This window comes from Lycium barbarum, chromosome 3 (genome assembly GCF_019175385.1).
Source record: "Lycium barbarum isolate Lr01 chromosome 3, ASM1917538v2, whole genome shotgun sequence".
NCBI lineage: Eukaryota > Viridiplantae > Streptophyta > Magnoliopsida > Solanales > Solanaceae > Lycium > Lycium barbarum.
The window spans coordinates 144,270,168-144,388,582 of NC_083339.1; the positions used below are offsets into that span (position 1 = coordinate 144,270,168).

At 35.1% G+C, this 118,415-nt stretch overlaps 8 protein-coding genes and 2 non-coding genes across 10 annotated transcripts; 7 read left to right on the plus strand and 3 right to left on the minus strand.

Annotated features, from left to right (window-relative positions):
• The first annotated feature begins 10,842 nt into the window (after positions 1-10,842).
• On the plus strand, positions 10,843-11,999 carry LOC132633289 (uncharacterized). The gene has a single exon (XM_060349596.1). The coding sequence runs from the start codon at positions 11,108-11,110 to the stop codon at positions 11,762-11,764; it is 657 nt and encodes a 218-aa protein (XP_060205579.1). The 5' UTR covers positions 10,843-11,107; the 3' UTR covers positions 11,765-11,999.
• A 5,337-nt stretch (positions 12,000-17,336) lies between these two features.
• Positions 17,337-19,090, minus strand: LOC132634344 (non-specific lipid transfer protein GPI-anchored 10-like). Its single transcript, XM_060350604.1, has 3 exons — positions 18,151-19,090; positions 17,812-17,886; positions 17,337-17,707 (listed from the first exon to the last, which is right to left on the minus strand). Exons 1-3 carry the CDS (start codon positions 18,677-18,679, stop codon positions 17,562-17,564), a joined length of 750 nt encoding a protein of 249 aa, XP_060206587.1. The 5' UTR covers positions 18,680-19,090; the 3' UTR covers positions 17,337-17,561.
• A 6,113-nt stretch (positions 19,091-25,203) lies between these two features.
• On the plus strand, positions 25,204-26,891 carry LOC132633290 (uncharacterized). The gene is made up of 3 exons (XM_060349597.1): positions 25,204-25,512; positions 25,904-25,985; positions 26,454-26,891. Exons 1-3 carry the CDS (start codon positions 25,501-25,503, stop codon positions 26,720-26,722), a joined length of 363 nt encoding a protein of 120 aa, XP_060205580.1. The 5' UTR covers positions 25,204-25,500; the 3' UTR covers positions 26,723-26,891.
• Positions 26,892-31,424: 4,533 nt separating this feature from the next.
• Positions 31,425-37,370, plus strand: LOC132633291 (aluminum-activated malate transporter 9-like). The gene is made up of 6 exons (XM_060349598.1): positions 31,425-31,891; positions 33,940-34,077; positions 34,182-34,451; positions 34,528-34,664; positions 34,746-34,892; positions 36,398-37,370. The coding sequence occupies exons 1-6, from the start codon at positions 31,513-31,515 to the stop codon at positions 37,139-37,141; spliced, it is 1,815 nt and encodes a 604-aa protein (XP_060205581.1). The 5' UTR covers positions 31,425-31,512; the 3' UTR covers positions 37,142-37,370.
• Positions 37,371-46,637: 9,267 nt separating this feature from the next.
• LOC132633292 (DENN domain and WD repeat-containing protein SCD1) lies at positions 46,638-73,070 on the plus strand. Its single transcript, XM_060349599.1, has 31 exons — positions 46,638-47,086; positions 49,603-49,696; positions 49,972-50,173; positions 51,040-51,181; positions 51,282-51,382; positions 52,276-52,339; positions 52,564-52,677; positions 54,122-54,342; positions 54,475-54,529; positions 54,612-54,695; positions 55,233-55,428; positions 55,539-55,668; positions 55,761-55,824; positions 55,910-55,954; positions 59,371-59,446; positions 59,570-59,643; positions 59,730-59,780; positions 60,275-60,432; positions 61,117-61,164; positions 63,730-63,787; positions 63,893-63,976; positions 65,361-65,622; positions 65,704-65,903; positions 67,082-67,146; positions 67,316-67,439; positions 67,942-68,123; positions 68,775-68,846; positions 68,930-69,090; positions 69,231-69,272; positions 70,549-70,757; positions 72,714-73,070. The coding sequence occupies exons 1-31, from the start codon at positions 46,910-46,912 to the stop codon at positions 72,807-72,809; spliced, it is 3,651 nt and encodes a 1,216-aa protein (XP_060205582.1). The 5' UTR covers positions 46,638-46,909; the 3' UTR covers positions 72,810-73,070.
• Positions 73,071-81,806: 8,736 nt separating this feature from the next.
• On the plus strand, positions 81,807-91,828 carry LOC132633293 (protein CASP-like). The gene is made up of 19 exons (XM_060349600.1): positions 81,807-82,065; positions 83,121-83,231; positions 83,341-83,519; positions 84,170-84,319; positions 85,101-85,189; positions 85,337-85,446; positions 85,614-85,708; positions 85,921-85,976; positions 86,453-86,618; positions 87,109-87,201; positions 87,535-87,663; positions 87,875-87,994; positions 88,272-88,352; positions 89,553-89,660; positions 89,792-89,935; positions 90,021-90,122; positions 90,520-90,599; positions 91,124-91,216; positions 91,340-91,828. Exons 1-19 carry the CDS (start codon positions 81,978-81,980, stop codon positions 91,398-91,400), a joined length of 2,055 nt encoding a protein of 684 aa, XP_060205583.1. The 5' UTR covers positions 81,807-81,977; the 3' UTR covers positions 91,401-91,828.
• Positions 91,829-92,708: 880 nt separating this feature from the next.
• On the plus strand, positions 92,709-92,780 carry TRNAD-GUC (transfer RNA aspartic acid (anticodon GUC)). The gene has a single exon. It is a non-coding gene; the product is annotated as a tRNA-Asp (tRNA).
• Positions 92,781-92,854: 74 nt separating this feature from the next.
• Positions 92,855-92,926, plus strand: TRNAD-GUC (transfer RNA aspartic acid (anticodon GUC)). The gene has a single exon. It is a non-coding gene; the product is annotated as a tRNA-Asp (tRNA).
• A 6,614-nt stretch (positions 92,927-99,540) lies between these two features.
• LOC132633294 (protein ASPARTIC PROTEASE IN GUARD CELL 1-like) lies at positions 99,541-101,847 on the minus strand. Its single transcript, XM_060349602.1, has 3 exons — positions 100,770-101,847; positions 100,250-100,408; positions 99,541-100,162 (listed from the first exon to the last, which is right to left on the minus strand). The coding sequence occupies exons 1-3, from the start codon at positions 101,709-101,711 to the stop codon at positions 99,812-99,814; spliced, it is 1,452 nt and encodes a 483-aa protein (XP_060205585.1). The 5' UTR covers positions 101,712-101,847; the 3' UTR covers positions 99,541-99,811.
• A 5,178-nt stretch (positions 101,848-107,025) lies between these two features.
• LOC132633295 (ATP-dependent Clp protease adapter protein CLPS1, chloroplastic) lies at positions 107,026-110,711 on the minus strand. Its single transcript, XM_060349603.1, has 3 exons — positions 110,546-110,711; positions 109,497-109,641; positions 107,026-107,563 (listed from the first exon to the last, which is right to left on the minus strand). Exons 1-3 carry the CDS (start codon positions 110,613-110,615, stop codon positions 107,302-107,304), a joined length of 477 nt encoding a protein of 158 aa, XP_060205586.1. The 5' UTR covers positions 110,616-110,711; the 3' UTR covers positions 107,026-107,301.
• Between the last annotated feature and the right edge of the window lie 7,704 nt (positions 110,712-118,415).

Here is a 118,415-nt window from a genome sequence, read left to right on the forward strand (position 1 = left end):
TCTTATTAATCTGTGTAAAAAAAATGATCTCATTATATATTTGAAAATAATTTACCTTTGTGCAATGATTTATAACAACACAAAATAATTAAATATGTCTCATTTAATACCACAAGTTAAAAAGTCTTCTCTTCTTTTTTAAACTCCGTGTCTAGCCAAATATATTCACATAAATTGAAACAGAGGGAGTAATATAAACTAATCTTTGTACTACCAATATAATATCATTTTTAAAATATGAAATTAAAATTCATTTTACTATACGCAATTAGACGCAGTTTAATCATGAAAGAAGATTTGAATAAAAAGATACCCTTTGAGTTTATGGTGACACATCATATCATTTCTACGAAAGAATGTCATTAAAATAAAAATATCGAATTGAAAATTGACCAAATATAAAAGTGTCAAAAGTATAGCTTTTTTAAAGCAGAAAAAAAGATAAGATATATAAACTAAAGACGTCCATGCAGGGCCGGAGCCACATAGGATGAACCTCATTCGGTAGAAAAAAAATATTTATAAATAGTTAAAATTATTTTTATATATATAATATATGTTAACGACTTCTTCGTATGTTTACTTTTTATATTTTGAATCTTTTAGTGAAAATTTTAACCCGCTTGGAATTTCTTTTTTGTGTTCCAGTGTTGGAAGACTTTTAAAAATCCAAGTACCTCAAGCTTTAGAATAACAGGAGTAATAAAACCCCAGCAAAGGATGTGATACAGCGGATGAAATTGCTTCTCCCTTAACTAGATATCTCAGGTTCGATTCTAGGGTATGAATTTTTTTTTGGTAGGGAGCACTTCCTCCGTATGGGGCTTTACGCGGTACGAATTCAGATATTTTCAGATTCCAATGCGAGTACCGGACATCAATAGAGAAACCAAATAAAACAGGAGTAATAAAAGCATATATCAGAGTTTAAGAATCACATTTTATTTATCTTACATGATAAGTTATTCACAATTGATTACACACTCACTGAGTCTCATCGGGTAATTACAATTAGAGCCCGTTTGGATTGACTTATAAATTGCTTATAAGCTGTTTTCAGTTTTTTTGAGCGATTGACTGGCCAGCTTAAAGTCATTTTGTGCATAAAATAAGTCTAAAAAAATAATTGGATCCCTTTGGCTTAACTTATTTAAAGCAGTTTATAAGCTGAAAACAACTTATAAGTTAAAAAAATAAATTAGCCTACCCCAACTTTTTTTTTTTGGCTTATAAGCTGTTTCCAGCTCAGCTTATAAGCTGCTTATTTTAAGCTAATCCAAACAGGCTCCTAATTTGTTTTGGTAGCACAATTTTACATCAACAAATCGTTGCATATAAAGAGTACTCTGTATATAAATGTTTAAATTAGTAAGAACAGTCAGTGGACAAGAATTACAATTCACCTGTTTGATCTCAAACTAAATATTTCGTTAGGTCTAGACAATACTTTAGTAAAATTAAAAATAAAAATAAAATTGAACTTGAATATATTAGAGGAACTAGTGGGTATCTTAAAAAATTTCACCTCTTCTTTTTTAATTTTATTTTATCAAGAATTGTCCTTTTACCGAGCTAGTGAAAAGCAACTAAAAGGATGAACTCGTACGCATAAGATCTCCACAAGGCAAAATCATCAATCACTCTTGCGAGCGAAATAGATGTGAGGCCTAAAAATGTAGGAGGTCCGTTTACTAAGCCAATGGATTTACAATTTGTTGGAGAGAAATTTAGGTGCCGTTTGTTCATAAAAACTATTCACTTTATTTCGATTTTTTTTCATTTTTGGGCGTTTAGGCATAAATATTCGGGAATACAACTTAAAAATTCAAAAAACTTATTTTTCAAAAAAAATTCATTTTTTTCACTTTTTTACAATTACATTTCATCAAAAAGCTATAATTTCAAAAATTATTACCAAACACAACTCGAACTTCAAAAATTTCAAAAAAAAGTGAATTTATTTTTGATATTTATGGTCAAACACCTACTTATTTTTTAACGCTAAAATATGTTTTAGGGTAGAAAAATGAACTTGTGGGGTCAAAGTTTTCTTTTTCTTTTACCAGGTCGGTCTACAGGAAGAAATACGGAAAGAAAACAGTGACACGTACAGGAACCAATGAAATTCAGGGAAAACGCGAAGAACACGTCACGAGCACAAGAAAAGGAAAAAATGAAAATATAAACAAGAAGACTAAATTTAAATAGCCACCCACCAACCATTTAAATATTAAATAGCCAATTTTTTTCAATTACGACTTGTAAAATTAGAGACCGAAATACACAAACCTGATATAAGAAAGAAAGTATTGTTCACATCTATGGTCGTAAATGATTTAAAATTTAAAAACACATACTTTTAAGGTCTATATATTTGTGGTACAAATCTGTATTAAGATACCAAAAATATATATATATTCTCCTTCCATCTCAATTTGTTGGTCCTAATCTGACACAATCAAAAAATTTTGATTTTGTGAACTTAATTAAAATGTGTGTAATGTACTAATGCTTTTTCAATTATGTGGTTTTAGGTATGTCATGTGTGATGTTGAGTTGAGAGATTTGGAGTACTCTCAGAGGTGCCGCGACTTTGGGTATTGTAGGAGTATAAAGGTGGAGGAGGTTAAGGGTCCTATTCGCAGGATGCGCAGGGGAAGAGCTACCGGTCTTGACGAGAACCCTGAGGAGTTTTGGAAGAGTGCGGGCAGGGCAGGTTTGGAGTGGTTGACTGGATTGTTTAACGTTATTTTTAAGACGGCGAAGATGCCTAAGGAATGGAGGTGGAGTATGATGGTCCCTTTGTATAAGAACAAAGGTGATATTCAAAGTTGCAACAACTATAGAGGGATCAAGCTGATAAGCCACACTATGAAGGTGTGGGAAAGGGTGGTGGAGATGAGGGTGAGAAGAGGCGTGCCCATTTCAGAGAACCAGTTCGGATTCATGCCGGGGCGCTCGACTACTGTTACACCTCGGAAAATTTTTCGTTGGAACGCAAGCTAATGAACTAGTGATGAGTGCGAGTGTATGATGCTCCATGAGTAAGAAATGACGTTTGATGACCTTAGGCGAGATTTCAAGGGCGTCCGATGTAAGACGAGAAAGTTGGCTAAGATAAGGCAAGGTATGGGATGAACAATGCATGCAAACGGATGTGGATGATTAGAATGAAAAGTCTAACAAATATGAAAAGTTGCAGATTTGCAATCTGCCCAGTTGGTCGTAAAGTGTAATACGGACCGTAAAATGGTATACGGTTCGTAAACTGGCAGGTCGTAAATTGGCACGCAACCCTTCAACTTTCTGCCAGTCGCGCAAATGGTAAAATACGACCTGAAATACGGCCCGTAAAGTGATTTTCGGCCCGTAAACCATGGTCGTAAATCACCATGTTGCAGCCTGAGCTTCTGGTCCATAAATGGTTAAAGGCGACCATGAAGGACGGTCCGTAAACTGGAATACGGACTGTAAATCCAGTTCACGACCACTGTGCACTTCAACTCAGATTTTTAAGTCATTAAATAAGGGGACCAAGGCTTATTTCATTTCACTTCTACATTGCACCCCTTCTCTCTAAAACCTCTCTCTACATTTATTATACAAGTTTTCAAGGATTATAAGTCATCAACAACATTGACCAAGTGAATCAAGAGTAAGAACCCATCAAAGGTCATCTAAAGTCAAGAAATCCAAATGGAGAAAACTAGGGTTTGCTCAAAGTGGAGTATTATCAACTAACGCTTGTTCCTACAACATCTAAGGTAAGATTCATGATATTTATATGTTGCTTAAGGTATTAAAGAGTTGAAATACTTGGGTTGAAGAAGAACATGATAAAATGGGTCAGGCATGATAAATAGTGCCATGTAGGCGATTAGTTGGAGTTGAATCATGATTGTTGTTATGTTGTGATATGAATATGTTGTAAATGACGTTGAAAGACCATGAAATAGACATTATGTATGAATGGACGAAATCATGCGTCATAGCCATAGATATGGAGAAAAGAAAGTAAATTGAGAATGTAGATAATGTGAATGACTAATGGCCATTGTCATGACATTGTGAATGTATTGTCGACGTTTGTGAGTTGAATTACGATATGGAGGAATGTTGTATAAATGAGGGAATAGTTGTCCGATTTTCCCTAGCTTTAGCCATGTATGCTAATTTTCGATGCTAACGATAGTATGACCTTAATGAATGTACAAACGCTAACGTTGGAGGAGAACGCGCAAGTGTGGCATAGTGCAACAAAAAGGTATGTAAGGCTAACCCTTCTTTCATAAGGCATGGTTCTTTGGCCAAACTTCTAAATCCTCTATACGAGTATGTTGTCTTCAAATGATTGATCTTCCGAGCTCGTAAGCTCACGACCCTCAATATGTACTACGATTGTACTACGCTCTTCATCAGACGAGTAAGCATATAATATAGACGTAACAGTAATGATGATGATAGTAATGATGATGAAAATGGTAATGATGCTAAAGGTGCCTACGGGCTATTATATGTATGTGTGCCTATGAAGGGCTATAATGAAACCCCGAGCTGATGGTGCCGGGTAGAGTATATGTTTATATATATATATATATATATATATATATATATATATATATATATATATATATATATGTGATTACGTAACGCGCGCACACATCTGCAGATGGTACGGATAACCCTGACGCCTTGGTAGGGCCAGGTATGAGTGACCTTGAGCCTTGGTTGGCCAAGTATGTATAAAACACCGACCTTACGTGGTCGGGTATGCTATGTGAATGCTATATATATGAAAGACTATGTATATGAACGCGAATAAGGGCATGTATACGAATGCGAGCACAAATATGGTACGAGTACTATTATAGAATACAGATGATGATGTGTGTATACAAATACGTATGAGAAAGGGAAAGTTCATATGAAAGGCAAGTAAGTGCAGTGATGATGATATTATTGTCTCCCCCTCCTATGCTACTTCATATGTTGTCTATTATTCTTTCATATTGATATTGATCATGCTTTACATACTCAGTACATTCTTCGTACTAACGTCCTTTTGTTTGTGGACGCTGTGTCATGCCCGCAGGTGCACAGGGAGACAGACTTAATTCATAGCTGCTTATTCAGAGATTACATAATAGAGCTCAATTTCCTTCGGAGCCATAGCTTTTGGGTACTCATTCTTTTGTGTACATATTTATGGGCATAGCGGGGTCCTGTCCCGCTCATGTGTTATGTCATACACTTCTTAGAGACTCGTAGTCACGTGTATATGATTAGATATGTCTGCCTTGTCGGCCTATGCTTTGTATATCATTTTGTTGGCCTTGTCGGCCTATGCTTTGTATATCATTTTGTTGGCCTTGTCGGCCTATGCTTTGTATATCATTTTGTTGGCCTTGTCGGCCATGTACATTGACGCGGCACAAATGCCAATGATGATATAAAGGTTTTGTAGTCCAAACGGGACTAGTTTGATGAATGAAAGGAAATGTATGTTTAATTATGCGGCTCATCTATAAGTAAGCATAAGTGTAAGTAAAGAGGGCGCCCGGGTGGGCTAGCACCAGGTGCTCGTCGCGGCCCCTAGTCGGGTCGTGACAACTACAGAAGTCATCCATCTTGTGAGGAGACTGGTGGAGCAGTATAGGGAGAGGAAGAAGGACCTGCACATGGTTTTCATCGACCGAGAAAAGGCTTACGACAAAGTGCCAAGAGAGGTTTTATTGAGATGCTTGGAGGCCAAAGGTGTACCTGTAGTGTACACTAGGGCGATCAAGGACATGTATGAGGGGGCCAAGACCAGGGTAAGGACAGTAGGAGGAGACTCGGAGTACTTCCCAGTGGAGATGGGGTTGCACCAAGGATCATCTCTTAGCCCATTTTTATTTGCTATAGTGATGGATTGTCTGACGCGACGAATTCAAGGTGAGGTGCCATGGTGTATATTGTTTGCGGATGACATAGTCTTGATCGACGAGACACGCAGCGGAGTGAACGCTAAGCTGGAGGTCTGGAGACAAACTCTGGAGTCTAAAGGGTTCAAGTTGAGTTGGACCAAGACAGAGTACATGGAATGCAAGTTCAGTGACGTGACACATGAGTCTGGCGTGGAAGTGAGGCTTGGTACCCAGGTCATCCCAAAGAAATGAAGTTTCAAATATCTCGGGTCTATTATACAAGAAAATGGGGATATTGATGATGATGTCTCACATCGTATTGGCAGGGTAGATGGCTTCAAGAGTGCTGTGTGATAAGAAGGTGCCACTAAAACTTAAAGGCAGGTTCTACAAAGTGGTTGTGAGACCGACCTTGTTGTACGGGGCAGAGTGTTGGGCAGTCAAGAGCTCTCATGTCCAAAAGATGAAAGTTGCGGAAATGAGAATGCTGCGATGGATGTGTGGGCACACCAGACGAGATAGGATTAGGAATGAAGATATCCGGGATAAGGTTGGAGTATTATCAGTGGAGGACAAGATGAGGGAAGCGAGGCTGAGATGGTTTGGGCATGTGAGGAGGAAAGGCACAGACGCTCCAGTGCGGAGGTGTGAGAGGTTAGCTATGGATGGTTTCAGAAGAGGTCGGGGTAGGCCGAAAAAGTATTGGGGATAGGTGCTGAGACAGGACATGGCGCAGGTTCAGCTTACCGAGGACATGACCCTAGATAGGAGGTTTTGGAGAACTCAGATTAGGGTAGAAGGCTAGTAGGCAGTCGTTTCGATTTATAGTCTATTGTCCTTTGTTTCTTGCTACTGTATGTGGTTTCTTGTACTTCGATTATCTTATTTATCAGTGGTAGCTACTGTTCTTTTTTTTCCAGACTTCTTTATTCTGACTTATTCGCTTTCTTTAGTTTCATTTGCATTCTGCTTTGAACTGCTTGTGCATATCTAACCTTTCCCGTTGTGATTTCTCTTGAGCCGAGGGTCTTTCGGAAACAACCTGCCTGTCTTCCGAGATAGGGGTATGGTCTGCGTACACTTTACCCTCCCCAGACCTCACATTGTAGGATTTGACTGGATATGTTGTTGTTGATGTGTGATGTTGAGTGTAAAGATTTACAAAGTAATTCTTTTTTGGCTGAATACATATGCATGCCCTTAAATTTGTTCGAATTTTCATTTACACACCTGAAATTAGTTATCTCTATTGAATTCCATAACTCAAATCAAAATGTGCCTATTCAGACAAGTTTAAGGGACTAAAAAAATAAAACAAAATGAATTGAAACAGAAGGAGTGATGACTTCTAGCAGTTGCTTATATTTCTGGTGAAAAATAATATTAATAATGTGATTTTCTCATAAACGCACAAATAATATAAAATATTTATAACTAAGTTACAAAATTCTTACATATATATTTTAGAGCCTGTTTGGATGGGCTTAAAATAAGCAGTTTATAAGCTGAAAACAGCTTATAAGCTAAAAAAAATAAAATTGAGGTAGGCTAAATTATTATTTTTTGCTTATAAGTTGTTTTAAGCTTATAAACTGATTTAGATAAATTAAGTCAAATGAGCTCAATTTTTTTTTTAGATTTATTTTATGCATAAAATAACTTTAAGCTGACAGCCAAATAATAAAAAAAGCTTATAAGCCGATCCAAACGGGCTCTTACACATGTTATGAACATGTGGGAGTGGGAGCCAGCTACAGCTTGCAGAGAGATGAAGGACAAGTAGCAAAGAAGAGACATATTTTCACTCCGAAACAGTGGGCCCGGAGACGGACTTGAAATGCGGAATTGAAAAGAAATTAAAATGAATGGACACCAGAAATGGATGAGACAGGAAAAGGAGAATTCAAATACAACTAAATAAAGGAAAGGAAAAGAAAAAGGCAAGATGTCCGTGAAAACGTGATGGTAGGAGGATTGGATGGTGATGAAAAAAAAAAAAGGAGGATTGGATGGAGAAAGATGACTTAAAATATGAATCCGCCGAACACGCGCCTGTCCACATCTCACATCTCTTCCTAACTTTACCTCTCACATCTTCTTCCTACTTTACCTCATTTAATTATTACTAGTCATATATGCCCGTGCGATCACGGATTAAATATATTTATTTATTTTAATTAATTGATCTTTAAAATTTGTATTTTATAAATTTAATACTATGACATATATTCACGTGAAATTTATTAATTTTTAAAGAATGTAAAAAATTAAAAGTGAACAAATTAAAATGCATAGAGAAAATACATCTGTATAGGAAAATTAAAATTGAACTGCATATGTCTATACATCAAAAGAGAATAAATATTCAGCTAAAACACGAAAAATCAAAAGCGAACAAGTAAAAGTGCACGGAGAAAATAAATGTATCGGAGTATTAAATTTAAAGTGCATAAAAAGAAAATAATAATTAAGTACTATGAAATATGTCTACGTGGGATATATATAAAAATAATTTGATAAAATGTACAAGTTATATAGCTTATGGTACAAGCATTCATTGTGTGTACAATTTGTGAAGCTCATGGTACAAGCTTGGAGGAGCGGTGTTCGTCCCTCCTCCACGCTTATATATAATAGAAAAATATATATTTTTAATAATGTCGTCACATAATATGGGACGAAGAGAGTATTTCGTTTTTATTAATTTTTAAAGAACGTAAAAAATCAAGTATAATAATGTGACCAAGTAATATGGAACGAAGGAAATGCTTCATTTATTAATTCTTAAAGAACGCGAAAAGCCAAATAACGTGGCCAACTAATATGGGACGAAGGGAGTACTTCATTTATTAATTCTTAAATAACATGAAAAGTCAAAAGTGAATAAGTAAAAGATAAGTTGAGTCACCCTTTTTTTTTTTCCAAAAATAGAATAGAATAAAGAATGAGATAGTCTATATCCTGTATCGATCGTAGGATCACTCTATGAATAGATCACGGGTGAAATAAATATGTGTCGAAAAATTAAAATTGAAGTGCATACATGTATACATGAGAAGAGAATAAATATTCAGTAAGAACGTGAAAAGTCAAAAGTAAACAAGTAAAAGTACACGGAGAAAATAAATTTGTGTATGAGAATTAAAATTGAACTTGATACGTCTAAGTAAAAGTGCACGAAGAAAATCAATGTGTCGGAGAAGTAAAATTTAAATGCATACGTCTATACATGAGAAGGAAATAAATATTAAGTATTGCGACATATATCTATGCGGGATATAAAAATAATAGGATAAAGTGTACAAGTTATATAACTTAGGATACAAACATTCATTGCGTGTATAAATTATAAAATTCATGGTACAGTTATTGAAAGCTGTGTTCATACTCCCATGACACTTATATATATTGTAAACTAGTATTTAAAATAAAATATAAATAAAATAATGCATTCTCTCTCTCTCCCACTCTCAAAATACTCTCTTCCCCCATCCATTTAAAAGAAACTTTATATTACACCCGCCCTCCTAATTTATGTAGCATCATTTAATTCGACGTAAAGTTTAAAAAAGAAAATTTTAAAATTATGATCTAAAATAAACTTTAGATACTTATACTAATTATAAAACATGACATTCTTAATTATAAAACATGACATTCTTTTTAGAGTAAAAAACAGAGCATCACATAAATTAAAACAAATATAATTAGTAATTAAAAAAGCAAAAATATCACTGAAAATTATGAAGTGATGAACTCTTTTTTATTCTTGACGAGAAATTTGTGCTTGGGTGTTTGATATGATGTGTGTTTGATGTGAAGTCGGTAATGTTAGAGCGCGCTTTACGTGTTGACTGATCTACGGTGCAATATACGAGTTCATACGAACTCAATAATTTTAACAAAAATCTCATATATAAATTAAAAATTTATTAAATATTTAAATATGAACTCATTACATTAACTTGTCGATGTATAATTAATGAAGGAAAAATTTCAGTTATAAATAAGTTATGGGTCAAAATTACATATTTATAGCCCATATTTTAAATTACAAACTTCAGCCTAACATTTCATGACACAATTTGAATATTCACCTTTATACAATAATATACAACTTTATACATCTACTGTAGATAATGTATACATCTTGTATAAAAGTTTATAATAATGTATAAGACTAGTATACAATATTATAATATTATACAATATTATATAACAATATATAACTTTATACATCTACTGTCGACAATGTATAAATCTTGTATAATAATGTATAAGACTAGTAAAAAATTGAAGAGGAAAAAAATGGCCATAGCGGGTAATTTAAAAAAGATGGGCTAAAACGAGTAAATATTTTGCCACAATTGGCATACAAATGTAAAATTCCCCTCCAAATTATGGTTTTACCCTCAATACATGATTTTTCAATGTGAACTGAATTTAATTAGGCTCTAATATAAATATTTTCTCCGTCTCAATTTATGTGATATTCTTTCATTTTTAGTTTATCTAAAAAAAGTCACATATCAATAATTATAAATAACCTAATTTTAAAATTATTCTTTCAATCTTTAATAAAATAATTTATAATCACATAAATATATAAAATTTGTTAAAATCATAAATTTTAAACATTTTTCTTTTTATCTTATGATTTGTGTTAAATTAAATGATGCCACATAAATTGAATAAAAGTAACAACCAAAAAAGTTGGAGGGAGAAAATCCAAATTTTTATTGACTTATATAATTGCCACCTCCACTTCCCTACACCTTTGCATCTAAACCTGAAAACAGCATCTTTTGTCTCCTTTCACCCCCTGCTCTCCCCCGCAGCCCCCCCCCCCCCCTCTCAACCACACACACAAAACCAAATCTTATCGCTGTCACCCTTTGGTCCCCCATCCTATTCTCTCCCACTATATAAAGTATCTTGCCCTTCATTATCTCCTTCACTGCTTCTCAAATTTTCCTTCTCTCTTCTTTTTTACCTATAACTATATAACCAACAAACAATTACAACTGCCAAAAGCAAACAACTCTTTTTTGCTTTTCCTTTTTCCATTATCTGTCTCTAGACGTAGAAATTCAACACGATAGCCTACTGTGGCTTCCCCACCTCCCCCACTAATATTATATTACTTTATTCAAAAAGATAAACATCTCATTTCAAATCAACCTATATTGTCCTTTCACACCATGAAAAAAGAGTTGAAAACCGAGAATAACAGCAACAAGCGGACCCGAGTTGAGTCAGGATTGGACTCAGTTGATGACTCATCTGAGTCCAAGCGAGTTAACACAGACTCGTCCGAGTTGGACCGAGTCGACTCTCACTCGGATGACGTGGAAAGAGATGTGTACCTGCACTCGCAGATAAGAGAAGACATATTGGACATCTTAGATGAGCCTGACACTTTAACGGAATGCACACCGGAGATTCAGAATCTCGACAATATCATGAAGAGCTTTGAGGAAGAGATACTTAACGGCGATCCACAGACAGTACTTGATCTGACGTCATCAGATTCCGTCAACTCCCGACCGGACATCGGTTACCTCCTCGAAGCCTCCGATGATGAGCTCGGTTTACCTCCATCAGTTTCTCCTCCCTATGATCAGGTTAACGGCGAATCTGCCCTCATAACGGAGGCTTCAGAATTCGCCGAAATGCCTAATTATGACTCGTTTGATTTCGGGATGGATCCTGAGGCAAGGGAAGGAGATAATGACGGCGTTAGCGGTAACGGCGACGGCGACGGCGACTTTGTGACGGTTGACGGGTTGTTTGATTACACGGAGCCAGCGGATTTTTCTGAGTTTTCATGGCGGCAGGAATCATTACCTGCTCTATAAACTTATGAATGTGAATGGTAGCGTAGTTTGTATAATCTGAAAACCAGATAGCACAGGATAAAAATAGGAAGCTAAAATTGTGTGGACATGCTTATTAGAATCAAATGTGTCTTCAGGGCTAGAAATTGGAGTTATCTCTTAAAAAAGAAATTGCTCGTTTGAACTCAGGATTCTGGAGATTTGATGTTAAATTACGATACACAAATGAGTTAATTTTATCCCATTAATTATTGAAGTTAGGAGTTGGAACAAACATATCGTTTACTGTTTCTCTGGCATGCGCTATCTATACACTACTAGCCGGAGCTTGGTGGCCAGATCCTATTATGTAATATTATCATTTTAAATTCTCTTTTAATACGAGGAAGCAAAAAGACAAGGCGGTTATTATTTTAATCTGTTTTAAAATCAATGATGTTTATTTGTACTTGTAATTATTTAGTTTTAAAAAACTTATACACGCACAAGTACGTATGGTTGGTTTAGGATTATAAGTTTAAAAGTTTTTGCTTAGAAAGTATGTTAATGGTTTTGAACGTTATCGGTTGGACATATCGTTTATCATTTTATAAACATTTTAAATTAATAACTGAACCACCCATATGTGGTATTCGGTTATCGATCGAGAATAGTTCAGTCATCAATTTATCGGTTATTGATCGAAAGTAGTTCAGTTATCAATTTATCCGTTGTTGATTGTTAACGGTGCGGTTAGACGAAGTAATGCCTTAAGTAATGAGTGTTTGAAGTCTCAGATCTTTTGGAGCTTGAAGAAGACGAGAAATTGAGAATGAAGGTCTCTAAGCCCTAAGGTGGCATTATATACCTAAGAATAAAATTATAATTTTAATAAAGATTATTAAGTTATCAGTTAATTTGCTAATAGAATTGATCAACCGTTATTGAACCATTAACTCACTAATAACACTAAAATGTTACCTAGTCATTTGCGTGATATCAATAACTCAATAATATTTTTTCGATTCCAATTTATAGATTTTACTGAAGTATGCCCAGCCCTAAGCCCGTCAACCGGTCCGGTTTAACCGGTTCAAACCGGTAACCAGACCGGTAAAATCGGAACCGAAACCAATTCCGGTTAACCGTCTATTTCTTACCGGTCCAGTTTTGATCTTTTTGAAACCGGACCGGTTAAACCGGTGAAATAAAAAAAAAATTAATATAGCCGTTGCTGGGCTCAGCTGTCCGTTATTGGACCATTGGCAACGGTCCACTTGCAAAAATGGTCGTTTCCAAACGGCCATAAATTCATTTTAATCCATTCCCCCCCCCTCAAACTTTTTTTTTAACACTTTAACCCATTCCCTACCCTTATATAAACCCTTCTTCATTTTCATTTTAATCCACACCAATTCACTCTTCTCTTTCTCTCAAATCTCAATCTCTGAATTATAGTTACTTTGCAATAATTAGCCACTTTAAATTTCTCTCAAATAAATAAAGTCTTATTCTAGTTTCAATTATTAATTTTGCAATTATAATGTTGTTGGTGGAGTTGGTGATTTTGCAACAATCCGAAGTAGCTTTGGTGGCTTTGCAATTCTAGCCGCCTTCACTTTGTTGGAAATTAATCCGGCAATTTGGTACCTTCGTTCCAACTCTATCTTTATTTTTCGCAATTTAATTTACGCAATTTAATTTGTTGCAATTTATTTTCTTGTGATTTAAATTAATTCTATTTAATAATGGCAAAGAGATTTAGACGTGGTGCTGGTAGTAGTAGTGGTATTGTAAGGGGTTGCGGAAGAAACACCTAATTTAGGTATTGATGTTGGTGGAAATAATCCACTTTTAGGTCATGAGGCAACGCAACAACATTTTACCGACACTTTTAATGAAATTGATGATGATAATGATGATGAAACATAACCCCCCGAAAATCCCATAGGAGATACATGTCCTGCACAATCACATAAACAAGACAAACCGCCTAGAACTCGTAAGCCAACCGCTAAAATTTGGAAATTTATGACTAAGGATAGGGAAAACCAATCAGTTACATGTACCCTATGTGGACAAGTATTTGCTTTTAGGCAAGGAACTAGTAAGGATGGTGGAACGGGTACACTAAATGGTCATATGAGAAAAAAACATATGGATGTTTGGGGAGAGCAAACGGATTCAAATGTGGAGAGTATTCAAATGACGATAGACCCATGAACCGGTAGAAATTTTAAGTATGACAAGAAAAAAGAGCATGTAGAAATAGATAAAATGGTAGCTTATGATTGTTTACCATTTTCCTTTCCCTCGGGTTTGGGGTTTGTTACTTACATTCAACGTTGTTATAATCCGTTATTTGAGGGTATTCCTAGAAGTACTTGTAGAGCGGATGTACTAGTGTGCATTCGCGATTGCTTGCAAGTACTAGTGTGCATTCGCGATTGGATTAGATCGGAGCGACGCAACCAAAACTTAGAAGCGGAGGAAGGCGAAGAGGAAGAAATTGAAGATTGATAGCAAGTGGACTGGACCAAATGGAAGACTTTGAAGATATCTCCATGGTCGAATATGATATGGGGAAAATTGACGAAATGATTCAGAATTGGTGAATTTATTATTCTACTATTTCTTTACAACTCATGTATTATTTTGCAAGTTAAAAAAAAAAACTACAACTTGCAAATAAATGTTATCCAAGAATGAATAAAATATATGGCTCATTGAACTTTCTCCTATTTACTTGTGTTCATATTTTTACTTGTATTAAGTTAGGAATATACCTAAAATATACTAAAAATACACTTCAGGTATATTCTTAGTATATATATATGTTTAACTTATATATAGTATACATATAACTTAAACATATATATATTAATATATATATAACTTAAACATATATCTATATATATATATATATATAAAAGTTATATAACCTACGTATATTGATATATATAAGTATATTCTTATTATATTTTAGGTATATGTAGTATAACATTATAACTTAAGCATATAACTTAATATATATATATATATATATACACGTATATTTTGTATTGCTGACTTGCTGTTAGCCTATTAGTCAGTAAATATTTAAACTTTACTTATAAACTTATATAACATATGTAAATATACCTACAATATACTAATAAATACTATAATATATATATATAATACAAAAAACAAAAACAAAAAAGGGTTTTGGACTGTTTGAACCGGACCGGTTCCGGTTTGGGGTTTCAAACCGGTAAACCGGAACCGGTTAAACCGGAAACCGGCCGGTTCCATAACCGGTTACCGGTACAGGCCGGTTTGAACCGTTTGACTGGTTTGCCCAGCCCTAGGTACGTGTCCGAATTAATAATTTTCAGGCCAGTACTATTGAGACACTCTGAACAAGCCCTATAAACGGCCCCTGAAATGTGAGTGTTACGTTCAATATTTCGTTCGTCCATCCTCTAGTATTTAAAATAGTAGAAGCCCTGAGTCAAATAATAATTAAGATTTTCTGTTAATGCATTAAACTGAATTAGGTGTTTGGGACAATATCTGCTCCCTTAATTTCATAGAGTTGGTTGAGGAGTATGTTGATTGTGCGCATTATTCCTTGTGCTGTACTTTTGGCCTTGTCTTTAATTTGCGGTGCATTGTTTTGAGCCTGTTATCTCTTTTAGGAGTATTCAATTTTATTTCATTATTTTGTTGGTTGAAGCAGAACATACATTTAATTGAAAGACTAAAACAATCCTGATGTTTTAATTTTGGGGCAATTGTATTAAGCATAGTGCTAGCTTGGATCACAAGTGAGTTGTTTTCTCAATTATCAAAAGGTGGGAACTAAAATGATGAGTCATGTGAGAATGTCGATAAAGGTAGCAATTTAGGTTGCAGTTTGATGTTAGATCTCACATAAAGAATGCCTTTCCATCGAGTGTGCCATGTTTAGACCCAATTACGATCTTTCTGCATATCTTAACTCATACTAGTCTATGACATCATTGATTCATATGGATGAACTGAAATAATTGCTGGTAAAACTTGCCTATCATAATTAAGCATGAAACTAATTAAAACAGGTTCAACTGCAGGCTTTCACAAACAGTGTAATTTAAGTTGCTCTTGAATGGCCATAATATGTCTCAAAAAGGATAGGCAGGGGAATGGTGTCGAGGTGATTGTATTTAGATATGACTTAATTGTAGCAGATTTTTGTGAAGGGCTATCAGATAGCGTCTTTTTCTTTTCCATTTCCAGGAGATTGTAGAAGCGTCTCTAAGGATGTTAGGATTCTTGAGTCCTAAATGACTTCATGATTAATTACTGGAGCAACAGGTTAATACGATGAACTGGTTATATATGATTTTTTGGTCTAATAATATGTTTGGATTAGGAATGCCAGCACTGCTGTTTCATGTTTGGGCGAACTTCCTCCATGGAGGTACTTCAGGTATCACTCTTGCCAGTGTATCTATGAGAAAACCTTACAAACTTGGTCACTTGGTTAGTGCAGCCTTCGATTTGTCAGATCTTATGGAGCGTCAACATTCATGGACATAGTTACCAGGTACCTTTGTTAGTGGAGCGTAGCAGGTACTCTGTTGAATTAGTAGGTACGGGTACCGCAAGCTGGCCTGAACACCATCTAATTAAAAAATATATATATTAATGAAAAATGCAAAACTATTGACTAGATGATTTTATGTTGCTCACCTTGAGACCTACTGAACCTCTATTTAGTTGTTGGGGGCATATCAAGTGTATTCATGACCATATTACGGTCTTGCTATGTGCATGTTTCAGTTTCCCTCCCATTTGGAAGTGACTGTTCTGTTAATAGATTTCTAATTTCCAATTACTAAAATTGTAGACTTCCAAGAGATTCTCATTGTTCAACTAACTCTCAATGAAAGTTTGATTATTCATATAGATGAGGGATGAGGCATGATGCAGAACAATAACTATGTTGTGCATATAACGATGCTGTAGTTTGTTCTACCAGTGCGTGTTTTAAGTGCAGAAAATTGCATGTGGCATTGCTGTTGCCAAAAATATCGATGGAGCTACAGATTTCAAGGATACGAATTTGTACAAGGAACCAATTCAATCGCGAGAATTTCCAGAAGTACTGGAGGGATCTAACCCAGACTTTTTAAAGGCAAATCCGGCGGTTGAGGCACCTAGTCTGAAATAGATAAGTTCTATTCTAATGAAGGATTCTCACTCTTCATATTGTGATAAATACGCGTGAGAGATATTCCAGCCAAAATTTCCATGCTGAAACGTAAATAAATTACTGGATAATATCGAAACATATTGTATTTAGTTTGATTAGTGAATTTTAACAGCTGGAGCCTGTGAGTCCTCACCCAACTCTATGCTTAGCTACTCATTTTCCGCTGTAGGAGATCGATGAAGGATTTGAATATGTGGCTTCACTAATAAAAACCTAAGAGGAGACTTTCCTGTTCTGTGATGTGATAAATCATAAATAAAAGTTGAACTTTCCTGGGCTACTTCAAGGGAATATGGCACCAATACTTCAAGTATATTCGTCCTTAGATGTGACTGAGTATAGTCATTGGTACAGATATAAAGATATGCTATTAAATTGGCATATGACTGGAAAAAAAAATTGGCATATGAGCATAAATATATGTTATAAAATTAGCATATGATTCTTGAAACGGGGCTAGGGGAATAACTAGTTTTAAAATGGGTGGACAAACAAATCTATGATAGAAAAACATGTACTCAAGCATATTCTACTTGATACATATCACGTCTGAACTAAACTTTAAGTCAAATAATGACTTTACAAACAATACGAAAACTGTTAGAGCCAGAATAATGCACCCCAAGAAGATAGCACGGTGATCATCAAGCTCCCCTTTGCATTTACGTTTATAGCAGAGCTGTTGTTAACGCCAAATCCCAAAATGCTGGACATCTTAGGTGGGCCCACTGTCACCATCGGCGAAGCTGAAATGCAAGACAAAAAAGGGCAAATTTTTTAATACAAATGCATAGAAACATTGTGTTAGTACATAATAGAAAAGCATTAAGACAGTATAAAAATGTTATACCAGCAACAGTTGAATTGCTATTTGTCCCAAAGGAAACTTGAGGTGTTGGTGAGCTAGGAGCCAGTCCTTCAGAAACTAAAAATACATAAACGGGATGAATTAATAATGTATTAAACTTCAAAGAAGGGATTATTTTTTGGGATATTACATTTTTTGAATGCTCTAAAGAATAATAGCCGGAAAAATGTGTATGTTTTGTATATTAAGGATAAATATACATATAAAATATACATAAATATATTGATATACATATTATATACATAGTCAATGTATATGTTTTGTATATTTTGAAAAAAAAACCCTAATTTTTTCTCACATTATATCTCATATGTTACATACCTGAACAGGTAGAGCTGTCAACATGCATACTGCAAAGAGTTGGCAACTGAAGAGCTAATGTGGTGTTGATAGGCAGGGAGCTAAGGCTAGTTTGATTGAGCAACAGGCAAAGGCAACCTGGTTGCTGACTATAGAGTTGCCTGAGGTTACTGCAACACTGCTCGGTCGGTGCGGGCGATGCGCCCTGCACGAATGGTCCACAGGGAGCCAATTGAAACAGGAGTGGCCCACACGATGACACGGTGGGGCCTGCAGGTAAGTTGCCAAATGTCTGTGAAAGGGTGGTAGGTACAAGAACAAATATAAGTGTAAAAGTAAGAACACCAGTAGGATTAGCCATATTGTGATCACTTAAGTATTCTTTTTCTTCACTAAAGAAATTAGGATAAGTAGCTGAACTTGGGTTTCTATTAATGCTAGAATGAATCATTAGGATATTTATTGTGTGGACTCTTATATGTAGAAGGAAAATTACAGTAGTGTGAGCTGCAACATGCATTGAGTATGAAAATAACAAATTACCATACATTCACACAAATCTTATTTTTCATATCTTACCAGTCAAAGAAACAAATGTTCTGATAAAGATGCTCCATGCTTCTATCATTCATTAAATGTGTAATTATTTTACTTAATTATTATCTAGAGATAAAAATAGAAAAAAAAGAAAAAAAAAACAGCTTCAAGCTGAAGTACAATGAGCATGAATGATACAGTAAAACGGCTTATGATGGCATCTATCTTTAATAAACACTACCTTCTCATAATTAGTTAGCATTTGGGGTCAATCATTATTGGAAAAGAGTAGATGATACATATTTAGCACCTCCAGATAACAGAACAATAATTAATTATGACAATAATGATAATCAAATCCTTCCCAATTAACGGATAACCTAGCATCAATTTGTACTATCAATTATACCTTTATTTATTAGACAAGGGAGTTCCCTATTTCTTGCCATATTGTTAACTGCTAAATCTGTTGGACTTATACAGGCTAGCCCAGACTAGTGTGAAGTAGATTGACTTTATTTTATTTGTACCGGGTCAAGCCCAATGCTTGAGCCGATTCTTTCTACTTAATTGTATAGCTTTCATTGTACTCATTCTTGACTTGTACATAAATGAAATAAGATATTTTCTCTCTCTTCTTCCTACTTTACATAGTTCATCTTCTTGTACAAATTCATGGTTTTCGTTTAACTTTCCGCTATTAACATGGTATCAAAGGGGGTTAATTGAACTCACCTCTTCATTCTCTTTCGAACGATGTTACCCTCAACATATATTTCTCTCAAATTTAAAACCCTAACTTATATCGATTTTGCGATTTTTAGTCCGAAATCGAGTTTTACTAGTTTGTTTGTGTTTTGTTTCAACATAATGTGTTGATTTGTGATTTTGATTTGAAGAATTTGAAGACATTTTTTGAAGTTTTTTTTTTTGTTTGAGTGTGGTTCGATTTTTGAGAAATCGTTTCAAGATTTGCTAAGAAATTGTTGTTATTAAGGCCGTGCCTCTTTCGGTTGCAAAGAGGAGTGGTATTTTTTCGATTTTCCTTGATAATTTTTTTTCGTGTTGCTTATATTGTACACATCGATTACATAGGGTTTCTAGATTTTTCTCGATTGCGATACTGTTTTCGATCTAGTTTAGCTATGAAAATTCAACCTGCTTGTTATTGCTATCATTGACCAATGGCAATTGAGACCACTGAAATCCCTGCTATTACTGGTACCACGAACACAACTACATCTATTAATTCCACTCATATCTTGTTTCATCCTGACGATTACATGCATCCATGTCATCCTTTATGTGTGCATCCATTTGACTTGTTAGCCTCATCTCTTGTGTCTGAATTATTTGATGGAACATGCTATGGGAGTTGGCCTAGGTCGATTTTAATCGCTCTATCAGTTAGAAATAAGATTGACTTTGTTCATGGTATTTCTGAGAGACCTGCTGAAGGTTCTCCTTTACTAAGACAATGGCAGCGCTGCAATGATTTAGTTGTTGCTTGGCTAGTCAATTATGTAACTAAGGAAATACAAAGGTCTGTTGTCTATTCTAAATTTGCTAAGGACATTTGGAGAGAACTTGAGGATAGATATGGTAAGGCTGATGGGGCAAGAGTGTTTGAACTAAAGAAGAGCTCCCAAGGGTCCCTTGATATTGCCTCTTATTTCACCAAAATTAAGCAATTATGGGATGAATTAGCTTCTATATCGATTCACTCTGCTAACAAATGCAACTGCATTGGTGGTGCCAAGTCTGAGAAGGAACAAAGGGTCTACCAGTTCCTTATGGGCTTAAATGAGGTATATGTCAAGGTTAGAAGCAATATATTTTGATGATGAAGCCCCTACCCTCCATTGACACCACCTATATCATCCTTTTGAGCGATGAGAAACAGAGGCAAGTGTGCACAAGCTCTTCCTTTCCATCTGAATCTGCATTTTTCCATGTTTCCTCCTCCAGAAATGGTGGTCCTAGGCCTTAGTTTAATAACAAAGCCAACTATGATTCCCAAAAGTCTTTCCTGTTTTGCAAATATTGCCAGAGATCTGGACATCTCATGGAGAAATGTCACAGACTCCACGGTTACCATTCACATTTTAAGTTCACCAAGTGTTCAGGTCCTAAGAAGGTTGTTGCTAATGTTGCCTGTGATTCTTCACCTGCTACCTCACCTGCCTTGGTTTCTTTTGCTGAATGTTCTGATAATCAGTTTGGCACATCTGGTTTGACAAAGGATAAGCTTGCTGAGTTAATTCACCTCATGCAAAAGTCTCATATCTCTCCTAGTTCCTCTCATTCTCTCATGGCTTCTGCCCACTTTGCTGGTAGGATTGCTACTCATAATGTTTTGCTCAAACCTGCTTTATTTTCACAAGTTGATAGTTCTACGTGGATTATAGATTCTGGGGCATCTGATCAAATATCTCTTCTCTTTAACATTAAACCACTTTCAATTCCTTGTCTAGTTTCATTACCTAATGGGTATAAGGTCAAGGTTACTAATACTAGTTCCTTAACTCTATTTCCAAACTTCACCTTACACAATGTTCTATATGTTCCTTCTTTTCATTTTAATCTCATATCTGTATATCAACTAGTTTCTCAGTTTAATGGCATTGCTCAGTTCACCAGGACTATGTGTCTATTTCAGGACCCTTCACTGAAGAAGCCACTAGTTCTTGGTAAATTGGACAATGGTCTATACAAGTTGAGGATCACTCCTTCCTCCTTTACTGTGGAATCTCTTCCTGCTTTTACTTCATCTTTATCTGCTGATTGTTTGTTATCTTGTGATTTACCTTGTGATACTGCTCCTGTTTGTTCTTCCACATCTAGTTGTAATTCTGATCTTTTACTTTCAGTTTCCCCTGATGATACGCCTGTATGTTCTTCTGCACGAGTGAATAAAATGGATGTTATTTGACATTTTAGACTTGGTCACATTTCTTTCTCTAGAATGAAAGGCATACCAGCAATCAATTCTTCCTTGTCTACTTCTCAATCCTTTCCTTGCTCTATTTGTCCCTTAGCCAGGCAAACTAGGTTGCCCTTCTCCCCTAGTGATATCCATTCTACTAGCCCTTTTCAGCTCATCCATGTTGATACATGGGGTCCATATAATTTCCCTTCTTCTACTGGTGCTAGGTACTTTCTCACCATTGTGGATGATTATTCTAGGGAAACATGGACTCATTTAGTGGGGGCTAAGAGCAACTCTTTAGATTTACTAAAGGCCTTTGTTGAAATGGTTCACACTCAATTTCACTCTTAGGTTCAAACAGTCAGAAGTGACAATTCTCTAGAGTTAGGTTCTAGTCTTGCTGGTACCTCTTTCTTCTCTGCTAAAGGCATCATTCATCAAACTTCTTGTCCTCCAACTCCCCAACAAATGGGGTAGTGGAAAGGAAACATAGACATCTTCTAGAAACTGTTAGGGCATTACTTTTTCAATCCAAGCTACCTACTTCCTTCTGGGGTGACTGTATCTTGACAGCCGCCTACCTTATAAATTAGATTCCCCTCTCCCATCATTAATAACAAGAGTCCTTTTGAGCTGCTCTATGATACTGTTCCTACTTATGATCACCTTAGAACATTTGGCTGTCTTTGCTGTGCCACTACTCCCAAGGTCCATAGGCAGAAATTTGATCCTAGGTCTGTTCTTTGTGTGTTCTTGGGGTACCCGTTTGCCAAAAAGGGTTACAAATTGTACAACTTAGTTTCTAAATCTACTTTTGTCTCTAGGAATGTGGCATTCCATGAACATATTTTCCCATTCTCTGATCCTTCTTCCCCTTCCTCTCCACTTTTCCCTTTATCTTCTATTCCTGATGACACTGCTCCTTCTTTTCCTGTAACTGACCATTCTACTTCACCTCCTCCTTCTTATTCTTCTGGTTCATCCCCTTCTCCTGGTTCTCCCCCATTGTCTTCTTCTCTTCCGATTAGTGGTGCTTTTCCCCAACACATTTCTCCTTCGCCATCTTCTCCAGTCCCTTCCTTAGCTCCTACTGTTCATGTCAGACAATCTTCTAGGCAACATACCCTTCCTGCTTATTTGAAAGACTACCACTGTGATCTTCCTCCTTCTTGTTCCATATCTGCCCTGAATACTGCTTGTGTTCAGCCTGTGTTTGAGCCTTCTACTTATTCTCAAGCTTCTTCTATCCCTGAATGGCAAGTTGCTATGCAAAAGGAATTTGAGGCCTTGGAGGCAAATCACACTTGTCTTGTTGTTGACCTCCCTCCTGGTAAGAAACCTATAGGTTGGAAGTGGGTCTATAAGTGAAATACAAGGCTGATGGTCAACTTGAAAGATATAAAGCTAGGCTAGTTGTTAGAGGGGATACACAAATTGAAGGGATTGATTTTCATGAAACCTTTTCCCCCGTTGTTAAGATGTCAACTATTAAAACATTGGTTGTTGTGGCTGTCAAGAAGCAGTGGCCCATGTTTCAATTAGATGTCAACAATGCTTTCTTACATGGTGATTTGGATGAAGAGGTTTTCATGAAACTTCCCCCGGGTTATTTTGTTTCTTCATCCTCCCAGTACCAAGATGTGTGCAAATTGCATAAATCTCTTTATGGGCTAAGACAGGCATCTAGACAGTGGTATGCCAATCTCTCTCAGGCTCTTTCTTCAAGAGGTTACAGTCATTCACTCAATGATTATTCCCTTTTTACAAAGACTTCTGGGTCTTCTATAGTGGTGTTTGTTGTCTATGTAGATGATATTATTTTGACTGGAACTGACCTTCATGAGATATCTGCATTAAAATCTTTTCTTCATGAGCAATTCAAGATCAAAGACTTGGGCAGCCTAAATTATTTTTTGGGCATTGAGGTGTTTTATTCCAGTTCTGGTGTCCTGCTTCATCAGAGGAAATTTATATAGGATTTACTTCATGAGTTTCGCTGTTCAGAGGTTTCTCCTTTACTTTGTCCCCTTGAATTGACTGTCAAACTCAAGGCTCATGATGGTGCCAAGTTGCCCAAGCTTGAGGTTTACAGATCTTTGATTGGGAAGTTGAATTTTTTTGACAGATACCAGGCCGGATATCTGTTTTGCTGTGTAGCACCTTAGCCAATTTATGCAATCTCCGTGCCTTCCTCACATGAATGCTGCTTTGCACCTTTTAAGATACTTGAAGGGTACATTTTATTATGGTATTTTTTTTTTAACAATGGTCCAGATCTGTCCCTCACTGCCTTCTGTGACAGTGATTGGGCCTCCTATCTAGATTCTAGAAAGTCTGTCATTGGCTATTGTGTTTTACTTGGTGGTAGTCTCATAGGCTGGAAAGCCAAGAAGCAACAAGTTGTTTCTATGTCTTCTGCTGAGGCTGAATATAGAGCCATGAGCAAGGCTGTTGCTGACCTCACTTGGCTTTCTAGATTGCTTGCTGATTTGGGTTTATGTTCCACTTCTCCTATCCCCTTGTTTTGTGACAACCAGGCTGCTATTCATATTGCTTAAAATCCTGTCTCCCATGAGAGAACCAAGCATATAGAGCTGGACTGCCATTTGGTTAGAACCAAGCTTGCTGAAGGACTTATTACTCTAGCTCACACCTCATCTGCAACTCAACTGGCTGATCTGTTTACGAAGACTCTTCCTGGTGCTGCACATCATGGGTTCTTGTCCAAGTTGGGTGTGTTCCCACCCTTCAACTTGAAGGGGGGTGTTGGACTTATACAGGCTAGCCCAAACTAGTGTGAAGTAGATTGGACTTTATTTTATTTGTACCGGGTCAAGCCCAATGCTTGAGCCCATTCTTTCTACTTAATTGTATAACTTTCATTGTACTCATTCTTGACTTGAACAGAAATGAAATAAGATTTTTTCTCTCTCTTCTTCCTACTTTACATAGTTCATCTTCTTGTGCAAATAATGGTTTTCGTTTAACTTTCCGCTGTTAACAAAATCATGGATTTCTTTGTCAATCCGAGTTTGATAAAAATATAAAATACATGACCACAGAGAAAGGAAATTGATGTCTCAAACATTGTGATCCATCGAGCCTCGACCTAATTTATTGGCTCAAATTGAATGAATCTGTTAAGTCAAGGAGAAGCGCATCTAGCAGCGAGAAGAGAGCTAAGGAAAAGGCTAAAAAAAAAAAAAAAAACGCTGGAACTGATGCAACGCCAATTAATTCTGCCAATTACGGGTGATTGTATTTGAATATATTATCGATGGTTCGTAATGAATTAGTTATGTAATAGATGAAGACATAGGGAAGAAAATAGAAATTGATATCAACTCTGTGTAATTCATAGGGATGGATGTAACAGCTTGCTTTTTCCCATATTAATATTCCAGTGCATCAGCAAGAATGTCCATATACAAGAAAGTTTAAAGAGAAACTTGAAGTCTGAGGTGGATTGCACAAAGTCTAAGATAATGTAAAATATCAAGAATAGATTCACTCAGTTGTGCATCACTTTTTATGCTAACTTTCTAAAAGCTAAGGAAATAAAAACATAGATTCTTGGGAAGAAAGGTTAAGTGTGGGGAAGGGGATAGTTTCAACAATAGGAATATTTATACACCAAAAAGGAGATGCCTTAATTCTAAACATATATAGGCCTTTTTAGAACAAGAAAGTGATGCTTTTCCCACGAGGCATATTAGGAGAAGTGAAGAACAATGAACAGATTAACTACCTAATGTGCAAATGCTTGTTAGGCAGGAATCAGATTCCAATCAGTCAATAAGACTGCAAAAAAAGGAAATGAATTATCCATAATCTTTCCAATTCATAGAATTCCATCATCTCCTTCCTAGCATTTGGCTCTGCACAGAAAAAATCTTCCTTTCTTCATGACTCAGAAGGTAAAAATTCTTGATAGGGATCCATAATTTAAACTTGATAGATTCTGGCCGTCAAAATTTACTATTTGTTGACGTTTTAGTGTTTTTTCACACACATATACATAGACAGTAAGTATGGTGTTGAATAAAATAAAATAATATATATATCTGTGTGTGTGTTTGGTGTTGAAAATATTCTGTTCAGTTCAACCAGTTGCACAAAGGTTGCATCTGCTTCTGGTCATATATATATATGTGTGTGTGTGTGTTTGGTGTTGAAAATATTCTGTTCAGTTGAACCAGTTGTACAAAGGTTGCATCTGCTTCTGGTCCTTGATTCCTTTTTCTTTTTCCCTTTTCCCTTATTTTGATAGCAATTTTTCTGTGCCTAATATGTTCAAGAATATTGCAGTTATGTTGCATGGTTATGAGGATTAACATAGATTGCAGAGGATGTTACATGAAAGTAAGTCGGGCACTTCTCACAATACCAGGTAATTAGCATATGCTTGCAGATTTCATAAAGCCGCTATCTTTATTCTTTAATCTTATAGCCTGTTTAGCCAATTCCTCTGAAGTTATAAGTGCTTGTTTTTATTTTGAAAGTGCATATGTTAGAGAGATGACATTGTGATATTTGACTAATCTTTTAAGGTTGGGTAAAAAGTATTTTTCGAATAGTAGCAGAAGATTTTTTCCCAGAAGTTGAATTCCCTCCCCCCCATAAGCATGTTTGAAATATTGATCAAACACAAATTGTTGTTCTAATATTCGCAAAAGTGTTTTTCAAAATAAACGATTAGTCAAACACAAACTGAATCTCTAAGCTATTTTTTCGAAGAGCATGTCTGACCAAAAACACTTTCCAAATAACCAGATTTTGGAATATTGACCAAATGGATTATTAGTTTGATTAAATTTATTAGAAAGATTCTGAATTAACTTGATTGCTGTTAATGAAGGGCTGGAGACAAGATTCATAGAGAAAAATCACAGCAGAGTAATTGTTTGGGGGAATTTTGTACCACAAGATGTGGCCATCAAAATAAGAAAGAAGACAAATCGGAGAGTTGAAATATTGGAGATACAATATTTAAGTGCCAATGACGATGATCTAAAGCAAGAGCAAATGCCCCAACTAAGCTCTAATTGCGACAACCAAGCTGAAGCAGAAACACATGTAACACCACAATATCCACAACCACACACGTACTTTCAGGTTTTCACCTAATTAAAAACAATTGTCTATTTGTAGTCGCTTTTTGTTTTAGAATATTAATTTCTAGTGTCCACTGCAACACTGGGCTTAGATCTTTCCATTTTGTCTAATTATTGATTTATTGTGGATTGACAGTGTAACTATTTTTTATATTGTTAATGCATTTTAACTTGTTATAGCAGTTCATCTACTTTATTTTCTACAGTACCAAATTAGATCATGAAAGAAAGTAACTTGTTAACGTAGGTCATCTTAATTTCGTGGTGTAAAATTTTTTTATATGCTTAGAAGTTAAACTCATTCATTGAAGGTGCAATTTTCTGGAGTTTTTTTTTTATTGGCGCTGGATTAAAAAAAATTATTTGCATGCTTTTTTTTTCTTTTTCTTTTTTTCCTGCAATTGAGGTTACTAGAAGAGAAAAAACAAATTCAATAAGAGCTTGTTTGGAAAGCCACCTGGTAATTGGAATTGGTGTAATTACTACCCTAGTAATTACACAGCCTAGTAATTACACAGTCTAGTAATTACAATGACATGTTTGTTTGTCATAGTGTAATTACAAGCGTGTTGTTTGGTTGTACAAGTTTAATTACACGGTTAGTTTAATTTAAAAATATCATTTGATTATAAAAAATTTAAAATTGATATTTAAAAAATATGTGCCTTTAATAATACATTGTTTCTTGAAAATATGTTAATTAATAATCATATATTTGTAACTAATATTGTAAAAAATAATTGATATATAAATTTCAAATTAATAATATTTTAATTTTAATTGATTATAAAATGTAAAAACATACCTTTTTTGTGAGAACATCATGGGATTGGATGTTTGACAAAAAAATAATATTTATAAATATAATGCCATAACATTATTCAAATGTTTGATAGTAATTCTATAACTGTAAGTGAAAAATAAACAACATGCAATGTGAAATAACAAGTCAATAGTACTAAAGCAAATATTTTTAGAATGGAAAATACAACCCAAATTCAAAATCCAAAAGAAAAAAATTTAACATAATACTCTTATGTGAAATTCCTACATTACATAAGTAAGTTTCAACGTAACATAAGTAAATACTCTTATAATTCAAAAGAAAGAGAAAGTATAAGTATATAACCTCATTCACAACGAAATTCTACTTTAATAACGTCACTCATTATATGCCAAGTTTGTTAATGACTTATTCTTTCTAATATTAAGAGATGTAGTTTAAAAAATTAGAATATTAACACGGTTATGCTAAATGAATAAAAAAAAATACGAGCAATTACATGGAACCACAAAAAGCAAAGGTTGGGAATGAGAAGAAAGAAAATGAAATATAAATACTTAAAAAGAAAATATATTTTAAAAAATAAAAATAATTTAAAAGTAAAAATAAAAAAGAAATTAGAAAAGAAAAGAAAAGAAATTAAAATAAAATAAAATAAATAATAGAAATAAAAAATAAATTAAAAAAGAAAATAAATTAAAATAAAATTAAAAAGAAATAAACGAAAAGGTAACCCAGTAATTACAAGGTGTAATTATACCCAATTCTCAGCCCCCCCCCCCCCCCTTTGAGAATTAGAGAGTGTAATTACACCCTCTCAATTACACCCAATTCCCACCTAACTATGTAATTACCTGGTCAAACAAACAGGTCAAACTGTGTAATTACACCCAATTCCAATTACCTGGCTGCTGGGTTTCCAAACAGGCCCTAAATTCCGATGCGTTTGTCAAAGTCTATGTGCTTCTCCGTTTGATCAACGTAGCTTACGTAAGAATGTCCTCGGATGTTTTGGCGTTTTGCACATTTCTTTGGGGTTGAAAATGACCAATATATAAAAATGCTATTTTCACGCAGTTACAACAAACATGAAACAGGTACACTTTGGACCTACCATCTACTTTAATTAAAAAATTATAGAAAGGAGCTTTCCTAACGTTATGTTGTACAAGGGTCAATTTGTCTTTATTCGGGGGTGGTCTTTAATTTTTGGCCCTAAAGTGTTGGTATTTGATTTTTAATTTTTGTCTAAAATATTTTGAGATTCTAGATTCAAATCCTAGTTTAGTAAAAATTCAGCAGAGTAAAAAAAAATTGTCTTAAGGCAAATCTCTACCTTAACGTAGAATTTTAAGGCAAATTATATCGTATATGACAGACTTTTCGAGAAGCCTTACCTTGCGATTTTTTTTTCTTACTGAGCTGAGGTTCGAACCCAGAAACTCGAAGTATTTTTATTCACTTTTTTAAGCAAAGGCCAAAATTAAAGACCGGCAATTTGAGGGCCAAAAATTAAAGACCAGCACCTTTGAAGGACAATCCGTGCAAAAAAAAATGTTGTACAAGTATCAACTACAACAAACATGCATTTTAGGACAATTTTAATTACGCAATCTCTCTTTATGGAGTACTAGTAATAAATATAGACAAAAACATAATTATTATTATTTTTTTTAAAAGAAGAAGATGAAATGTGTTAAAAGACAGCGACAAATTAAGAAAATAAAGAAATTATATCCACAAGGTTGTCTTCATTTCCAACTCGATTTGCATGGGTAAGTAAAAAGAAACAACTAGATATTCTTGACTGGCTTTCAACCTACACCAAAGGCCAAGTGTGAAACATTGTGTTAGGAACTACAATCGATATTAGGGGTGTTAAATAAACAGAATGAGCTGAATTAATATACAAGGTAAATTTCAGCATCTTTTTCCACTATGTTTAGGATCTTATAAGTTGTTACTATCATTGATAATTAGTATATATGTCAACTTGATCACTTTCCAGAAAGAGGATTGCCCAGCAGTCATTTATGAGGTGTGATTATTCATTATTGTTAGCACTGAAAATCATGTCACTGCCATAATTTACATGTTGCCTTCGATGTTGTATGACCCTTTGTTTGCTGAAAGGTAAAGTTATTTTAGACACACACAAAATAAGTACTATCTGCGTAAGTTAAATTGACAATTTGTGACTGGTGCAAATAAATACAACTCGAGTTATTTTATACTCGTACAATATATAAACATATTATACAATTATCATATGAAGGAAGCAACATAAATACAATAGCATGTTCTTTTTTCATATAGAAATTTGAATTTTGCGAGACATCATTTTTCCTTTTATCTTATATAATTGCAAATGAGGAAGTAGGAAACAAATTTCAGTGGTACATATAGTATATGGCAAGTGGATAGTGAAAAATGAATACTTGTAATTGGCATTGGCTATGGCCTATTGAAGAACCAGATTTGCATGGCACGATTACTTTCGATACATGTAGTGCAACATATTCATTTGTTCCTTTTTGTATGAGTGAATGAAACACGAAAATCAAAATAAAACTTTGACTTATATATTACTTCCTTTAGGTCAAAAAGAGTACCCACTTGACTTATTTTACTTGAGTCAAAAAGAGTGTTCACTTATCAAATTAAGAAAGAATTAATCTTTTTTTTTCTTCAGATTTGCCCCTATTAAGTGTTAGATGGTCAAATCCCAATCTTATTTCTATTTATTTTCTTTTTTATTGATTTTTTTTTTACAGAATAAACCTAAATTATACCTATTTAATTAAAAGCAGTTTAGTCAAATTACCTTTTTTTTTCTAGGAGTTAGTATTTTATTAAGGGGCGTACAAATGACTAAATGGACATTCTTTTTTATCTGGAGGGAGTATATTTCTAGCAGTAAAAATGGTATTTTGAATGGATGAAACATTAGTTCGACAGAGAAAATACAACATCAAAGTATCAAAATGTGAAAAGGTAAATAATTTCTTCATATTATAAAATTTACATAAAATAAAAAATTTATGATTAAAAAAATATCTTTTGACCCTCGTAATCTGAAACATGCTAATCTTTTCGCGGCGGAGGGAGTAATTATTTTGTATTGAACTTCAAAAATGACAATAATTTGAGATAATTATTTTTAAGAATCACAACAGATAAGCTGAGACGGAGGGAGTATTAGTTAATCAATGTACAAAATATTATCTGTATATACTTGACAATTACTTTTTAGGTGGATAGTTATTTATGTTAATTTCACCTTTTAAATTGCAGGAATTTATTTGTTACTCTCTCTGTTGAACTTATACAGTTTGAGATGTTTCAATACATTTATACTCTTTCCTTCTCAAATATTTTGTAAATATTTTGAACTATTAATTATTGTGACTTATAATATTTTTTTATGTAATTTTTAATTTCAAGAAAATTAAAGCTATATCAGAATTCACACCGAACATTAGTTAGTTTAGCTCTCGTAATTTGAAACATGACAATTTTTATATATCTTTTTTCCCATTTTATTGTTAGTAATAATTGTTCTTAAAGACAAGAGTAAATATTTATCCTTGTCTTCAAGAACAATGACTCCCTCGTCTTAAAGAATTGTAAGAAAAAAAAGGCATTTCCTTTCAACGGATTAAAAAGAAAATTAAGAGAAAACAAATTGAAATACATGAAGTACTATTTATAATAAGAATAAATCCAAGTTTCTAATAAGCGAAATTTACATTTAAAGGGCTGTCCTATATTCCGCCAAAGGAAAGGAAAAAGAGTAGCTACTTTAACGAAATTGCCACATGGGCCCCACAGCAGCTGCCCAAAATATCTCATTCGTTGAAAATACAAAAGAATGGGTCCCCACCAATCTCCACGCGTCTTCATAAGGTTTTATCTGGAAACTGTCAATAGCGCTCAATTCTCCACATTCACTTTTTTCTCTTTCCTTCACTCGTCAGTTTTATACACTTTACACTGGTTAGGCAATAAGGAAGACAAAAATGGTGAGGAAATTAAATTCCTTTAGAAAAAGTTTCGAAGAAAAAAGAATAAGAGAAAGGCTTTTATCCTCGTGCAACGGAGATTACACAGAGTTACCTGAATTCAATCACACATTTGATTATCAAGAACCTTCTTCTGGTTGTTGTTCTTCTTTTAAGGAGAAATTTGCTGAGATATGGAAAGATTGGAAAAGAGTAGCTGTAAAGGCTATGGAAATGGGTCGAACCGACCCGAGAAAGATTGTATTCTCTGCGAAAATGGGTTTAGCATTGATGCTTATATCTTTGTTAATCTTCTTTAAAGAACCGGTTAAAGAGCTTAGTAGATATTCTGTTTGGGCTATTCTTACTGTTGTTGTAGTTTTTGAGTTCAGTATTGGTAAGTGTTACTATACTTTTTTCCCTTTTGATGTTGGTAACTGTATGTCGATTTTGTGTAGTTATTGTAGATTTAATTAAATTAAAAACAATCTCCTCGAGGTAGGTTTAAGGTCTGCGTATGCTTTACCTTCCCAGACCCACTTGTAGGAATATACCGGGTATGTTGTTTGTTTGTAATGGTTAAAAAAAAATTATGAACTATCACTTTTTCGCGAGTTTCACACTCAAACTACACCATCATCTACATATCAAAAAAAAAAAAAAAACCTAGTCGAGTAGATGGTGATAGTCCAGTTAGGAAAGGTAATAACTATCCCTAATCAACTTTGAGGTATATTTTAATATAGTGATAGTTCATGTAGGAAATGGGAACAACTGATAGTTGGGGGTGTGAAAGTAATAATTGAGGTGTGTTTTTGACAATTAACTCATAAATGTATGCGTCAAAGATGTAAACTTTTTTGCTAGTATGTAAGAAGATATGGTTTTGCTGATAGTAACCGTGGAGAAAAAAGAGCACTTATACGCTTTGAACAAGTCAATTGTTTTGAAATAAAAAACTTTATTCATGTCACAGAATTACCCGGATAGTGGTAGGCCCAAACTTTTATTTTGATATTCTTTTTTTTGGATAGATTGACATTAATGAACTTCTGTTGTGAAACCTCTCAACTTGCATGACCTTTTGTATGAGCTATGTTCCTTAATAATTTAGTGGCTGATTAATTATTTTTAAAGGGAACCTTCTGATGGATGGATTATTCTGCCAACTTGTATTTAATATCCTAACAGTCGGTAATATTTGTACTGTTCAGGATGATTCATATGGAGATAGCTTGTCAAGCAAAGTTATTACTCAAATATTATGAAGAAAACAAATATCCAAAGATTAGGATTTCTTTGGGGAATATAAGTTCGTGACTGGTTATGGTTTCAATGTAAAACGAATTACTGAAAATGTGATAATGCGTACAAGATTCACGCAAGAATATTGACCTAAAAGGATGCCCAAAAAGAGTAAATAATGTTGGGGGCATACTCATCATTTTACAACCACAATTTTGGCTGCTAGGCAGTTGGTACATGTAGCCCTTTTGCAAAAGAAAAGGTTATTTGTTTATGCTTCCAGTTATGCATATGGATATGGTTAGGGGTGTCAAATTTGGCCCAAAAGGTGATGGCCCGCTCAACCCGCCCAAAATTTTATGGGTTGGGCTCAAGATAATTTTATATTGGGCTGATTTTAGCCCAACCCAACATAGCCCATTTTAAAGTGATCTCCATTTTAGCCCAATACTAGCCCAATTCTAGCTCATTTTTAAGATTTACTTAAATTTGGGTTTATTGCTTGAGATTTACTTTTTTTTTTTTTTAATGTATACACGTTTCTTGTATCATGTATCTTACTAGTTTGTGGTATGTTTAATATGAATGGAAATATTTTCAGGAAAATATGTTTAATATGATGGGAAATATTTTTCACGAAAAATGTTTTTCTCGAAAATATTTACCACGGAAAATGTTTTCCTCAAAAATATTTTTCACGAAAAATCCGCGAAAATAATTTTCAAGAAAAATAATTTTCTAGAAAATAGACCCTTCAAAAAAACTGGGTCAAGTTGGGCGGGTCATGACCCAGCCCATTTTTAGCCCAATTCAGCCCAACCCATTTATTACCTCAGCCCATTTTGATTGGGCCAATTTCAGCCCAACCCGCCCATTTGACACCCCTAGATATGGTTTTACAAAAGAACGGGACAACTTGTCGCACGTTGATAAATGTTTTCTTTTTATTTCATTTTATTTTATTTTATTCTTTCTAGTTTTTTCAATCTATCCCATTGGCGGTTACTATTAATGCAAGCAGGAGGCATTTTAGCTAAGAAATCTCATTAGTTATCATGGTACACCCATATCTGCCATCAGTATAGTTTGTATTTTTCTTTGCATTTGGTACCTTTCAACCCTCGGCTACTGCTTTATTTGTTTTCTGTATAGCTTTGTATGGAGCTTTTTATACCGATATGTGTTTTGAACTGTCCACAGGAGCCACTCTAAGCAAAGGGTTTAATCGTGGGCTTGGGACGCTATCAGCTGGAGGACTTGCTCTTGGAATGGCTGAATTGTCTCAGTTGGCCGGGGACTGGGAAGAAGTCGTTATAGTCATTGGTATATTCATAACAGGTCTGGTTTTCTGGTCAGTACTCGTGGCTTATAGATGTGTGAATTGATGTTCATCTCTTTGTTATATTTGTACCTTGCTGACTGCAGTTCATTTGGCCTTCTAGGTTTTTGCATTACTTATGCAAAACAGTACCCGGCAATGAAGCCCTATGAATATGGTTTCCGAGTTTTCCTGATAACGTATTGTTTCATCATGGTATCTGGTTATCGCACAAGAGAATTTATTCATACAGCTGTAAGTCGGTTTTTGCTCATTGCACTTGGTGCTGCTGTTTCCTTAGCTGTGAACATATGTGTGTATCCCATCTGGGCTGGTGAGGATCTTCACAATCTGGTGGCTAAGAATTTCATCAATATAGCTACTTCACTAGAAGGTAATTCAACCTCTGAGATGGTTGTTACTCTTCTCCACTTCCTCTTTCCATGGTTGATGAAATTGAAATCTTGCAGGTTGTATCAGTGAGTATCTGAAGTGTGTCGAGTATAAGAGAATCCCTTCAAAAATTCTTACTTACCAAGCAGCTGATGATCCAGTTTACAATGGCTACAGATCAACAGTAGAATCTATAAGCCAAGAGGAAGCTCTGGTATGCTTAAGCATTTTTGCTGCATGGATTAGTAATTTCATGAAATTTTGCTAGCCGGATGTCCTTACTTTGGTACCGCAGGTAGCATTTGCAATCTGGGAGCCACCCCATGGTCCATACAAGATGATTAAATATCCTTGGAAAAACTATGTTAAAGTTAGCGGTGCATTAAGATATTGCGCTTTCATGGTTATGGCACTGCATGGCTGTATACTATCTGAAATACAGGTTATTTCTCTACTCCTTTTTCCGACTTCCTGCTAGCCCTAGCCAGTGCAAATCTTCTCCGGAAGCAGTCCTAAAACGACTGTAGACCCCTTCACTGAACCTTGGGCATTAAAACTTTTAGCAATTCTTTTTGCTTCTGAATATGGGAAGAGGGGGGGGGGGGGGGGGGGGGGGGGGGGGGGGGGAGGGGGGTCTTCTACCAATTGTTTGCAGTACTAATCTTATGTTGTCTCCCTGTCTGTCTGTGTTAAGTACTTGTGAAAATAGAAGTTTGTCAGCTCTTCTGTTCCCTGATAATATGTAGCCCATTGTTGTTGTCATGTATAGAATTGAACCAAACTTATTGTACTTTTAATAGGTGTATATACCTCAGAACAATCATATAATAAGATTAATGTTACTAGTCTCAAAAAAAATAAAAAAAATCATATACTAAAATTAATATTTGTATTAGGGTCCTTCATTGTTTGAGAATATAACTTGGCATCATCAATGGCATGCATGCATGTAAGACTTTTTCATTAGCAGATGAACTATTTAAAAATCGTGCTAAATTAAGGCATCCTTTTCTATGTGGGAAATTAACCCTGAAAGGCAGAGTACTCACTAAGTGTAACTAAATTCTTTGATGACTTATTATCACTTGGTGCACGCTTAGCCCCTCTGCTTGAAAAAGATTGCCGGTAAAGAATAATTGTCGTTATTTGGTGGAGAAGCAATACATATGACTGTTCTTGCCTGAACTGTTGAATTTACACCCTGTTGTGTTTGAGCATCTCCCTGTATCTCTGAAAATTTTAGGTGCTCTGTTAGATGCACCATCTATTGTTAAGTATTATCCCTCAGTTAATTCGGAGTCTTTCCTTACTCTTATTTAAAAGTTTTCCTGTAGTTGCGTGCCTATGATATTTTAGCTAGAAGAATATAAAAGTTATTCTTCAGTTTTCATATTTATGAGTGTATGTGCTTCTTATTTTTAATGTTTATTCTTTCAATTGTAATGACGGAAAAGACAAGTGAGGGTTGCACAGTTGGTAAAGCACCTCCACCCACGATCGGTAGGTCCAGGGTTCGAGTCACGCTGGAGGGGAAGTGTGGAATCATTATAAATCCTCCAAAATGGGGGTAAATAAAAATGACGGAAAAAAAAAAAAAACATGTTCTGCAGTATTCGATGGAAACATGTCATCTATTCCCTCCTTGTAAATCATCTCAACTTATAAAATTAAACTGTTGCTCAAGCTGTGAACAAAGTTACCCAGTAACTGTGTTGGTGGGAGGTAGCAAGTATTCGATGTAATAGTCGAGGTGTGCGTAAGCTGGCCTGGACACCACCATTATAAAAGAAAAAAAGTTTTTGCTGTTAGATATGCATTATTATTTATTGGTTTAATATTTCTCAGCTTAAGAGCTTGCATATCCAGATGTCTCAGTTATACCACTTTATTCGGTAATGCTATGACCTCTTTATCAGAGAAAATGACTACTAAATATTTTACACGCAGGCTCCTGCCGAAAGAAGACAGGTGTTCCGTAATGAGCTTCAGAGAGTAGGTACAGCAGGTGCCAAAGTGTTGAGAGAACTTGGGGAAAAGGTGAAAAAGATGGAGAAGTTGGGGTCAGTGGACATTCTCTATGAAGTGCATGAAGCAGCAGAACAGTTGCAAAAAAAGGTGGATCGGAAATCTTATCTGTTTGTCAATGCAGAAAACTGGGAAATCGGAACTCGAACTGCAGTAGTGGATATTCCCCAGGAGCTTGGAAGCATGGATGATGACAGAAACTCTTTTCAACATCACAGATCTCTTAGTGAAACAGTTATCGATATCGACTCCATCCTTACCTCAAAAAGTTGGGATAATAGGATGTTTAACGTGGCTAGTAATAACAACCAAACTGCAGGAGTAACCCCAGAAATCAAGACAGAGAAACCAAAATTCCGGACAGCACATTCTCTGCCTAAAGCTAATGATGCACTAAAGGAGGTGGAAGAGGAAGAGGACGACGAAGAAGAAGAATCAAAGACATACGAAAGTGCCAGTGCTTTGTCTTTAGCAACATTCACCTCCCTTCTCATAGAATTTGTTGCAAGACTTCAAAACGTAGTAGATTCATTCGAAGAATTAAGTGAGAAAGCAAAATTTAAGGAACCTGTGGATTTGTCTGAAGCATCGCGGAAAGTTGGCTTGTGGTCCAGGTTAAGAGGGTGTATAAAGTTTTGGAAAAGAGAGAGCAATTCACTAGTTTAGAGGCCAATCCTTCTTGTCCATGCAAAGACAGAAGAGTATAGAAGCTAATATTACATATGGTCTGTTAGATGAGGAGATGTTATAGCAGCTTCCACAACTCGGAACTCGAATCGGCTTGGAACTGCAACACAGATTATATATCCTGACTCAGAAAACTCTCTAACATTCGATCAGACCAATTGCTCATGCATGTTAGTTTTTCAATAGCTATAAATGTATTGAGGTAAAATTTTAGCTCAGTATTCTGAGCTCCAATGCGTTAAGGTCTAACGGTAAATGTAGGCAGCACAAATGTACATTGAAATACACTGAAAAAAGTATATCAGTTTCATTTATGATGAAGCCATTGAGGTGCTTTTCAAAAAAATGCGTCCAATTCACCTAGGATTGGGAAGGTTTATTGGTATTCATAACTCCATCTGTTTGCTACTATTTGTACATTATTTTGCTGTAGTTCGTACATTCTAAGGTGAATTGTACAAGTAACGTTATATTCCCATCTTCTTGTGTGATGGGGCACGTAACAATAACTAGTATCGTTAGGACACTAAAACTAAGTTACTAAGAAATCTACTAGATACTTATTAAATTTTTACTGTGACTTCAGTTATTTTTATATATTAATTTGAGGTCATAGTAGAACCCGTAAACTTTAAATCTTGGATCTGCCCTCGCCACCAAAAAGTGGATTAAATAAGAAATCTAGAGCCTGTTTGGAAAGCCACCTGGTAATTGGAATTGGTGTAAATGTGTAATTACTATGCTAGTAACACAGCCTAGTAATTACATAATATTGTAATAACAATGACTTATTTGTTTGTCATAATGTAATTACAGTGTAATTACAAGCGTGTTGTTTGGTTGCACAAGTGTAATTACACAGTTAATTTAATTTAAAAATAACATTTGATTATAAAAAAAATTAAAATTAATATTTAAAAAATATGTGCCTTTATAAATGATATTAATTTAGTTATTTAATAATACATTGTTTCTTCAAAATATGTCAATTAATAATCATATATTTGTAACTAATATTGTAAAAAATAATTGATATATAATTTCAAATTAATAATATTTTTATTTTAATTGATTATAAAACTTAAAAGCATACTTTTTTTGTGGGAACATCATGGGATTGGATGTTTGACAAAGAAAGAATATTTATAAATATAATGCCATAACATTATTCAAATGTTTGACAAAATTCTATCAACGGTAAGTGAAAAATAAATAGCATGCAATGTGAAATAACAAGTTAATAGTACTAAAGCAAATATTGTTAAAATCGAAAATATAACTCAAATTCAAAATCCAAAAGAAAAAAAATTAACATAATACTCTTATGTCAAATTCCAACATTACATAAGTAAGTTTCAATGTAATATAAGTAAATACTCCAATAATTCAAAAGAAAGGAAAAATATAAGTCTATAACCTCATTGACAACGAAATTCTACTTTAATAACGTCACTTATTATATGTCAAGTTTGTTAATGACTCATTCTTTCTAATATTAAGAGATGTAGTTTCAAAAATTAAAATATTAACACGATTATGCTAAATGAATAAAATAAAATAAAATAAAAATACGAGCAATTATATGGAACCACAAGAAGTAAAGGTTGGGAATGAAAAGAAAGGAAATGAAATATAAATACTATAAAAATAAAAATATATTTAAAAAATAAAAATAATTAAAAAGTAAAAATAAAAAATAAATTAAATAATAGAAATAAAAAATAAAACATAAAAGAGAAGAAATTAAAATAAAATAAAAAATAAATTAAATAATAGAAATAAAAAATAAATTAAAAAAGAAAAGAAAACAAATTAAAATAAAATAAAAAATAAATTAAATAATAGAAATAAAAAATAAATAAACTAAAAGGTAAACCTGTAATTACAGGGTGTAATTACACTCAATTTTCACCCCCCCCCCCCCCCCCCCCCCTCCCTTGAGAATTGGAGAGTGTAATTACACCCTCCCAACCCAATTCCACCTAACTGTGTAATTACCTGGTCAAACAAATAGGTCAAACTGTGTAATTACTCTCAATTCCAATTAGATCCCTCGGATAGAATCATTCAATTATTTCGATTATATTGACAATTTCATCTTGGGTGACTTTCCAAACAGGCCCCTACTAAATATCTATAAAAATTTGAATGTGAACCAATTTATTGTTGTAAGTATATTTAGTCGAGTTAGTTGACGGAATCATAAAGTTTAAATTTTGAATTCACCTCTATCCTTCGCCTCCAAAACACGGTTTAAATAAAGGAAAAAGTATTGTCAGGAGACTTCAGACTACATCTTTAATTAAGGGAATTTTACTGATATTTAAAAAAAAAAAAAGTTTTTCTCTTCTTCTTTTTAAAATCAATTTGCACAAAAACTCAAAACTGAAATTGATCACGTGGGTGTGTGGAGCAAACACCAAATTACTCTTAACAGTGGAACAATAGAAATATTTATAGATACCTCAGTAGCCGATTACAAAAAGAAAATACTGATAGGGATAGGAAGAAGGGGGTGAGGAGCAACATAAGAATTGGGATGAGAAGAGAGACTTATAATAACAAACTTATTGCCTAAGACACTAAACCTATACTGCACCTATTTAACAAACTCAGATTCTCTATCACCTATGCTGCACCTTTTTATAGCAAAGTTTTTTGCTATAAAAAGCTATAGGATGCACCCCCCCCCCCCCCCCCCCCGGGACAAAACAGCCTAATGCCAAGTCCCGAAGCATCAGTTTCTAAATGAAACTCCTGAGAAAAATTTGGCAAAACAAGGACAGGGGTGTGACTTAAACAATGTTTCAAAGTGTCAAAAGCTTGTTGTGCCATCTCGGACCACTTGAATGGCTCCTTTCTGAGCAAGTCAGTCAATGGGCTGGCAATAGTGGCATAATTTCGGATGAAGCGCCGATAATACCTAGAAAACTGCGGACAGCTTTGACGGTGCATGAAGAGGACCATTGTTGTATAGCAGAAATTTTTGAAGGATCAACTGCCAACCCTTGGTTTGATATCACATGGCCCAAATAATCTATTTGAGATTGACCAAAGAGGCACTTGGATCTCTTAGCCACCAACTGGTGATCACGAAGAAGCTATAAGACCTGAGATAGGTGTTGTAGATGGAGTTCGTATGACTGACTGTACACCAAGATGTCGTCAAAGAAAACTAAGACAAAGCAATGCATATAGGGCCGAAAAACTGAATTCATGGTGGCCTGGAAGGTTGAAAGAGCATTAGACAAATCGAATGGCATGACGAGAAACTCATAATGGCCTTCGTGAGTCCGAAAGGCAGTCCTCGCCACATCTTTAGGACGCACACGAATTTGGTGGTACCCAGATAACAAATCAAGTTTAGAGAAATAGTGGGCACTGTGTAATTCATCAAAAAGCTCATCAATCGTTGGAATTGGGAAACGATCACGCACCATAATGGCATTTAAAGCCTTATAATCCACACAAAAATGCCATGTCCCGTCCTTCTTATGCACCAAGAGAACTGGGGAGGAAAATGGGCTAGTACTTGGGCGAATAACCCCTTCGACAAGCATTTCAGAAACTAACTTCTCCATAACCTGCTTTTGGAAATACAGATACCGGTAAGGCTTGACATTAACTGGGTCGGCACCCGGGTTCAAGCGGATGGCATGATCTTGAGTACGCCTAGGTGGAAGGCCCTAAGGCTTGTTAAAGACATCAACAAACGCCTCTAGAACTTCTAATAAATATGGAGGTTGTGGCGGAGGGCCGGGTGGCTCATCAGCCAGGAGAAACAAGCAAAAGTAAGAGGAGACTGATTCAGTGGCGGATAAACGTCTCATGGTTTGAAATTGGACTGGTTGTAAATCAATCGAAGGCTCTCCAATCCAACGAAATTTTTGGCCATTAATAAAAAAAACTCTAGCAATCGCGTGGAATAATCTTTGAGAAGAGGGCCCAAGGTGGCTAACCAGGAGATACCTAACACGATATCCGCCCCGTGCATTGCCAGGACATACAAGTCCTCATTAAGTGCGCAACCCTGAATTGTTAATGGAACACGCCGCATAACGCCCTCGCATCGGAGGTGTTACCCACTTCCAACAACCACTGAAAACATTGAAAGAGATTCAACACTCAAGTTGAGGAACTTTGCAACTCTAGTCTGCACGAAGTTGTGCGTATTAGCGTCATCCACCAATACCTATATCGAAGAACCGTTCACATGTCCGATAAACCGGAGATTACTAGGAGTAGATCCACCAGATAAAGCATGATAAGAGATAGCTGACTGGGCTTGAATTTCCAAACAGTGGAGTTGTTCAGCGAGGAATTCATCAGGTGTAAAAGTCTCCGGCAACTTAATCGGGGGCTCCGACGAATCTTCCAGAAGGAGCAACTGGACTTACACTTATGATTCAGCGTATAGAGTTCATCACAATTGTAGCAAAGGCCCTTCTCCCTGCGGGATTGAAGCTTAGTAGCGGAAAGGCGTTTAAAGGGTATCTTAGGTGCGATTGGAGCAGCGGAGGGTCTGGGAGAGAACTGATTTGAACGAGGAGGATTGGGTAAAAGGGGCTGGGTTCGAGCCAAAGCGGGTTGGGGGGGCCAGCGGCTATGCCCAATTTCAGTTCATACAAATGGGCCCAATGAATAGCATCTTCTAAAGTGGTGGGCTGACGCATTAATACCTCATCTTGAATGTCATTTTTTAGGCCCAAAATAAAACATTCCACAAAAAACACATCCGGTAAACACACTGCCTCGTTAGAAATTGCTTTGGTACTTAGCGACGGTCGACATCTGTTGTAGCTTAGACAGACGATTTTTCGGCGATTTCAGACTTTTGACACGAAATCGGAGACGAAACTTCCAAGTGTACGATTTGACATTTTGTCTTTAAAGAGTTTATGAATTCATTCATCACAATTTAATTATCATTAATTGCTTCTGGAAAATGAACGCTGCTTAACTATGTGCATTAATTTCATGTCAGTTATCTTCTTCCCGGTCATTTTTCATGTTTCTTCGCTTGAAGTTCAAGTAACTCATCCAATTTGTTAAAAACTTCAGGTGTACAATTTGCATGCATTTTCTCTTTACGAGTTCATGAATTCATTCATCATTAGTTAGTTATAGTTAATTGCTTCTCGAAAATGAATGCTTCTTAAATATGTGCATTGATTTCATGTCAGTTATCTTCTTCAAATTAGTAGAAAATTTTGTTTACTGCCAAATATTTCCCTTTATCTACTTATGATTGAACGAGTTTTATGTTATTTACTGATCATTGCATTTGTTTTTAATTTTGTAATAACGCCAAAAATTATTATATCTGTCAAGACAAATTCCATATGTAACAGGGAGGGATCTTATTCTTGCCAAGACATTGAAGAACATAATGTGAATTGTGACCGTCTGGTGGATTAATCAAAGATAACATAACGACCTCATAAATAAATTCTTTGTTTAAATTATCTTTTCCTTAATTTCATGTATCATTTAATGCCATAAACCCCAAATTAATTGCCCTTTTTTCCTTTAGCTGCAAACTCTGTTTTTATCTAGTTGCTTCAAGAAAATGGTTTATTGTCAAATATTTTCTTTTAATCTACACTTTCGATTAAGCAAGTTCTATGTAATTGACGATCAATGTGTTTGTCTTTAATTTTGAAATGGCTTAATACCTAGATGGACCCTTAAACTTGGCATGTTTTGTAAGATAGGCATATAAACTTATAAGGTGACCAGATAGACACTTAAACTTACTCAAAGTGTATTTTTCAAGTTTTTCAGTTGTTTTGAAAACAAAAACTATATTTTTCAAACACTCACAATTTTCATGGCCAAACAAGCCCTAAATATATCACAAAATATTTTTTTTAAAATGCAAAAATAAGGCAAACGCATATACATGAGACTATAAATGTGCACTTAAACCAATAAATACTCGCTAATCGCAATTTGCAATTTTCAATTAACTCGAATTTTTTTTTTACACTTGAATAATTAAAAAACAATAACTTTAACCAATAAAAATCCTTAAAAAAAGAAATTTCAAATTAAGAAATTTCTAAGTTCAGTATTTCAAGTGTAAAAGAAATTTCAAATTAAGAAAACTGTAAAGCCGAGAAGAAAATCCTTAAAAAAAAGAAATTTCTTAATTTGAAATTTCTTTTTTTAAGGATTTTTATTGGTTAAAGTTATTGTTTTTTAATTATTCAAGTGTAAAAAAAAATCCGAGTTAATTGAAAGCTGCAAAATTGCGATTAGCGAGTATTTATTGGTTTAAGTGCACATTTATAGTCTCATGTATATGCGTTTGCCTTATTTTTGCATTTTAAAAAAAATATTTTGTGATATATTTAGGGCTTGTTTGGCCATGAAAATTGTGAGTGTTTGAAAAATATAGTTTTTGTTTTCAAAATAACTGAAAAACTTGAAAAATACACTTTGAGTAAGTTTAAGTGTCTATCTGGTCACCTTATAAGTTTATATGCCTATCTTACAAAACATGCCAAGTTTAAGGGTCCATCTGGGTATTAAGCCTTTTGAAATTAACTTCAAAAGATCTATAATGGCCATAAAGAAGAGAAGTTATTTTTATTTTTTTGTCACTTGGCACGAAAATCGACGACGAAATTTCTTTTCCTTAGACTGTCTATTAATTGTTGAAAGGATCTTTCAATAATTTGTCCTAAGAGTTAACATTTTTTGTCTCAAGAACTATCATCATATTCATCGAGCATCTTCGTTATGCTTTGGCTTGGATATTATGTGATTGGCTCCTATTTTTAAAAAGGTATATACCCTAATTAGTGCTAAATCCGATTAGTCTATAGTTTCTTAATGCCACATTATATTTGTTCCCCAAATAATGCTCTGAAGAACAACAGAATTTTTGTTAAGTGAAGAGGTGGAAGAAATTTTAGATTTGGAAGAACCAGTGTGAGAGTTGAATCGTGGAAAGTGTTAGAGATTTTATTTAACAAAAAAGTATTTTAGGAATTACATTGAAATATTATGTATAAAATCGTAAAAGATTTGGTCAAACCAAAAGTGCTTATAAGTTGTAAAATTATATGTTAGGGATGCCTAACTTATGTCTTATGACTTATTTTGGCTTATATTCAGACCTAAAAAAAAAAAAAAACTTAATGGCTGAGATATGAATAACTTAAGTTTTCATATCAATTTTTGCAAGGGCGGCTCAATGAAATAAGTGATCTAAAATCGGTTTTTAATAAGTGGTGCATATGTTCCTTTTTTGATATTTGTTGTTTATAGCTAGCCATGTCTTTGCAATACGATCTATTGGATATTATTGTATAAAATATTATTTATTAATAGGCGTAATTTTGCTGCAAACCTCTGCCTTTCATTTTTTTTTTCACTGAGCCGGGGTTCGAACTCAGAACCTCGGGGTATTAGGCGAAGGGCAAAAATTAAAGACCACCAATTTGAGGGGCAAGAATTAAAGACTAGTGCCTTTGAAGGGCAATCCGCGCAAAAAAAAAAAAAAGCCTTTTAAATTGATCGACTCTACACACCTACTTCACCCATGACTTTAGGTCTGTAAAACTTTAATGATGCAACATCCCATATGTTTTCAAGTGCTGAATTCAAGCACCGAAAAACTAACAATTATTGTAGCTCCTGAATCCCTAATTCAAAATAGAATAATGAGAGTTAGATATACTTTTAAACTTTTCGATAAGCAAAAGTAGTAAGTCAACAAATTATGTTGCTAAGTAAATAACGTTGATTCACTGAATCTTCTAGCAGGAAAAACACCAAGTGGATATATATCTGACTTCTGAACTCTCTAGCAAACGGCAGAACATACTTGTACAAGATATTGGAATTAATTAACATGAATTGACATTAACACAAAATTACAAGGCAGCCAATTATGTTAGTGGTTCTGATCTCTTGTTACTCTTGTTCTTGTTTCACTTCTCTTAGACCCTTGAAAAATAGTTTCAGGTTTTGCTGATAAAGTTGTCAATTTCTCTTTGATCACATTTTAAACAGCTTATGCTGGAAAATGATTTCTTAGATCTTATGGTCAATGTGACTTTTAGCTTGTCTTTGATGACCTTGGTTTTGTGTAACATATGTATGTTTCTTTCATTTTGAACCGCGTGAGAAACTAATTTCTGAATATATTTTAACTTGCTTTGGGAAGCCGATTCTCTTTTAAGTCAATCATATCGTAAAGAGTAACTTATTGTCTCTGTACTCCTTAATGCAAACCTGCAAGTTTAAAATCATAAGAAACACGTAGAAGAAGAAATAGTAAAAATTTACAAAATTTTTTAAGTTTAGCCGTCTCAAAATCAACTCCCGACACGTGAATTCAAACATAAAATCACAAGTCTAACATTTCTACCTTTAGACTTGAATACCTGAAGGTTTGAAGTTTGAATGCAGTATAAAGTTACACTTCGACAGAGCCTACCTTCAATGAAGGTTTGATGTTTTGAATTCATCTTATAATCGTTATATCTAGATTTTGTTTATTTTATAAAGAAAAATAATTTTTTAAATTGTGATTTACATTCTTATTGTAATTCAAAATCATGAAAATTTATTACAATTATGAGTATCGGCCTTACATTGAAAAAATGAGTTAAATTAGCTTTTCAAGTTTGATCGTTCGAATGCTATATAATTATTTTATCTATCGTAGTCTATGCACATATAATTCAGAAACACACTAAGAAATTTATACTTATATAAAATCATACAAGTGTCTGTGCGAAGTCCCAAAGAATAAAATAAAAAGATATATTAGCAGCGCATGTCTGAAATTTACCAATATTAACTCAAATTTTAATAGCTTTTGAAAACGGGCTACATCTTAAAAGATGCCATCACAAACATCTATATAATTATGTTATCTGTCATAATCGATGTACATATAATCGATGTATATATATATATATATAGTTGCAAAAAGAAAAAAAAGGGAAAATGGTCAAAAATACCCCTCTACTTTGAGAAATAGGCTAAAAATATTCTTCCTTACAAATTTGGGTAAAAAATACCCCTCCAATCATTAAAGTTTTCAAATATACCATTGTCTTAACGAAAATCCCCAACGTAACTCGATTTCTTTTTTAAACCCGCTTCCTTTAAATTCGACCCAACTAAATAAAAAACCCATATGGGTTACTCGCTCCTGTGCCTAGTGGCTTCAGATGTATTACTCGGGAATAAGTTGGTCGCATATGAGTTTTTTATGTAGTTGGGTCGGGTTTAAATGGAGCATGTTTAAAAATAAAATCAGGTTATGTTGGGAATTTTCATTAAGAGAGAGACATATTTGAAAATTTTAATGATGAGAGGGTTTTTTTTAACCCAAATTTATAATGGAGAATATTTTTAGCCCTTTTTAGGGGTATTTTTGACCCTTTAACCGAAAAAAAATAAATACTAATAGCAAAGCAAACGCTTTCTAAAGTGTATTACGTTTTAAACGGTGCCATTCCTACTCGTTAGTGCGTGGGTTGGCTTAAAATTTAAATTCTATATAGGGCTGGGAGGGCCATTACTTGGAAGACTGGAGTCTTGACCCAAGATTTGAGTTGATTTCGATCTCGTGGATCCGGGTCAGGGCTAAGAAGAGCGAAACAATTGAGTTATTCAATTCAACAACATTTTCTTATACAATTTTGACTCAAAATTCAAATCAGAGGATTGCAATGTATGAAGCATTATAATCAGATCGGAGTTAACGGGCATTGAGATCTGGTAATGATGGCTAGGATATTCGAGTACTTTGTAGTATGTGGAATTGGAACAGAGATACGAACATTGGATGGGAATAGAGGGTATCATGGGGCAGGTGTTATGTATATGCCATCCCTTATTGATCAGTATCCTCCTTCTAATCACACTCTTTACCCTCCCCCTCCTCCTCAACTTCCTACTGTAAGTACTCTTTTACCCCCCCCCCCCCCCCCCCCTTTTTTTTTTGCCTTCCCATTTCTTAGATGATTTTTTTTTTTGTTGAAACTTGCAACTGTAATGTTGTAGAGTAATGTGAACTATAGGTAGTAATTTGGCTAGGTAATGTTGAAGAATAATGTGAACTGTAGATACTACATATTCAATGCTTTGTATGTGTTGGGAATGATGGAAACGGTTGATTTTTACCTAATGTCTAGGATATTAATGTTAAGCAAGAAGAAGAACAACAACATGCCCAGTGTAATCCCACATGTGGGGTCTGGGGAGGATAGGATGTACGCACACCCAGGGGTAATTTTATGTGCAAACAATGGGGCACGTGAACACATGGTCTCTCCGTAAAACTAGGTATTTTATGTATATATTTTCTAAAATTAGTATATTTCTATCTGTTGGAACACATGCTACAAAAATGCTAAATGGTGCACTTGGTTGAAGGTTGAGTTATTTACCTAGAGGTTTAGGGATGAAACCCCAATTAATACTTTTTTTCCTTCTTTTTTTAAGTGGTGAACGCATATTTCAGGAATCCTAAATTCGTCTCTGCGCAGACCTGTGCTCTATCTTTATGGGGTAGAAAGGCTGTTTCCGATAGACCCTCGGCTCAAGCAAAGCGTAATAAAATTAGGTATAGAAAGAAAAATACAGCAGACACAATGCAGAAGAGAACAATAGCAACAACACATAATATGATAACCGAAGCAAAGGGAACAACAGGTAATAATAGAATCGAAGAACAAGATAGTATGTGAGTAATAATGTTAAGCAAGAAATTAGTTTAAATTGTTTTACAAGCTGTGGTAAAACAGGAATTTAAAGAAAAAGGACAATCCTTTTTTGATAACCAGAAAAAAGGACAATCCTATTCAAGGATTAAGAAAAATGCATCTTACACCTAGAGTATGTCCTTGCAGAAGTATACATACACCAGCCTATGCAAAACTGCGAACATGATTTTGGCTAGGTAATCTTGAACAGTAATGTGAACTGTAGGTACTATATATGCAACTTTTGTATGTGTTGGGAATGATGGAAAAGGTCTTAATTGTTTAGGATAGTAATGTTAAGTTAAGAAATAGTTTTGAATTACCCGTGGTGCACTTGCGGGAAACTCCTTGCCGAGGGCCTGTGCACCCCCGGGATTAGTCGGGGCTCAAAAAAACCCGGACACCTGGTGCTTAATCAAAAAAAAAAAAAAAATAGTTTGAATTGTTTTACAAGCTGTGGTAGAACAGGAATTTAAAGAAAAAAGGACGATCCTATTCTAGGAATAAGAAAAATGCATCCTACACCTAGAGTATGTCCTTGGAGAAGTATAAATACACCGGACTGTGCACAACAGCAATTGTTGCTATGTTTTTTTTTGATGAGGTAAGACAAAAAACATAAACAAAATACCAAGAAGGTATTCAAAATATACAAAGTATTGGAAGTACTTTATTCCACCTTGTTTTTGTCTTTCCCAATTTCTTTATCATTTTTCCCCCTAGTCGCTGCAATTACCGAAACATGATTTTGGCTAGGTAATCTTGAAGAGTAATGTAGGGGTAAGCCCCACAAAAGGTAGGGGTATGGTCTGCATACATCCTACCCTCCCCAGACCCCACATGTGGGACTACACTGGGTATGTTGTTGTTTGTAATCTTAAAGAGTAATGTGAACTGTCGATACTGCATATTCAATGCTTTGTATGTGTTGGGAATGATGGAAAAGGTTTTACTTGTTTAGGGTATTAATGTTAAGTAAGAAATTGCTTTGAATTGTTTAACAAACTGTGGTTGAACAGGAATTTAAAGAAACAAGGACAATTTCACAAGCAAACACTTACATCATCTACATAGGCTGCTGAAGTATGTCATCACAATTCCAAAGGTTGAAACCTAAAGAAACACAGCAATGGAAAAAATACTATAGGAATCCCAGGAACCAAGTTTAAAGCCTACCCAATAAGTAGGTCAAAATGTTAAAAGCTTTTATGTTAAAATTTTTGGCTGAAGTGAGACTCTATTTTTTTTTTTTCCATTTTATTAGTTATAAGTGTTTGTATCCATTCATCTTAGTTGACACTCTCTCCGTCCCAATTTATGTGGCGGCACAGCGTTTAAGAAAGAAATGATGACTTTTGAAACTCGTGGTTAAAAATAAGCCATATATATTTGTCCGGCTATAAATCATCTTATTCAAAGATTAAGAAAAATGCATCCTACACCTAGAGTATGTCCTTGCTGAAGTAAACATACACCAGCCGGTGCACAACTGCAACAGTTATAGTTTTTGCTTTTGATGATGTAAGGTAAAATCCGTAAACAAAGTACGACGAAGGTATTCAGTCTATAAAAATTACAGCATAGCTGTATCAGTTACAATCTCAAAGATTCTTAAAGTTGTTTTTATCGAATTTGCACCAGGATCCTTTTCCATTTAATATACTATTTATTTTTTGCACTACATGTCATTTTTTGCGCTTTGGAATGCAGTGTGTTCTACCAGCTGGAGTGGAATTCTATGGATCGGGTTTTGATCCAAATGATCCATCAACTTCTCCCAGGAGTTATCCTATTGTTTTGACTGGTATGCTAGTAGCTTTCACATAGTATCTTCCCTAGGCTGGGATAGGTTGTCTGGACGTTTGTACTTTCCTTTATACAGGTTGCAGCTCTATTGCTGATCTTCTGATAAAACATTTTTCCTTACTTAATAACGACAAGGATTTGATCCTACTTTTGTTTTAAGGTCATTGTATTAAAAGGTGAATTAAGCTTTTTTCTTTGCCTTCTGCTTTTGTCAGTTTAGTCTTTCCGCTTTTCTTTCTTTTATTGGGCTGTGACTAGTGATAATGGCTGCAGAGGGTGATGGGTCAAAGATCTATGTCAGCTGCATAGCATTTCGGGATCCTGTTTGCGAGGATATTGCTGAAGCTTACCGCATTCCTGCGAAATCATATGCTGACAAATGCATCTGTCTTGTCTCACGCTCTCCCAGTTTTCAAATCCTTCGAGATGCCCTGGAGGAAATTTTTGTGCTTTGTTTTTCTTCCTCGGGAAGCAGGTATGGATTAGAAAGCTTTGCTGGTATTAATGATAAAAATATATACTTTGTATTTAGATCTCCCAGCGAGTCAGCAACCTGTTTCTTATGAATGAAGAATAAATAAACTGGCCTTAAGATTATTTTCGCCAACATTCGCGCCTTACTCTTTGAGTAACCAGGATATTGGTAGCTTGAGAGTTTTATTCACTCTCCTATCTTCAACACCTCAATCTTTCCATCACGATAGCAGTGTAAAGACTTCCAAAAGGTTTACCAGTAAAACAACCTGTTAATTGCTCCAAGAACTTACGGTCGGTTCATATATGGTAAAGAATTGTTCCTTGTTTTGTGGGGAGAATATATAACTTGCTAGCACTTAAAGCCAAAGGGGTGAAATTATTTTCTGTAGGAAATTTTTACTGCTTTCGTAGGTTAAGAAGGCCATATTTACCCTATGCTTGTCAACAAGGGGAAGGAAAGGGAGAAGTGAATTTGAGAAAACCATCTTTATCTTCTTTGGTTTCACACCAGAAAGAGGAAGTAAAGTGGAGAGAGTACAAACAATTTTTTTCTTGGGTCCACCTATTTTCCTCCCTTTCTCCTACTTTCCTGGCTTGTACTTTTCCCTACCAAGTTGTGAATCAAGGGTTGAATTTTTCCTTTTTTTTGCATGTGCACAAACACATGATTTAGAAGAATAATTATATAACTTCTGATTCTTACTCGACTCCAGAAAATATATGGATTCCAATGAAAAGTTTTTTTTTTCTTCATTTTTCCCCTCCTATTATCAAGATTTCATTCTACTTCAAAATTCAAATGAAAGTGGAATTTCCATTTTATCATCCTTTGCACTAATGTTGTCAGCTCTGCCAAAATTTCAGCAAGCCACTGTGGGATGTTATAGCATATTCAGTCTCCAATGTACCTTTGCCAACACCTGGAAAAGATAGGGTGCTATTTGCTATCGAGAACAGCCTTCTCTCTGTTGAAGTTCCACCAAAGGAGGGCCTTCCTCACGCTGATGTAAGTGTACTAGCATTTGTCTTCTTGAGAGTTGTTCCGGTTAAGGTGTCATTGGATAGTCGATTCAGTATAGGATTGACTCTATTTTACTTGATGACAGATATCATTTCAGCCTTTGCTTCAGTGTTTGGATGTGGACAATGTAATCCAATTATTTACAGCTGTTTTGCTCGAGAGAAGGATTTTGCTTCGATCGAACATGTATTCCTAATTGCTCTTTACTCCCGGGAAAATCATAAGTAAATTTGTTTAGTTTCTTTGATTTATATGTAGTGCTGTTGGTATCCTCTCCTGTTTCTTGTGCATACCATACATTTTAAATGATGCGTGCACTGAAGCCTCTGCCGAGTTTGGTTCGAACTTAGCAGCTTAAAGAATTAGATACCCAGCTCTATGCTAGCTTTTGGTTGCAACATGGCCTTGGTAAATGATGTCATTTCCATGTTAGATGTGATCAGGGCTTCACAAAGTTTTGTAACTTAATGCACTCTCTTATGCTGTTATACCATTTATAAAATATCATTACTTATATATATAAAAAGAATTAGACACCCAGCTCTGTTGATTGAGCAGTATCTTTTAACAACTTTATATTGAAAATGTGACTTATGGAACAAAATTAATAACCCTGTGAACTGATAATTTTGGCGTTTCTGAAAAATGAAGCAGGCGTATAACTTGTCAGAGCTGAAGCTGTTGCTGATGTATTGCTATAACCTTATTTAGAAAATGTATTTGTGTGTGCAATACAGCTGAAACTTTTGGAGCAGGAAAGGAGATCTGACTTTTTTAGAAACTATTGGACATACATGATATTATATGCTGCAATAAGCTTCCAAGATTTTAGATTCTATGTCTTCTGTCCTTGATCAGTTTTTTTTTTTCCTTCTTTTTTTTTTTGTGCGCTAAAAAGAACCCTAATTGGTGACTGTAGGTGCTTCAATATATTTGTTATTGGTTTCAACTTTCTTTAAGCAATGGGTCTTTTCAGTTGTCTTCAGAAGTTTTGCAAATACTGGCAAGCAATTAACCTTGTGTAGCTGATTCTGTACTGTTGGGATTCATGTTTACTAGTTTCAACTCTGATTTTGCAGGTATTCTCTGTTAACACTTGCATCAGAAGCCTTATGCCATTTAATTTATCCATTTCGGTGGCAGGTGTGTTTTACTGGTTTACGAAATATTTTTGGGATCTATGGCTTATTTCAATTTCTATCCTGTGCATTTTCTCAATTTATATGTATGTATGTATATGGATTTATGCATGTATGTCTATACGTATGTATGTATATTTATGTAATGCCCTATCCTATGGGGACTTTATTATGTTTTGAGATTTCCACGGACTGTTAGCTGATTATCTGATGTTTGTTGTGCTGAAGCATGTCTACATTCCATTGCTGTTTTTCAGTGGAGTAGACTATATTGATGCTCCTACACCGTACATGATGGGCCTTCACTCTGGCGTGGATACGTATGGGCTTACGATGGATGGTGTAAGTTCACGTAATGCTTATAATCTAACATAGACACTTAACTCTCCTTATCCTTTTCTTTCATAATGAAATAACTTGAGTTATCATTTTTGAGATTAAGCAGTCGTCTTCAGTGTTGATTAATTATGGTGCTTCATGGGCTACCTCTATTTTTTGATAGTAAAGTAATTTTATTAATGAACTAGCACCAAGAAAGTGCTACTTGTACTTAGTTTCATAACAAGACGTTACTATTCTTCCCTTTTTTTTTTTTTTTTTTTTTTCATTTTTAAGCAAAAGAGGAAGTGTCTCGTGAGATTGTAAAGGTTCATCATAAAAATCTCCGAAGAAATAGCTGGTTGGATAGAAGTAGATCTGGTAGTATGATATGAGTTATTGCATATGAAAATGAGACATTATCAGGGAATTATAGGTTAGCGTAGTGGTGTAGTGTGAATCCAGGTAGAATCTTCAAGAAGGTTCTTCAAGAGTTGACAGAATCTTTCTTGGAGGAGGAAAATCTGATAAACTAATAGTTTCATACTGCAGATCTATGCAAGTGTTAACAAAGAGGAAACTGGTTAGTTTCTGCATATGCCCTTTCGCAAAGATATATGCTGTTAGTTATCACGTCCAGCCCACACATCTAGTTCCCTAGAGGGCGATTCCAAAATTTGATAGTCTTAACTCTTATCTTGGCTGTGAACTACACTTAAAAGAGTCACTAAGAGCCTGATAACAAAAGAGTCACTAAGAGATCTGCGGATAGACGCACCACAGTAGACTTCATGGTGTTGGTGAAACTGATATTTTGATGTATAGAGTGGACTCTTCCTTTAAAAATATACCTAAGAAGCATAATGAATCTGGATTCGACTGATAGAAATAATTACTTACTCCAGCTAAAGTAGCCTTGAAGCCACTTTTTTAGGTTGTTAAAAATCTAAGTGTGTTATTTCCTCTTTTTGATATACTTCTTATATACATGTTTCTTGTATCCTTCATTGCTAACGTTTCATTACTTTATCAGGGAAAAAAAAATTCTAAGTCTGTTATCTTTTTTTGATTTGAATGATGCAAGTCCGATAAGTGGTTAAATAAAGGTGGTACTTACCAAGCCCCCAGGGCTTAGTTCAAGTCGCAAAGGTTGAGGGACTTGTGACTTAGGTCACAGGTTCGAGCCTTGCGCCATGCGAACTAAGCCTCCTTGCGTCATGAGAACTAAGCCTGCTATTTAAGTGGGAAGGGTAGAGGGACGGGCTAATTATTCTGAGTTTCGAAAGCTGTGGTCGGTCCTAAAGGTTGTTGCCCCATACAGGCTTCCGGGTCATAAAAAAAAGTGTCCTTACCAAAAAGGGTGGTAGAGTCTCCTTCAGTGTCATGCTGAATCTTGGGGCTGCTTTAGTGCTCTGTCTTAATTTACCATTTATCCAAATTTTTGATTTGTGCTTCGTTGATGTTTTAGGTAGTTATTGTGGACCTTGAGCATAATCGCATCACTACAACAGAGGAAATTCCTCCCATACCAGAGCCAGAATATAGTACACTGCGTGGTGAGATTATGAAGTTGTTGTATCCAAATGTTGTTGGAATAGACCAAATGAAGGCTAGTCGAGCAAATGTCTCAGATCAGTACCCGCGAGGTGGCAACAGACCATGGGGAGAAGAACACGACATCCAAATCAGGTGATTCTTGTGTGTCATTTTACAATATTTGTGGTTGTTGTTGTTTGTCTCTCAAGGAGGATACTTGAAATTGCTAAGTTACGGTTTCATATAAATAACATATTAAGCCCCTAGTTTTTGTTCCATTTGCAGATTTACATTCTTAAAGTTCTTTGCATCAATACTTGGTGGCTACCGCAATTTCATAGTAAGAAGCTTATACTTCTAACTAATTGATATATCGTGTGAAAGTACCACTGAAACTAACATTTGCTATCACTTTATATCAGGAAAATACGGCAACACAGGTCTTCAACTCTCAGGCTTTCCTGAAGAAGCGCGCTCGGTCAACAAACCAGCCACCTGATCCAATGGTGATGTCGAAGCGCCCATCTTGTGTTTGTAGACATACAGATTAATTTAACTTGCTTGTAGTATAAATATCAGGTATCAACATGTCACAAAGGGCCTGCAGAAATTAGGTTGGATTTTTTGGTGATAATAGATATTTGTTGATCCTATGTATAATAGATATAATATTTGATGGGTCAGTATGTTAATACCGTACAAACAAATAAGATTCTTTATTAAAAAAAAAAAAAGGAACAAACAAACAAATAAGATTGATTTTGCATTACAATTTCATCACTGCATTGAAGGCTAATAGCTTGATAAGTTAGGGAAGATTTAGATTAGGACTGAGAAGTAAGGGGACTCCAACATTCATTATCATCTTCTTTTGGTTTGTAAGCCGATTGGTGTGATATTAGTAAAGATGAATGCGACGATGTATGTCAAAGCTCAACCTATAATGGAAGAGTTTTCACCTAACCCACCTTCTTTATTTCTATGGTTATTGCTTCTGGTGTCACCAAATTGATGTATTTATTTTCTTTGTTTTATGCCAACAGATAAGTCAATTTTTAGAATCCCAGGGTTTCTTGGATTATTTGGAGAGAGGTCTTGGTTCTGAAGAAAACAATAATAATCTGCTAGATAAGTTACAAGATGCAATTGGCAGGGGTCAAAATCCTCTTTCAGTTCTTCCGTCACTTATGGCAGAGCCAGAGATCATAACTATTTCTGATCCGGGTGTGGGAATTTCAGGTATCTTTTCTTATTATCGTGGTGCGGCTGAATCATATCTGATGAACATATGATTGTTAGGATGGATGGAACACTGATTTAAATTCACCCTTTGCTCCCAAAAACATTAGGATCAGGTGCCAAATACTGTTATGACAGGTTTCCTGCAAATGTCAGAACAGAGGAGCAGGAGGAAAAGAGGAAGCAGATTCTAGCAGCGGCAAGTGGAGCAGTTGAATATTCTGGGAGGCATACTACTAGGTATTTCTTATGTTTTATGCGATAATTTCTCTGGTTGTTAACATCATTTTGCTTCTTTCAAATGAAAACTAATTTTTCCTCCATTACATCAGTTCACTTTCAGTACTTGCTGGAAATGATTCAAAGGCCGAAAGTCTAAGCCCCAGAGAGCGAGCTGTACGTTCCCTATATTTTGCTTCTGATGTGTGTGATTCGCTAATTTGTCTTTCTCACCCCGGTTGGGCTTTTTTCTTCCTTACAGGCAGAGAGGGAACGTATGGTTTTGGACATAAAAGTTAAGCTTCAGGTGTAGTATTTGTTACCCTGAAATCTTCCAAGTCTTTTTATCAGATGCTTCCTTCTATATATTCTTTCTCTTCAGTAGTATAGTATATCTTTGTCAGATTCTTTTGAAATGAAGGTTGCAGAAGCACTACCAGTTAAGGGTAGTTTAGAAATTACTAATACTATTCCTCAGTACTTTCAGCTCATTTTTCCTTATAATTTCCTTTTCCTTTCCTTTTATATAATATTACATTCATCTTGACTTGTTCCATATGGAGCAGAAGTTCATAAAAGTGAAGGCTATTGACTTCTATTCTATTATCCTTAAATTCCTTGTTCTATTTTTACTATAAGTTTGCATCATGGAGCAAAAGTAGAAGGGCAAGGGAGAGAGTGGTGTGTCTATTTACTTTCCATGTCAAGTAATTATGCGTCCTTTAATGTTGTTTTCTAGGATTTGATGAAAATGATATCTATTATGTTATTGCTCTCATATCTGGAAAAGTGGAAAAAGATGGGTTTTAATGCGCCCTTGATCCTTGCTTTGCACTTATGAGATCCGTTTCGTTCTTCCTTTCAAATATGGCAGAGTAGGAAAGGCTATTTTTTAGTGCTGTCTTGCTCCTTGGTTTTAATTTTCTTACATAAGAAGGAAAATAATTCAAACCCCTTTTCCTGCCCGTGCCTCTCTGTCTTCTTGGGTAGACAATCAGTTGCCTTTCGTTTAGATGGTAAATAGTTTTTGTTATGATAAGTTAATATTAATAGAACCGGAAGACTGAAAGGCACCTGAACTGTAAGTTTGCACCCCTATTTTTGCGGTATGTATGTGTAGCTGATATTAACCAGAATAACACTGAATCAGCAAACGATCATATAGAGAACTTGACTTTTAGTTATTTGATCATATTTGAGTTTCTATAATCTTGCATACACAGATTCTTCCTGAACTCGTAAGGGCGTGCATTGGTGGTAGTCCATTTATCCTCCATGAGAGGTTGAAGTTTGTATAAAATACTTAAACAGGAGGTGTACTTGGTTTTAGAATAAGGAAAAGGATGCCCTTTTTCTTTCAAAATAAGTAAAAAAAAAAAAAAAATCTTATCAAAAAGGTTTTGGAAAAAAAAAAACAGAAACTAAAGCTGTCCTGCTGCCAGGGCTTTGGTTCAACAGCAAAAGCTAATAAGTGCGAGGCACAAATCACAAGTTCAGAACTTGGTTCTTGCACCATGCTATTAACTCTGGTATTTAAGTGGAGAAGGATATAAGGGGTAGGCCCATCCCCGAGTTTCAAAGTTGAAATAACAGCTTTCTTGGTCATCCGAAAAAAGAAAAAGAAATTAATGCTGTCTTATTAAGTCCATCAGAGCTTCCTCTTCACATTCAAACTGTGGATGTGTTGCATGTAATATTGCGTTTGCTTCCAAGTAATATGTAAATAAAATCTGAAAATAACATTTTTTGCTTATTGGATAATACATTCCTGGCTTGGCTTTAAATTGCATGATCTTTTGTCGGATCCAGTACTTTGAAAAACTTATTTGACTAGTAATATGCAGTTATTAGCCACGATAAAACAGCTTAAGGTAGTGCTACACTTATTATTTGACCAGGTCGGTGAAGTCTATACATTCTTCTGGAGAGACAAAATACTCACGGCCGTCACATAACTTTGATCATATTATGTGATGTCTGGAATGATTTCATAAGTGTTGCAAATAGTAGTGTTATGATTCTTTTAGTTTACATAGCATTTTCCTAATAAATGATGCTTTCTGTACTTTTTAGTACTTGTAGCTTCTTTAGTTTCTTCTGGGACAACAAGCACTCTAGCAATTGATAAGGAGACGGGTAGAGTATATTTTTGGGGACATAATTGATGTGGGAATATTTTCTTGAAAGATGAATTCCAGAGTCTGTATAGAATATCTTGGCAAATAGACTTGACAATTCAACAAAATAGGCGGACACAAGGTGGAGAGACTTTTTGGGATTTGAGATTTAGAAGAGATTTTCAAGATTGGGAAGTGAGTGAGTTTCAAAGATGGATAGACTTACTTCATAGGCAAGTCAATCCGGCGTCTAAACCCGATGTGTGGTGGTGGGGCCTGGGAAATAATGGAGTGTTCTCTGTGAAGTCTTTTTATGAGTGTCTTTTGGTTAGGGAGGAGGTTGATTTCCCATGTAATGCAATGTGGGCTCCAAGTGTGCCAAGAAAAGTGTTTTTTTAACTTGGCTAGCCTCTAGAGGGGTGATTTTGACGGCGGAAAATATTAGAAGGCGGAAGGTTGTCTACGTCAATTGGTGTTACATGTGCAAGGAGACGGGCGAGGACATGGATCACCTTCTTCTACATTGCGGGCTTACCATGAGATTATGGTGGGATATGTTTATGTGGTTTTAGACACTCTGGGTAATGCCAAGAATTGTGAAAGATTTGATGTTCAGTTGGAAGAACCAGAGGAGGAGAAGACGAAGGGAAGGGCTTGGAATGTGGTACCGCTTGTGTTAATGTGGGTAGTATGGAATGAGAGAAATAGGAGAGCTTTTGAAAGAGTAGAGTCGAGTTTTTTCAGTTGAGGAGTAGTCTCCGCTCTCTTATTTATTTTTGGTGTAAACAGAAAGTTCCTAGTTGTATAGAGGATTGGGTGGAGTTTGTAGAGAATCGTAGTTTGTAGATTCTTGATCTTTTGGTATACCCTTTGTATATGGCCGTTGTGGCAATGTTTATGAATGAAAATACTTTTACTTGATAAAAATAATAATAATAATAATAATTTCTAATTAGACAATTCTGCTTAGTATTTTAATACTTCTCAGAAATACTTTGAGTTTCCAATAAATGAATACATAGGTGTCCTATCTTTTTTAAATGCCAACAAGTTAACGAGACTAGCTAATTCTTCTAGTTTGACAATGCAACTTAAAATCCATTTAGTTTTCAGTAGATGGATAGTGTCCATCTACCCTATTTATCTCTTAATTTTCCGGGTTCCAAGGCAAGGAAGTGTGGTTGAACAATTTTTGAGTCTTTGTTTCTTGTTGACTTTCGAGCTTAAATGGATAAACCTGGTCAGTGAGGATTCATATAGCCGACCCCAACTTGTTTGGAGCTCAGGCATAATTGTTGTTGTTGTTGTTGGTTCTAGTTGACGTTCTGTCTAATCTAGTGTAAAAAAATGTTCCACCAACTTTACATGGGAAAATACGGGCTTTTAAAAGAGCTCTTGTAAATTATTAAAGTTGACTATCATATTTAGTGCCAAAGATTTTTTTGATATCGATGCCTGAAAAGGATCTAGGTAATTTTTGTCTTCTCTGTACATGTGTCTGCACTCCTCTGGCCCCATGGATGCCTCTTACTTTACTGATGAAAGAAAAGAAACTTCTCTGATAGATCTTTGATTCCATATCTGCATTTGCTTTTCCTTTAAACAGGGATTGTGGGTACGCCTTGTCAATTTGGGACAAACAGATGATCCTCTTTCCTCATTTGAATATGGAACCATCCTTGGTATTTTCCAATAATATCCCAGAATTATTGGCTTTTATGGTTAATGCTTGTATAAACTATATTTTACTGTCCTAGCAAAAGAAGAACTGGATAATTGGCTGAATATTTTTGTGTTTTTATCAGCATTGATTGAGTCAGATGCAGAAGGAATTGGGGGTAGTGGCTTCGTTGAATGTATAAGAGAGCACATTCATTCAGTACGTAGCTTCAAATCAGCAATGTTATCTAATCATTTGACATTTTTTGTGCACTGACTCCCGCCCTCCGCTCCACACATTCATAGGGTTTGAGCTGTCAATTGTCAGAGGAGCAGTTTATTGCAGTCAAAGAACTGGTAAAAGGGACACTTTATCTCTGCACATTTTTCATTTGCTCGAACTAATTGAGACTTCTCACCCTAAAAAATAAAAAGGAGTGTTGCTCATTTTTTTTCCTTTTCCTTTTACATTATTGAAGAACTTAATTGTCAGTACCAGTTTCTCAAAAAAAAAAATTGAAGAACTTAATTGCTGACTACTTCATTTGTGAGAAAAGTGATGAAAGAGAGAAAATCATCTTAATACTTTGATGGAAAAATAATTATATATGCAATTTGACTTATTTTGCAAATTCTAATTCCTACTTTTATTTGACAAGTTTCTTCAGTTTTCCCTTCTGAGATGACATTTTTATTTGATTTACAATATCATGCCAAACTCCTTACCTGTCACAAGAAATATCACAAGCTACAAACCTGAGTATTCCCTCTTTCAGCAAGTTAGCCAAGAGCTCAACAGGAGCATTCACGGAATCAACTTGTCTAACATATACTCTTTCATACAACTGCAGCTGAAAACAGCAATTAATCGTGCTACGTCTAGGAATGACATGGCAACTGTCAGAGATGCCCTGGAAGTCTCTGCAGAAATGTACAAGAAGGATATGAACAATGTCTCGGATTATGTTCAAAGACATCTTCGTTCTCTTTCTATCTGGGAGGAGCTACGGTGTGTTTTTGTAATTTAATAATACATCATAAGTTGATGACTCAAAAAATACGTCACTAGCTGATGTCTCTTTTTCTGGTGTCATGTTAAATTACATGGAACAATCAAAGGCCTCTAGGGTTTTGATCTAGTGGTAAGAGCACAACAAGTGATGTGTGGGTTAGGCGCACATCACGGGTTCAAACCTTGTCGCAAACAAAAGCCTGGTATTTAAGTGGATAAGGGTAGAAGGGGCGAGTATCAAACCTTGCACCATTAGCCCATAGTATTCTAGGTTTTAAAAAAATATATTGACCAATCAAAGTATGCTTTCTGGAATTTACCCGTATGGTCTTCAAATTTCCGGGTGCTATCTCTTTCATATTTTCTTAGGATATTCAGTATAAATTTTATTTCAATTGTCCCAACTAGCTTTTATTGAATAGATTATAAAATTTAGCTTCCATAAGTTTCTCCAAACTAATAACTGGGACTTTGAGCAATTAGCTTATCACATTGGTTAAAGGGTGAACTTTGTCCTTTTCCTTGCAATCACTATGCCTCAATAATAAGGGTGTCTTTATGAATTGTGTGGTGGTAATTTATATGGAACTAAGACTGAGGTTCATATATTCTTTGATAGTCTTTCAAAATTTGAGGAATCTGTATGAGGTTTCGACTGACATCTCCACCATCATTTTACAGTTTCTGGGAAGGATACTTTGATTGTCTACTGGACCGTTATTCTAGCAAGTAAGCAATTTTTTTTTCTATGCTCCATACAAGTTCATTATCTGAATGTTTCATTTTGGCATATTAACAAGTCTTACCTTGTTTTCCTTTTCAATGACGGTTATTTGGATTGTTAATAATTTCTCTAAATGAATTACTGAAGGTAAGTAAGGATGCGACATGTAGATTACCTTGTTTTCCTTTTCAATTACAACAAGTCTTACCTTGTTTTCCTTTTCAATAACGAATCTCATACATGAAAGGAATTTCAACAGATTCCAAGGTAAGAAATTCGTATGAAGTAACCTACAACAACAACAACAACATACCCAGTATAATTTCACAAGTGGGGTCTGGGGAGGGTGGAGTGTACGCAGACCTTACCCCTACCTCGGGAGGTAAAGAGGCTGTTTCCGAGAGATCCTCGACTCAAAGAAAAGCAAAAGCAAAAGCAATCAGGAAAAAAAATAACAGAAGTAAAGAAACAACAGATCATTACAATAATCAGTCTGGAAAAAAGGCACCATAACATAATTGCCACAAAATCTTACGATAATCGAAGTACTAGAAATCAAAGGACAAGAAACTACAAGAGTAATACTACGACTGCAAGTATGGAATGATAAGCGAGAGAACGCTAAACTACCTACTAGCCTTCTACCCTAATCCTTGTCCTCCATAACCTTCTATCTATGGTCATGTCCTCGGTGAGCTGGAACTCGTCATGTCCTGTCTAATCACCTCTCCCCAATACTTCTTCGGACTACCATTACCTCACATGAAACCTTCCATAACTAACCTCTCACACCTTCGCATTGGGGCATTCGTGTATCTCTTCTTCACATGCCCGAACCATCTCAGATTCGCTTCCCTCATCTTGTCCTCCACCTAGGCCACCCCCACATTGTCCCGAATATCGTCATTCCTAATCCTATATGTCTTCGTACGCCCAGACATCCATCGCAACATCCTCATCTCTGCACCTTCATCTTTTAAACGTGAGAGTTTTTGACTGGCCAACACTCCATCCCATACAACATAGTTGGTCTAACCACCAATCAGTAGAACTTGCCTTTAAGTTTTGGTGCTACCTTCTTATCACACAAGACTCCGGATACGAGCCTCCATTTCATCCACCCCTGCACCAATACGATTTGTGTCATTTTCGTCAAACCTGTCGAAGTGAAAATACATTATAGGAAGGTATTGCTTTACAAAAAAAAAGGTTTGTCTGAGGGATATTAAGGCAAGGGAGAGTTGATATGGCAACATTTTTTTTAATTGAAATGTTGAGTTCTTTTTTTTTTTTTTTTTTTTTACACCCCTTCCCCCAGGAGCTCCCCCTTTTGCTCCCTTGGTGACTCGAACTCGCAACCTTTGGGTTGAAAGTGGAGGGCGCTTACCATCTGAGCACCCCCTCTTGTCATGTTGTTGAGTTCTAATGATGTTTCAATCAGCAATAAAAAAGTACTCTGATTACATCCACATTAAAGAGTAAAAGAAAATATTCTGTGAACTGTAATGGCGCTTTATCACTAGAACATTGTTTCTCTTCAAGAGCCTCATCTTCATTTAAAGGCTTTTGCAGCCACATACTTTCTTCCTCACTTATCTTGTTAGCATCCCCCATATACATACCCAAGCAAATTTCAACTCAAAATCTCATAAAAGTTGAAAGATATCGGGCAAGCTTTTCCAGAAGGGAGTAAGATAAGAATACATTCTTGTAGTAATTGTAGATTATGGGTTGACATGACTCATTGTTGCGGAGTTGGAAAAGCTTCTAGATGAGGCAACAACAACATGCACAGTATAATCCCACCAGGTGGGGTCTGGGGACTGGGGAGGGTAGAGCGTACGCAGACCTTACCTCAACCTTTTGACGGGTAGAGAGGCTGTTTCCGATAGACCCCTTGCTCAAAGAGAGGTGAAAAGTCTTGGGTTCAAGTCTTACCACTACTGGTCACCTAAAATATTTTCCGTGCTTGGTCTAAGAAAAATAATCGGGCTGACACATTGGGGTTGGCCCGTCGCGACCTAAATTTAATAGATAAAATTGTTCGCTCTCTAACAACTTTAGCTTTTTGATGGGACATGCACGTGTTTTCATGTGCCTAATTTTTAAGATAGTGGGTACAAATTCTCCCTGAATGTTGGTTGAGAAATGCATTTGCAGTATTTGTGTTTCTTGTTGAAACATGCATTGCATGTGCATCAAAGCCATCGAAAACTTAGATATCTGCTATGTTTGCTCTTTTGGTCTACATTTTTGTTGTAGTTTGTGAAGTCATCTATCATTGCTTTTCATGTATCCAAACAATATTGTTAAGAAGCTAATAAGCTCAGAGACATTTTTCAACCCTATATTTGAGTGATATAATACTTTAAGAGGATTAACCCTTGCTTATCCACTACTGCGTATAAACAATGCAGTCCCATGGTCTTGGCATCACCTTCCTTAACAAGTCTACAGGCCTAATTTGTGCTGCCATTTTCAATTATATGTTGATTTGACCCAAAAAGGGGAAAAAATAAAGGAGAAAGATGTATGCATGATATTCACGTCTATGTTCTCTTTTGTGTCAGGTCAACCAATTATGCTACATTGGTGACAACGCAGCTCGTTGTTGTGGCTACTCACATGGTACAGATTATCCTCTTTGTAAAGGAGAAAGTTGTTCCACTCGATTGCTTTTGGGATTATATTTACTCTTCTCAATATTGGTTTTCTTCCCTTGTTTTTTTGAAGGCTGGCCTTGGACTTCATGACACTGATGCATGGTACATGATTGAAACAATAGCTGGGAAAAACAACATTGGGTACAAGCACATTGTGAGTAATATTAGACTCTTCCTCTTATGCCTCTTGTCCACCTCTCTCCTTTTTGCGGTTATGTTGTGTTGGCGCATCTGTAGTTTTGCCATGGTAATCTTTGCCTTTTACTTGTTAAAAAGAAAGGTTGCATTTGCCATTTCTATCTGTTTCTTGCTAGGGTTGTGTAAATCTAACTCGCATGATTTGCTGTTATACCTTATAAAAAAAATGCTGTTATCAAATTATACACCTATTATCGTGTCTTTCATAGAGAACCATGTATTTTTGTAGGTTTTCTACATTTTTTGGTCTACTTCTTGTATAAAGGGCAGCCCGGTGCACTAAGCTCCCGCTATGCGCGGGGTCCGGGGAAGGGCCGGACCACAAGGGTCTATTGTACGCAGCCTTACCTTGCATTTCTGCAAAAGGCTGTTTCCACGGCTCGAACCCGTGACCTCCTGGTCACATGGCAGCAACTTTACCAGTTACGCCAAGGCTCTCCTTCGGTCTACTTCTTGTATATAGGTGTAATATTAATGAGATATATTTACCTTATAAAAAAATAATTGCTGTTATCAAATTATACACCTATTGTAGCCATATAAATCTTGAAATTCTAAGTGAATTTCTGAATGCTCTTTACTATATGGAGTCCCTCATTGAGCTACAGAAGGAGACACAGATAGAGTAATATATTCCATGCCTCCATTTCCAGCAGTGACCAATCCGCCTTGCTGAGGGCCCATGCTTATTTTGTGGCATATCTCCTCCCAAACCATTCATATATTCGGCATATAACACCGTTCATATTTTGCTGTTCTGTCTTAAGTTGCTTGGATCTCTGTCACTGCCTATCTGGTGTATGGACTTTAAGCATTGACATTTTAATTACCAACCAACTAAAAAAACATCATCATTAGACAGGCTAGTGAGCTCCCTTTTTATCCTGGATATCACATCCGTAATGCAGGAGTCCTGTGACTGCGCTGACATATTTTTTTTGTCTTTTCATTTGATTTTAACCCACGAGTTATTTGTCACTGTTAAAACCTACTAATAATCACTTGTTGTCACAAAGATTGTTATGTTATTTTTACGTGCGTTATGAGAATCATTGAAGAATGTTTTAGCTGTGATGCTGTGCTCTACTTTATTTTTGGCTCAGTACTTGCTGAGATTCAGTACGACCTTGTTATTCCTTATACTCCATATTGGTGAAAAATGGTACTATTTGCATGCTTTAAGCATGTTTATTTCTCAAAGCACTTGCACCATGTTTAGAACAACGTTTTGAGGAAAGGTAAAAAAAGAGAAACAGAAAGGGTCCTAAAAGATTGAATAATGGACTTCGACGTTGCTAAACTTTCTTTTTTAATCTGTTATTTTTCTAATTTATTGTCAGATAAAACTCCGTGGATATTTGTCCCATGTCCGGCATATGTTTGTTGGTTACTGGGGAATCCACTCAGTTAAGTTACAATCTGCATCTACCTTGGGATTGCCTTCCCCACGAGCACAGGATGCATCTGATGATGCTCAGCAACCTGCTGAGGCATCTGGTATCGGAAGAAGCTGGGTCCAGAGCATGTTCAGCAGGGATACATCAATAAGAGCCAAGTCTTTCGGTCGTGTTGGCAATTGGACTTCTGATAGTGGCACTTTAGGCATGTAGTATTCCTTCTATTTTGCACATCAGGTTTCCTCTCTATGTTGTGTGCTGAGATTTTCTTGTCTACTAATTTCAGATTCAAGCGAGAATGGGACTCCTCGAAAACAAGATCTATCAGCAGCTGGACAAAAGAAAATGCAAACCAGCATCCGTACATTAAGGGGTCATAGTGGTGCAGTTACCGCTCTACATTGTGTGACGAAAAAAGAGGTTTGGGATTTAGTTGGTGACCGAGAGGATGCCGGTTTCTTTATTAGTGGAAGCACAGACTGCACGGTAAAGATTTAAGAATTATTGAGTCTGGATGTTTGCTTATAAATTACCTTTGTCGTGGTCCAATTTGTGCCTTATGCTGTAAGACCCAATAACTTTTTTATTTAGTAGTGAGATAGTGTATTTCTAGTTTTAGAAAATCCATAATTGTCTTTATTGAATATTGGAATGATATGGACCCGATAGAGCAGAGCAGATACAGATGACGACACATGGAACAGACTCCAACTAGTTTGATATTGTGCTATAATGAGATGATAATAATTTCCATCTTTCCTTCTGCCATAGCTTCCAAGTTCCAGCCACACACACACCGTGCGTACACATATTTATATGTGTATGTGTGAGTAATATATATTTTATTAACAAACCAATTGGTACTAGCCTCCCATTAGAAATTACATGCATTCAATGTTCTCATAGAAACATGGAAAACTAAATTTGAAGAGAAACAGAGTCAACCATGTAGTGCTTAAATATGTTACCTGTTGTGTATGCAATGAAGTTATCCGAGACAAGGTAGGAGTAGTCTCGGTGGAGGACAAGATGCGGGAAGCGAGGCTGAGATAGTTTGGGCATGTGATGTGGAGAGACACAAATGCCCCAGTGCGAGAGGCTGGCTATGGACGGTTTCAGAAGAGGTAGAGGTAGGCCGAAGAAGTATTGGGGAGAGGTGATTAGATTAGACATGGCACATCTTTAGCTTACCGAGGACATGACCTTAGATAGGAGGGTATTGAAGACTGAGATCAGGGTAGAAGGCTAGTAGGTAGTCGCGTTTATCCTTTCTTGTGAGTAGTTGCATTGATCTTTAGTTTCCTGCCCCTTGATTTCAGCGAGTATCTGTTTGCACAGAATGATTTATCATGGCTTATTCACTTTCGTTGTTTTCATTTTCATAATTGCTTTGAATTGTTTACCCGTATCTAACCTTTCCTATGCTTTTTCTTGAGCCGAGGGTCTTCCGGAAACAGCCTCCCTACCTAAGGTAGGGGTAAGGTCTGCGTACAATCTACCCTCCCCAGACCCCACATTGTGGGACTCACTGGGTACGTTGTTGTTGTTGTTGTTGTTGTGTATGCAGTGATTATCTTGTAGAGATAGAGAGCAGCAGTAGCAAATTCAAGTGTTTGTGATCTTGTTTTGCCATTTTACTTATTGCTCTGGCAAAAATAATGCAGGTTAAGATCTGGGATCCTAGCCTTCGTGGTGCTGAACTTAGGGCTACTCTGAAAGGGCACACCAGGTAGATTATATGTACCTTCTTCTCATTGCTAGTGATTAGCTTATTGCTTTCAACTTACATATAAGTTTGATTATCTCTTTCATTTTCCACCACTTTAAGTTAAATAGAAGAGATAGTTTCTCTATCTTTTCCTTCTTTTCTTTAATTTTTTCATCCTTCTTCTTTATAGGACTGTTAGGGCAATTAGTTCTGACCGAGGGAAGGTGGTATCAGGATCCGACGATCATTCTATTCTTGTATGGGATAAACAAACAACACAACTACTTGAAGAATTGAAGGGCCACAATGCACAGGTTTCGCTCAATCTCTTCATGTTCGATGTACTCTATCCTGTTGTTCGATATCCAATAGAGAATGGCTCTTTGATTTGGCAGTTTTACTTGCCTTTTGGCAAGTAGTTTTTCATGGACTTAAAAGCAATGAGTAAGTGCAGAAAAAAAAAAAAAAAAAGAGTAAGTGCAGAATGTGGTGTAATTTAACATAAAAGGAAAAGTAAAATCTCAAACTGAACTGTGCAGTTTTGTGCCAGTGTTACTAATGAACTGAAATGATGTTGAAATAGAATATAGACTAAGCAGGAACCTAAGTTGTTTGGCATCTCTATAATTCTTGCATAATTCTATGGATCTTGATTTTATCATTTCACTTTCTGACAATAGTTCTTACTTTGTTTCTTCTTAAGCAGCTCATTAAGATGTCCACTTATATTTATTATCTTAGTGTACGATGTGTAGATGTAAATATAACCCTTATGGCGATCTCATCGTTGTACCAAATCACTATCTCTTCTTGTAGGTCAGCTATGTGCGCATGCTTTCAGGTGAACGTGTCCTTACTGCTGCCCATGATGGGACTGTAAAGATGTGGGATGTAAGAACAGATACTTGTGTTGCTACGGTAGGCCGCTGCTCTGGTGCTGTTCTTTGCATGGAGTATGACGATTCTACAGGAGTCTTAGCTGCTGCAGGCAGAGATGCGTATGTCACTTCTATCAGCATTTTAAAGAAGCTGTTTATTGTGTTCATCTGAGATACCATGTGAAATTGCTTTTTACAGCTTAAAAAGTTATACTTAGGGGTCGTTAATTTTGAGGGAAAAGGAAAATTAATCTACGTATAAATTTCTGACTATTTATGCAGCGTTTAGTTTTTGGTATAGAACTATGTATTGCTATTGTGATCTCCACATGACTAACATAATGTTTTATTTCTGGTATTAACCTGAGCAAAATTTCTGTGGAGTTCAAATCAAAAACCAAACGGAGAGTTACTAATTCTATAATAACTTTTGTTGGACTCGTGTATAAGGATATATGTATTAACAGTACATGGATAAGAGTATCTAAAAACAAAGATGTCCTTAAAGTAGGCTTTTCCTACAGAATAATCTACGTATCATTATTCTCAAAAAAAAAAAAAAAAAAAAAAACTCAAAAAATAATCTACTTATCATTATTTACAGTATAATAATTCATGCATTACTATTCACCGCATGGAAGTCCATACAATATTATGCACTAGCACCACATGACAATCCCTGCATTATGACCCTTGCATAACTAAACCATGAATCAAATGACTCGTTATTATATTAGCACAAGCCTGACTTCTATGTATTTCCATTTGAAGGGTTGCAAACATTTGGGATGTTCGTGCTGGGAGGCAAATGCACAAGCTTATGGGACATACAAAATGGATAAGGTCAGAGAAGGTTCAGAGTTATCATCGTTTTCCTTTTATGCTGCGGTTCTATGATAATTAATGGAACTTGTAATTTTAAACAGATCAATTAGAATGGTGGGAGACACGGTGATAACTGGTAGTGATGATTGGACAGCACGAATCTGGTCTGTTTCTAGAGGACAATGTGATGCAGTGCTAGCTTGCCATGCTGGTCCAGTTCTATGTGTGGAGTATTCCTCAGCGGACAAAGGGATAATAACAGGTCATGACCAGTAAATAAAGCAGTATTCTATTTCCGTATTTCCTTATTAGTGTTTCTCAGGGTATTATTATTTTTCATCAGTTTTGTTGATCGTAAAATCTTAAATATTACATTCTAAAGCATGATAAAAATGCTCTCAGGTTCAAGCGATGGTCTTCTGCGGTTCTGGGAAAATGATGATGGTAAGCATAGTCTTTCCTGAATATTGATTGTTTAATTCCTCTGAATGACTCAGTCTGTCCCTGACTAACTGAACAATTAGTGATATGCAGTTTAATGGAACAGGGAAAACGTTAAATTGCATGTGAATCCATCCATTGTAGTTTATTTTCATCATAGTGAAGCTGTTTCCCCTTCTTCCTAAATACTTATTAAAAACATCTGAGTCCTTAACTCCCTGCTGGCGTTTGGAAAATCAAATTGTTTAGACAGATAGTTCATGACTTCTTTGTGAGTTACGCTTTAGTTGGTTTGTTCGTCTTTCTGTATTAGATACTAATATGTTGTAAGTGGTTAATGGCATCTATCTTTCAAATGTGAGATTTTTCCACTATAATGTTAATGATAATACAACTTGGCCCGACTTATCCTTTTTTTTTTTCCCTATTATAAAAAGAAACCGGAACTCTCTTGTCCAATTTGATCTATGTACCAGCAAGGGTGGCTCAGTTGGTTGCGTATGGGGCTTTCATAATAGAGGTCTCAGGTTCGAAACCTCCTACCTACGACAGCAGGGGATTTGCCTTCTGGGTCGAGCTCGTCGCACGGGGCTTGCCTAGTGCATGTTATCTCTCATGTATGGTTTGTGAGCTATTGCACAGGAGCTGGGTTTACCCTGTGCGCACCCTAAGGGTAGCGGCTGTGGGTTTCCATGTCATCAAAAAAAAAAAAAAAGTTCACACTTCCCATGACATCTTGGGAAGCATGAAACATAATCATAAGTTTAAAGAACTCGAATTCATAAAATAATTCGTAGGCGTGATGTAACTTTTTTCTTGTCAGAACGACATTGTATCAAAAGCCTAACATCAATTTAATGTAGCCTTGTAATGCCACAAGTTCGATATTTCAAAGTACCCTTAGCTTTCCGAGAATTCAGAGTTTGCTCCATGAATTGGAACTGATTGTGAACTGTCATGGTTAGTACATGAGACTTTACATATCCCTTTGAGCAATCTGACCTTAGATTGAATTTCTGTGCATGGATGGGGTTTAACTTTTTTACTGGTTGCCATTGTCAATATTGATTGTCAGATGTGCTATTAAAATTTTAGAATTTATTATGCAACACAATCACACAATATTTTTTGTACAACATGAATCTAGCTTTGCTGGACATTTGATGTTTGGTGTGATGGTTGAGGAATGTTGACATTAGTTAACCTCTTTTCTTCCACTAGGATGAGTGGACGATGAACTGGTTGATTGACTCACTAAAGCTGTTCCTTTTATATGTAGGTGGCATAAGGTGCATAAAGAATGTCACTATCCATACTGCTTCAATAGTGTCCATTGATGCTGGGGAACACTGGTTAGGAGTAGGGGCTGCCGATAATTCAATGTCCCTCTTTCACCGTCCTCAAGAGAGGCTAGGTGGCTTCTCTAGTGCTGGTTCGAAGATGGCCGGATGGCAGCTCTACAGAACTCCTCAGAAAACAGCTGCAATGGTATTTTTTTTTGGTTGTACCAGTCCTAAACCTTTTTATATCACCAACACATCAATAAATTTACATGTGTTTTTGCATCATGATTTCCCTTCTCTAAAAGAGAATGTTTCAGTTCTTGCACCAAGACTTACTAGGAAGGCAAGAGTCCAATTCTTGAATGTCTTGACTAGATTAATTACCAGCTAGCACCCAAGGGTGTGGCCTAGTAGTCAATGAAGTGGGTTGAGAACCATGAGGTCTAAGGTTCAAACCACAACAGAGACAAAAACACTAGGTGATTTTTTCCCATTTGTCCTAGCTTTGGGGGACAGAGTTAACTAGTACCTGTTGATGGTGGGAGGTGTCCCGTGGAATTAGTCAAAGTACGCGCAAGCTGGCCTGGACACCACGGTTATAAAAATAAAAGATATTAATTACCAGCTAAGCATGCTGTTCTTCTTTTCCTTTTGATCCATGTAAATCTCGTATGCACTTCATGTAGTTTGCTGGGACTGGTAATCCTTGACTTGCTTAGCTAATCTATCTATGAAAGAAGAGTACTTGGGAGTTGGGGGTTGTTGCATGGTGATCTTGAAAATGAATATGACCGCTGTGGTAGCAAAGACCTAAGAAACATGACGTGAATAAACAAGTTAGAGAATTTGAACAACTGAACTTTTGCACATGAAAGGAGGACTTGGGGTGGTTGCATGCTGATGTTTGAAAATGACTAGGAGCAGAGAATACAGATGATCCAGAGAATTCTTCTGAATTTTTTTGGTGTAAAACAACTAAACTTTCAACCTATCTTCTTTGGCCAAGTAATCACAAGAATGTTGATAATTTCACTTGCTTGGTCAGATTTACATATGTACCCATGTATGATCACTCATGCTCGTGAAATATAGACTGATCAAATATCCTGTGCTTGTTCACTTTATCATATGGCTTTGTCTTGGCTTCACTTTGACCTGTGATCACTCTTGTTCCAATTACATGCAGATGTATCTTTAACCGAACCAGTTTTTTACAATAATGATTAACTTGTTGTGCGCTCAGCTCTTTCTCATATGCAGCATTTGGGTTTTTTTTTTTTTTTTGTGGGGGGGGGGTGAGATTGATCTTCTTCCCTCAACTGAAGCAACTGTTTATCTCATAATGTTTGGTACGACTTATGAGGAAACACATCAGATTCCTTTTCTTGTCCTCTCCTCTTTTGGAGACTCTTTTACTTCTACCCGAACATATGAAATTTAGTTGTATGCTCTTTTAATTCTCCTCCTACCCAGCCCATATAGCCTGTTTGAGTAGGTTGAACAAAAGGTGTTGATAAGCACTTTTTATGTTAAAATGACTGAAATGTCCGTAAACCTATTTTATTTACAAAGAAGGAACCGGTGGCTTACCTCAAAAAAAAAAAAAAAAAAAAAAGAAGAAGAAGGAACCCTCAAAAAAAAAAAAAAAAAAAAAAAAAGAAGAAGAAGGAACCGGTGGCTTACCTCAAAAAAAAAAAAAAAAAAAAAAAAAGAAGAAGAAGGAACCGGTGGCTTAGTAAAGTATCAGACCTGTATTTGTGCCCTGCATCTTCTCTTTCATAAGGCTTTAGTTGATATTGAAAGATATCAGACGGGAGTCTCCATGGAGAAGGGTGCTTTTGTTTGAAAAATTTTCTCATCTATTTGTGATAAAAATTAAGGCTACGAGCTTGCATTTTGCCAAAATCATTTTGACTTCCATCATCCGCCTTGTTTTCTCGCCTTGCCCCATTTTGAAGTAGTCAGTCCCATTTTGAAGTAGCCAGTAATGACTTTGTCGTCCAGCAACTTCAGTCTCCACTATTCCAGTTTTCATGTTTTAGTTTTCTCTTCTCTAAATTCTTTTTTCTTGCCTTGGCCTGCTGCCTTGCGAAAGATCAACTGCAGTGCTAAATAATGTATCGTTCTCTCTAATTTTGATGCCATCATCTTTAATCTTCAGGTACGATGTGTGGCTTCTGACCTTGAAAGGAAAAGGATTTGTAGTGGTGGACGCAATGGGTTGCTTCGACTGTGGGATGCTACTATAAACATCTAGGTTTTCATATTTATACTTACCTTGATGGTTTCAATGGATGTTCAAGAAGGCTCGTGGTTAGTCTGGTGACCTCCGTGTCACATGGTAAGGGTGACTGGCATTCACTAGGGGATTGTGTATAAGTTTGCTCTATCTGGCTACGCTAGTCACTATGTACATGCATTGTACATGTATCTCGTATAAATTCTTGTAAGAATTTGTACTCAAAAGATAAATTTTTGAGCTCGTGTATTATATGAACATTTGTCTTGAGTTACAAAATCTGTTTCTTTCAAAAAGAATTAGCTCGATGAACTTATAGTGGCATCCTTTTTAAGATTTTACAAGCAACTATTTCTGTGATTTTTTATGGCATTAAAAGTCAAGCATGTGTCTTTTACTTTTGTTCCTAAAAGATTATTCTTATTTTTTCTTTTTTTGAGGTGGGCTTTTTGTCAATAAAATGAAGTAAAAAATATACATTTGAAAATCTAACAGTGGTGGTTCTTTATTTCTCTTTTCCATTGGGGAATTACAAATTACGAAGGAACAAAAGCAACATTTATATAAACAAAGATCTAAAAAGTAAAAACCAGAACAAATTTAGAGAGAAGCACAATATCAATAGTACTTAGTTTCTGGTAAATTAATCAGCCCATCATGGTAGCTTGTTGCAGCTTCATGTTCTGTTTCCAAGCCTGATTTCCTTGCCATCCTGTCAGTGAAGAACAATCCATATATTTTATAACTATGACAACTTTAATTGTGAAACCCTTAAAAGGAGGTTTTCATAATTTTAGAGATAAGGACCATGATGCAATTAGCTTATCAACTTAATGCTTAGGTTGATTAAAAGAAACAAAATAAGGTTGAAAGCAGAAGTACCAATTGAAGGGTCCAGGCCTCTGAGATGAAGCTCTTGATATTCTTGACAGAGAGCACAGCATTCACAAAAGCAGTGGATCACCCAATCGGGTGCTGGTGATTCAATTAGCCCGTACTGGCTCCTCAACTTTGTACGATAGGTGCATGACATTATGCAAGGCATGGCAACAACAACATACCCAGTGAAATCCCACAATGTGAGGTCTGGGGAGGGTAAAGTGTACGCAGACCATACCCCTATCTCGGAAGACAGGGAGGTTGTTTCCGAAAGACCCTCGGCTCAAGAGAAATCACAACGAGAAAGGTTAGATAAGCACAAGCAGTTCAAAGCAGAATGCAAATGAAACTAAAGAAAGCGAATAAGTCAAAATAAAGCAGTCTGAAAAAAAGGGAACAGTAGCTACCACAGATAAATAAGATAATCGAAGTACAAGAAACCACATATAGTAGCAAGAAACAAAGGGCAATAAACTATAGATCGAAACAACGACTACCTACTAGCCTTCTACCCTAATCTGAGTCCTCCAAAACCTCCTATCTAGGGTCATGTCCTCGGTAAGCTGAACCTGCGCCATGTCTTGTCTCAACACCTCTCCCCAATACTTTTTCGGCCTACTCCGACCTCTTCTGAAACCATCCATAGCTAACCTCTCACACCTCCGCACTGGAGCGTCTGTGCCTCTCCTCCTCACATGCCCAAACCATTTCAGCCTCGCTTCCCTCATCTTGTCCTCCACTGATGCTACTCCAACCTAATCCCAGATATCTTCATTCCTAATCCTATCTCGTCTGGTGTGCCCACACATCCATCGCAGCATTCTCATTTCCGCAACTTTCATCTTTTGGACATGAGAGCTCTTAACTGCCCAACACTCTGCCCCGTACAACAAGGTCGGTCTCACAACCACTTTGTAGAACCTGCCTTTAAGTTTTAGTGGCACCTTCTTATCACACAGCACTCCTGAAGCAAGCCTCCATTTCATCCACCCTGCGCCAATACGATGTGAGACATCATCATCAATATCCCCATTTTCTTGTATAATAGACCCGAGATATTTGAAACTTCTTTTCTTTGGGATGACCTGGGTACCAAGCCTCACTTCCACACCAGACTCATGTGTCACGTCACTGAACTTGCATTCCATGTACTCTGTCTTGGCCCTACTCAATTTGAACCCTTTAGACTCCAGAGTTTGTCTCCAAACCTCCAGCTTAGTGTTCACTCCGCTGCGTGTCTCGTCGATCAAGACTATGTCATCCACAAATAACACAGGTCTGCTTATTGGATGAGGCGCTACCCGTACATATTGTTGCTGTTGTACTGAGTCTTGATTTTCTTGTGATTCACTTTGCATTGTCAGTTCTTGTGATGGCTCATTATGACTTTCTTCTGGATAAAGATCTTCATGGAAAGGCTCAATGGATGGTGGAGGTATTTCATCAATGGTCTCAGGGTCTTGATGATGATCAAAACTTTCCACTTGGGAAGTGTATTCTTTAAGAGGTTGTAGCTGGTGCTGATGATTTTGGGGTTGAATTTGGTACTGATGAATTGGTTTTGCACCTATACGTCCCATCTCTTCTTCACTCTTTCAGTGGAGAGAAAGAAGAGAGAGTACTTGAGATTTAGATGATATTGGGTTGATAGAAGACTGATTATTCATAGAAGCAGAGACTTGTTAACGGCACATTTCAAAATGGAAAAATTATTAGTTTATGCATGGCTATATATTCCTATTTTTTTTAAAATGATATTTGGGTTCGTAATACTAATTGTCAACTGACAAGTAGACATGAAATAATAATTCTGGAAATGATCTTAGATTCTTATCTATATAAATTAAAAAGATTATGGGAGAAGTATGTGGAGTTCCCCCCACTAGACACCTTGTTTAATTTTGGTAAGTTAGGCTGTCAAGGCCCAAGGTCCATGTTAACTCCACGTTCCTGCATAGTTGATTGATTTCAACTATTTTATGATTGAATGGAGAAAGTGGGAAGATTCTTTCGGTAAGGAAGCCTATTTATGAAGTTCCTAAATTGTTTTAATTAGTTCCTAATATTTCCAACTTATGCTCTTAACCAATATGTGAACACTATCAGTTTCCTTTTGAATGTGCTTGTAGCCAGGGCGAAATTATAGTATTAGGTACTGAGTTCGTATGAGTTCAGCGACAAGTTTAAAATTCATAAACTTCAAATCCTAGCTTTGGCTCTGGCTTTGCGTATAGCTAGTGGATGGTTAACGTGAAAATTATCCTTTAAATATAGCATTAAAATGAGAAAAACCTAGAGATGCGAACAAAAATTTGCTACTAAAAATCAAACCAGCACGACTTTGACCTGGTTTACTATAGAGATAATGCCAGGAAGTCATTGCAGTTATCATGGAATTTCAGTAGAACTCATGATGATGACAACTCGAGACTGGTAAAACCATAGACTCAGTTAAGCCCATTAACCGGTTTAACCGGAACCGGACCGGTAACCGGTTAGGGAACCGGACGGTTTCCGGTTAAAAAACCGGAACCGTTTAACCGGTTCCGGTTTACCGGTTTGGAACCTCAAACCGGAACCGGTCCGGTTCAAAGTCTCCAAAACCTTTTTTGTTTTTGTTTTTTGTATTATATATATATATATATATATATATATATATATATATATATATATATTATAGTATTTATTAGTATATTGTAGGTAAATTTACATATGTTATACAAGTTTATAAGTAAAGTTTAAATATTTACTGACTAACAGGCTAACAGCAAGTCAGCAATACAGAATATACGTGTATACATGTATATATTAAGTTATATGCTTAAGTTATAGTGTTATACTACATATACATAAAATATAGTAAGAATATACGTATATATATCAATATACTTAGGTTATATAACTTATATATATATATATATATATATATATATATATATATATAGATATATGTTTAAGTTATATACTATATATACTTTTATATATATATATATATATATATATATAGATATATGTTTAAGTTATATACTATATATACTTTTATATATATATATATATATATATATATATATATATATATATATATATATATATATATATATATATATGTTTAAGTATACTATATATACTTATAACTTATATATTATAACTTATGTTATTTATAACTTAATTTTTTTCTAAGTTTATAAATTCGTATATACGTATACATATATATATATATATATATATATACCTAAAATATAGTAAGAATATACTTATATATATATATATATATATATATATATATATCAATATATGTATCAATATATTTAGGTTATATAACTTAATATATATAAATATGTTTAAGTTATATATAACTTATATATATGTATAACTTAATATATATATATATATATATATATATATATATATATATATATATGTTTAAGTTATATATAACATTATAACTTATATATATGTATAACTTACACATACACACACATATAAGTATAACTTAAACATATATATATATATATATATATATATTTAAGTTATACTTATAGTATACTATACATTATAAGTATATTCTTAATATATTTTAGTTATTTTTCAAGTATATAACTTTCTAGTTTTTATTTTTAATATGAACACAAGTAAATAGAAGAAAGCTCAATGAGCCATATATTTTATTCATTTTTGGATAACATTTATTTGCAAGTTGTAGTTTTTTTTAACTTGCAAATAATACATGAGTTTTACAGAAATAGTAGAATAATAAAATCACCAATTTTGAATCATTTCGTTAATTTCCCCCATATCATATTCGGTCATGGAAATATCTTCAAAGTCTTCCATTTGGTCCGGTCCACTAGCTATCAAATCTTCAATTTCTTCCTCTTCGCCTTCCTCCGCTTCTAAGTTTTGGTTGCGTCGCTCCGATCTTATCCAATCGCGAATGCATACTAGTACTTGCAAGTTAAAGCCGGATAATGAATGTCTATGGTCTCCAATTTGCTGTCTTCCTTGGCTAAATGCGCTCTCCGAAGCCACGGTTGATACTTGAACCGTAAGGATATCTCGAGCCATTCTTGAAAGTATCGAATAACTTCCCTTGTACTTCTTCCACCATGCTAAGACGTCCAAGTCATCTAGTTCCTTGATATCCACATTTGGCTGCATCAAATAAAAATTATATTCATCAAAGTTTCCAGTACAAGAAGAAGTTGGCTGTGAATGTAAAACTTTTAAACCCGACAAGCCCTTTTTGCTCTCTGAGAAGTAGTAGGGCGTGGAGCAACGGGTGTAGCCCTTTTCCCTCTTCAATTTCTAAAAATGTATAAATTTGACTAACCAAATTTTTAGTATAAGACACTTTTAAACAAGGATTTAAAAGAGAACCCAATATAAATAAAGTTGGGATGGAAAAAAATACTTCTTAAATTTGATTATCATTTCAAAAATAGCCACTTGATAACCGGGTTTATATTTATACTCTTGTAAAACTCTAGCTATTTCCGCTAAGTAGTCTAAAATTTCGGTTACCGTGGGATAGAATTGTCTAGAAAAAGCAAGAGTTGCATTATAAAAAATTTCTAAGAGTTCAACACATTCTTTAACATCTTCCCAATGCGAAAAATTTAACCAATCATCACTATCAGTATTATATTTGTTGTGAACTTGTTGTATGGGAATCCTATACTCATATGCTTGTTGTAGCATAATGTAAGTAACAAACCCCAAACCCGAGGGAAAGGAAAATGGTAAACAATTATAAGCTACCATTTTAGCTATTTCTACACGCTTTTTTTTCTTGTCGTACTTAAAATTTCTACCGGTTCGTGGGTCTATCGTCATTTGAATACCCCCACATTTGAACCCGTTTGCTCTCCCCAAACATCCATATGTTTGGTTCTCATATGACCATTTAGTGTACCCGTTCCACCATCCTTACCAGTTCCTTACTTAAAACTAAATACTTGTCCACATAGGGTACATGTAGCTGATTGATTTTCCCTATTCTTAGTCATAAATTTCCAAACTTTAGCTGTTGGCTTACGAGTTCTAGGCGGTTTGTCTTGTGTATGTGATTGTGCAGGACATGTATCTCCTATGAGATTTTCGGGGGGTTGTGTTTCATCATCATCATCATCTTCATTAAAAGTGTCGGTAAAATGTTGTTGCATTGCCTCATGACCTAAAAGTGGATTATTTCCACCAACATCAATACCTAAATTAGGTGTTTCTTCCACAAATGTTTCCTCATTAAGCCCACCCCTAACAATACCACTACTACTACCGGCACCACGTCTTAATCTCTTTGACATTATTAAATAGAATTAATTTAAATCACAATCAAATAAATCACAAGAAAATAAATTACAACAAATTAAATTGCGTAAATTAAATTGTGAAAAATAAATTGCGAAAATTAAATTGCGAAAAATAAAGATAGAGTTGGAACGAAGGTAACAAAGTGAAGGCGGTTAGAATTGCAAATCCACCAAAGCTACTTCGGATTGTTGCAAAATCACCAACTCCACCAACAATATTATAATTTCAAAATTAATAATTGAAAGTTGAAACTATAATAAGACTTTGTAATATTTATTTGAGAGAAATATAAAGTGACTAATTATTGCAAAGTAACTATAATTGAGAGATTGAGATTTGAGAGAAAGAGAATAGTGAATTGGTGTGAATTAAAATGAAAATGAAGAAGGGTTTATATAGGGGTGGGGGATGGGTTAAAGTGTTAAAAAAAAAAGTTTGGGGGATTGGGGGGCCAAAAATTAATTTTATGACCGTTTGGCAACGGTCATTTTTGCAAATGGACCGTTGGCAACGGTCCATTAACGGACAAAGGCCTAACACCCAACGGCTATAATTTAATTTTTTATTTTATTTCACCGGTTTAACCGGTCTTGTTCCGGTTTTACCGGTTTAACCGGTTCCGGTTTCAAAAAAATCGGAACCAGACCGGTAATAATTAAACGGTTAACCGGAACTGGTTAACCGATTCTACCGGTTCCGGTTTTACCGGTCCGGTTACCGGTTTTAACCGGTTAAACCGAACCGGTTGACGGGTTTAGACTCAGTCCACAAAAGCAATATGGCATCTTTGTTAAAAGTCAATTAAAAGGAAGCGGTGAGCGATGACTTCTACATACATCACTTTCAATATAATGGTTTAACAATTCCAATTATTCATCTTTAACTTTGCGTATAATATGTAAAAGGTTTACACAGTTACATTTATTCTAGTGGCTAAATGTTTACCAAATGTTAGCGCTCATGTACTACATGAAATTTGAAGACACTTGACAATATCTTCTTCTAAATGAAAAAGAAAAAATAAGGAAAGTTTGGATTCAGATTCTTAGTTTGGACTTAATTTTAATCGCTTGGAAAGATGTCATATAGTCTTTATACTTCCACATCAATAAAGGATAAAAGGAATTAAATATCAGTTCTTACGCGGCCTCGCATTTTTATCTTTTAGTAAGTAGCTAAAGAGCTTGAAAACTGAAAAAATAAATCTAAAGTTCATCAAGAATAAAGAAAATTATTGGAATTTTAAACCAGCTAATTGTCAGCATAGACTGTGAGGTCAGACATCTGCAAAGTCAAGATTAGATACAGAAAGCACTGAAGTGAAAAAAGCTGGAGACGCTTTAAAAAATACTCAAGAATTTACCCTATGCAAGTTGCCTGGTCAGAAAAAGGTAAAAAAATGATAGAGAAATTAGCTATCAGATTGGATATTGATAATTCAAAGCTGCCTTTATCTGAGAAAAAAAATAACTTCTGAATTCCACCCACTCATGCAATCATTATTACAATAGTTGATGATGGAGCATTTGTTTTGTTGAGCCTTGAGTAATTTAATTGTCACGCAACAGAAGCATGATTCCTCAGTTGCCTGTCATTCTTTAATCCTCGACCATGTGATTTCTTACCTGATACATGTTGCTAGTGGGAGATGACAGGTATCCCGTAAAATTAGTTGAGATACGCGCAAACTGATCCAGACACCACGGTTATTATAAAAAAAAATAAAAAAATTTGACTTATATTGTGAACCAACTTAACTCTTAAGCACGAAAGTTGCTATTTTCAAAGTTTAAGTAACTAGTTTAGAATCGTTGAAGAAAACCACCTTGAAGTATTAATTAGAAATAAAGTAAGGTATGACAAAGGGAGAGCCTGCCTACTCCGTTTTTCTTGGCAAACTTGAAATCTCTAATTAAGGAAACAACGTCATTTTTGATAATATTAATGACTATTTTCAACACAATAAGATGTAAATAAGATTGGATTCAGATCTTATCGCCTACCATTCGTAAAGTTGATGAGTTGTTGATTTTGCGTAATAATTTGTATTATATATTTTTCATTATGGATTCTTAAATAGGAAAAAAATATCAAATTTGCCTTTATATTGTTTGAAATTGAGCAACTTTACCTATTATTAAACATTAAACGCACTATTACTACCGTTGTTAGGAAAATAGTGTTGATTTTTAGGTCAAATAATATTTAATGGCGACTATAGAGTGTTAACTTTTAACAAGCTTAAAAGATCAAGATTGTTCAGTGCATGCTTAAGGAATTGTTTTGATCCTACAAACTGTATTTAACAACTTATAATTAATTGCTAAATCTATCTTTACTCCTGTAATAATTTATATGACATTCTTTTTTTGGTACATACTTGAGGTTGATTGTTCTAGATAGCATACAAATTATATTCATCAGCTACGACTTACAATCAATTGTAACTTTAGTCTTTACTCCTGTCACAATTTATATGACATTCTTTTCAATTTTTTTTAAGTAAAAGAACATTTTTTTTATATGTAATAGTAATAATTATCTTTAAATTTTTCATTATAACCTTAACGAAATAATTTATCACACAAATATGCACGACTTGTTTTAAATTATAAGTTCTAAAGTCTTTTATTTATCTTAAGGAGGATTTAATAAAGGGGAAAGAGTCAAAAATATCCTTTACTTTGAGAAAAGGCTAAAAATATATTCCGAATTTATACTAGGTTAAAAATACCCTCCCATCCTTAGAGTTCCCCTATCTTGACGGAAATTGTCTCCTAAAATAACTAAAAATTATTTTTTATAGCCGCTTCCATCATTTAAACGCGACCCAAATTCCCCAATTTGGACATTTTGAAAAGATTCATAGAACTAACTCTGAAACTGAAAGCTTGAGATCTCTGATCTATCAATAAAAATCGTTCAATTTTTCTCCCATAGCATTGCATCTTATTGATACCTACCAAATTGTGATTATTCATATGCTTTGGTCGCACAATGGATTTCCAGGAAGTAGGATCCGAGAGAGAGAAATCGAAAACTTCGTCTACTACTCCCCTCGCTGCTGTCGCTACCTACTGGAAAGGCATGTTTTGACGCAATTATCTGTCTAATCTCTTAAATATCGTCAAATTAATGTTAATTGTGATTAGTTCACTTTAACTCTAGGCAAAAGCAAGTTTGCGTTTCTGTTGGAGCTCAGTCATTTATGTGATATAATAATCGGATTTTTATCTGTTGAATCTCTTTATGATGCATATCTCCTGCCTCGTGGTTTGCTGTTAAATATTATCACTGTTGATTGTGATTAGTTCACTTAAATACTAGGCAAGAGCAAGTTCGCGTTTCTGTTATAGTAATCAGTAGTTACGTTATGTAATAATCCGGATTATTAGCTACTGGTGAGGTATGTTTGATGCAATCAGCTGTTTAATCTCTTTATGATGCGTAGCTCCAACCTCGTGTTTTGCTGTTAAGTATCGTCAAATTAATGTTAGTTGTGATTAGTTCACTTTTACACTAGGCAAGAGCAAGTTCGCGTTTCTATTCTAGTTATCAGTAGTTTATGTAATATAGTAATTGGAATTTAGCTACTGGGAAGCTATGTTTTGATGCAATTATCTGTTTAATCTCTTTATCATGCATATATAGCTGGCCTCGTGGTTTGCTGTTAAATATCGTCAAATTAATGTTAATTGTGTTTAGTTCACTTTAACACTAAGCAAGAGCAAGTTCGCGTTTCTGTTCTAGTAATCTGTAGTTACGTGATATAATAATCGGATTTTTAGCTACTGTTCAGTAAAGTTCCTGTCCTCTTTGCTGTAAAATGATGGAACAGAGAGATGAGAGTGAGAGAAGGGAATTAGCTCGGTTCTTAGTTGGATTTGGATTGCTAGTTATGATGTGAATTAATTGGAGAAAAATGTTCAATTTGGATTGTATGTTTCTTTTTGATTTCTAAGATGTCGTTCTTTACATACTTGTGACTCTAGCTCAGTAATTAATTTTTGAAAATGATCTTTGTGTAAAATGGATATTAGCAGCGTACTTTTCTTTTATTTGGTCTAGAAAAGATAAAGTTGAAGATGCATTTTAAGCATATAGGTTTTCTTTTTGATAAGAAAGACATTTTTTTTACAGACTTTGATTTAGAGAAAGAAAGGAGTATACTGGATGAACAAGGTCTTAGAATTGCTGAAAATCAAGATATCAGTCAGAAGAATCGGCGGAAACTTGCGGAGAGCACTCGAGGTACTAAACATGCCTTTCCATTGAGCTGATTTAGCACAATAATTGTAAATCGTTATAATTATTTTTACTTTTTTGATTGTGTAAAACATGTTCATGTACCTCTTGGCAGATTTTAAAAAGGCTTCAAATGAAGACAAGTTGAGCTTATTCAACTCTTTGCTCAAGGGATATCAAGAAGAGGTTGACAATCTTACAAAGAGAGCAAAATATGGGGAAAATGCTTTTCTTAACATTTATCAGAAACTTTATGAGGCACCAGATCCTTACCCAGTTATTGCTTCAATTGCTGTAAGTACAACATATGCTTTATAATCACCTATCCCTTGCTTGCACAAATGATAAACTTCATGCTCATGAGAGAAGTTGAGTACTCCTAGAGTTCAGATGAGCAAATTTTGAAAAAAATATACTGTTAGAACCTGTATTGGTGCTTGGAGGTGGCCATTAAAAATGGCTAGGCTGAGCTAAAATTATTTAAGTAATGCTCATGTGACATTTTGGAGTAAGGGGATTAGTAGTTCATGATTTTGGATTCTCAAGATACTAAATTGTACGCTGATTATACATTTCATATTAGCAACTAATAGTAACTACTAAGTATGTGTTAGAAGAGGATCTGCAATTATCTTATTGTGCAAACTTTTCGAATGGCATATAAATCATGTCACATGGAGCTTGGTATGCTGAAGAATTTATGGAGGTTAACAGTTGTAAATTCTGGAATAGACGTTATCTAGAAAAATGTTTCAGATAGCGGTATAAGGGCTCAAACAATGGTAACATAATTTAGTTGAATAATCTTCAGGGTGTTGTCCACAAAGAATGTTAGGATGCTTCAACTAGAGCTCTGGAATTGGAGTTCCAACTCTAAAGTACATTTGAGACTGCAGTTTATTATTTTTTAAGGTCTTATATCTGATTGTTCTTACTCTATGCAGGAAAAGGATTCAAAGATATCAGAGTTAGAGTCTGAAAATCGAAAAATGAAGGTTGAACTTGAAGAATTTCGCATGGAAGCAACTCACTTGAAAAATCAACAAGCAACGATAAGAAGACTTGAAGAGCGTTGCCGTCAGTTAGAACAACAGGCCAGTATCTATATATACATATGCCACACATGCCTATGTTTGCCAGTTGAATATTCATAGTAATTTGTTGATAATACTGCAGTAACCCTGTGCACTACTTGCTGTGCAATCCCCTACCATTTGAGTAGTTGCTTATCTTTATTCACTACTTTGTAAAAGTTCCACACAAGTAGGATTTGCATCACAAGATTTGAATTATGCTGAGTGGAACAGTGTAACCACCGTCAGGTTCTATTTAAAATTAACTTAGAGAGGGAGAGGGAAGAAAAAAGAGAAAAAACCAGGCTTGGTGACTCTGCTAGCTTTCACTTTTCAAACCAACATATCTTCTCAAGAAGCTCTGTATTTTGCTAGGATTCAACTCTAGAAAGGCTTATCTGAAAAAGAAAAAAAGAAAAAAAAGAACCATTAGAGAGAGTCTGCTTATTCTCTTTCAAAATTTGAAACTGCTGATCATCTGCTATACTATATTTACTCGGTTCATAAGGTTATCAGCTGCTTAGTGTTTTCATGCATATTACTTTCCTATTTTCATTTTCCTAGTAGTTGACATTACTTTCCTGTTTCCTTTTCCTTTCGTGTATTTCGGAGTCTTTTTCCCATTGGGTGGGGAGTGAGGTTTGAGTTAGAATTTATCACTTTCTGATGTTGGATTTCCTCTATAGTGCTGGCTAATGAAGGATAACCCATCTTCTTAGTACCATCTGATGTTGCAAATTTGAGTTCATAGTTAGCCAGCTTCATTCTGTTTCAGCCTTAACATGTCCTTTCTGTGGTTCAGATGGAGGAGAAAGTCAAGGAAGTTGTAGAAATTAAGCAACGCAGTTTGGCAGAAGAGAACCAGAAAACTCTTGAGGTTTTAAAAGAAAGGTGTTACTTTCTGTTGTTATATGAAGATTCAACTACATTAAGTTACAGCCCTGGCCTTTGGTCACCTTTATCTTAGAACAAGTATAGGGTGTCATATCCTTCCTCTTGGAATAGAGATATCATGATTTGGTCTTCTATTCGATGCAGGGAACAATTATTGCAGGATCAATTACGGCAAGCTCAAGAAAGCGTTTCGACCATGCAAAAGTTGCATGAACTTGCGCAGAGCCAGTTGTTTGAAGTTCGTGCACAATCAGGTGTTATATTGATATAGACCATAAATCTGTTTATTTTTTTAATCTGTATTATGCTAATATCTGAAGTAAGTGTGCAGTTCTTTTTTCTCATCAAAGTTCGCTTTTAGGATATGGATTTTCTACTTACCTTAATAAATAATTGTACCAACTCTTTTGTACTCATATAGAGGAAGAGACGGCAGCAAAGCAATCGGAAGTCAGTTTGCTAATGGATGAAGTTGAACGGGCTCAGGCTCGCCTTTTTAGTCTTGAAAGAGAAAAGGTACTAGGATCACACTAGCTTTAGTTTCAGTTTTTCTCCTTCGTGTGGTACATTGCTTCACTTTAGATTCCACACCGAGAATTATAGCTGTGGACACTTTTCCACTCTGTTGTGGCGAGACTCAGTCAGCTTAACCATAAGATCTTTGGGCAGAGTCTTATTGGATGTCCTCATTTCGGATGTACTAATAATATTAGCTTTGGTTTATTCAGGGATTGCTGCGTTCACAATTACAGACGGCTAATGAAGATAATGATCACAAGAACAGGTAAACTTCATTGTCTAACAATTTTGTTTTATCTCCTGCCAGACTGCACATATATTGTGAAACCCATCTCCTGACAAGCTTGGGTATCTGGTGGATCAACTCGTGGCTGGTGAAGGATGTTCTTAGCTTGTTACGCCGGTTCCATAGAAAGTTTATTATTCTGGAAAATTTAAAAATAGAATGGTCAAAAGTGCTGCTTTACATATCTGAGGACATTGATGCAGTTTACTAAGAGGAATGCTAAATGTAAGAGTTTGCATGGCATACTCTAGAGAAAACTAGGTTGTCAAGAATAGCGTATAAAAGTGTAGTTACAGTAACCAGTCATGCTTAAACCTTTTAATGTACTAACACGTGAACTATGATCTATGACATACTCATGTTGTTTCTCTCTAATTCCTTTTTTCCCCAAAACTGTCTATCATAGATAGAGGGTTAAAGTAACTGGTCTAAAGTATTCACTGCTTCATTTTCAGTGATAGTTTGGACGCAAATAGTTCCCTTGAGACTTCTCTGATTGCCAAGGAGAAGATCATTTCTGAACTAAATACAGAACTTCATAATTTGGAGATCACCCTATCAAATGAGCGAGAACAGCACATGAAAGAGATAAAGAAGATGAATGGCCAGCTTAATGAAAAGGTATGTTCCTTTAGTGCTAGCGCAACAGTTGTTAACTGATATTTTACTGAGGAGATCGAAGAAATTCCAACTCTTCTTTGACCAAGAGTTTTCCTTTAATGTAAAGATGAATGAATGTTGTAACTGGTTTGTTTGAATAAAAAAAAAATGCTCCAGTTAATTTCCTAATGTATTGGAATTTCTTATGTTCATTGGTTAATACTGAGTTTTGTGGGACCAATTTAAATCTATGCTCTGAAATATACTTCACATTTCTCGCATGAGGTCCTAATAGCACTCCTAGGCATTTATGCCTCTCAAATTGACTCAGATCCTCCAAGAGCACTTATGCTGACTATTCCAAACTGAAGGGGCAGGTGTTCATATTTGATAAGTTGCTGCAATTATTTTATTTTATTATGACATCTAGTTGTGTTGTCGGTCAATTTCCCTTTTAAGGCCTTTCTTTGTCGTTTCCTCTAATTACTTCATGCTTTTCTGTACACCCTAGGAAGTCGCTCTTGAGGAGCTGAAGGAGGAACTTCAAACAAGGCCAACAACAAAGTTGGTTGATGATTTGAGGAAGAAAGTGAAAATCTTACAGGTTATTCTCACTCGATATACTTCAGTTACTCAACTTTGTGTAGGCTCTACTAGTTTTTAAAGTTTTTCTTTTTCATTGAACTTCTAACTTCTCAAGATAGCATAAGAGATCTTTAAAACTCATTTTGCAGCATGTTAAGATATTGAATGCATATCTCGTTTTTCATCATTTTTTTTCCTTCCCTGTGTTACCTCAACTTGTCCCACTGTCTCCAGCTTCATTTGTTCCTTGTATTCCTCTTCGAGTTTGGAACTTTGGTCTCTCCATGATACACAACCTAGCTTAAGAATGTCATTGCTATATCCACTATAATCCGTTTCTTGCTTTGAGTAGGCAGTGGGTTACAATACAATTGAGGCTGAAGACTGGGAAGTTGCTACCAGTGGGCAGGAGATGAGCAAACTTGAGTCATTACTTCTTGATAAGAATCGTAAAGTGGAGCATGAGCTGACACAATTAAAGGTAATTCGAAATTAGTTATGGCAAATGTCTGAATGTATTTAGATACTAATGCTCAGAGATAAGTGATGTTTCTTAATAAAGCTTATAAAACTTTATATTTGAGGAGTCGGTCTAAGAAAACACTTTATATCTGAGATCAGTGCTGAATATACTAGAACTACTTCGTGATGATCAATCATGAATCGTGTTGTTTTACTTTGTGTGATTTCAGGTCCAACTTTCTGAAAGGACTTCTTCATTGGAATCTTCCAAAGCTAATATTGTAGAACTAACTGCAAAGCTTAATGAACAACAAAGATTGATACAGAAGTTAGAGGATGATATTCTAAAGGTTTGTGCATTGCTCCCGTTCCCCTCTCCAAATCCGGGTTTGTTAGAAGATCTGTCTGCATGTAAATATTACATCTAAATTGTGGTAATTTTATCTAGTAAATATGTTAGTGTTTGTTTTGCATGCTGGTGATTGAACACAATGTGCCAGAAACCGGTTTTATTTAGATTTAAACTTGCCCAAGTAATAGATGCTTACTTTTCTATTAGTTGGTAGACAAATCAGTTTAGTTTGTTAACTTAATTTTTTCATTGAACTTTTATTGTTGCTATTGCAGGGATATACTTCTAAAGACAGAAAAAGCACTCTAGTCGATGATTGGGATCTATCAGATTCGGGAGAAAAAGGGGCGTCTGAGGTGAGTATTGGTCTTGCCTTGCTTCCTTATCTTTTCATCTCCGCCCTATAAAAGGAGGTTGTACATAGACTATTTGAACTAAGCCTTGCTCCTGCATCTTGTCAATTCTCTCTCACTCTCTCTGCAAATGTCTTTTACCGTTCTTTTTTTTTTTGATTCTTTTTTACCCTTCAGCTTGAAAGTTTTCTATAAAGACCATGCGGTAGAATATTCCAGCGGACAAAATGCTATAAATTGAAAATGACCATTTTGTTTAATATTTGTTGATCTAGTCTTATTGCTTGACCTTAATCACATTATCTGTCGACGCAAGGAGTGTGAGTCGTGTGGTAGTGGTTTAAAAATCTGTCTAAAAGGGATTCCCTGAAGTGATCTTTCAAGTAGATTGTAAAGGATTATTAAGTGCAGAACAGAATACGCCAACAGTATCATTTGAACAGATTTAGATTACTGTTTAAGAAGATGACAAACTGCTGCAGAACAAAATACAACTTGGTTAAGATTAAGCTCAACGTCAGTAGCTCTAGACATCCCTTCAATCCAAACTATAGGTTGTTGCATATTTTTTCTGGTAATTGAGAAAGTAGGACAGTATAACTCTGGCCAAGTTCAGCTCATCACACCTGCTACTAATTTAACAGCTGACCTATCTCCCAACATTCTGCATGTTTGATAACGTGACCACAAAACAAGCCATCCCCATGTCATCTTGCTGAAGAAATGGTTTATGATATTGGTCAACATGGATTCAGATAATAGTTTTAAATTGTGAACTCTTACAATTACACCTCTTATTCCTCTGACTGACTCCTTTGGGGAACTAGTCACCAAGCAATTAGATCTGCTTTTTGGGAAAACGTTTATGGTTACCCCTAAAGGATTGCATGACCTCCAGTAGTCTTGAAGTACCCTTGGCGACCCACCTCTGTGAGGTGGAGGAGCAAGTGATGAGAAACTAATCTAAAACAATATGAAACAAGAATATTACTGATAGAATGAATGACATCTGTTAAATGGATGGAGGTGGAGAGAAGAGCATTGGATGGGAACCGGATCATAGATAACCATCATATAAGGATAAGTTTATTGAGTTATCTATTGGTGTTTAAGATTAGGTTTCCATCATTTGAAGTTCTAAAATGCTATAATTTTCCTATATTATGAATATGAGCTTTTTAGAAATTGACATATATTAAATAGAATGCAGAACAGAGGCGTGCTTCCTCAGATCAAGATCAAAGCTCTATGCTTAAGGTGATCTGCAACCAAAGAGACCGCTTCCGGGCTCGCTTGCAGGAAACTGAAGAGGTTGCACTCTTTTTTCCTTTATTTCTGAAATGATCTCTACTTCTATCTTTCCACCTACCTTCTATAAAACCTCAGAAATGTGTCTTTCGTGCTTACGAGAGTCATTGGTATGAAATTCTTGATCTTGCTAGGAGATTAGACGGCTAAACGAGAAGATAGGGGTGTTGACCTCAGAACTCGAGAAAACAAAAGCAGATAATGTCAAACTTTATGGGAAGATCCGTTATGTTCAGGATTATAATTCTGAGAGAGTGATTTCAAGAGGATCAAAGAAGGTGACCTATCTGGATTTATTGTTGATTGATTTCACAGTCTGCTTCAATTTATTTTTTATCTGAAATGCTGCCTTCTCATTCTCAGTATGCAGAAGACGTAGAAAGTGGTTTCAGCTCAGATGTGGAATCCAAATACAAGAAGATGTATGAGGATGATATAAATCCATTTGCAGCTTTCTCGAAGAAGGTTTCCAACTTTTCTGTCACATCTTAATTGAATTTCCATGTCTTTTTTCCCAGTAGCAGGGTTAGGCTAGTGTTAGTAAAACTTAATCTGCCGAATCAATTCATTTGAGGCGTATGAATTAGCTTCATAAGAGCAGCATACCTTAGCGTGCTATTTTTAATGTCCATGCACAAAATTCGCAGGAACATTTACAAGTCCATTTTCTAAACTGTTTCTATATGTTATCGGCTTTGTATTTTCCCCATCCTTGCATTTTCTAGTCAGTGCAAAAACTTCCCTTCAATTTTCTGTATTTCCCTTGTTTCCATTTCTCAATCTGTACATGCTCATACCCATTTTACTCATGCTATTGGAGGTGGTCGGTCCTCATCTTATCAAATCATTTTGCCTATAATAGGAAAGGGACCAAAGATACAAGGAACTGGGTTTGAGAGACAAGATCACTCTCAGTAGTGGACGTTTTCTTCTTGGTAACAAGTAAGTTTCCTCTCTTCGGTTTCCCCTTTAGTGCTAGACACTTTACCTTTCCAGATTGGGATGTATTTGCTCCTCTGCCATGGTTAGACTAATCACATGGATGCAATGATTTGCATTTACATCCTTAAATTCTAAGCCAAAGTCATCTAATCATTCTATGAGTTGCTTGTTGAGGGACGACCCGTAGTTAAACCCTCTCACTTATATCCAGAAGCTTGGATTGCAAAGCCTTGTTCCGTCGTTTGTCACACGGTGGGCTACATCTTATTTAGGGAAAAAAGTAATATTTGTGTTAGTTAAGGGCCATAAGTATTGATATTTTCAGATTCAGCAGAACAAGATGTAGAACAAATTTATTTGTGACAGCTACTTTTTAACACATGCCAGTTTCCTCTTTGTGCGTGTTAAAGCAAGAGGGGAAAGAGGATATATCCTACGACGATATTTTTCACACTAGAAATATGATTGTTAAAATCAACGTTCAGATGTCATGTATTAATGTGAAGTCAAATTTCATTTTGCAGATATGCCCGTACCTTTGCATTCTTTTACACCATTGGGTTGCACATTTTAGTGTTCACCTGTCTATACAGAATGTCAGCTTTGAGTAACCTCAGGTAATACCCCATGCACACAACTCCGCTCTCTCTCTATATATAAAAGATATTTCTTTGTTTTCTCTGTGGTGTAATTCAGGATCCATAAGGTGGTTTTTATTAGATTGAGTTCATTTTTTGCAGCCATGGATCTGAAGAATCTTTTGTTGGAGACAAGACTATCAATCTTCCTCATGCCCTATAGGTCCCTTTTAATATATCAAAATTTGATTCTTTCAAGTCCTTGCAATCACATGGGGAACAGATAGGAGCTCTGTATAATGTGTATAGGTTGAAGGTCGCCTTCATTGTACAATTCAGTTTCGTTGTGCATAACTGGTCCAGCAGGTCTCTTCGTGCTCTCTTGCATTGATTCTTTCCTCGTGGTGTTCTCGTGCATCTCCAAAGACAACTTGACAAAGAATGAAAGGACCATGCGAAAGGAGTTAGGTATTAGAGAAAGGATATTACTGACAGTAAATTTTTAACCTATTATTATATGTTTATTTTCATTTTTAGCAGGTTACCAATTGATGTTTAATAGAGAATTACCTAAAGTTATCTTATAAGTGACCCAATTATGTAAATTTTTGCACGGAATTTAAACTGGTAGGAAAATTGTTATCCTGAAAATGTTTTCAAGTGTTTAGTTACCTTGAAATTTGGAAAATGCGTTCTATGAGAACAACGTTTTCATTGAAAATAGAGAAATTGACTCCTCTGACTTGTGCATTGAAAGTTATTTTCTTTTACAAACATTTACGCTCTTACTAAATCTCGCATGTCTCATGCTACATTTATACTTTGTTACCAATCTTTAGTATCTAAAAATATTAGCAGAACATTATCTTCATATCTTATCTTGCATCTTGTTTATTCATCATATGTAACTTATGTTTTTCCAACTCCTAAAAGGAAGTGTATGTAATTACATTATTCTACTAATGGCCTGAAGAGCTTGTCTTCCTTTGGAATTGCGTGTCACATTGTAAAGTGAGAGCGTCAATTTGTTAAACAAATGGATAACTCAACGCCAAGTAAAAGCAACCTCGATTGAAGCTTTAACCGGGTCAATTAATTTTGTGGCTCATACCAACTTTTTAAGTTTTTTCTCAAATCTCCTCAAGCATCAAACAAGGACTACAATTAGCAAAAACAATGGGATATAGAGAATTCGAAGTGGAGACATACTGCCTACACAATCATTGAAGATTGCAGATACCTGTTGGAAGTCACAAACCAACATAATTTTCTTATGTGGGAGGATGCACTCTAGGAAATGGAGCATTTTGCTCCTAGCCGATTTACGTAATGTAGCTTATGAACAACCTTAACACTTTTTAGCATTTTCAATGTATCAAAAAAATAAAAAAAAATAAGCAGGCAGTAAGAGTAGTGAAACACTAGCCTACCGCTAAGTTCATCTGTACAGGCAATGGCATATACATAATAAGTCGATACTAAGAATCTCATTCGTTCATATAATAACTCTTAAGTATCCACGTCCAACAAGGTCGTTGTAGTATAGTGGTGAGTATTCCCGCCTGTCACGCGGGTGACCCGGGTTCGATCCCCGGCAACGGCGTCTTCATTTTTGCACGCACCGGCGACATTTATCAAGCGAAATATCTATTGAAGTAACGGCACCATCACAACAAAGTCGTTGTAGTATAGTGGTAAGTATTCCCGCCTGTCACGCGGGTGACCCGGGTTCGATCCCCGGCAACGGCGTTTTTTTTTTTGTTTTTCAAATGCTTCTAATCCGTAATTGTATCGTCGTAATAGAGGAGTTGGATGAGGCAATAGCACTTCTGCAGAACTTTGATATACCATGGTCCATGGGCAGTGTTTCTTTCTAAGCGCTCTTTCCAAAAAGGTACTTTCCTTTTTGTTTTTTGGTCTCATCTTCCTGATTATTCTAAATTTCAGGTTTTTTTTTTTTTTTAATCTTTTTTCTGTTTTGATTTTATACTTCTTTTAATATATACATTTAAATTGTTAATATATTTGTTACGATTAGCTTTGCAAAGTACGGTGAACACAAAAAAATCATCCTATTGATTTGCTTTTCTTTATTTTGAGAACTAGTAAAATTGTCCGCGCTTCGCGCGATCGTAAAAGAAGATCAATATTTAATATCAAATAAAAGAAAATCAACTTCCGTAATTGATGTTAAGTGACTTAGTGTTAATATTATATATCTTTTTAGAGGGAATAGAGAGGGATTTTACGAAAGGGATTCATAATGTTAATGATGAAATAAATAAAATTGTCTCTAATTTCCGGCATAATTTTAAGGCGCAAAATATGGAGGAAAAAATGATAAATAGAGATGAGGAACCATAAGAACAAATACAACTTAGTTCATATATTATACTGATAACATTTTGTTTACATACAAGCTCTAGGTCAAAAAAAATTGAAATTTAACATTTTGGTCATTTTATTCAATCTCCAAGTTTGAATAAGAGAGAGAGTTAAGCTTCAAAAAAAGCACACGGCTTCTCGTTTCAAGTTGATGGATTTTAATATTGTTATCTCTACTTTCCTTAGTGGCCCTTCCCGATGATTCCCTAAACTCGACATTTAGTGTTAACTTTGATATAGCAATTAGATTATTGGATAATTTTGGACACAACCTTTTAAAGTAAAAGAATCAAATAAAAACCGCATAGAGAATGAGTTAAGACGGACATGTATCTCGTGAAAGATGTTGATAATATGATATCTCATGAATTTTATTTGTCTTTCAGATCTGTGATGCATATATAAGCATAATTGTGGAACACGTTCATTAACTTACACATCAAACTTTTGAAGGTTATTAATATGAAAGGCATGGGAGTTATGAATATTAATACACATTAAAATTACTTCACACTCTTAAATGTCTTTCTGATCAATGAATGTAGACAATTATTAATTTTTTGATAGAATATTTCCTTTTCAGCAAATATTTTAAGGGAAATATAAAAAAAAGACCAAGAGAAAAAATTAGAAAAAGATAAATACAAATCCTAGCCTAAGAGATATGTCACTCCACTTCTCCATTGCCCACAATTATGTAGATGTAGATGTAAATTCCTGTAAATTAATAACCCAAAAAAAAATTAGAACTTTTTAATTCACAAAAATTAAAATACAATCTTACAAAAACTTAAATAACGATGATAGTGATTAAAAAAAAAATTGTGGCCTACCTTTTCATATCAAACAGCTCCATATTCATTAGCATGTTACATGTAAGATGATAATAACATAATATACATTAAAAATCAAGGATAAAATAAAAAGAAGAAATGAGAGAAAAGAGAAGAAGAAAAAACTTACCATGAGACCACCCAAAATAAAAGGAATACGAAGATATATATATATATATATAATATATATATATATATATATATATATATAGAGAGAGAGAGAGAGAGAGAGAGAGTTGAAATGGAGTACAAATAAGTAGAATAATGAGAAAAGGAATACGAAGATATATATAGGATTGAAAATGGAGTACGAATAAGCAGATTAATGAAATGGCCACTGAAATTAATTATGGGTGATTAAGTATCAAGGAGAAACTGTTTTAGGCTTAATGTATCAGTAAACGTTGATGCTACGTGGGGTGAATCAACGGTTTGATTGGGATTTATTGTATGTATAACTCTTGTAAATGATTATTTAATGTATAAGGCTTTTTAAATCCAATTAATTAGTAAATTATGTAGCAAAATGAAGAAAAAATGAAGAAAAAAAGGAGAAAAAAAGAAAAATGCATATGTCATAGAGAGGTGTCACATCACCTTGTCGATGTCTAGCTTTATATTATATATTGATTTGGTTTTGCTAATTTACTCAAGTTATTTAGGGCTATTGCAACATTTCATCACGATTTAGTTAGAAGGAAGGTTCTTATTGTAGAAGCACCATTAAAGTGATTAGGAACCGTGAGATGCATAATTGATAATTAAACTACTCTTTCGTAGAATTATAGCACTCTAATTGACCTACGCTGCTTAAAAGGGAGTAATACATAAGCAACCCTTTTCAAATACAAGAGTAAAGAAGGAACCATAGATTTCAGGCTCAAGTATGTGAATGGAGGTTTTCTTATAGGGAGTGTTTTTATCTTCAAAATGGATTTTTTTACGTGAATTCAAATTAGTCGAGTCCTAAAACATGTACCTGACATCGGATAAAACCCCCCCAAAAAAATGAAAGGCTTCCGAGCTAGAGGGCTTTGTCAGAAGTGCACGTTTGTCAATAGATTAGAACAATTCACTACAAAATTTCCTATTTGTTAGAGGTTAGGCATGGAATATAGTATGAAGAAACTGTGTACAACGATTGAGAAAGAAAAATACGAACTAATGTACCTGTAATAATTTGGCCTGAAAAAGAACTTGTCAGAAAATTTTAATTCTATCTTAATATGTTACATGAAATGTGCAATTATGGGCTTCTTGGATGTGATAGAAGTAGCTATCTACGTTTCCATGGATATCACAATCGTTGCTGCAATTAAATTTGATGCAAAACATGAGTAAGTAAGGCCACAAGAGCAGGGAAGTTAAACTTTCAATGTCGTGATCAGAATATGTCCTACTAATAAAGGAGATTCAATGAATCAGAACAACTGTAATTCGCCTATATAGTATCAAAGAGTTTTGATAGTCAAAGGTGGATCCAGAAATTAAAACTTATGGGTTCTGAATTCTAGAGAAATCAACTTATTAAGTTCTAATAAATTATTTATACTACATATTAAGTAAATTTCTTAATATAGATACATAATTTTGACCGGAACTTTAGCTCATCCCCTAATAATAGTGCCAACCTAGTACTATAAGTATAAGGTTTACTATAAGGGGAAAAGTCGGTGTGCATCAAAGCAATATAAGGACATGTTAAGGTTTCTCACTTAAAATTTTTGGTCAATTAATATTTATTTTTATCTTAAGTTATTACTTAATTATGTAAGGGCAAAGGTGCAAATATACCCAATTTTGCGATTTAGAGCAGATATACCCCTCGTTACAAAAGTGGTGCATATATACCCTTGTCGTTACAAAATGGTGTAAATATACCCTTGCTGTTACAAAATGATGTAAATATACCCTTTTCGCTGACGGGATTTTAAAAAAAAAATTAGGTTATTTTTTAATTTAAAAAAATGTCACGTGACTTTTGAAAAAAAGTCTAACCATTTTATTTTTAGTAGACATACTTTTCTAAAGACACATAGTAATTTTTCTGATGGATCGGGTCTGATTCCTTTTTAAAAAATATCTTCGTGACTTTAAAAAATAAGTCTACTCATTTTTTGGCTTTCCCACTGAACAGGCAAGTCATTTTGGAATCTGGTACTTCCAGTGAAGAAATAAGAATCAAATAACCCACCTGCTTGAATGTTTGGATTGAAATAAGGAAAATGTAAAGAAGCGGAAAACAAAATAGTACCAACTACATGACTACTGAATAAACCAGAAAGAGCCAAAGAATGGCAAGTGGCTATTAGCTCCGTGAGCCAAAGAACATGACCGCGGAAGAAGCGCTGCAGATTCATTGTATCCCTCCTTTTGCAATTCAATTCGAAAATGATTTAATTTATACAACAATAACAACCTAGTAAAATCCCACAACGTGGGGTCTGGAGAGGGTAGAGTGTACGCAGACCTTAGCTGTTTCCGAAAGACCCTCGGCTCAATAGAAAGCATAAAAAGAGGTCAGATAAGACCAAGAAATTCAAAGCGATATGAAAATAACAATAACGAAAGCGACACAGATAAAATAAGATAATCAAAGTACAGGAAATAACAGATAGTAGCAGAAATCAAAACACAAGAAATTATAGCGCGATAATGCGACTACTATTATGGAAGGTAACGAGACTATCTACTAGCCTTCTACCCTAATATGGATCCTCCAAACCCTCCTATCTAAAGGTCATGTTCTCGGTAAGCTATAACTGCGTCATGTCATGTCTAATCACCTCTCCCCAATATTTCTTCGGCCTACCTCTACCTCTTCTGAAAAAATGATTTAATTTATATAAATAATTTTTTACTCTAGTAAAAATTGAGCATAAACTTTACATTAGGCCCGTGGTGGACTGATTTAACATGATTCATTACACGGGCGAACTGAAACAACTATAAAATAACCAACACAACGCTAATGAATATCATAACCACTGAGCACACAAATTAAAACTGATAAGGGAAACAATAAGTAATTAACAAGTAACCGTCATTAAGGGAAAAATGAGAATAGGAAACTAGAAGGAGATCAGAAACTTAAAGAAAGGATATGAGAGGAACAAATAGTTTTTTTAACACCACGCATAAAACTGCTCTTTCTAATCAATCATCCTTTTAAATAATTTGCTAATTGGGCGTGGATCATTAATAAAACTCTCCAGCATTTTAATTGGTCCAAAAATACCAACTAAATCAGTTTCTAGCCCATTGGCCCTTAGGGGGTCGGCTTGGTTCACAACAGGAACCCATTGACAAAATTCGACAGCTATAATGTACAAGGAAAAAAGAAGAAAAGATGGAAAATAACAATTAGATACTTTGTTTTGGGAACTAGAAAAATCATGGTAGCATTGATTCCCATGCGAAATATACACTGTAGTAATGTTGTACATAAGTAGAGGTGTCGTTCTCATGTCCTAATCTTTGCCAACTAATATTGGGGGTACATGTTAAATTCTGATTGAGCATGGGTATAATCTAAAGATAAAGCAGATTAAGACATCAAAATTAAAAGGTTAGCTACCGACGAGGTCAAGTCCTTTATAGTATCTGATCCCACCGGTTAAAGGCAGGTAGGGTAACTATATATGGCCTATTTCTTAAGTGACAATATCCACACATTATTGTCTTCTCCAATGGAGATTCTTCTTGTATTTATCCTATATTTATATTAATCTAAATATCTAATAGAATCGTAGTCTTAGCATGTGAACTCCCTTTGTCCATTTCGCTTCAATTACAATAAGACCAATTTGCCATTTTCTTAATGACTTAATTAGTGATTAACAAATCTAAAACAGCGCATGTTGAAAAATTGAATTTCCTGGTCACTCAACCCACTGGTGGCAGAATTTGGTCTCTGCTACTGCATTATTATTTACCCATTTATTCTTTGTTCATTTCTATACACTAATAAATATTGTAGAAGAAGAGTGTATATGGTAGCTGAAATCTTGAACGTGTCCATAATATCGTAGTTGAAGTCATTGATTTGTAGGAATATAAAAAATGTATATTTCGAATATAACCACTGGTTCTCGGATTCTCGATAGAACTCAGTAGTTTGGAGTCTAAGTATATATATGTGTGTCCCAAAAAAATACTAGTAAGTAGATAAATTTGAACATGCATTTCTGATCTCAAATCAAAAGTTAATAGTTAGGTGCCACAGAAAGCTAGGATAAAAGGCAATTTGGGCATCACGTGACTAGAGAACCACCAACAAGAATTTATCCCCATTTTGACCGATGACAAGTTAAAAGTTAGAATTTGCCTTGGGATTGAGAGAGGACGATAAGAGCTCATGGGCTTTGTCCGCCTTTCGTCACTCTTTCCCCCCATACAGAGGGAACTGGGAAGAGACCCCCTCATGAGTCATACTGATCACAAAACTTGGCTACTTTGACTCTGACGTAAAATGCTAATGCACTTCCCCAGAATTTCATGCACAATCTAAGCAAATTTTTTATTGCAACATGCGTCCAAAATCCACCCAAGTGGTCTGATAATGTTGAATTTTAAAACACGGATTTAACTTATTAGGCACGGAATTTTTACAATATCAATTTATTTTATATAATTGTAGCACATAATCTGCTTTGTTTTTACAAATAGTTACTGACTGTAGTCTAAAATAATTGAGATTTTAAACTGGAACACATTAATTATGAATTGAGGAAGCAAAAGAAGTTTTGACTAAAATACCTTTAATTATAATTTTCTTTTCTTTTTAGGTTGACATAATTATTATAGGAATATGAAAATGTATCGAGAATAAATTTAAAAAGAGAACTAAATACTTTCTGAATTATTTTGGACCAACTTTTAAAGGTTAAAATCCCAATTATTTTGGACCGGATGGAATACTTGTTAATGTTGTATATTATAAAAGTTAAAACTCTTAAAAACGTAGAGCAATAGATACTCCATATAAAGTTATGGCTCTTGAATTAAGTTTGGCAGTAGAAGTTGGGTAACTGCATTTATGAGATTACCCAGCCAATTAATAGCCCTTTCTAGAGTTGCTTCACAATTCACATTGGACCATTCCCATCTTCCCCGCCAACTATGACATTAAATAGAGTCACAGAGTCATTCCCAACAACTTTTCAATCTCTCACCTTACTATTTCCTGTGAGTATTAAAAAACTACGCCCATTTCATTCAGAATTTAAAAATAAAAAAGCAACCCTATCCCTATCAACCATAAATAACTTAATAATCAATCACCTACCCTTTATTTTTCTTTTTTCCTTTCCTCCTCCAACAAAGTCCTGCTTTTAATCTTTTTACAATAATTGATATTGGTAAAAGCAGTTAGTTACTGGAGATGTTACTACTAAATTTGTATCTCCATTTCCTACTAACAATTGTCGGGGCTAAATCCAACAAGGTTGTTAGCCAGGTCATAACTGACACGTGTCCCTTGTTGCTGTATGTTTCCAATAATAGACAACGACCCTTCCGTAGGAGCAAAAGCCAAGCAGAATTTTCCCGCCGAGTCTACCGGTATGAGGTAATTCTTCGGGTGCAACGGCAGCGATTTACCGCCCGAGAAATGAAACGCCACCGTCGGAACACTCACTCTTTTCATCGACGATAAGTCGTAGCAAGTGTCGAACAGCGCGAATTGCCCGCCGGAAGGCAAATTCGTAGTCAATTTCCTGAACGAGTCACGTAGAGCGTTGTATGCGCTGCTTTGTAACCTAGTCACCTGTTAATAAATGAAAGTAATTATAATAACGAAAGTGAAGAACGCATATAATTTTACATGGGAAACACTAAAGGAAAGAAAACTCACAGCCGTTCCTGAGTCCACAATTATACCTCCGTTACCGCTCCCGTCCATCTGGAACACCGACGCGGGAATCGAAAGCATCTTCCCTCCAACGCTAATTCCGGTGAGTCCGACGTAGAAGAAAGTGCTCCTTCTCGAGTTACGTAGTAACGGCGCGGTTACCTGATGGAAAAGATAATTCAAAATCGTACAAAATTAATTTCATATTTTAATTCATGTTTCATTTCAATTAATTTATATAGAATATGTTTTCCCGTTTATAATCAAAAAGTAGGTTTCATGCAGTGCATGAATAAAAAAATTAAAATTAAGCTACGTCTATTTTTTAAAATATTTACACTCTTTGTATATAAAGACTCAATTTAGCTCATATTTATGTATAAATATCTTTTATACACTTTATACAAAATTGATACATTCTTTTCGCTCATATATAATATTGTATAATATTATATATTGGGCTAAGTATTGTAAATATGTTCAAAAACTTTGAAAATATCACCAAAATATTTTCTTCCATTACCGAGGCACCGGGCCGGGCCGAGTTAAATTCCAACGTTGACGATGAAGCAGAATCACGATCCACAAGACAATACGAAAAAGACGACGCTTTGATTTGAGTAGGTAGTGATAAAGCGCCACCACCTAAAGCAAGCAAACCAGCAGCACCGACAAATAACCCTTCATTATCATGTCCACAACCTACAGCAACTTTAGGAAACGAACCAGACTTCCCAAACGACACCGTTTCAGTAGCAAACTCTCCAACAGTAAACGAACCATCACCATAAGACACTTGATACAAACAAGACTGGGTCCCACAAGCTGAGACCTCAAGTGCCGTACACTGTGCTGCGTCACAGGAGATCCGACTGTAAGTTGTAGAACCCGAGGGGTTGTAAATTGGATCCGACTGTTGATAACAATCAGAACACGGTTCACATTGAACCCATGTTATATCACTACCAGTATCAAGAACCATGTAGAATTCTTTAGCAGGTTCGCCTAAACCGAGACGAGTAAAATATTCACCGCTTCCTTGACTAGCACCGGAAGTAATTGGGGTTTGAAGATCTTCAGGCTGTAACATGTTATTAACCGGTTTAAGATCGGAGTGAGTAAAGTTGGAGAGAGAGAACTGGAGTTTCATGGTTAGTGAGGTAACTCGAGTTGAGTCACGTTCGAGTCGAGATAGAGTTAGAGTTGAATAATCTTTATGGTTGGGTTTTACTAGAGCTGAACGTGGATATATTGAAACAGAAATTGAAGAAGAGTTAAAATGGGTAGTTTTAATAGCTTCTTGTTGAAAAGTAGTGGGAGAGAGAACTTGAGTGGTTTTTTCAAGGGATTTTGCAACGTCAAAGAATTGGGAGTGTGGGTGTGAAGATGATGATAAGGAGCGAGAGAGAGCACAGGGGATGAAAATAAGAGAGATAAAAAGAAGAAAGAAGCAAAATTTGGCCATTATGGAGAAAAAAATAGAAGAGTGGAATGGAGAAGAAAAGAGAGTGAAGAAGTGAATATATAATAAGTAGAGAAAGAGAAGAAGGGGCCTCACGTCAGACTTGTTGAACCAAACAAAAGCATTTTAAACAGAGAAAGAAGCTTGATACCTGCTTTCTCTCTGTCTATAATCTCTATACAACACAACTACTATAAAAGAAGAGAAGATGTTGACACCATTAATTAATTAATTGCCCGTTTGTCATTAAAATTGCGAGATTTCAAAATAGTTGTTTTGCTTTCAATAGTGAAAAAAGTATTTGAAAATTGAAATTGTGTATGACCATAAATATAAATTGAAGTTGTTTTTTTAGAGTAATTTGAAATGAAAAAAGTAAAAATAAGATCAAACATAGGAGCTATTTGGACATGGTCTGAAATCATGATTTCAAACTATGATTTGAAATTATGTTTTGACATATAATTTGGGTATCTTAAGTTGTATTTTTCTCTTATAGACATAAAAATCCACAAGTTGTGAAAATTATCAAAACATTCTCAATTTTTATACAATCTTATCAAATGAATAAGTCATAGTTCATAACAAAATTAATACACTATTAGAAGGTCTTTCTAAAAAATACAACATCAATTGATCAGACTTTAGTTCAATAAAAACGAAAATTTAACATGAATAGTAATGTGACTAATCTTTAATATAATCCTCCTACATGATAGATATAAATAAAGGTTGGTGGAAGTTAAAGAGACTAGTAAATAGTTGGTGGGAGTAGTTGTTAAAAATATTTATCAACTTATGGGTCTTTTTTTTATAAAATATAAATCTAGGGGTCAATTTTTATATTTAAAATTTTTGAAACCCCAAATCATGCTTTCTTGGATGATTTTGGGGTTTCAAACCATGGGATGAAATGTATATCTAAACGCTGATTTCATCTCATAATTTCAACTATGGTTTCAAACCGCATGTCTAAGCGCGTACATAATTTCCAAAATTCAAATCCAAAAAAAAAAAAACATGGCCGCCACTAATTAATTATTGCTTTTCCATCCACTCTCTAGTGTGTATCATTTTTGTCCTTATTGATCTTTTCTTTTCTATTCTCTCTTCTGTTTTTATTTATTCAGTATTTTAAAATTAGATTTTTACTTTTATTTATCATTTTTAGTATATCATATCAAGAGAAGATAAAAAAAAATTCTATTTTACTCATAGTATTAATTATTTATTTTAAATTATTTTTCAAGTTCAAAAAAATACATCACTGAATATGAATATTATGATAAATTATGCACTTTATTAATTGTTTCTTAAGTTGTGTGCAAAGTTTACAAGTAAAAGTGATTGGAGTAGTTTCTAATACCACGCTTTATCTTCTTTTTTCTACTGCTTCTCTCGACCATTATTTGCTAATTGTGGTCCAACTGTAGTCAAACTGTTTCTAAAGCTTTAAGATAAGTTCATAAAAGAAAATATTTTGAAATTTCGGCAACTTATCGATTTTATTGTCGACTTCCAAACGACAAATTACCGACGAAACCATCCGTACGAGGAGGCCTACTTGATAGCTCAGGAGCACCAGAAAGACCTCGACTCAATTTGAGTCTTTCCTTCTCATTTTTATTTTCCCTTATTCACAAACAAAAAGTTTTAAATGGATATACTCTTATGTTAATATTTCGAGCTCGAAATGTCTACACCCGCGAAGAAAACATCGAATCAATAAATAGCTTTACATGAAACATGGGCTCACTTTCAAACTCATCATCTTATCACATAGGTTGTTTCTTGAGTTCAATAAAAAAATCTTTCTACTTTTCCCCCTTTAAATTTTGAGGTGACTGTTAGGTGTTGGATTGTATCCATTTCTCTCCACTTGCAAATGTAGTTGTCAAATTAATTACAAGACTACTCCATACTTGAAGTTGGCTACAGTAAAATTAATTGCATGGTTACGGCGAGTAGATAGAACAATCAATACTTGAACTTGGCTGTATTTACTGCTCGAATTGGTTCTACTCACATCCTATCCAACGTTTACATTAAAACATTAGGCCAAATACATAGACGGTCTATAGGTAAATATACTTTAGGTGTTTAATATGTAACAATTTTAAGTACTTTAGATGTTTAATAGGTAACATGTTCAGAGTTAAATTTAAGGGATTGTCTATGTATTAATTTGACATTAAATATTAAAAAACGATTTTCTACCTTAAGTAAATTCTTATCCCTTAACCATAATTAATTATTATGCACTTTCATCTCAATTTATTACTATTTAACTATAATAAATTGATGTGATTTGAAATAACACCTGCGTGTAGATATGTACTTACCATTACGGCTTTGTATGGGAACTAGACATTCTTTGAGCCACCCTACGCAGCTATTCTTTAGTTTAATCCAAATCAAGAAACCAATTATGTTATGCGGTGTTAATTTCTGTACTACACCTAAATGGTTTGGCTTGAATGTCGAAATTAATGTATTGTCTTTGACATACTCGTTACTCATATTTTTGCAGTCACTGGTAATTTTCTAATATTATGAATATTGCAAATAAGGTTCATTGTGCAATGGGTCATGTGAAATTTTATACTAAACAACACGATTCTGGACCTTTTTCTCTTTTGCTGGGAAAGTATTTGAGTTGATATAGTTAAATAAACTTGTACGGATTTAAACTCTAATTTTATTTGTGTTAAGGAATATGGTGATCACCAAGCCTTGGAGGCACCCATGAGATATTTAAAGATGAATTGTGTAGTTAGTGACAAAATTTAAATTCTGAAAGAGCTCTTTCTGTGCAATTAGTGTTTCAGAATTAGTATTTTTATATTGAACATGGATGATGGAGACGGCTGCAGGGCTCTTCCATTTTTCAGAATTATTTGATACCCTCACTGGTCTTGAAGTTGCCCAATTTGGGATTGGTGTTACTTTCGGTGCAGCTAACATTGAATACAAAGGCTAAGTGGCTACGTTACTATGCTTCAAGTCATAAAAGATTTTATGGATGTTTGTTGCTGTTATGTTTTTCACCTTACATGCTGTGCCAATATGTTTGATCTAAATTGGAATGTCATTAATCTAAATTGTTTGGAAAACCTAAAGTTTACCTTCGGATCAGACCTCAAAAACAAAAAGGCATTGTGTTCGTTATACCGTTCGTGCCCCTCGATAGAAAGCCACTGAATTTGCTTTCAAACAGAGTCTTTCCTGCTTCCATTTCTTAGACTTAGGATTTGCCACATCGTTGAGTGATCTTTAACCCTAGTGATTTGTCTCTTGGACTGGACCTATTCTTATTTTGAATTATCCGTCACTACGCTGTTCCCAAGGACTAGCAAAACTCTTGGGTCATCTTAATGGGTTCAGAAACCACACGTTTCTCTGGATCATCATAGCATACATATGGACTGTCAGTTGAAGTATTATTTTTCCGTTCTTCTGTTGCCTGTCATTGAATGACGTCTTCGTGCATACCACATATTAGTACAATATTAACCTGCACCTGTTATTTGGTGAATCTTTTGGCTTGCAAGCTAAGCCCTTTGGTTGCTCGAACTTTAGTCTTCTTCCCCTTTTGATGTATCTTCACAGACTATCCCTGGTATGGGAAGTTCTGCTCAGATTGTTCTTTCAGATAGTAATGGCTATGAATATTTTGCTATTTTTCCTTTTCCCCTTTTCTCTTTCAGTCTTTCTTGTTCAAGTAGTGAGTTACTTCAAAATTTTCAGGTCATAGAGAGCATTAACAAGATGTGGATACACGACCAGAACTTTATGGCAGTATATTGGTAAAAGCGTTAGAAGTTTCTTGCAATTTCTTCAAATACATCAGGCTGTTGTTTGCCTGTTGTGCATTTTTAACGTTAAGTACACTTTGCTGACAATTCTTTTAACGGATATTTTCTCTTTAAACTTAATTAACGGGATGCTTCCTCTGCAGCAAGAGTTAAAGTACTGGCAAGTGGAAATGCCACAGAAAGGAGATTCAGGTAAAAATGTGATAGTTCTTTCTGTTAATGTAGACTGTTCCCTCCTTTTTACTAGTGAGCTTGTGTGAAATTAAAGAAGCCTTTCTAATGCTCTATTTTTTATGTAGATAAAACTAGAAGCTTTCTAATGCTCTATTTTTGGTTTAGACTCACTTTTGCTATCAAGAAGCAATACTCACTGACCATGATTTTGATTTCTTGCCATATTTGCCACTTAATTCTTAGCTTACAACAAAGAGTTTTGATGCATTTTACCCAATAAAGCTTCAATTACTGTCTGCAATATTTTCCTCTTCCCTTGGCCCTATAAATGTAGATTTTAATAAAGCAGCAGACATGCTTTCATCCATTTTGACCGCCTCTAACTTAAATGATGTGGTAAAGTATATTGGTAAAGTTTTAGAAGAATAGTTTCTTCTCTTGGTTTCTTCTCTTTTAGATATGGTAAACGGCCATCCATTAATATTTTCAAATTGAAAAGGATTTTCTCTTCTTTCTAGAAGAATAGTTTCTTCTCTTGTTACTGTGAACTAATAGTGATCTATTCAGTGTTTGGACAGGGGGCATCATTAGCATCTCTTGGTTCTTTTCAGCAAATGTGGTTTTCAAAGTCTAAGTTTTCCCAGTATTCCTTCTTTGATTTGAAACTCATAGTGGTAAATTCTTAGACACACAAACACCACACTAATTCAACTTACCATGGTTAAGTGATCTAATGAAGTAAAAATATACATTAATTAACCACAATTAAGTGATACTGATAGTGTATGTTCGAGCACATGTCATGTATCCATTGATTTGGTGTAAAAACCTTGTAAAGGAAGGTCTTGCTCCTCTGGTTTTATTCCTCAAACACAAGAGCTTGCGCCTCTATAAGCTATAATGGTGTCTTGTTATAAATACACATCTGACTGTCCTAATGACAGGTATGAAGATCATGGTGCCTCTTACTTCAAAGAAAATGACTTTCATCAAGCAAATAATCCTTGTCAAAGTTCATAGTCACGCATCAGTGGATGGCCGTTTCTTTTTTAATTACTACATGGTTCAGTAGTGCATGGGATGTCCCAATGTACCCAGTCAAAGTGCATCACATTTTCAGTATCTATCACAAAATGCCACCGTCTTGGTCCTCAAGCCCACACCAGAAGCAAATCTTCTTATTTCTAGTATACAGAAAATACAAACTTCGCTTAGCAATGAGAGCAAAAAATCCATAACAGGTATCTCAACTAGTCTGGATTAAACTACTTTTTTATGCAGGACCAAGTTTGCCAATATGAGAACCTCTCATTTGCCATAAAATCAAATGAGTCAGCAAGAATTGAATGATATGACTTGGATAGAACATAGTACTAGCAACAGAGGAATCATATTTGGGATTTGACCCAACTACTTTGAATTTAGACATAGTTGAGTGATTGATTGATATATTTCTAGTATACAAACTCATCGGTCTCTGGTGCTGACATTGTTTACAGTAATATGTTCTACTCCGAGCTCAAAAGACTCAGGTAACGAGGTACTATGCGACTATGCCATTCTCACATTTATGTACAATATCACCCCCATCAGGTTCATTATCTTCAACAACCTCCACTGGCTGGCTCGATGGAGCTTAGCAGACCATTGCCTCTTAGTTGTGTGCAATGTTCTTCTGCATCAGCTTGAGCACAGATTATCACCACCGCCAGACCATTGTGATGTGCCTCTTGCATGATATTAACAGCATTGTCGACCGTCATCCCTGGTATAACCTTCATGAGTACTTGAACAACATACTCCCTCTTGTTGAAATTGTCATTGTGCAGCATCACACGATAGGGCGGGGACATTTTCCTTGATTTTCTGGAAAATGAAGACACAAGTTGTTGTGATTATAGATTATTAAATCATTGCATTTGTTCTTTTCAGAAAGTTTTATTAATCATTGCATTTCAACCTCACAACTTGTATCATTTTCAACAGAAACTCCAGAATACATGCAGTTTTTTTATATGAATCATATCAATAGGAAAATTTCTCGTCAACTTTGGGGTCTCATCCATATTCAACTCTTGCCTAACTTACCCCTGACTAACTCAACAAATAAACGCCACTTCTGTGCTAAAGGTGAGATGTATTGGTCTTCTTGCCTGAAGGAAAATTCTCGGGTGCTCCCTAAAGAAAATATTCCAGATTTATGATCCTAGATAGATTGCCCTTTTTTTCCCATCTTTACAAGAATCACCCTTATTTGAAAACCCTTGCTCTGTTCCTGCTCTCCACCTATACAATTGAAGTGTTGCCATTTTTTCTCCTCTTTCATTTCCCATCTTCCACGTTATTAGGTTGTACAAAGTACTTACACATCTCCTAAACAACAATCAAGCAATATGCATCCAAGGATGTGGTCAATAAAGTAGGTTGAGAACCATGAAGTCTCACGATCAAATAGCAACAGCGGCAAAAAAAACTAGGTGATTTCTTACCATGTGTCCAAGCCTTGGTGGACAGAGTTACCCGTTACCTATGCTGGTGGGAGGTAGCAGGTACCCCGTGGAATTAGTCAAAGTGTGTGCAAGCTGGCCCGGACACCACAGTTATTAAAAAACAACAACAATCAAGATATGTCTATGTAACTTGCAACACAAAAGTCCACAACCGTCTACGGTGCTTGAAGATCACATGATTATTCAGGAAGTTGGAAATTCATTTTTTCCATTTGAAAACACAAGGATTCTTTTGATTGGAGTCATGAATGGTATCGCCTGATATGTGGTTTTCTCCTGATGGAAATTGGGACTTGGGAATTGATTAGGTTGTCTCTGTGTAGAGGCGGAAAAACATGTGATTAAAATAGGTTAGTAGAGGCGAGGATGGAATCTGGATGCTGCAGTGGTTGGACTTTGACAGTAAGCCAGTTTGCAAAGACAATGTACAGTGAAGGAGAACGAAGCATTAAAAGACTTCCTTCTGGATTTCGAAAGACAGGATGGAATGACTTCGTTCATTTAACAAATAACTGCCCGGTTCACACATCAATAGAGAGCATTTCAGGGTAGTTTCCATTATTCTGTTTACTAAGGGAAATGTAGTCCAGGGAAAGGGAATAGTAACAGGTCCATCAAACAAGAAATATAGCAACTGAAGAATGAAAAATCCCATGTAGTTATTTTATATATGGATGCGACTCCAATGTGATCAGCATGCTTGGGTTTTTCCTTTCATCAACCATGCATAAAAAAAGGGCAGCCCGGTGCACTAAACTCCGGCTATGCGCAGGGTCCAGGGAAAGTCTGTACCACATAAGGTCTATTGTACGCGGCCTTATCCTGCATTTCTGCAAGAGGCCATTTCCACAGCTTGAACCCATAACCTCCTGGTCACATGGCAACAACTTTGCCAGTTACGCCAAGGCTCCCCATCCAACTATGCATAAAGAAGAAAGAATATATTCTCTTCCTTCTATCTTTGGAGAACGGTTCTGAAGTTGACATGAATGGAGTTAGTTACTTAACTTCGATTTATGTCTAACTCTATATTACTGTTATGACCCACCAATTAATTTCACTATCTACATATGAGCATGGTTTCAATCAACTTTATTTTTCACTAAGAAACAGAGAAGAATAGACAAAGTATTCCATTTTCGAACAGAGTTAATATGTCACTTGGCAGAGCCCACATCAACGTGAAAGAGAAGAACAAAAAACTTTTGGACTCATGAAAGAATGGTAAAGCCTTTAGAAACCGGAGTCAATTGAAAACAGCACATATTTCACATTTGAGGAATCCATACCTCAAGTCGAACTCAGATTCACGCCCAGGAGTTGTTTTCTCTATAACAGGCTTATCCAACACCCCACCACCTTTGCCTACTGCTATAGGCATTGCCATTAAAGTGTTCCGATTTGTCCATTGTTTTTGGCGAGGTTTCTTATCTCCTGTATCACATAAGCCGACAATTCAATCTTATGCCAAGTTACAAACATATGTGAATCAAGATTCATAAAGAACAGTGGTTATTCATCAGTTCTCCAACTTATGCACACATATTCTAATTCTATATACATCAATCTACTATTGAGTGAACTGACAGTCTCAGATTCAGAATTACATCCATATATTCAATTATTGCTCTAGTAAATAATATTCATTAAATACTTGATATCTCGAAACTAATACATTTCTCTTGGACCAACTTCGAAACTTTACTAGTTTTTTAATGGAAGAATGTTAAACAGTTTCTAAAAATATCAATGACTAGGTAACCATGATTGAACAGCCAAAGATGCAGATAAACAATCTTCAACTTGGACTCTCATAGTTCTCTCACAAATTTTCGGTCCTTTTCAGTAAAGAAAACAGCCCCATTCTACCCTAGTAAAAGTTCAAAAGATTACATTTGTTACCAAGAAAATAAAAGTTCAAAATTTCAGTTTACTCTTTACTTGAAGCTATTATGAATGTTTCTGGGAGAAGAATAGCATTAAGAACCTCATCTCTACACCAACACCCCCTACCCCCTCACACACAGCTCCCAATTGACACTATTTTTTCCTGTATTGTGTGTCTGGTTGCCTGGTACTTTGGGATAATTACAATAGATATGAGGTTTTTTTTTTTTTTTTTTAAATCCAGTTCAAAGACCATAACTTTTTCTCTGTTTTTCACTCTAAATGCAATTGACATCCAAGAATTCACGACCCCCATCGTCCAAAAACATTCAAGAAAGCAAACTATGTCAATTAAATTGCGAAAGAACAAAATATTCTTGGTGAAACAACAATAAAGATTCAACAATCAAACATTTACAACATATACAATAAGAGAGAAAGATGGGTTTACCAGGTTTTGGTTGAAAGATTTGATGGGGAGAAAGAGCAACTCGGCCACAAATGGCAGTTTCCATAACCATCACTCTTTTCACTCACTGCACACCACACACACAACTCTACTACTAATACCACTAAGCTCTGATTTTATTATCTATCACAAATTTGTTCACTCTGTTTTTCACCTGAAAAAAAATAAAATAAAAAAATAAAAAAATATATATATATATAACTGCTAAATAATAAGAAAGAAAATTAAATGAGTGGTCGGTAGGTACTATACTATAAACAGTCGATCAAGATTCAAGTCCTTCACACATATGGAAAATTGACACGTATTAGCTTTGGTGAAATCACAACCCTTTCCTTATTTCCTTATCTTAATTAAAAGGTGAACGCCTTTTTAAACTATGCTCACTTTTAATTCTCTTTTTGTATATCCCTCAATTAAATTAGCATCATTTTAGTTTAATGCTTCACGGAGAAAATAACAAAACATGGTCCATTATGTTTGGGTATTTTCAAAATAGTAGTTCAATTATTTAAATTTTTTATAAGTGAACACTTTTGATCTTGTGAAATATTTAACAAACGATGATTGTTTGACGCAACAAATTGTGAAAGAATACTTAATTGGAGACGCCTCTTTTTGAATTAGATTAACTAGAATATATTTATCCTAGCTTGAACTTGATTTGTTACTCCCTCCATCATAATATCATCATATCATGTTATTCTAAAAGTGAGAAGGCTCTACGTTGAAAAGTTAAATTACCAAAATGTTCCTTAAAAGTTAAATGACATTTTTAACCCTCATCTAAACACTATCCTGTACTAAATTTACCTACCAATGAATAACGGAAAATAACTCAATTGAATGACACGTTCCATATATCTGCCAAAGTACTATTGTAATCCGCTTAGTTTCCTCTAGATTTTGATATTTTTTCTATTTAAGAAGCCTAAAAGTCACTTTTTAATTACAGTCTCTTAACTACGCCAATAAAGCTTTAGAATCAACATAAAAAAGAAGAATTAAAACGTTTTTCAGCTAAAAGAAAAAACCCAACAGTCACACATCTTCATGTATTTGTTTTTTGAAAAAAAAAACATCTCTTCCTCTTCTTTCTCCCACATTAATATTCTATACTATTTATGTGCTACTCGTTTCACATTTCAACTTTATCTATTTTATCCTTTGATCTTCTAATATCACATTTTTAGTGCATCATATAACTGTGCGTAACAAAAATGTCAACTAACGTTAGCCTCTTTTTCCTTCTTCTTAGCTGTTTTTTATCTCATAAAAATCTATTGCTATGTATTGTGCTCAGCATCATCTGGACGGGTAAATTTATTATTTTCCTGTCACATCGGTTCATCTTTTGCTGACTACATATTGTTGAAGGGCTTATATTTATAGAACTATGTATAATGTAAACTCTTTGCTATGTATAATGTTAACTCTCTGCATAAAATTACTGAACTTCGTTCATGTAAGCTTTTTGCGAACGGAAAGCTTTACTTGTTTCCAGTTGGTACAGAAATATCCGTATTCTCTTAATAAAATGGTAAATGATATATGCATTGCAATAATCAGAAAAGTATGTACTTGAGCTTTTGTGATGTAGCCTTTCGTCTTATTAATTAGTAGCGTATGCATCTTTGATATAGGCCTGAGGCTAGATGATGTCGAAGCATCCTACTCCTACAAGTGAACTTTAAAGCGCTTTATTTATACTATACACGTGTGACATTCAAAGGAACTGAAGCAGCAAAAGTGTGAAATCTACGACAAGACAGAGCTTTGTTGTAGATTTACTTTTTCTTCAATGTCAAAATTTTAATTTCTTCTAATATCTCGTTAAAGTTAGATTAATGAAAAAGATGTTACTCCATATTCATATGATGTTAAACACGTGTTTGCATGTCATCATTTAACTGAAAAAATTCTCTTAGTTGTAACATATGTAAGCCATACTATGGAAGATTTGTTAAAGAAGAAGAAGCTCTAGCACTCAATTACATTTAGAGAATTTAAATAGTGAAGAAAATTGCTCCATAAGAAGGAGATAGTAAAGAAAAGTCACTTCCAAAGACTTATGAAAGCTACTCATATTTACATTTAAATTACGCGGTATATCAAAAAGTGAGGGAACTGTCAACCAGAATAATATCTTATTTATTAAAAAAAAATTGCATCAAAGAAAGGTTATACCAATTCAATTGATTATGTATAGCTGCAAACTATAATAATGATCAACAATCAAGTTGTTTAAATAGACTTACTATTCATCAATATCAACTTGTACTTCCTTTTCGAATTTTAAATATTGATTACTTACATGTTTTACTATTATATGTATTGTATTATGAAGTTTGTGCAGATTGACATGGGACATACGTGCAACGCACGTGCCGAAAAATTAGTTTCATAATGAGTACTAATATTTTTACCTTTTCATTTTATTTCATAGTAAGTGGTGTTTCACGTGAAATTCTATGTGCTGAATTACCACAACTTTTTTATGGAGAAGGATAGAAGGGCGGTCCCATTATTCTCCAAATTTTGAGCCATGCGCTAGCTGGCACTCGACGATTTATCGGTTATAAAATAAAATTACGGCAACATTTCTGTCTTATGGATCGACTAATCAAATGCAACTTTTATCCACTGGTTGTGAATTGTGTTCAAGAGTATTTTGTTTTATCTTAATTCTTAAGGAACTTAATAACCGAAACGCCCAATTTTTCTTCAGAAAAAACTGGAGAGATGAAGGGAATTAATGCTAAAATACTATCCTTAACTAGTTTTTTTTTTAATTCAGAACACCTCACTTTTCATGTGACGTTATTTTGAATGCATATCTAAATGCCTATCCCAATGTACCTGTATGTGTATAAATCACCTGTTTCTTTCCAAATTAACTATGCTGCCTATTTCAACTTATAACCTAACTTATTAGGCAATTAGTCTGCCGAATACCCAAGCAAACCATCATGAAAACCACTTGTTTTTGCTGTCATCATCCATTTCTCAAAAGCGACGACATTGTTTGCATACCTCACATCTGCTATAAGTTCTCTTCTTTCATGGGCAATCAAAACAATGTGGTTCACGAAGCGCCCTCAGAGTACTCACTTAAAATATAAGCCTCTTCTTTAGGAGTAATCAAGAACTTGTGTTGTAGGGTTCATAACATTTATTTAATAGTTTCGTATAAGTGTGAGATCTATGAAAAGAAATTAAATTTTGAAATTGAAAAATAATAAATCTACAACAAAGCTCGATCTTGTCGTAGATCTCGCACTTTGCTTCTTCAAATTTAGATTAATGAAAAACAGGTGACTCCATAGTTATATGATGTTATGTGTTCGTAATCATTTAACTGGGAAAAATTCTCTATGTTGTAACATTTGTAAGCCATTCTATGGAAGATTTATCAAAAGAAGAAGTCTAGCAATCAATTACATTTAGAGAATTTAAATAGTGAAGAAAATTGCTCCATAAAAAAGGAGATAGTGAAGAAAAGTCACTTTCAAAAGACTAATGAAAGCCACTCTTATAGTGATAAACTATAATAGTGATCGATGATCAAGTCATTTAAAATAGACTTACTATTCATCAATTTCAACTTGTACTTCCTTTAAGATTTAATTTATTGTTTACTTACATGTTTTACTGTTATTTGTATTGTGTTAGGAAGTTTGTGCCGATTAAGATGGACTTACGTGCTATGTGCGTGCCCAAAAATTAGTTTCATTATAAGTTCTAGTGTTTTTACTTTTTTCATTTGTGTCATAATAAGTGGTGTTTCACCTGAAATTTTATGTGCTAAATTAGCACAAATTTTTTATGGAGAAGGGTGGAAGGTTGGTCCCACTATTCTCCAAATTTCGAGCCATGCGCTAGCTTGCACTCGACGATTTATCGGTTATAAGAAACAAATTGCGGCAATGTTTCTGTCTTATGGATCAACTAACCAAATGCAACTTAATCCACTGGTTGTGAATTGTGTTAAAGAATATTTTGTTTGATCTTTATTCTTAAAGAACTTAATAATCGAAAGGCTCAATTTTTTTTGGGGAAAAAACTGGAGAGGAAGGAAATTAAAGCTAAAATACTATCCTTAATTAGTTTTTAAAAAAAAATCTCAGAACACCTCACTTTCCATGTAACATTATTTTGATTGCATATCCCATTACCTATCCCGATGTACTTGTATGTGTATAAAGCATTTGTTTCTTTCCAATTTAAGTATGCTGCCTATTTCAACTTATAACCTGACTTATTAGGGAAGTAGTCCGCCGAATCCCCGAGCAAACTATCCGAAAAACCACCTATTTTTTGTTGTCATCATCTATTTGTCAGAAGCGACGACACTTATTTCCATACCTCACTTCTGCTGTAAGTTCTCTTCTTTCTTGGGCGATCAAAATAATGTGGTTCACGAAGCGCCCTCAGAGTACTCACTTTAACTATAAGCCTCTTCTTTAGGAGTAATCAAGAACTTGTGTTGTAGGGTGCATAACATTTTATTTACTAGTTTCGTAAAGTGTGAGATCTATGAGACGAAGTGAAATTTTGAAAATGAAAACGAATAAATCTACAGCAAAGCTCTGTCTTGTCGTAGATCTCGCACTTTGTTTCTTCAAATTTAGATTAAAGAAAAAGATGCGACTTCATATTTATATGATGTTACGTGCTTGTCATCATTTAACCGGGAAAAATTCTGTAAGTTGTAACATTTGTAGGCCATTCTATGGAAGATTTATTAAAAGAAGAAGCTCTAGCAATCAATTACATTTAGAGAATTTAAATAGAGAAGAAAATTGCTCCATAAAAAAGAAGATAGTAAAGAGAAGTCACTTTCCAAAAACTAATGAAAGCTACTCATATTTACTTTTAAATTATGTGGTATATCAAAAGTGAGGAGCTGTTAACTTGAACAATATCTGATATATTAAAAAGGTTGCATCAGAAAAGGTTACACTAGTTCATTCGATTGTGTATAGCTACAAATTATAATAGTGATCGATGATCAAGTCGTTTAAATAGACTTGCTAATCATCGTGTTTTACTATTATTTGTATTGTATTAAGAAGTTTGTGAAGATTGACATGGGCATACGTGCAATGTACATGCTCACTAGTTTCTTATTAAGTTCAAGTGCTTTACTTTTTCATTTGTTTCTTAATAAGTGATGTTTCACATGAAATTCTATATGCTAAATTACCACAACTTTTTTATGAAGAAGGGTAGAAAGGTGGTCCCATTATTCACCAAATTTCGAGCCATTCCAGTTGGCCCTCGACGATTTCTTGGTCATGAAAAAAATTACCGCAACGTTTTTGTCTTATTGATCAGCTAATCAAATACAACTTTTATCCACTCGTTGTGAATTGTGTTAAAGAGTATTTTGTTTGATCCTTATTCTCAAAGAACTTAGTGAAATGTAATCGAAAGGCCCAATTTTTCTTGGGGAAAAAATTGGAGGGAGGAAGAGAATTAAAGCAAACATAGTGTCTTTAATTAGTTTTAAGAAAATCTCCTAAAACATCTCACTTTCCATATGACATTATTTTGAATGCATATCCAAATACCTATCCCAAGGTACCTGTATACGTATAAAGCATTTGTTTCTTTCCAAATTAAGTATGCTGCCTATTTCAACGTGTAACCTAACTTATTAGAGAATTAGTCCCTCAAATTCTCAAGCAAACTCTCCTGAAAACCACCTGTTTTTGCTGCCATCATCCATTTGTCAGAAGCGACGACACTTGTTTGCATACCTCACATCTGCTATAAGTTCTCTTCTTTCTTGGTGATCAAAAGAATGTGGTTCACGAAGCCCCCTTAGAGTACTCACTTAAAATATAAGCCTATTCTTTAGGAGTAATCAAGAATTTGTGTTGTAAGGTTCATAACATTTTATTTACTAGTTTCGTATAAGTGTGAGATCTATGAGAAGAGATTAAATTTTGAAATTGAAAAAGAATAAATCTACAACAAAGCTCGGTCTTGTCGTAGATCTCGCACTTTGCTTCTTCAAATTTAGATTAATGAAAAACAGGTGACTCCATATTTATATGATGTTATGTGTTTGTCATCATTTAACCGGGAAAAACTCTTTAAGTTGTAACATCTGTAAGTCATTCTACGGAAGATTGATTAAAAGAAGAAGCTCTAGCAATCAATTAGATTTAGAGAATTTAAATACTGAAGAAAATTGCTCCATAAATAAGAAGACAGTGAAGAGAAGTCACGTTTAAATTATGCGGTATATCAAAAAGTGAGAAGCTGTTAACAAGAATAATAAATGATATATTAAAAAGGTTGCAGCAAAAAAAGGTTATACCAATTCAGTTGATTGTGTATAGCTACCAACTATAATAGTGATCGACAATCAAGTCGTTTAAATAGATTTACTATTCATCAATTTCAATTTGTACTTCCCTTCCGAATTTTAAATTTGATTACTTACATGTTTTACTGTTATTTGTACTGTATTAAGAAGTTTGTGCCGATTGACAAGAGACATACGTGCAGCACACGTGTCCAAAAACTAGTTTCGTAATAAGTTCTAGTGGTTTTACCTTTTCATAATGAGTACTAATATTTTTACCTTTTCATTTTATTTCATAGTAAGTGGTGTTTCACGTGAAATTCTATGTGCTGAATTACCACAACTTTTTTATGGAGAAGGATAGAAGGGCGGTCCCATTATTCTCCAAATTTTGAGCCATGCGCTAGCTGGCACTCGACGATTTATCGGTTATAAAAAAAAATTACGACAACATTTCTGTCTTATGGATCGACTAATCAAATGCAACTTTTATCCACTGGTTGTGAATTGTGTTCAAGAGTATTTTGTTTTATCTTAATTCTTAAGGAACTTAATAACCGAAACGCCCAATTTTTCTTCAGAAAAAACTGGAGAGATGAAGGGAATTAATGCTAAAATACTATCCTTAATTAGTTTTTTTTTTTTTTAAATTCAGAACACCTCACTTTTCATGTGACGTTATTTTGAATGCCTATCCCAATGTACCTGTATGTGTATAAATCACCTGTTTCTTTCCAAATTAACTATGCTGCCTATTTCAACTTATAACCTAACTTATTAGGCAATTAGTCCGCCGAATACCAAAGCAAACCATCATGAAAACCACTTGTTTTTGCTGTCATCATCCATTTCTCAAAAGCGACGACATTGTTTGCATACCTCACATCTGCTATAAGTTCTCTTCTTTCATGGGCAATCAAAACAATGTGGTTCACGAAACGCTCTCAGAGTACTCACTTAAAATATAAGCCTCTTCTTTAGGAGTAATCAAGAACTTGTGTTGTAGGGTTCATAACATTTATTTAATAGTTTCGTATAAGTGTGAGATCTATGAGAAGAAATTAAATTTTGAAATTGAAAAAGAATAAATCTAAAACAAAGCTCGGTCTTATCGTAGATCTCGCACTTTGCTTCTTCAAATTTAGATTAATGAAAAACAGGTGACTCCAAATTTATATGATGTTATGTGTTCGTCATCATTTAACTGGGAAAAATTCTCTATGTTGTAACATTTGTAAGCCATTCTATGGAAGATTTATTAAAAGAAGAAGTCTAGCAATCAATTACATTTAGAGAATTTAAATAGTGAAGAAAATTGCTCCATAAAAAAGGAGACAGTGAAGAAAAGTCACTTTCAAAAGTCTAATGAAAGCCACTCATATTTATATTTAAATTATGCGGTACATTAAAAAGTGAGGGAATTATCAGCCTTTATTATATTTGACATATTAAAAAGATCACATAAGAAAAAGGTTTTACCAATTCATTTGATTGTGCATAGTGATAAACTATAATAGTGATCGATGATCAAGTCAT

Excerpts from the sequence above, each read along its gene's own strand:
- LOC132633289 (XM_060349596.1), top strand. The coding sequence starts at position 11,108 with ATGAAAAAAGAGTTGAAAACCGAGAATAACAGCAACAAGCGGACCCGA.
- LOC132634344 (XM_060350604.1), bottom strand. The coding sequence starts at position 18,679 with ATGTATGGTAATTTGTTATTTTCATACTCAATGCATGTTGCAGCTCAC. Across the intron at positions 17,887-18,150 it reads TGACAGCTCTACCTGTTCAG|TTTCTGAAGGACTGGCTCCT; the intron begins GTATGTAACATA and ends ATGTATTTTTAG. Across the intron at positions 17,708-17,811 it reads TAGCAATTCAACTGTTGCTG|CTTCGCCGATGGTGACAGTG; the intron begins GTATAACATTTT and ends CTTGCATTTCAG.
- LOC132633290 (XM_060349597.1), top strand. Across the intron at positions 25,986-26,453 it reads GGCACTTCTCACAATACCAG|GGCTGGAGACAAGATTCATA; the intron begins GTAATTAGCATA and ends CTGTTAATGAAG.
- LOC132633291 (XM_060349598.1), top strand. The coding sequence starts at position 31,513 with ATGGTGAGGAAATTAAATTCCTTTAGAAAAAGTTTCGAAGAAAAAAGA. Across the intron at positions 31,892-33,939 it reads AGTTTTTGAGTTCAGTATTG|GAGCCACTCTAAGCAAAGGG; the intron begins GTAAGTGTTACT and ends AACTGTCCACAG. Across the intron at positions 34,452-34,527 it reads TATAGCTACTTCACTAGAAG|GTTGTATCAGTGAGTATCTG; the intron begins GTAATTCAACCT and ends GAAATCTTGCAG.
- LOC132633292 (XM_060349599.1), top strand. The coding sequence starts at position 46,910 with ATGATGGCTAGGATATTCGAGTACTTTGTAGTATGTGGAATTGGAACA. Across the intron at positions 51,182-51,281 it reads AGGGCCTTCCTCACGCTGAT|ATATCATTTCAGCCTTTGCT; the intron begins GTAAGTGTACTA and ends ACTTGATGACAG. Across the intron at positions 54,343-54,474 it reads GAACACGACATCCAAATCAG|ATTTACATTCTTAAAGTTCT; the intron begins GTGATTCTTGTG and ends TTCCATTTGCAG.
- LOC132633293 (XM_060349600.1), top strand. The coding sequence starts at position 81,978 with ATGGATTTCCAGGAAGTAGGATCCGAGAGAGAGAAATCGAAAACTTCG. Across the intron at positions 83,520-84,169 it reads CAGTTATTGCTTCAATTGCT|GAAAAGGATTCAAAGATATC; the intron begins GTAAGTACAACA and ends TACTCTATGCAG. Across the intron at positions 85,190-85,336 it reads CTTGAGGTTTTAAAAGAAAG|GGAACAATTATTGCAGGATC; the intron begins GTGTTACTTTCT and ends TATTCGATGCAG.
- LOC132633294 (XM_060349602.1), bottom strand. The coding sequence starts at position 101,711 with ATGGCCAAATTTTGCTTCTTTCTTCTTTTTATCTCTCTTATTTTCATC. Across the intron at positions 100,409-100,769 it reads CGGCCCGGCCCGGTGCCTCG|GTAACCGCGCCGTTACTACG; the intron begins GTAATGGAAGAA and ends CTTTTCCATCAG. Across the intron at positions 100,163-100,249 it reads TTGTGGACTCAGGAACGGCT|GTGACTAGGTTACAAAGCAG; the intron begins GTGAGTTTTCTT and ends ATTTATTAACAG.
- LOC132633295 (XM_060349603.1), bottom strand. The coding sequence starts at position 110,615 with ATGGTTATGGAAACTGCCATTTGTGGCCGAGTTGCTCTTTCTCCCCAT. Across the intron at positions 109,642-110,545 it reads AATCTTTCAACCAAAACCTG|GAGATAAGAAACCTCGCCAA; the intron begins GTAAACCCATCT and ends TATGTGATACAG. Across the intron at positions 107,564-109,496 it reads GAATCTGAGTTCGACTTGAG|AAAATCAAGGAAAATGTCCC; the intron begins GTATGGATTCCT and ends TTCATTTTCCAG.